General features: G+C 36.0%; 20 protein-coding genes and 4 pseudogenes across 29 annotated transcripts in view; 9 read left to right on the top strand and 15 right to left on the bottom strand.

Annotated features, from left to right (window-relative positions):
• LOC110413184 (phospholipase D beta 2-like) overlaps window positions 1–5,960 on the bottom strand; it is an 8,019-nt gene extending 2,059 nt beyond the window's left edge. Inside the window, exons 1-7 of the mRNA XM_021423928.2 lie at window positions 3,658–5,960; window positions 2,991–3,107; window positions 1,606–1,800; window positions 1,240–1,488; window positions 990–1,058; window positions 745–892; window positions 17–165 (exon numbers count right to left, since the gene is read on the bottom strand). Of these exons, the coding sequence (XP_021279603.1) occupies window positions 17–165; window positions 745–892; window positions 990–1,058; window positions 1,240–1,488; window positions 1,606–1,800; window positions 2,991–3,107; window positions 3,658–5,421 (2,691 nt within the window). The 5' untranslated portion in view covers window positions 5,422–5,960. The remainder of the gene's footprint in view (window positions 1–16; window positions 166–744; window positions 893–989; window positions 1,059–1,239; window positions 1,489–1,605; window positions 1,801–2,990; window positions 3,108–3,657) is intronic.
• A 572-nt stretch (window positions 5,961–6,532) lies between these two features.
• LOC110414298 (subtilisin-like protease SBT1.1 pseudogene) lies at window positions 6,533–8,857 on the bottom strand (annotated as a pseudogene).
• A 1,144-nt stretch (window positions 8,858–10,001) lies between these two features.
• On the bottom strand, window positions 10,002–13,037 carry LOC110413477 (subtilisin-like protease SBT1.1). Its single transcript, XM_021424300.2, has 2 exons — window positions 12,937–13,037; window positions 10,002–12,460 (listed from the first exon to the last, which is right to left on the bottom strand). Exons 1-2 carry the CDS (start codon window positions 12,944–12,946, stop codon window positions 10,149–10,151), a joined length of 2,322 nt encoding a protein of 773 aa, XP_021279975.1. The 5' UTR covers window positions 12,947–13,037; the 3' UTR covers window positions 10,002–10,148.
• Window positions 13,038–15,960: 2,923 nt separating this feature from the next.
• Window positions 15,961–19,273, bottom strand: LOC110413892 (subtilisin-like protease SBT1.1; annotated as a pseudogene). Its single transcript, XR_016351076.1, has 2 exons — window positions 19,226–19,273; window positions 15,961–18,489 (listed from the first exon to the last, which is right to left on the bottom strand). The product of XR_016351076.1 is annotated as a subtilisin-like protease SBT1.1 (transcript).
• Window positions 19,274–22,048: 2,775 nt separating this feature from the next.
• Window positions 22,049–26,210, bottom strand: LOC110413755 (subtilisin-like protease SBT1.1). Its single transcript, XM_021424700.2, is given in 3 exon segments — window positions 22,049–22,370; window positions 22,373–24,393; window positions 25,235–26,210. Coding segments are annotated over 3 exon segments (2,304 nt in total). The 5' UTR covers window positions 25,245–26,210; the 3' UTR covers window positions 22,049–22,097.
• Window positions 26,211–30,425: 4,215 nt separating this feature from the next.
• Window positions 30,426–34,801, bottom strand: XSP1 (xylem serine peptidase 1). Its single transcript, XM_021424572.1, has 12 exons — window positions 34,641–34,801; window positions 34,282–34,436; window positions 34,093–34,184; window positions 33,732–33,829; window positions 33,498–33,641; window positions 33,289–33,394; window positions 32,425–32,938; window positions 32,110–32,207; window positions 31,810–32,034; window positions 31,543–31,651; window positions 31,208–31,421; window positions 30,426–31,123 (listed from the first exon to the last, which is right to left on the bottom strand). Exons 2-12 carry the CDS (start codon window positions 34,387–34,389, stop codon window positions 30,579–30,581), a joined length of 2,253 nt encoding a protein of 750 aa, XP_021280247.1. The 5' UTR covers window positions 34,390–34,436; window positions 34,641–34,801; the 3' UTR covers window positions 30,426–30,578.
• Window positions 34,802–36,795: 1,994 nt separating this feature from the next.
• On the top strand, window positions 36,796–39,763 carry LOC110413759 (RNA-binding CRS1 / YhbY (CRM) domain-containing protein). Of its 2 annotated transcripts, none has more exons than XM_021424705.2 (5): window positions 36,796–37,387; window positions 38,044–38,171; window positions 38,447–38,672; window positions 38,752–38,879; window positions 39,386–39,763. In XM_021424705.2, the coding sequence occupies exons 1-5, from the start codon at window positions 36,841–36,843 to the stop codon at window positions 39,515–39,517; spliced, it is 1,161 nt and encodes a 386-aa protein (XP_021280380.1). In that variant the 5' UTR covers window positions 36,796–36,840; the 3' UTR covers window positions 39,518–39,763. The 2 variants fall into 2 exon arrangements, with proteins under 2 accessions (XP_021280380.1, XP_021280379.1); XM_021424704.2 differs by having other exon boundaries at window positions 39,344–39,763.
• Window positions 39,764–42,400: 2,637 nt separating this feature from the next.
• On the top strand, window positions 42,401–47,576 carry LOC110413514 (calcineurin B subunit-like protein). Its single transcript, XM_021424356.2, has 14 exons — window positions 42,401–43,043; window positions 43,149–43,329; window positions 43,418–43,477; window positions 43,667–43,830; window positions 43,924–43,987; window positions 44,091–44,159; window positions 44,436–44,531; window positions 45,312–45,356; window positions 45,541–45,611; window positions 45,791–45,857; window positions 46,009–46,059; window positions 46,802–46,912; window positions 47,035–47,082; window positions 47,180–47,576. The coding sequence occupies exons 1-14, from the start codon at window positions 42,535–42,537 to the stop codon at window positions 47,348–47,350; spliced, it is 1,707 nt and encodes a 568-aa protein (XP_021280031.1). The 5' UTR covers window positions 42,401–42,534; the 3' UTR covers window positions 47,351–47,576.
• A 3,941-nt stretch (window positions 47,577–51,517) lies between these two features.
• On the top strand, window positions 51,518–59,064 carry AGL20 (AGAMOUS-like 20). Of its 2 annotated transcripts, XM_021424855.2 has the most exons (9): window positions 51,518–51,749; window positions 51,891–51,965; window positions 52,438–52,627; window positions 57,465–57,540; window positions 57,766–57,827; window positions 57,948–58,047; window positions 58,137–58,178; window positions 58,440–58,481; window positions 58,579–59,064. In XM_021424855.2, the coding sequence occupies exons 3-9, from the start codon at window positions 52,446–52,448 to the stop codon at window positions 58,720–58,722; spliced, it is 648 nt and encodes a 215-aa protein (XP_021280530.1). In that variant the 5' UTR covers window positions 51,518–51,749; window positions 51,891–51,965; window positions 52,438–52,445; the 3' UTR covers window positions 58,723–59,064. The 2 variants fall into 2 exon arrangements, with proteins under 2 accessions (XP_021280530.1, XP_021280531.1); XM_021424856.2 differs by lacking the exon at window positions 51,891–51,965 and having other exon boundaries at window positions 51,519–51,749.
• A 1,890-nt stretch (window positions 59,065–60,954) lies between these two features.
• Window positions 60,955–67,048, bottom strand: AGL6 (AGAMOUS-like 6). Of its 2 annotated transcripts, XM_021424647.2 has the most exons (8): window positions 66,555–67,041; window positions 63,679–63,754; window positions 63,159–63,220; window positions 62,910–63,009; window positions 62,258–62,299; window positions 61,836–61,877; window positions 61,574–61,713; window positions 60,955–61,271 (listed from the first exon to the last, which is right to left on the bottom strand). In XM_021424647.2, the coding sequence occupies exons 1-8, from the start codon at window positions 66,734–66,736 to the stop codon at window positions 61,184–61,186; spliced, it is 732 nt and encodes a 243-aa protein (XP_021280322.1). In that variant the 5' UTR covers window positions 66,737–67,041; the 3' UTR covers window positions 60,955–61,183. The 2 variants fall into 2 exon arrangements, with proteins under 2 accessions (XP_021280322.1, XP_021280323.1); XM_021424648.2 differs by lacking the exon at window positions 62,258–62,299 and having other exon boundaries at window positions 66,555–67,048.
• An 8,907-nt stretch (window positions 67,049–75,955) lies between these two features.
• Window positions 75,956–78,436, top strand: SAP18 (SIN3 associated polypeptide P18). The gene is made up of 6 exons (XM_021423985.2): window positions 75,956–76,169; window positions 76,416–76,448; window positions 77,288–77,398; window positions 77,519–77,614; window positions 77,999–78,073; window positions 78,159–78,436. The coding sequence occupies exons 1-6, from the start codon at window positions 76,056–76,058 to the stop codon at window positions 78,189–78,191; spliced, it is 462 nt and encodes a 153-aa protein (XP_021279660.1). The 5' UTR covers window positions 75,956–76,055; the 3' UTR covers window positions 78,192–78,436.
• A 239-nt stretch (window positions 78,437–78,675) lies between these two features.
• On the top strand, window positions 78,676–83,448 carry GAUT1 (galacturonosyltransferase 1). 3 transcript variants are annotated; one of them, XM_021423984.2, is made up of 12 exons: window positions 78,676–78,975; window positions 79,237–79,293; window positions 79,377–79,531; window positions 80,103–80,137; window positions 80,246–80,305; window positions 80,424–80,558; window positions 80,697–80,763; window positions 80,843–80,883; window positions 80,967–81,301; window positions 81,423–81,780; window positions 81,912–82,493; window positions 82,858–83,448. In XM_021423984.2, exons 3-12 carry the CDS (start codon window positions 79,390–79,392, stop codon window positions 83,131–83,133), a joined length of 2,031 nt encoding a protein of 676 aa, XP_021279659.1. In that variant the 5' UTR covers window positions 78,676–78,975; window positions 79,237–79,293; window positions 79,377–79,389; the 3' UTR covers window positions 83,134–83,448. The 3 variants fall into 3 exon arrangements, with proteins under 3 accessions (XP_021279659.1, XP_021279658.1, XP_021279657.1); XM_021423983.2 differs by having other exon boundaries at window positions 78,676–79,093; window positions 79,240–79,293; XM_021423982.2 differs by having other exon boundaries at window positions 78,676–79,093.
• A 2,792-nt stretch (window positions 83,449–86,240) lies between these two features.
• Window positions 86,241–88,058, bottom strand: LOC110413268 (gibberellin 20 oxidase 1-D-like). The gene is made up of 3 exons (XM_089783062.1): window positions 87,523–88,058; window positions 86,855–87,176; window positions 86,241–86,519 (listed from the first exon to the last, which is right to left on the bottom strand). Exons 1-3 carry the CDS (start codon window positions 88,056–88,058, stop codon window positions 86,241–86,243), a joined length of 1,137 nt encoding a protein of 378 aa, XP_089639188.1.
• Window positions 88,059–92,659: 4,601 nt separating this feature from the next.
• Window positions 92,660–94,582, bottom strand: LOC110413971 (glyoxylate/hydroxypyruvate reductase HPR3-like). The gene is made up of 2 exons (XM_021425012.2): window positions 93,811–94,582; window positions 92,660–93,259 (listed from the first exon to the last, which is right to left on the bottom strand). Exons 1-2 carry the CDS (start codon window positions 94,282–94,284, stop codon window positions 92,735–92,737), a joined length of 999 nt encoding a protein of 332 aa, XP_021280687.1. The 5' UTR covers window positions 94,285–94,582; the 3' UTR covers window positions 92,660–92,734.
• Window positions 94,583–94,778: 196 nt separating this feature from the next.
• Window positions 94,779–96,154, bottom strand: LOC110414297 (glyoxylate/hydroxypyruvate reductase HPR3-like; annotated as a pseudogene).
• A 521-nt stretch (window positions 96,155–96,675) lies between these two features.
• On the bottom strand, window positions 96,676–99,984 carry LOC110413919 (glyoxylate/hydroxypyruvate reductase HPR3-like). Of its 2 annotated transcripts, none has more exons than XM_021424945.2 (5): window positions 99,845–99,984; window positions 99,426–99,514; window positions 97,908–98,610; window positions 97,180–97,720; window positions 96,676–96,878 (listed from the first exon to the last, which is right to left on the bottom strand). In XM_021424945.2, the coding sequence occupies exons 3-5, from the start codon at window positions 98,499–98,501 to the stop codon at window positions 96,874–96,876; spliced, it is 1,140 nt and encodes a 379-aa protein (XP_021280620.1). In that variant the 5' UTR covers window positions 98,502–98,610; window positions 99,426–99,514; window positions 99,845–99,984; the 3' UTR covers window positions 96,676–96,873. The 2 variants fall into 2 exon arrangements, with proteins under 2 accessions (XP_021280620.1, XP_021280621.1); XM_021424946.2 differs by having other exon boundaries at window positions 99,426–99,731; window positions 99,845–99,978.
• Window positions 99,840–101,197, bottom strand: LOC110413920 (glyoxylate/hydroxypyruvate reductase HPR3-like; annotated as a pseudogene).
• Window positions 101,198–102,897: 1,700 nt separating this feature from the next.
• On the bottom strand, window positions 102,898–107,952 carry LOC110414334 (Nucleotidyltransferase family protein). Its single transcript, XM_021425463.1, has 6 exons — window positions 106,532–107,952; window positions 105,745–106,113; window positions 104,855–105,078; window positions 104,508–104,571; window positions 103,572–103,768; window positions 102,898–103,299 (listed from the first exon to the last, which is right to left on the bottom strand). The coding sequence occupies exons 1-6, from the start codon at window positions 107,642–107,644 to the stop codon at window positions 103,089–103,091; spliced, it is 2,178 nt and encodes a 725-aa protein (XP_021281138.1). The 5' UTR covers window positions 107,645–107,952; the 3' UTR covers window positions 102,898–103,088.
• Window positions 107,953–109,004: 1,052 nt separating this feature from the next.
• LOC110414086 (alpha/beta-Hydrolases superfamily protein) lies at window positions 109,005–110,428 on the top strand. Its single transcript, XM_021425152.1, is given in 3 exon segments — window positions 109,005–109,625; window positions 109,628–109,693; window positions 109,696–110,428. Coding segments are annotated over 3 exon segments (954 nt in total). The 5' UTR covers window positions 109,005–109,102; the 3' UTR covers window positions 110,061–110,428.
• Window positions 110,429–110,523: 95 nt separating this feature from the next.
• Window positions 110,524–111,799, bottom strand: LOC110413981 (alpha/beta-Hydrolases superfamily protein). Its single transcript, XM_021425029.2, is given in 2 exon segments — window positions 110,524–110,976; window positions 110,979–111,799. Coding segments are annotated over 2 exon segments (1,035 nt in total). The 5' UTR covers window positions 111,724–111,799; the 3' UTR covers window positions 110,524–110,686.
• A 3,800-nt stretch (window positions 111,800–115,599) lies between these two features.
• LOC110414381 (Protein kinase superfamily protein) lies at window positions 115,600–118,125 on the bottom strand. The gene has a single exon (XM_021425524.2). The coding sequence runs from the start codon at window positions 117,682–117,684 to the stop codon at window positions 115,729–115,731; it is 1,956 nt and encodes a 651-aa protein (XP_021281199.1). The 5' UTR covers window positions 117,685–118,125; the 3' UTR covers window positions 115,600–115,728.
• A 3,386-nt stretch (window positions 118,126–121,511) lies between these two features.
• Window positions 121,512–122,636, top strand: LOC110413640 (early nodulin-like protein 18). The gene is made up of 2 exons (XM_021424533.2): window positions 121,512–121,931; window positions 122,046–122,636. The coding sequence occupies exons 1-2, from the start codon at window positions 121,694–121,696 to the stop codon at window positions 122,492–122,494; spliced, it is 687 nt and encodes a 228-aa protein (XP_021280208.1). The 5' UTR covers window positions 121,512–121,693; the 3' UTR covers window positions 122,495–122,636.
• Window positions 122,637–123,533: 897 nt separating this feature from the next.
• On the top strand, window positions 123,534–129,281 carry NTMC2T4 (Calcium-dependent lipid-binding (CaLB domain) family protein). 2 transcript variants are annotated; one of them, XM_021424530.2, is made up of 12 exons: window positions 123,534–123,809; window positions 124,025–124,133; window positions 125,034–125,135; window positions 125,430–125,480; window positions 125,916–126,036; window positions 126,172–126,293; window positions 126,446–126,544; window positions 127,113–127,193; window positions 127,313–127,398; window positions 127,789–128,014; window positions 128,247–128,411; window positions 128,710–129,281. In XM_021424530.2, the coding sequence occupies exons 2-12, from the start codon at window positions 124,029–124,031 to the stop codon at window positions 129,088–129,090; spliced, it is 1,539 nt and encodes a 512-aa protein (XP_021280205.1). In that variant the 5' UTR covers window positions 123,534–123,809; window positions 124,025–124,028; the 3' UTR covers window positions 129,091–129,281. The 2 variants fall into 2 exon arrangements, with proteins under 2 accessions (XP_021280205.1, XP_021280206.1); XM_021424531.2 differs by lacking the exon at window positions 123,534–123,809 and adding an exon at window positions 123,867–123,888.
• A 2,442-nt stretch (window positions 129,282–131,723) lies between these two features.
• The window catches only part of LOC110413100 (WD-40 repeat family protein / beige-like protein), a 20,505-nt gene continuing 14,839 nt past the window's right edge, over window positions 131,724–137,389 (top strand). Inside the window, exons 1-4 of one of the 2 annotated variants that reach the window (XM_021423802.2) lie at window positions 131,724–131,943; window positions 132,582–134,685; window positions 135,388–136,175; window positions 136,612–137,325. In XM_021423802.2, coding sequence (XP_021279477.1) covers window positions 132,642–134,685; window positions 135,388–136,175; window positions 136,612–137,325 — 3,546 coding nt within the window. In that variant the 5' untranslated portion in view covers window positions 131,724–131,943; window positions 132,582–132,641. The remainder of the gene's footprint in view (window positions 131,944–132,581; window positions 134,686–135,387; window positions 136,176–136,611; window positions 137,326–137,389) is intronic. The other variant, XM_021423801.2, reaches the window with a different exon arrangement.

Below are 137,389 nucleotides of genomic sequence, written 5' to 3'. Positions count from 1 at the left end.
TAGTCAAAACACCCACCTGCCAAAATAAAATCCTTTGAGTGGCCGCTCCGGTTGGAACACCCTCTGGCCACATTGGAACAACAATATATGCAGCAAACCTCTCATTTGCTTTAATTTTGCTGGCAATCTTAAGAGCAATTTCCATTGGAATCAAGTTGTTAGCCCCTGCAGAAAGAGTGCATGCTTATGGTTCTGATCCAAAGTATGAAAAAAGTATCATTATTCCCATAAAATTTCCACAGAACATCCGGTACAAGAAATATCACATAAAATCACAGTGCAAGTCAAGCCATGGCTCTTCTTCCTTTTTATTGGAAAGGAATACTCAGTTCTTTAGTATGTTCTTTTCTGCTGCTTCCAATTGTGCTACAATGACCTACCTGCCTTCGCACATCAACTCAAGACAAAAGGTTTATAATCTGATTATAATAAAATATAAACTGAAAAAATTGGTTCTCAATCTTTTTACTTTATCTCTACTACATAAATCCGAGTCTCAGGTCTTTATCCTTTTCTAGTATAAACAGAAATTTATATTGGGGTAATCGTTCAGCCAACATTTAATGAGCCCAATCTGACTCCATTCATTGACCCCATAGAACAGCAGAACTCATGCATTCATGTAAAGTTGTAGACCAAAATTGCATCCCCCAAAGCAAAGATATACTAACGATTATCAAGTTTATTATGTTAGTCACAAAGATCATGGTCATCAAAATGTGATGGATGTTAAAATTTTCTTACCTAAGTCTCTATGAGAGTTCCAATTGTAGGAGGATCCAATGAAATACTGATTTTCTATATAAATGAAATGCTGGGCAGCACGAATAGCTTTCACATACGCTGTATGTATGCTCATATCAATAAGTACATTTTTACCACAAACCAAATTCTGTCACAAAAAAGAGAATCCATCAGCTATACACAGGAAATCAAAATGAGCCAATTAAGGCACAAAAAGGACAATTAATTGCAATGTTTTCTTTTACCTTGCTTGTGGCATCCTTTGGATCCTTTGGAAAGCCTTTAACAGAATTTGAATCAATTGAACGAAAAATCTGTGTTGCAACCCCGAAATAATAAATGAAAATATTCCATTTGTCTAAAAATTAAAAAGCGTATGAAAATTGTTTTTAAAAATTATATTGGGCAAACAAGATATAAGCCTATGACTTACTTGAACCTCACCAAACTGCCCAACTCATTATCACTAAAGCCAAGCTCAACTAGCAAAATTACCTGAACGTGCCAAGCTTCAGGCTCATTCTCATTAACACCAGGAAAATCAGAAACTCCAACAATGTCTGGAATTCTTTCTAACCTCAGCAAAGCATCATCATATGACATTTTTAATTTTTTAATTCCATGAGGCTTTGCAGCCTTTAACCATCGCTCCTCAAAGTTGACCAGAACATCATATGCAGCTGGGCCATCAATTCTACAGTGCAAGTCATGCCATGGTTCTCTTGGACAACCAGCAGCATTACCCTGCTCAAGAAATTAGCATTTAAATAATGAGCAGGACTTCTTTGCTGTGATGACATACTATTAAACTTGCAGCTACTCAACAACTAAAAACAAATGGAAAGAAAGGCAAGTAGTTACCGTAAAAGTTGGGTTATGATAGTCATCCTTATGCACTGTTTGTAGTGTCCTAAATATAGGATGATGTGGAGAATCATATCGCCCATCACATAAGTCAAGGCCACCAAGGAAAGCAATAATTTTTCTTCTATTTTCCCCAGCATCGGCATCCACAATTACAGTTTTCTGATGGTGTGTATAAATTGTTCCAACTTCCTGGTAATTGAATATGTGAGAAGAAATACAGTGCAAAACTTTTATGTTAAACATAAAGACAAGGATCACATAACGAAAAGCTCAACAATCTAGATTTGGCTTAGTGGTTGTTGCCCCTCGTCGAGAGAGTTAAGGACCAAGGTTTCAATCCCCTTGGACTTCCTCATATGACTGAAAATCCGATAACAAGAGTTTCAGCAGACACAAAAATGATAAGGGATTTATATTTCAATGATCTGTAAAGAAATTGAGACACCATTAAAAAAAAAAAGAAGAAAAAGGAGAAACTCTCAAAAGTTCTAGCAAGCTTGTTCACAAACTGCAAACTTCGGAAATGATTAAATTAATACCAGCATGACTACAAACTCATATTTAAATATGTTATGTATAAATTTACACATTCATACTTCACAAAAGACAGCAACTATATGGTTCAAGTTCAATCACCATCAAAATTAAACGAAAAATATTTAAACTCATCAAACAAATACCACTGAAAATAAAATATTTTTATTATTTTATTATATTGAGAAAAGACGATGAGAAAGAGTCATTATATTTCCTCATTCAGCACCACTCTTTCAAAGTTTGATAGGACAACTTATCGATTTGAATATGTGGAAAATAGTAAACAACGCTTTAGGCATTCCTGAAACTAGCTTTATTTGAGAAATATAAAATATCTAAGCCAAATAAACTTTTCCAATTGCCAAAAACATCCTGCCAGCATGTGGTGGTAGGTATACTGCCAAATGCAGCCACCGCACAAACAACAACAATGTAGAATGTGACTCAGTTTTTATTGAGGCTGATAATGATTTCAAAAAAGACAACAATCCAGCAGTACCACCTAATGATGTCAAATAAAACCCAAACTGATGCAGAAAAATCTGTACAGATAGGGAGGCATAGCTTGGGGTGGAAAGCTAAGATGATCATACACCTAACCTTTTGCTTGATCCAGCTATGTCGTTTTCCAGCAATACGAGCACAAAGCAGTGGTAGGTATACTGCCAAATGCAGCCACCACACGAACAACAACAATGTAGAATGTGACTCAATTTTTATTAAGGCTGATAATGATTTTGAAAAAGACAACAATCTAGCAGTACCACCTAATGATGTCAAATAAAACCCAAACTGATGCAGAAAAATCTGTACAGATAGGGGAAGATGATCATACACCTAACCTTTTGCTTGATCCAGCTGTGTCGTTTTCCAGCAATACGAGGGCATAGTAGCACTTGCACTGAAGAGTGCTTGAAAAAACGACGAGTTTCCTCATCATGGGTCTGCATTATTCCATCCTGTATTGATCAATTTAAAGAGGTTACAGTAAAAACATAGCAAAGCTTTGAAATTGAAGTCCAAAAAGTGATAAATTTCCAACTTCATAAACATCTATAAGTAGAAAAACCAAAGATCTTGACTTCTATTTTTATAATAGATTGGAGTGCATGCAGAACAACATAGTCAAACTAACTGATAAATTATTCTCTCACCTCTTTCAGTTAGATACTCTCCACCATAAACCAACCAAGGAACCACTGAAACCATGCAAAGCATGGCAACAAACACATTCATACACAAACTCACAAAGAGGACTAACTTTGCATTTTCTCATTGTTATATTCAAGTTTGCACATGTCATTTTCTCCATTAACCAGCCATGCACAATGATAACCATATACTTTTATTGTCATTAGGTTTAAACGCTTCATTATATTGAACCTAATTAATTGTAAATGGACTTAACATTCAGATAATTAGAAATAAAGTCCTAAGTGTATAAAGCTGAGAGTTAACCCTGATGCTATAATATACAAAGAATAACATAATCAGATATAAGGTACTCACTGTTTTGTATCCCAAGATGCTTCTTGAAGTAGGGTCATCCCATATCAGAAGCAGCACTCTCACTCCTTCCTGGGACTTTGACCTGAGAATATCCCCCAACGTGCAATCTGAAGCAGGACCAGTATCCCGCACTAGCCTAACTTTGTGCCAAACTGACCATCCTGTAATGTAAATCAAGCGCCTAGCCTGACGAATTGCATCAAATATGTCATGCCAACACTTTCCATGCACATAGGTCATCCCCTGGTCAAGTTTCAAGTTTGGAAGGCACCCATCAGGGACATGGGCATCTTGATAAAGAGTCACTGCTCCACCCTTCCTAAGAGGAAAATATGTACCAGGAACCCCCAAATAATCAGGACCTGCCCCAACTCCATGATGATAGAAGCTCAATTTCTCCATTGGCGTGTACTGAATTGATAGTCTCAAGACAGCTCCAGGCTTACAGGGTTTTCCACTATTATTCAGAATTGGATAGATTCCCTCAATCTTTTCCCCTGAGTATATCTGCTCCACTGGAATCGGCACAATTCCTATCAACTGTGACCCCACAACATCACTGTCTTTAACAACAAAATGCACTTCGGCAGCATAATGTGCAACAGGAACATAGAAATGTTGCATCCAGACAGGGTTTTCACTATTGCTAATCACATAAGTCCTTCCCAAAACAGCACCTCCAACTGCAATTGAGACATAAGGATCACTTGTAATTTTCCGGTTCATGTGTCCTTCAATCTTGTTGGTGACATTCACAGGTAATTTCCCAAACACATCACCCAAAGTTTTATGGAACATATCCATGTTGGGAAGATTCTTTGCATCGCAAACCCAAATATCTAAATTTCCATGTAGGAGCAAAACTCTCAGTGAACCTTTCTGGAAAGGCACAATCTGCATTCCCTGGCTATGTTGTGATCCATTGAATGAACCCGAATGGGCAAAAGCAGAGTGATTAGAGGAATCCATCCGGCCCCAATAAGGCCCCTCCCAATTACTAGAAAAAGAGTTATTAGGATATGCATAAAAGTTCCCTGGACTAGCATGCCCATAAACTGGACTTTGTACCTCAGGTGTTGAAGCAGACGTGGGCAATGGAGGCCCTGAAGGTGCTGGGGGTGATGCAGGCACTGTCGGGCGACTATCAGACAAATGCACATTACTCAAAAGATCATCCAAAGGCGGATAAGCCGAGGCATGAGATTGCGTACTATCAGTATTTGATCCTAAAGAACTTGTACTTTCCTGCCTGTCATGACCAGAGAAGCTATTGTTTCTCGAGTGCAGCTGAGAATTACTTTCAGGAGGAGGGTATTGTGCAGGTTGTTGATAAGAGGAAGATACTTGTGAATTACTTTCTGGAGGAGGGTATTGTGCAGATTGTTGATAAGAGGAAGATACCTGTGAATTACTCTCAGGAGGTGGGTAATGTCCTGGTAAGGATTGCTGATAAGGGTACGGAGATGAACCATACTGAAAACTACCATGATGTTGAAGAGTAGGTGGAGGAGAAGTTTGAGGAATTGGATTTGGAGAAACTGGGTACGGATATTGATAAGGAATTGGTCCGCAAGGAGAATACGAATAGTCTAAGGGAGCTGAATGCATGGTTTGGGGCGGATATGCGGCTGGTGGATTAGGGTAATGGGAAGAACTGTAAGGGTATTGATATGGTGGTGGAGGCGCATATGGATCTTGATTTGGAGGAGGGTATCCATGGTGATACGGATATGAATACGGATTATTGTATGGGTAATTATCCATCAAACTCTAAATCAAATTATGATTCTTTATGATGGTAATCAAATCATGTACAGAAAAGGAAACTTTTTCCTTCATACATATAACAAAAAGATGCAGACGAAATCAAATTGAGTTGTAGTTCTCACTAGCAATAGAGAATTCAATTCTAATAACTGGATTTGAAACGAAAAACAAAAAGACAAAAACCCAAGAAGCCAAAATGGAACAAAGAGACCCGAAAAGGAAAAGCAATCTCTTTTCCTTTCTTCTTAAAACAAAAGAAAAGAAGAAAGAACACAAAGAGATGAAAGAAAACAGAAAATGATTCAACTTGGGTTCTAAGGGAAAGAGGCAGAGAAAACAGTTACCTATTGGGAACTTTTTGATCATTTAATAAGGTGGATGATATCTCTCCTTCTGAGAATCTTCATAGAAACAAAAATTGGAAGAAACAAAGATAGAGAGAGAAGCATTTGTGGAGAAAAATGCAGTTAAAAGAAGCTTCTTTAGGTAAAAATCTCTTTCGCGTAGACAACTTGTTTCCAGGAAGAAACCAAAGGCTGCCACATAGGCGTTTTCATGTTTCGGCTGTCTTTCGGATTCGGTTTCACCAACCCGCTGGGGGAAAACCAAAGACAAGGCAGTTTTGTTTCCCTGCTAACCCTTAGCCACGTGGAGGACATTTCTTACGTTTAACCACGACGGGTACATATAATTCAATAGTATTAAACTATAAAATTAAAGCAGATTATGTCATGAGAGAAAGATCTCTAATCTTTGAAATTTAGAATAGAATTGGACACGTAGCTGATCTACAGATTTTATTTTCAATTGGTTTTGACGGAGTCAAGCGAATGGCGAAGAATTGAGTTGAGGCATCGAAGAAAACCAGGACAAGCAGTTTTTTTATTTGGGTTCTGAGTATTTGACAGGACTGACTTTTCATCCCAGCACTGAAATAATTAAGGAAGCCACCGCCAAACTTAAAAGCGTTTCCCGGTCAAACAAGGAAATATTGTATTTATCAAGGTACACGCTAATCAAAGCAAATTTATTTTAATTATTTTTGGGCATTTTTTCAACAAAAACTCCTGGGACTTATTAGAAAGCAAACCTAGCAATCCCAACTCTGTTACCAAGTTACTGCTACGGGGCTCCTGACATGGTATTTATCAAGGTACGACCACTTTATGTAGCCGAAGGAGGTCTTTCGGGGTACTGTTCCGTTCCTTTGTGTGAAAGTAATCTTGTAGCTAAGCTTCTGGCCTGGATTTTCAAACTTCAAAATCTCTGGCTCAACCGTTATTGATACTCCATCAGGTTCAGTCCCACGTACTTCATAAGTAACATTAGGGATCCCGACATGTGTGACAGTCCTTGTGAAGGTAACACTATTGTTGTCGATGGAACGTTTGAAATTTACCGCAAAAGAAGGGTAATTTAGGTCTCCGGGTTGCATAGTTTGATTTTGGGGACAAGTGAAATCCTTCCCTGCAAACTTTGCTATATCGGAAGCTGAATAGTTCAGGCTGCACAAATAGTTCAAGTAATCTTCTGGGGTGATGTCATAGATTAATCCTGGATCAGAAGCCTTTTCAGGGTCAACATGACCTGAACCGAAGGCAAAAGGAGTAGCCGCGGTATAGTTACTAGAAGCAACATCTGCGATTTCCCCGCACTTGTCGTCCTCAACATAAGCCGTTGTCATAAGAGCTGATTTGATTGCAGCAGGGGACCAGTCATTGTGCACTGATTTGAGGAGTGCTGCTATGCCACTAACATGAGGGCAAGACATCGAAGTGCCGGAAGCTATATTGAACAGAACTCTCCTCTCGTCACTCTTAAACGAGGACGGGCCAATCAAGCCTGGCCATGCTGCCAATATATTCACCCCTGGCGCAGTTACATCAGGTTTAATCAAGTCTCGTCCAACCGCATTTGGTCCTCTTGATGAAAATGCTGCCATCATTGGTGCAGGCTTGCCATACTCTGTTCCTTTGAAAGTAATTGAAGCAGTTGGGTTTTTAGTTGATTTAAGGTACTCTTTGATGGCTTTGCTTTTTGAAAAGCCTAATGAAGAGTCTGGTAAAGGTTGTGCAACCAACGCAAGTTCCTCACCTTGCTTTTCGTCGTTTAACAGTAGCATTCCAGCTCCTCCGGCCAATTTTACTTGCTCTCCCTGTTCAAATCGACTAAAGATGAGTGTTGAGTCACAAACAACGATTTTGCCTTTCACACGTTCACGATTTAGTGAGCCCTCAGCGCAAAAAATTGTATTTTTATCACCACCAGCTGTTTCTCCATATACAAGTGGTAATTGCTTTGTTTCATTGCCAACGTATAGAGATGAACCCTCAAAAGTTTGCCCATCTCCAAGATCGACGGTCGTTGCAAATTTCCGATCAAGATAGCTTGCAGCCACAGTCATAATCCATGGCGCGGTATTGGTAACACTTGAACTAGATGGGCCTGAATTGCCACCAGCGCAAGAAACAAAAATCCCTTTTTTGATTGCTTGAAATGTTGATATTGCAATTTCATCTAGATTATAAGGCCTTGAAATAAAACTTCCTAAAGAAAGTGACAACACGTCAACACCATCAGCGATGGCTTGGTCAATGCCTGCTATAATATCAGAGCCAGCAGCGGCACCATTATTCCAGCACACTTTATAGACTGCAAGCCTAGACATGTATCCCATTCCACCCGCCGTGCCATTGGCCAAGCCAAACATGCTTGCATTGTCAACGAGATTACCAGCCGCAGTTGATGCAGTGTGTGTCCCATGGCCTAAAGAATCTCTTGCAGATTTATAATCGGTTATTTTACTGAATTTGCCAATAGTAGCCTCGTAGCCTTTGAAGAAGTATCTGGCGCCAATTATTTTTTTATTGCAATTTGATTTTGTGAAGTTTGTGCCTTCTTCACAAGCGCCTTTCCACCTTGATGGCACTGGTGGCATGTTTTCATCCTGGAAACTGACATGTTCTGGCCAGATTCCAGAATCCACCAAGCCTATTATTGTATCAGAACCCAAATTCGAAGCATTCCAGAGTCCTTTTCCATATTGCAGGCCAAGAAATTGAGCGGAACGTGTAGTTTGTAGAGTGAACATTTCATCAGGAGTGGCAGAGAGGAAACCATCGATTTTTTTCAGTGATTCTAGTTCCTTAGTGGAGAGCTTTGCAGCAAAACCAGAAATTGCAGATTCATAGACATGAATTAGCTGGGGAGATGTCGATTCAGAATCATTTTCTTCTTCTTCTTCTTCTTCAGCTGAGATATCAGTGATGGAGTCGATCACTGCTTCGTACCATTCTTTGGAGTTGCCTAGAGAATGATGTGAGGCTGCTATCTTGGTCTTGTCCATGTGAACTATATAAGTCTGCCTGTTCATCGAGGCCATTGAAGTCGTCGCTACAAAGACTAACAGCAGCAAGGCTGTTTTACATATCATGGCTGCTGTAATTAAAGAGAACGAATCAAACATATAGTTATCTGATTGATAAATGTTACCAGTAGAAATGAAATGTTAATTCGGAAGAGAGCTACAATAGACTAAATTTAAATCCTAAGATGTTGTTTGAAAAGTGTGAGCAGGGTATTCATACAATGGATGCTAAAGTCATGAATACGAAAGGATTATGGATTCAATTCTACTGATTAAATAATGCCAAGAAATATAAAGTACAAAGGGCTGTTGTGTCAGTTGCGCGTTCATTGAAAGAGTAAAGACAAATGAAACTCACCTGTCTCCATAGCACATACAGGACGAGGAATGACCAACCAGGACAGGAGCTTAATATATATAAATAAATGCTCGACAACTGAACTTAACAATATTGCGATGAGCTACTCAAATAACTTCCTTCAGTTTATTTGAACAAATTTTACATGTATTTATACAGAGGTTACACTACACAGTGAGTTGATAAGTATTATCCGCGCATAAATTTGGAACAATGTTTCAAACGTTAAATTTGGTTCAAATATCAATAGATAAGCAGCACACTTATCCCTTTATTTGATTGAAAAATTAAGTGTATCCCTTACTTTATCCCTTTGTTTGATTACAAAAGTGCAGGCTTCAAGTGGATAAATGGATGGGCGAGAGAGCAATTTAAAGCTGCAAAATCCTTCTCCATTGGCATCGGAAGGGGAAGAGATGAACGGTGGGACCAATCCATGGCTAATGTGAACATGAATGGCGGCTAATCATTAAGATAAGGTCACAACTATGCACTTAAGTCCAAACCAGATTAATGCTGATAGCTTTTTCAAAGTTCTAAAATGGATGTCTTCAACTCAAAGTTCTGTTTCACAGGACTTAATCATTGCATTTAAAATCTTTACCATCAAGTACCTATACTATTTTTAAATATATATATATATATATATTTATAAATCTTATAAATGACACTTGCCAAACTTTACAAGGTTTCTTATTTTGTAGACTTAATATGAAATTTTCACCAAAAAAAGAAAAGAATTAGTGAAGTCACTAGGAAATTCTTAAAAACGTTATTTATAGCTCTTCAATTTCCATTTTCCTTCAATAATAATGATTGGTCCCATGCAATACATGAGATTAACATGGCGTGTCACATGCAAAGAAACTTTCTCTTAATTATTTTTGGGCAAATTCCAAATGTTTTAATTTTTTTTTTCGACAAGAACTCTTGGATCTTGAATAATTAGAAAGCATCTACACTTCAACTTAGGGACTTTTGCCATCTTTCAAACCTGCACTAGGTCCAAGTTACTGCTATGGGGCTCCTGACATGGTATTTCTGTAGGTACACCCAATCTATGAAGCCGAAGGAGGGCTCTCGGGGCGTTGTTCCTTTCCTTTGTGTGAAAGTGATCTTGTAGCTAAGCTTCTGGCCTGGCTTTCCAAACTTCAAAGTCTCTGGCTCAATCATCATTGATACTCCATTAGGTTCATTCCGTTGTACTACGTAAGTAACATTAGGGATCCCGACGTGTGTGACAGTTCTTGTGAAGGTAACAGTATTACTTTTGCTGTTAGGTTTGAAATTTACTGCAAAAGAAGGGTAATTTAGGTCCCCGGGTTGCATAGTTGGATTTTTCGGACAAGTGAAACCCTCTCCTGCGAACAATGCTATCTGGGAAGCTGAATACTTCAAGCTGCACAAATAGTTCAAGTAATCATCCGGGGTGATGTCATAGATCAATCCTGGATCAGAAGCCTTTTCAGGGTCAACGTGACCTGAACCGAATGCGAAAGGTGTAGCCACGGTAGAGTTACTTGAAGCAACATCTAAGATTCCCCCGTGCGTGTTGTCCAGAACGTAAGCTGTTGTCATAAGAGCTGATTTGATTGCTGCTGGGGACCAGTCTTCGTGCACTGATTTGATGAGTGCTGCTATGCCACTGACATGAGGGCAAGACATCGAAGTTCCTGAAACTACATTGAACAGAACACTCCTTTTGTCACTCTTCAGCTGAGTTGGGCTAGTCAAGGGTGGCCATGCTGCCAATATGTTCATCCCTGGAGCAGTTACATCAGGTTTGATCAAGTCCGGTCCAACCTCATTTGGTCCTCTTGATGAGAACGCTGCCATCATTGGTGCAGGGTTACCGTACACTGTTCCTTTGAAAGTAATTGAAGCAGTTGGCTTTGTAGTTGAGTTCAGGTACTTTTTGATGGCTTTGCCAGCTAAGGCACCCAATGCAGTGGCTGGTAGAATGTGTGCATCTGCAAAAAGTTCCTCACCTTCATTTTCGGTATTGACCAGTAGCATTCCAGCTCCCCCGGCCAATTTTACTTGCTCTCCCTTTTCAGCTCGACTAGTGATTCCTCGTTGGCAAACAACGATTTTGCCTTTCACAAGTTTACGCTTGAGTGAGCCATCAATGCAAAACACAGCTGTTGCATCACCAGCTGTTTTTCCATACACAAGTGCTAACTGCTTTGTTGCCTTGCCAACATATAGAGATGAACCCTCAAAAGTTTGCCCATCTCCAAGTTTGACGGTCGTTGAAAATTTCCGATCAAGATAGCTTGCAGCCACAGTCATAATCCACGGCGCGGTATTGGAAACAGTTGAGCTAGATGGGCCCGAATTGCCACCAGAGCAAGAGACAAAAATCCCCTTTTTGATTGCTTGAAATGCTCCTATTGCAATGTTATCGCTATCATAAGGCTTTGCAGAACCTCCTAAAGAGAGTGACAACACGTCAACACCATCAAGGATGGCTTGGTCTATGGCTGCTAGTATATCGGAGCCAGCACAACCTTCAGACCAACACACTTTATATGCTGCAATTCTAGACGTGTATCTCGTTCCACCGGCCGAGCCATTGGCCATGCCAAAAATGCCTGCATTTTCAACGAGGTTACCAGCCGCAGTTGATGCAGTGTGTGTTCCATGGCCTTCTGCATCTCTTGCAGATCGATAATCTTTTGTTTCATTGATCATGCCAGCAGCAGCCTCGTAGCCTTGGAAGAAGGCTCTGGCACCAATGAGTTTTTTATTGCAATTTGATTGAGTGAACTTTGTGCCTTCCTCACAAGCGCCTTTCCATCTTGATGGCACACGTGGCAGGCCTTCATCCTGGAAACTGACATGTTCTGGCCAGATTCCAGAATCCACCACGCCTATTATCACATCAGGCTCCAAATTTGAAGCATTCCAGAGTCCTTTTCCCAATTCTAGGCCAAGAAATTGAGGGGATCGTGTTGTGTGTAGAGTGAACATTTCATCAGGAGTGGCAGAGAGGAAACCATCGATCTTTTTCAGTGATTCTAGTTCCTTTGTGGAGAGCTTTGCAGCAAAACCAGATATTGCAGATTTATAGGCATGAATTAGCTGGGGAGATGTTGATTCAGAATCATTTTCTTCTTCGTCAGCTGAGAGACCAGCGATAGAGTCTATCACTATGTCGTACCATTCTTTGGAGTTGCCTAGAGAATGATGTGAGGCTGCTATCTTGGTCTTGTCCATGTGAACTATATAAGTCTGCCTGTTCATCGAGGCAATTGAAGTTGTCGCTAAGAAGGCTAACAGCAGAAAGGCTGTGTTACATATCATGGTTGCTGCAATTAAAGAGAACAAAACGACAAAAAAATGATATAAGTGTCTGATTTATAAATGTTACAAGTAGATTACATTTTACTCTTTTCTCTAAGAATGACAATGAAATGTTAATTCGGAAGAGAGCTACAACAAACTAATTTTAAATCAGAAGATGTTGACAATGACCTATACATGTGCAGTGGAATGTTAAAAACTTCAGCAGAATTACTCACAATAGACACCATCAGTCAAGAATGAATCAACCTAATAGGCAATTTAATCCATGATTATAGATTACAATCGGTATTTTGGACCAGAAAGAAATGTTTTTTTTTTTCTAAAGATTGATTGATTTAAAAAGTGAAAGAAGAAAGAGATGGAAAGTGTGAGCAGGGCATTCAGTTCTACTGATTGAATGATATAATACATAGTATAAAGGACAGTTGTATCAGCTATGCATTCATTGAAAGAGGAAAGACAAATTAATGAGGATCACCTGTCTCCATAGCATAGCCCGAGAGAATGAGAAGGAATATACAGGATGAGGAATGACCAACCAGGACAAGAACTTATATAGGCAAAGACTGGAGGACACCTAGCTAAAGACTTCACTTCTTAAGCTCAATGTTTATTATTATACAACAAAAGTGTTCCCTTAATTTTTTCCCTTTGTCTGATTAGAAAGGTGCACGCTTCAAGTGGATAAATGGATGGGCGAGAGAGCACATTAAAGCTGCACAATCCTCCTCCATTAGCAACAGATGGGAAAGAAATCGAGAGTGGGACCAATCAATCGCTAATGTGAACTCGAAAGGCGGCTATTGAGTAAGGTTTTGTCACAACTTTGGGTTTTAAGTCCAAACAACAGTAATGCTAATAGTTTTTCCAAAGTTCTAAAATGGATTCGGATTACTTAACTAGATACGTTTCGCGTACCAAGTTCAATTTATATTCGCACATTAGTCTCAATAAATAGTCATCAGAGTAACATGAAATTTGGGGTAACAAGTGATTTCAATCAAGATGCTTATTTCGAGTAATAATCCAATAGCTGATCAAGTTAGTGTAGTGTACTCTTCTCTTAGGAATCATGATAGCAATGAACTGGATATTGAAATCTTTATATACCCATGATTAAATGGCGAGTAGCTTTGCCATGTTAACGGAGTCAATAATTGGGTTAGGACGATTGCCACTTTCTATGGTGCTGAATTCTTTAATTATTACCATTATGAAAATCAAGTTAATGGAGCATTAACATCAAAAACTTGTACATGGAACATTTCTTTGATCCCGGTGTCCCAATCTCTTTGGTATTGGAGAATCTTGACCTTAACTGTTTTAAAATATTTCTGGCTTTTTTCTATATTTATGGAACATAGTTTATCACTACGCAAAGATGCCAAAGAGATAAGAAAGGTCCCTACAAGGAAAAAACACAAGACAGGGTGGGCAGGCTAGAATTCTATATTTGCTGGAAGTGATACCTTGTTTCCATGTTTCTTCTATTATATTTCAGATTTCATATTTTTGACAGACTCGAGTGTACTAGTTTATTTTTACAGCTTAGTGAAAGTGTGAGCAATGTGCTGTTTAAGGATTCTTTTCAAACCATTCAAGGCCAGCTAGACCTGAGGGAACACATGAAATAGTTTTTGGGATTTGGGATCCTAGAATAATGTTAGAAGCAGATTTCAATGTAGTAGGTATAGCAGAATATCTAGAAAGGGGTGGTGCCTGACATTCTTTACCCCAAAAGGGCTAGCACATGATGTTTACTTGGTTAGTGCTTTAGTGGGGTAGGGGGTGGGGAGATAATTAAGAGTGGCTTTGGCAGAAGAAGAATAAAGGGTCTTTTAAGCCACGAGTGTTGGTCTGTATGCTGAAATTCCAATAAGATATATGGTAACTTAACTCCAAGGGAAGTTCAGCAGGTTGAACCAGGGAAAGAAAAAAGAACTCCAAGCCCTTGCAGGATCACTAGTAAGATTTTCATTTCCTCTTTTTGACATAATCAGTGTTCATCATTCCAAGTTTTCCCATGAGTCCATTGGAAGTTACATGCTGTTTCGATGCCTCATGAAAGAGCAAACGGAGTGAAGTGGAAGTGGCCGAGGAGTAAAGAAAATATGAATTCGACAAAACTTCATCAGAATAATGATGCATATGCATGCCCTTGTTTTTTACTTTTGGTTTCAATCCAGGCAATTTATCCGGCCTCGCTTTTAAGACACGTTAAAATGACCCAAGTCTTTCTTTTAGGGTTTTTTTTTTAATTATAAAAGATTAAGTGCCTATTTAATCTGTTTTTTTTAATTTATCTACTCGATTAAATAGAATTTTGAAATTTTCTTTTAAAAAATAATTTCTTTATAAAAAATAAAATCTACAAAAAAAATTGCAAAAAAAATTCCAAAGAGGACAATTCCAACATTATCCTCTCAAAAAATTCCTCCATCCTTCAATGGATTAAAAATAAAAATCGTTAATTTATGAGTTATTTATGAATTATGTGTTGCTTATAAATTATTTACGAAATTTTTTTATAATTTATTATTAATTACAAACTTTATATTATATAAAAATACTTTTTATATCTTCAAAAATTTATCTTAAATGGATAAAAAATAAAATTAACTTTTATTTATTGTGAAAAAAAGAATTTATGATTAATAGAAAGTTATTTTGTTAAATACCTTTTATGGTAATATAACTATAATTAAAACTTATATAAGTTGTTTTATCAACCAACTTATTTCCGAAAATAAATTTATCAAATAATTTTAATTTAATTTTAAAAATTATTATATTTCATAATAACTTTTAAAGTAAAAAAATCAGATCAAACACACTTACTTTGAGAACTAAAGAGGTTTTAAGCATGATGACCAAGAGTGGAGAGACAATAATAATTTTAATACCACATTTTACATAAAATATTAATATGATTTGAATTAAAATGTTTAAAATTCATATAATTTAAATTTAAAAAATTATTAAATCAATAATATTTGAATTCGGATCATTACAATAACCTATCAAACTAAATCAAATAGATTGATTTTAAAAAAGCTGATAGCATTACCCACATGCAACAGAGAAGTTTGAGGCCACATAAAATGGAAAAGTTAGCAATATATCCATCCTTCTTCGTCAAAAGATGAGTTCAACCTTTTCTTTTTTCTTTTATCTTTCTCTTTTGCTAGAAAAGTGTTTAATTCTTTTGGTGGTGCAAAAAAGAAAACGAAAACTTTAATAAAGCAAAACCCAAAAAAAAACCATTTAACAAGGTTGAATTGGACGGGCCAGAAGGCTTGCCCAAGCTTGTCAATATAGGTTGGGCCCAAGTTTGTGATCTAAACCTTATTATATTTTTGTTATAAATTTAAGAAAAATACAGTATAGAATGAAATAATATTTTATATTATACCATATAGTTTTGCTTAAGAAACGATCTTGGGCTTCAATGTCTAAACAGGATATAATTAATTCTATTTTATATTTAGTTTTGTTCCTTAGATAAATATAAACGGTTGATAGGTTTAAGGGTTCCAAATATAGTACATAGAGTGTATGTTCTTGGAAATAGAAGGAAGCAATAGTACAACTAATAAGACTGATCAAAGCACTGAGTCAAGTAGTTTTCATGGTTGTGGAGCAGTCCACACACTTTTATTCCTTCAACAGGTAGAACACTCATGATAAAAAAAGGGAAAAGAAGTAGAAGCAGTGGTACACATGATATAATTCTACCATCTCGACTCGATTCAAAGCATCTTGAACCACCTTGCTGCTATTGGACTTCTAACTCTGTAGTTTCCAGAAACCCACACCAGGGATCCAAAAGATGAGGCAGCATCTGGTTTTGTCCTTTTCGATCCTATAAAAGTCACCTTGTAACTCAATTTCTTGCCCAACATGTTAAATGTTAAAACCTTAGGCGTCACAACCACCGAGACTCCTTCAGGTTCTTCCACAAGCACATCGTAGGTACTTTTAGGAGTTCCAACATTTGTGACAGTCCTGTGGTAGGTAAGAGTAATATTTTCTGCAGCCCTGCTCTTGAAGTTGACTGCAAATGAAGGATAATTAAGGTCTCCAGGCTGCATAATTGCATCTTTAGGACAAGTAAAATTATACACGAAGCGAGAAATTTGAGAATCGGTGTACTTGAGGCTGCATAAGTAATATATGTAATCCTTTGGACTGACATCATAGATTAACCCGGGATCAGAAGCTCTCTCGGGATCAACATGACCTGAGCCAAGTCCAAAAGGTGTAGCAGCGCTACCGAAAGCTACATCCAGAATTGGACTCCCTTTGTTGTCTGTAACATACGCTGTTGTCATTAGAGCTGATTTGATTGCTGCTGGTGACCAATCTTTGTGCTTGGATTTGAGCAGTCGCAGCTATGCCACTAACATGAGGACAAGACATTGAAGTACCCGAAATTATTTAAACAAAACTCTTCTGTTGTCGCTTTTGAGCTCACTTGGGCTAGTTTAGCTGGCCATGCTGCCAATATGTTTACGCCCTGGTGCCGTCACATCTGGCTTAATGACATCCAGTCCAACTAGATTTGGCCCTCTTGATGAAAGCGCTAATGTGGTGCACGATTACCATAAGTTGTCCTTGAAAACAATCGAAGCTGTTGGTGATTTAGTGAGTTCATATACTTTTTGATAGCTTTACCGGCTGAAGCTCCTAATGAAACTGGCTGGCAAAACGTGAGAGTCAGCTAAAGTTCTTCACCTCATTCAGTGTTGATTAGTAACATTCCAGCTCCTCCGCCATTTTCACTACCTTCCTTCTCTGTATGGGCATTCTCTCCTTGCTGACAAACAACCATATTTCCTTGGACAGATCTCGATTAATGAGAGCCAGCAAGCAATACTCTGCTCCTTGGCCCCAGCAGTTTTCCCTAACACAGGGCAATTCTTTTTTTCCCTTGCCAACATATAAAGATGACCCTCAAACGTTTGTCCTTTTCCAAGTTGACAATGTTGGAAGCTTCGATCAACGGAGCTTGCACCAACCGTCATTATCCATGGAGCGCATTCTTAACAGTGAATTTAAACGGGCCTCATTGCCTGCACTAAAAGAAACAATATCCCATTTGCAATGCCAATGATGCTAGAGCCATATAATCTCGTATAAGGCTGAGCTGCTGCACCAAGAGAGACTGAAAACACGTCAACCCCATCCAAAATGGCTTGCTCTACAGCGCTAGAACATCAGGGATATGCAAGTTGCCAACATGCTTTATAAACTGCAATTCTGGAGTATACCCTCAAACCTGTTGCTTGAGTGCCATTGGCTAAGCCAAAAAGGCTTGCATTTTCAACAATACTACCAGCTGCTGTTGATGCAGTGTGCGTTCCATGACCATTTGAATCTCTTGCAGATTTGAAATCTTCTGTTTCATTGATTTTTCCAACGGCGGCCTCGTAGCCTTTGCAGAAGAATTTAGCGCCAATGAGTTTCCGGTTGCAATTTGATGAGGAGAACTTTGTGCCTTTCATGCAAGCACCTTTCCATCTCGAAGGTATAGCAGACAAACCATGGTCTTGGAAGCTGGGGTGCTCTGGCCAGATTCCAGAATCCACCACACCAATTATCACATCGGACTCTAGGTTTGAAGCATGCCAGAGTCCTTCGCCCTTGTCTAGGCCGAGAAATTGAGGGGTATGCGTCGTGTGGAGACTAATTAGCTCTTCATCAAGATTCGCATATTGAAAGCCGTCAATTTTACTTAGCAATTCTAATTGCTTGGATGAGAGCCTTGTTGCGATACCAAACATTACAGTCTCGTAGGCATAAAGAAGTTGGGGAGGTGTTGCTTCTGATCCATCTTCTTCTTGAGATGAAATATCAGCTATAGAATTGAGCATTGCTTCGTACCATGGTTTGGAATTATCAAGAGATTGATAAGCAGTTTTGACCTTGGTCCTGTCCAAGTGGACTATATATGTTCGTTTCTTTGCTTGAGCTGTTGAACTTATGGCCACAAATGCTAGTAACAGCAAGGTGGCGATGAAGATCCTGGTGACTGTAAGAAAGGAAGAATATAGGGAAATTTAACATTAAATAATTGATTTTGAACCAACATATTATTGAATTAAAGGTTAAATCTAGGAGTTAAACTTGATTGTGTGAGTACTATTGTTGATATCGAGTTTGTTAACAGAATACATAATTGTCCATCCAGTATTCTGTAAACAGTCATAATCTACTGTTTAGGCTCTTATGACAATGGCTTGTGGTATATACTCTTAACTGCAAGCATATGAATAATGCTGAATTACTGCATTTGAAAACAGACTCAATCTAAATGTTGTAGGCTACCCTGGAACTATGCAAAAAATGCATCATGGATAGAACCAGTAATCCATAGTGTAATTTTGCTATGTAATATAATGAGACTTTATGATCCTTCAGAGCTGCTAAATAAAATACCATCCTGGTTAGCTGTGCAAACGCTGCAGTAACACCAGATTCTAACATATATTAATCAAGCAAGGGGATAGCCTCGTCATAAGGATGAAAGCACAACATAGTCGGCGATGTTGTAATCTGCAATTTCATAAACTTAGCTATAAAATCAGGGTTACCGGCTCCACGACTAGGCCTGACAGCTTCTTCGCCGCAGCCCAGAGTATGCCTGGCTCGAGCCTTGGGTTTGAAATTGAATAGAATATAAAGAGCAAGCAACCCTATGACGTTGCCATACAGTAAACCAGTGGCGATGCATGGAAGGAATTACTAGAGAAAGACAAGTTCATTACCTGTTTCCATGTCTCAAACGCGAGAGATGAGAGAGGAGACGAACTAATAGGAATGATGTGAGTTATTCACTTGAAGAGGAGACTATATATTGGCAAAAGTTCATGATACTATACAGGGTAATTTCAGCCCATTTTTTCTTGTGCTGTTAGCTTTGACGTTTAACCTTTGACTTGCTCAAAAATATTAAGTAAATCAATGAGTGATAGCTACATTTGTCCTTACATGTAAACTTTAATATGTATGTTCTTTTAGGTTTGTCTGTTTATATTAGGATTAGTTAAAATGTTATTTATCAGTTTATACCCACTCAATGTTGACATGAAGTCAATGCATAAGGTAAAAAATATCACAAGATTATGTCGTCATTATCTAATATGATATGTAAAATGTACAAATTAGATGACATAAAGTAATAAAATAATATTTTGATTAAATTAATTATTAATTATAAAAACTTATATGACTCAAAATAAAAATATTAAAGAGATATTTGACTTAAAATAAAAATATAAGAATTCAATTAAAAGTAATAAAATATTAAAAATTTATTTAATTTTTTAAATAATTTAAAAATTTTTATAAATATTATACAAAAAAAAATTATGTTGTTTAAAAAGATTGGCTTAATTTAAGATATAGCCATTTTCATTTTCGTGTTCCAGGCAGGCAATCAAGATTCAAGAGAAACATTAAATCATTACTTTCCCCCTTTGAGTTTGAAAACTCACCATGCCACTCAGTGAAAAATGTTTTTCACATATGTGACGATCATATGATTGATCTTATTATCAATTCATATACAAAATCGATAAATTTAATGTCAAATGTATAATTATGTATTTACATATATATTAACTTTAGCATTAAATCATCATATATTTTTGTGATAATTAGTTTGGTCAATAAAGGGTATAATTTATAAAAATTTTATTTATTTTATTGTTTTTATATTGTACTAGTTTTATATATTTAAAAAAAATATAGCATTGAAATAACAGTTTGATTAATGGGTGCTATAAGTATGGACAAATGATCATTAATATGATATTTTAGGAAAAGAAATGATTAATCATTCGAAGATCCTTCTTAAATTCACAGCCAATGCCCAATGATCTGTTGAGAAACAGAGGTACGATTCAGGTTAAAGAAAAAAATAAAGAATAAAGCATGACTCTCATTCGAAAGCATTTGACAGGTTCTATGTTGGAGTCCCTTTCACATTGCTTTTAACAATTAATGGAGTCCAGAACACAAAGTTACAAAAGCTACAATTATTAGTCAAATGAGCTTTAGTACTCCAATTTAAAAATTTCCAGGAGGTTATGGTCAGGAAAATTAGAGAAGTTTAAATTAGCTTTAAATAATACTGTGGCAATTTAATGCTGAAAACCAACTCAATTCATATAGCTAAACAATTGGCATGACTATGTGAAGTCCTTTTTGTCTATAATCTTGAAAGAAACTTACTTTAATAAGCTCAATACCTAATTTGTTTTGTCTTTGAAGTGGCTTGTGGGTTAACCAATTAGTCTTTTGAGAGGTGTTAATGAAATCAATGAATTAAATTAAATTTAATCCCAAACATAATGAACTTGAATTAAAAGCCACTATCTACGAATCCAGAGTCTATAACTAAATGTTTATAAAATTATGTATTATCCATTGTGATAGCTTCTTAGTTAATAATAATATTTTCAGGGTGATGAGATTGTGTGATGCCTGAGAATCTACACAAGAAAAAATCACTTCAATTCATATAGTTAAACAATTGGTATTGCTATTAACTTCAAACATCTAAAGTCTTTTTCCTCTATAATCTTTAAGGGAAACTTGATTGAAGAACCTGGAAAAAACCTCAATACGTAATATGTCTTGCCTTCGGAGTTGCTAGTGGGAGTTGGACAAGTCATAGTCGAATGAAAGGTCTCCTTGCTTGTTTTTAACGTGTAGGGGATCCACCTTGAAGTTTTTCTCCGACAAAAATGGGCACGTTATTGGAAGTAGAGGGGCCACCGACTGGCTTTAGCATACGCTAAGATAAGCAAGAGAGTTGTCAAGTTCGGAGTGGATAGGAACGGACATGGTTTTATCAAATGGTGGTAAGCAAGGAGCTACTGTTTTTAAAAATTAAATAAATTTTTTAATTAATAATTAATTTTATATCACATAATAATAATATAATATATTAATATGATATAATAATATGTTATATATTTTTTATCCTCTTTCTCTCTTCACAGCTCAATTCCGAAACCCTTCTTCCTTAAGCTCAAGTAGTTTTCTTTTTTGCAAAGTAGAACGCCATGACGACGAAAACTTGGAACTCCAGGACAGGGGTAAGGTATTAACCAGATGCGCCATTAATTTTACAAAATAGCAGGCATAGGTGGTTTTCATTAACCTACACCAGAATACAAGTCATACATTAGATGATTAGATGTGCACACCGATTCTAAACCCTATCAACTCAAAAACATGATTACTTTGACGAATTAATGAAAAGAAATCCAACAGCCCATTGATGATCGACATCTTCAATACTCAAAATCCAGTGAACCACTTTTGATGCTACATTGATTAATCTTCCCTATACCGATCCCTCAGTATAGTTTATTAAAGTGATTGTGATTTTGATCTTGCTTTCGGTCATATCTAGCCATGGCGTTTGCCAGCGATTCAAGTTAGAGTCACCCTAAAGCTCCCCAAGCAATTAATACTAAAACAAAAAAAAAAAAAGGAAAATAGTTGAAACCAAATATGTATTAATCTGTAACAAAAAAAAAAAAAGAAACATGACAATTTTTTAGAATTGGGGCGGGGAATGGAGGCAATGCATACATAATTCTACCATCTTAACCTGATTCAAAGCAGCTACATCCAACTTGCTGCTATTGGACTTCTAACTCTGTATTTTCCAGAAACCCACAGCAGGGATCCGAAAGATGAGGCTGCTACTCGTTTTGTTCTTTTCAATCCTATAAAAGTCACCTTGTAACTCAATTTCTCACCCAGCATTTTAAATGTTAAAATCTTGGGCTTCACAATCACCGATACTCCTTCAGGTTCTTCCACAAGCACTTTGTAAGTACTTTTAGGAGTGCCAACATTTGTGACAGTCCGTTTGTAGGTAACATTTTCGGCAGCTCTGCTCTTGAGTTAACTGCAAATGAAGGATAAATCAGGTCGCCAGGCAGCATAATTGCATGTTTAGGACAAGTAAAATTATCCACGAAGAGAGATATTTGGGAAGCGGTATACTTGAGGCTGCATAAGTAATATATGTAATCCATTGGACTGATGTCATAGATTAACCCTGGATCAGAAGCTCTCTCGGGGTCAACATGACCTGAGCCAAATGCAAAAGGTGTAGCAGAGCTACCGAAAGCTATATCCAGAATTGGACTCCCCTTGTTGTCTGTGACATGTGCTGTTGTCATTAGAGCTGATTTGATTGCTGCTGGTGACCAATCTTTGTGCCTGGATTTGAGCAGTGCAGCTATGCCACTGACATGAGGACAAGACATTGAAGTACCGGTAATTATATTAAACAAAACTCTTCTCTTGTCGCTTTTGAGCTCATTTGGGCTAGTTATAGCTGGCCATGCTGCCAGTATGTTTACTCCTGGTGCTGTCACATCTGGCTTGATCACATCTAGTCCAACTAAATTTGGCCCTCTTGATGAAATCGCAGCTACTATGGGTGCACGATTACCATAAGTTGTCCCTTTGAAAACAATCGAAGCTGTTGGTGATTTAGTCGAGTTCATATACTTTTTGAGAGCATTACTGGCTGAAGCTCCTAATGAAGTGGCTGGCAAAACGTGAGAGTCAGCTAGAAGTTCTTCACCTTCACGTTCAGTGTTGATTAGTAACATGCCAGCTCCTCCTGCCATTTTCACCACCTCTCCCTTCCCTGCCCGGGTATTCTTTCCACGCTGACAGACAACCATTTTTCCTTGGACAAGCTTTCGATTGAGAGAGCCAGCAAAGCAATACTCTGCTCCTTGGCCTCCAGCAGTTTTCCCGTACACTAGGGGCAATTTCTCTGTTCCCTTGCCAACATATAAAGATGACCCTTCAAACGTTTGTCCGTTTCCAAGCTTGACAATTGTTGGAAAGCTTCGATCAACGGAGCTTGCACCAACCGTCATTATCCATGGAGCAGCATTCTTAACAGTGAATTTAAACGGGCCCTCATTGCCTGCACTACAAGAAACAAATACCCCATTTGCAATCGCCCCAAATGATGCTAGAGCCATATAATCTCCGTAGTAAGGCTGAGCTGCTGCACCAAGAGAGACTGACAACACGTCAACGCCATCCAAAATGGCTTGCTCCATAGCCGCTAGAACATCAGGCATAATGCAAGTTCGCCAACATGCTTTATAAACTGCAATTCTGGAGGTATACCTCATACCTGCTGCTGAGCCATTGGCTAAGCCAAAAAGGCTTGCATTTTCAACAATACTACCAGCTGCTGTTGATGCAGTGTGCGTTCCATGACCATTTGAATCTCTTGCAGATTTGAAATCTTCTGTTTCATTGATTTTTCCAACAGCGGCCTCGTAGCCTTTGAAGAAGAATTTAGCGCCAATGAGTTTCCGGTTGCAATTTGATGAGGAGAACTTTGTGCCTTTCATGCAAGCACCTTTCCATCTCGAAGGTATAGCAGACAAACCATGGTCTTGGAAGCTGGGGTGCTCTGGCCAGATTCCAGTATCCACCACACCAATTATCATATCGGACTTTAGATTTGAAGCATACCAGAGTCCTTTGCCCTTTTCTAGGCCGAGAAATTGAGGGGTATGCGTCGTGTGGAGGACTAATTACCTCATCATCAAGAGTCGCATATGAAAACCGTCAATTTTACTTAATAATTCTAATTGCCTAGATGAGAGCCTTGCTGCAAAACCAAACATTACAGTCTCGTAGGCATAAAGAAGTTGGGGAGGTGTTGCTTCTGATTCATCTTCTTCTTGAGATGAAACATCAGCTATAGAATTGAGCATTGCTTCGGACCATAGTCTGGAGTTATCAAGAGATTGATAAGCAGTCTTGATCTTGGTCCTGTCCAAGTGGACTATATATGTCTGTTTGTTCGCTTGAGCTGTTGAACTTATGGCCAAAAATGCTAGAAACAGCAAGGTGGCGATAAAGATCCTGGTGACTGTAAGAAGAAAGAAAGAAAGATTAGGGGTAAATTGAACTTGAAATCATTAATTTTGAACCAATCATTAATATTGGATTAAAGGTTAAATCTTAGAGTTAAACTTGATTATGTGAGTACTACTGTTGATAGAGTTCGTCAACAGGATATATGATTATCGATCCAGTATTCACTAAACTGTCATATCTACTGCTTTTGGTTGTGGTGTAATGTCTACTGCTTTTGTTTGTGGTATAATACTCTTAATGCAAACATATGAATTATACTGAATTAATGCATTTGAAAACATACTTAATCTAAATGTTGTAGGCTACCCTGGAACTTTGCAAAAAATGCAACATGGATAGGACTGGTAATCCATAGCATAATTTTGCCACGTAATATAATGAGACTTTATGATCCTTTGGAGCTGCTAAATAAAATGGCATCCTGGCTAGCCGTGCAAACGCTGCAGTAACCAGCCGATTCTAACATAAATTAATCAGGAAAGGGCTGGCCTAGTCAAAAGGCTGAAAGCACAACATAGTTGACAATGTCCCCTAATGGAAAACGCATGGAAATGTAATCTGGCAATTTCATGAAACTTTGCTATAAAATCAGGGGTACCGGCCCGAGGACTAGGCCTGACAGCTTGTTTGCCTCGGCCCAGAGTGTCCCTGGCTCAAACCTCGAGTTGAAATTGAATAGAATACGCAGAGCGATCAATCCCACGACGGACGTCCCTACTTACAAACTGAATGAGCTAACTCTATGTCAAATGCGTTCTTACAGTGAACCACGTTAGCAAGTGGAAATACATGGAAGAAAATCAGGAGTAACTAGGGAAAGGCAAGTGCGTTACCTGTTTCCATGTCTCCAACACGAGAGATGAGAGGAGGAAGGACGATGAGTTACTGGCTTGGAGAGGAGACTTTATATAGGCACAAGTCCATGCAGCATACAGGGTAATTTCAGCCCATTTTTGCTTTTGCTGTTACATAAGTTTCAACTTTTAACTTTTAACCAACACTGCAGTAACCCATTAAGGAAGGTGGACTCTTTTGTCGAATGTACAGTTACGGTTGAGATGACCCTATGGTGTATCCTCACTTCAGAACATAACAGACCAGGATTAACTTGCTTTGCTTCGGCTCAGGGGGGTGGTTCTGCCTCCTTCGAGAGTTAATACTATGAAATTTCAGAAAAAAAGGTGCTGATAAGTTGGTTCAAGAAGGGGTTAATAGGCAGCAGGATCTCCTGCGGATATATGGAACTGGTGAGGAAAGCTCTTGCTAGTGAAGTATTGAATGTCTTGCGATCTGTGACCGGGTGGCTGATGTTGTGTTTTGAATTGATGATTTTTGTGCTACTTGACTGTCTGCTAAAGCTTTTGTGGGTTTTTAAGGATAGGAAGGGTTGGGTTCTATTTTATTCTGTTGTCATGACTTGATGTGTTTTGTATAAGCAGGATTGTGCATGTATCAGTCATGAAAGGTGTATAGTTGTCCAATTTTTGTATAGCAGGTTCTTGTGGGTAACTATGAGTAAGATTTGGGGAATATACCTCTTTTTGTGCCTAGGTATAACCCACAAATCACAGGTTCTTTGCAGATGTTTTCTTGAAGGGGATTTTTCCATCCTCCTTTGCAATGAAACTCCAATCTTTCAAAACAAAAAAAACTTCTTCAAATTAAGTAAATCAATGAGTACTAACCACATTAACTTGTCCTCGTGCGAACTCCTAGATGTCCGCCTCTTCTTCCTTTTTACTCTTGATAATAACACCTCCCTACTTTAGCTAGCATCTTTTTCATGGTGCGTGTTTCCTCTGAATAAAAGAAGTGTCTGCCAAACCAGGGCGGGACCAGGCAACCAATTATGGAAGATCATATTCCTTTCAAGTGTCATTCCTGCCGAAACCTTTATTTTGCTTTGGACTGATGCTAGGATTTTTCTTCTCTTTGGTAAACTTTCTGTAATCTGTTATATTTCTTGATAAAGGTAAGTCATATTCTAACGATATAGTATAGCCTAGGAGAATATTAGGGAGGAAAATGTTCTTTGAAAGAAACCAAAAATAGGGAAACAACAAAAGAAGAAAGAAAATGTTCTTTGAAAAGATTGGCCCCTACTAATGATGTCGCCTTGTTGATATGGCTTTCCATTCTGGGGTTTGATAATGTCATGATATATCTATATCTTAAGATAGAGAAAGAAACAAGAAGAGAACTATATAGCTGATAAGCAAAACAGAGTATTCATCTGTCAATACATAATGATGACACAGTGATCATATATATTACTAAAAGTTAGAGCTTATACAACCTCAATTTGGATAGAAACAACACAACATTATTCTATTCTACCATCAGAAAAGTTGACAGCAAGTAAGCATACTAAGCGCTTGCACTGGTAATGTTGTCAAAACCTTGCACGTGTTCATGCAGGCGTTATCCTCTAACAGAGTTGCAGGCAGGTGAGGATTCAAGAATAGGGCATTGAATCATTAATTTCCTGCTTTCACTTGGAAAACCCATCACGCCATATTAGCCGTGAAAAATATTTTTCACATAAGTGGCCATAATATTGTTGATCTTATCAGGTCATATACTCAAGTGATGAATTTAATGTCAAAATGTATATATACATATGCATATTAACTTTAGCATCGAATTATCCTACACTTTAATATATTATAATTTGGGTCAATAAAGGGCATAGATTACATAAATTTTATCATAGAAGAACCAATAATGTTAGGCGTGTAGAGAGACTTGACGAATCCCAAGCACAAGGAAAGAATTAAGGGTGTAATACAAATTCCAAGCATAAGAAAAAAATCCAAACAGTGACTTAGAATGATTTGATCTATTGCTATATTGCAATTTCTTTACAAATTCTTTGGAATATCCCAACATAACTTTGATTAGCTTTCATATTTATAATTGTATTATATAGTTACCGTTTTGTATCCATATATTTAGATATAAAAATATAGTCGGTGTACTATCATACTCATTGAAAAAAGATTAGTGATTAATTACTTTCTATATTCTGTCTTCTAAATCTTTTTATTAAGTAGAGTTGGAAGAAATACATGGACACAGTGGCTGCCAGTAACAGCCCATCTCTTCTGAACCTGAGTTTCAATCCATTTTCATTTTGGTTTTATTCTGTGGACTCAAGTGTTCAAAATATTTCCTCATTGATGCCAAGACTATTTCTCATTGTCCACAATGGATTTTTGTGATTTCAAGAGAACAGTGTGAGTGGCATGGGACAGATCAAGCACTCTAGATTCAGCCTTGGGTTCAACCTGATGCTTCCTTTCCACTGGCCTCACTATGTCAGAAAATGCAATTCCTTTTCCCCGCAGTCCTGGCAAGTCAACAATTCATTAAGATAAAGTTAAAAAATAGAGAAGTCCTCAAGGATGAGGAGTCTCCATTGTTGTGAAATGCTTCCAGATTTTTAGAAAATTACAGAAACTAAACATTGTCAGTGATAAATCTTGTTGATTTAATGAATTATTAGAGGTACTTAAGTCAATCACATATTGCTATAATTTCCCAAGGTAGGAGAAAAATAAAGGAGGTTAATGATTAAGAATAGAAGTATTCTGCCTCTACCTTATTGGTAAAGCAACTAGAAAAGATAAAGAAGGAGAAAGGATTAGGTTAATAATGAAGAATGAAATGATGGGCTGTGGACCTTTCATGGAAAATGATATCTTCTCCAGTCCACTCTCCCATTGATGAGAATGTGAATGAGCGAACCGCACGCAGCTGTTAGTCCCAGTGCTTTCAAACAATATAGCAATGTGATGTAACAGGTTGAATTTTGCATGACAAATTTGCTTACTCTGTTTTTTAACGATCGAATGCTAGAGAGAATGCAATGGACGGTTCGAGTCCCATACTATTCCTGTGGCGTTTGATGAATTATTGCTTGAATCTTCTCTGAAGAATTTTTAGGTAGTTGCCGGGACTAACTTTCAAAAAAACAAATACAGTTGCCGTGTTATGTTCATGATAGCTGCTAAGAATCTTTTCATATTTTTTCAGTTTTTAGATCATCATATTTTTTAAAATTTTAGTTATTATGTAAATTAAAATAGTGTTATGTAAATTTTGATTATTATTGATAGGAAACTCTTTTTTAAAATTCCTCGACTTTTCTAGATATTTTTCAAAAGAAACAATCAAGTTAGTTGAATTTTATTGTGAATTTATAAATTTGAATTATAAAATAAGAATCAATCCACCAAATGTTATCACAAACATTAATCATATTAGATTCCTAACATACGGAAGAATTGACATTACCTTTCTTTTCATGCCAAGCTTTTCGTTTAGGACAATCCTTTCACAAGTGTACCTTCTCACTTGGAGTTTTTCATATCAGAATATGGGTAGATGTATATGCTTTCACTTTCGCTTTCTCTTTCTTCTTATCGACTAGCTTCTTATCCTTTTCTTGTGTGACAATATGCACACTTTCACCCATATTGTATCTCCTTTCCTCTTGCCCACACGTGACCAAGAGTTCATTAATTGATCATGTTTTTTTATGTGTGTGAGAGGATATTTTAAAAAAATTGTTTTAAGATGAGAGTGAGTTTAAAATAAAATATACTAAAAAAGAATCAGAAATCTCAATCTTCACGATCTTTAGCTGAACAACTATATCTCTTATTTGCAATGTAATCTCGCACTCTTTTGATGTCAATGAGTTTTGTTGATAACAATTTAGTACTAATCCTTTTAAAAAGCATAGTCAATGTCAATACAATCCAAATTAAAGAAAAATAACTACATTTCAAAAAAAATAATAAAAAAAATTCTCCTTCCGTACTACATAGCTGTTGCCACTTAAGTAAGGAACATTAGCTTTATCATCAGATGATATCAAAGGTTGAATTGCAAATAAATAAATAATCATACTAACGATAGAAAATTGAGACACAACCATCAACAAAATGATATGCTTACCAATGCTAGATATATCATAATAACAAACATAAATCTGACATGTCATTAAAACCTACTTGTGGGCAAAGATTTTAAGACAAAATTGATTCACTTACTTTATGCAAATCATCTATATTTCTTAATACCAGTGGGTTAAGTAGGAAATAAAATTACTATTTCATCTTAATTAAACATCAAAATATGATAATCTCCCTGTGGGGTAAAATTAACATAATAATATATTCAATTAGAATTTGATGTCATAAAATGTAGATGCGATCAACATATATATTTATCAATACTTTATATGTGCATATCATAATTAAAGATGCTGTGGCCATTCCTTAATTAATTAAATGCATACTAATTACATGACATCAATACCATAAATTAAGATATTATTTTCAAAAAATAAGCATAACACAAATAATTAATTTTATTATGCTAATAATATCTTAATTAGGACCAAGTAGCCTTCTTTGTGGCTAATTAAATAGACTAGCCTATTTACACAAATTACGATCTATAATACAAAATTACAAAATTAGGTCTAATTTGTAATATGCTTCAAAAATAAGTTTACATTAATGACATAAATGTCTAAATTTTATAATCTATATTTTAAGCAGCCCAAATTAAGTTGCATGAGTCAAACTGTAAGTTTAATAAATTCACAATGAAATTCAGATAAATTGATTGCTCATTTTCCATCATCATTTGCAACCGATCATCACAAAAGAAGCCTCCAATAGAACAACATGGGGATTTAATTATTAATATTTATTATTATCTATCGAATGTTTCTCTCTCATATTTGCAGCTTTTCAGACACGTAAACTAAAGGTAAAGAGAGTTGGCAGTTAATCAATTGTTGTCCTGTTTTTACCTGCTTGATTGGGAACAAACCTTTGAAGTTTGAGTGGCCGTTGATCAAGTTACCATGGTTAAGTTGTTGTTACTGTTATTAATTTATTTTTAGCAGTGTTTATGAGTCATAAGCAGGATATGCATGTGATCAGTGTTTTCCATCGGCCTCTAAATATAGGACTGTTTCTTGGCGAAATCCTTCGGTTATTAGGAAGCACCCAAGTTCTTGAAAATCCTTATGTGTCACGATTTACATAAGATAGTAGCAAAGCGTGTAAACAGATTAAAATTTTTGCAGTATGCAAGGCTGACTTTCTTTTTATTAACAGGTTTTACACCTGCTCCCCTCATTCTTTCAAACATTATCAATTAGTCTTGGAGACTGTAGATAACAATAGGACTTCTCACAGTGTGACGAGTGCTTTTCCATACAAGTGAAGCTGATAGCATCGAGAATGTAGTGCTTGCCACGGGTTTTGCCTTCACAACAACCTTGAAACTCCGCTTCTGTAAGGGACGTGTGAAGAAGAGACACATGGGCCTAATTGTGATTTCCACTCCTTGGGGAGCCTTGATGGTAGCATTGTACACAGATGGAGGACCTACATTGGTGACTCTTCGATGAAAAACACCTATAGTTTGCGGTTGGCCCCTTTTCATGGTAAGCTGCATTGATGGGTAGTTAAGAGCATCATAGCCAAATCCAGGAAGCAACGTGGAGCAATTAAAGGATTTTGCACCAACTAAATGAGCTATAGATGATCCACTGAAGCCTTCATGACATAGAAATTGTATATAAGACATCTCATCCATGTCATAAACTAGGCCAGGGTTTAAGGCTCTGGTAGGGTTCAATTGACCAGCACCATAGGCGAATTCAGCATCATTGTTCACCCTCCGGCTCATTGGTTTTGCTTCAAAGATAATTAATTAGTATGTTAATACTGAAGTAGTGAATCAAGTTAAGAATGACTCACTGGTTCGCGATCTATCTTTACCTGTGGTCATGATTGCAGATTTGATTGCAGCCGCTGACCAAGTAGGATGAAATGATTTTACATAGGCTGCTACACCTGCAACATGTGGGCAGGCCATGGAAGTTCCAGACATGAGAGTGAACTTTGAATGCTGGGTGTCACCTTTCAGTCCAGTGAGTGACTTCAAAAGAGTGTAAGCTGCCAAGATGTCAACGCCAGGGGCTGCAATATCAGGCTGTATCATGGTACAGCAGAGACTATAGGTTTAGATATCAAGCACTTGATGGTCGAGGGAGAAGAGGGTCAATGAAGAAGGAAACATTCTCTGGTTTAAAGACAGAATTCAAAGCTTATACCTTGAGAAGATGCTGTGAGCCTGGATTTGGACCCCGAGATGAAAACGAAGCAACAAATGGAGCAGAAATTTTGATTTCATGGGACCTGTATATCACTGCTGAAGGTGATCTGGCAATCATCGTTTGATACAGAACAGAATATAAGATGTAAGGCATTTAGTGACAAAAGGGGGCAAGTAATCTTTTCCATATGAACATTCTTTAAGGACGCATTTCAGCATTTGTCATTATCAGCAAGGAATCATTTAAGAACATCAATTTTCATACCTTGTGGAATGTATATATTTATCAATAGTTTCTCCGACAGTTCCATTCACCATGGTAGCTGGTGCCATAAAAATTTGAGCAGTGTCAAGGTATTGCTCACTTGCAATTATAGTGCCTATACCTCCAATTCCTTTAACAACAGAATCAGCACCCCACTGCCCTAGTATGCAGTAAACAAGCCTTCCCTTCACCTTGCCAGGATCCAGCGTGTTATCATAACAGAACCTGTAAAAACAATTAAGCTGTCTGTTTTCCCCCCTTATAGAAGATCTCTATGCAAAATGCATCACAAAGCACTACCTTGCATCTTCCTTGCTTTGTGAGTTCACGGGAACGTCAGCCCCGCTGACAATGGGGTAAAGTTTTTCCTTTGGCTCAAATGCGTTAATCCCAATTCCCTGCTTATCAATACAGCAGGAATCTCAAAATGGCAGTATTCGGAAAAAATGAAAAATTCAGAACATGTCTGTTATTGATAATATTTTGGCCATGGATATTAAGTTTTTGAATTGTTTAAGTGTCTATAGCTAAGCTATGGTTTCAATTCTCAATTTTGGTCTCTATTTTGTAGTTTTGAATCAGAATTTTCCAAATTTGAATGCGTATCAAACTTACCGAGATACTTCTTCCATTACCCAATTTGACTGTGCTCGCAAACTGTCTGTCAATCCCACTGGCTGCCACAGTAAGAAGCCATGGGGAATAGTTGGACAGAGAACCCAAGCTCGGACCTTCATTCCCAGCAGAAGCCACAGTAATTACCCCCTTCTTCAGGGCATGAAATGCACCAACCGATATAGAATCTGTTACAAAATCCTGAGTCGCCCCACCAATAGATATTGATATAACATCCACACCATCACTAGCTGCATCGTTAAATGCAGCAAGAATGTCCAAATCGGCACATCCTGAGCTGGCCCAACACACTTTATAAATGGCTATCCTAGCTGATGGCACTGCACCGCGAGCAGTGCCTTTGGCTAGCCCATAGAGACTTGCGTTTGGAACTAGGTTACCTGCTAGTGTTGATGAGGTGTGGGTGCCATGGCCATCCACATCTATTGGCGATAAAATGTCAGCAGGGTCGGCGTTGCCATCAAGCTTGAAGTATTTAGCTCCTACAATCTTGCTTTAGAACCCAATGATGGTGGTCCAAGAGAGATGAAGAGAAGAAATTAAACCATGCAACTTTTATTCCATATTAATTTCACTATTGAGGTGCTTTCACAAAATTAAAATTAAAAATAAATCAAGGAGACTTCTTAGGAATGATCATTTTCAAATTTTTTTCTTGTTAATTAATTCTGAAACGCGGTATATTAACATTGAAATTGACTGGAAGCAATGAATTTTCACATTTAAGTCGATTCACCAATTTGTGCCATTGATTTGCAGCGAAAGAGGGGGAAAAGACCTGCAGATTGTGCTATTTTAAGATAAAATTAAAGCCGATCATATTAAAGAGTCCATGGTTTTTACTTGTTGCATCCTGAGAAATTTGCAAAATGGCCGCATGTTCCCTTCCATTTGGAGGGTGGTGGACCGAATCCGTCACCCTTGAAGCTCTCTGACGTCGGAGTGATCCCTGGCAGAACAATATGTTTGCAGATTGCTTTGAGAGAGACACCATTATGTTATAAAAATGGTGATTATACTGAATAAAATATGAAAGTTTTCTCTTTTTCAACCTGTATCGAGCAGACCCACAACAATGTTTCTCTCCATCTTCAAATTTCTTCTAGCTGTTAGAGGAAGTCCAATGAAGTCCCATGATCTTGTTGTGTGTAGCTTGTGATATCGATTCGGAAACACAGAAACCACTTCATCCATTTCTAAACATTTCACCAAAAGCAATTTAAGTAAATCTCAGTGTTAAAAAAAGGGAAGTTTTGTTAAATGAACAAAGGAAGAACTTCAAGTACCCTGTAACATATCAGCTTCATCTTTGGATAGCTTGGCAGCAAAGGCATTGAAGGTCTTCGTGTAGCTGTAGATCATGGACTCTTTGGCATCATGTTCACTGTTGAAAATGAATTACAATGATTAGGTCCCTAAAACAGGAAGATTGCCACATTTACAGCAAGTGGCAGCTTGAATTTCGAGGAAACTCTTGCTGACTAATCCTGGACAAAACATCTCACTTTTACTGATGTTAAGTCTCAGCTTGAATTGGTTGGCTTACAAACCAAAAGAACTCAAAGATGAACAAAGTTCTCTTTTCATTTGTGATTCAAATGGATGCACGTTTCAGTATATATCAAACTAATTTATGGGGAAACTTACCTTCCTTTGACATAGGTGAGAAGGCCTATGTGTTTCTGAACTGCAGAGTCTTTGCTCAATGGACTACCTCCCAAGTAAACAATATAAAAATTCTGCCAAATTAAACACATACAAATTACTGTCAGAAAACTAACTAATACAACAAATTAATAATCCGTTAAAGACAACATAACCCAAAGGAGAATGCACCTTTGTTTCGTCCCCAGATGCAACAACATTCAGAATTATCAAAATCAAAACAAGAAGAAGAAGAAGCTGACAGGTAAGAGCTGAGCAAAGAAACGTCATTCTCGCCATGCTAACAGGTTCTTAGAATTCCCCTGTTACCTTCATCGAGCTCCTTGCTTTATATTAATAACACATTTAGGGCCATCGACAGGTTTAGCTAGACTAACAACAATAATAAAATGGCTAATGGATGAGAACAACAAACGTATACTGCACTTCTTGAGCTCAGATTGCTGGGGGAGCCATATGATTTGGGAGCCTTCAAAGAAAGACAAACAAAATTTCTGGTACAATTTTAGACTAGTCAATGTCACATTTACCTTGCGATTGCTGCTTCTGTTTAAACAGGGCTGAATATTTCAACCTCTTCATGGTTTTATAATCTCACCAGCACCACTCCTCCACGATTTTGTAATGCTTTTTTATGACAAAAAGTATGAAATGCAGTGCAAGAATTTCTTATTTTCATGGTGTCATTGTAAGGGAAGCTTGATTATACTCTGAAATGATTCATTTCTCAATTTGGAATTAGCTTGATAATCTGCTTAAATTGTTATATTGGGCAATGGCGTAATTTCGGTTTATGGACCACTTCCAATTACTGTCAATGTTTAAATTGGAAAGTTGCTTGAAGAAAAAGGGCACATAAACATCAAGAACCCCTTTTGCCTTAATGTCCAATTCAAGCAATTAAAGCTTTCAGAATCAAATAAAAGGAATGGAATTGAGAGTACCTTTAAGCTTCCTTCATAGATTTGTTTAACTCAAAGTCATTTTGCTTATCTTACAATGTTTAACCTCTCCATTCAAACAAATATACCTACTTTATCTATATCTATAATCCTATAATCATTACAAGCTCAAAAATATAAATAGTGAATGACATTATATCCTTACAATTTATTAAATTAACTATTTTATTCTTAATTAATCAGTGTCTTGTTAAATTAAAATATTAGTTAAATTTAATTTATGTCCTTATTAGTATTGAAATCCTTATTAAACTAATTTTTTAATTGATAATTTTTTATTAAATTAATATTGACTATTATTTATCTATCCTCCTATTTCTTTATTAACCTTGAACTTTTAATTAAAGTAAATTGTTCTTAATAAAATTTTAATTTAGCTATATCAAAATTTAAGGTCTTTATTCCATTGAATTATTAAAGAGTTAAAACAATGAAAAATGTTTCTTTACTCTAAACTTTTATCTCTATTATTTGTCCCTCTTCTTATTTGCTTAATTGGTAATTTTCTCATTAAATTAAATATTATCTTTATTTTTATCTATCTATAGTCTAATTACCTTGAACTCTATATCAAAGTAAATTATTCTTAATAATATTTAACAATATAAAAAATAAAATCTTTACTCACATTCAATCTTTAGTGACCTTAAATAATGAAAATTACTTCGCGAACCAACTACTTATCCCTCCTTATATATAGGCCAAAAATTACTTGGTTTAATTTTGAAGGTAATTTTTATGAATAAACTGACCTACTGTTATCTAATCTCACTTTGATTATCCAATGCAATTTTTTCACATCAAAAGGGACAAAAATGTAAGTTAACAAAGAGTAGTACTCATAAATAATTATGAAATTTACATAATTGGTAAGTTTTAATTAAGTTATATTGTCCAACCATATATATAAATATATATATATATAGCCTAGTTTTTCTTCATTGATAAATTATCTTTTCACATGCACGAACAATTAGTTAAAGTTAAGGTGTGAATCATTTCTAATATACTTGAGTTTGAATGCAAATAGTGAACGGTAATTTATAAAATTAATTATTTTGTTATTAATAAATATTTTTAATTAAATTTAGTGTTTATTTATTTTTGTATTAACATCAATATCCAAATTAAAGTACACTTTCCTTGATTGATAATTTTCTTATTAAATTAAATATTGATTAGTTTTTATTTTTATATTCCCTTGTTAACCTTGAAGCCTTCATTAAAGTAGATTATTCTTATATATATATATATATATATATATATGTTCAAATTTTGTTAAAAATATTTTTCATAAATATTAATAAGATTTATCTTAATATTAAGTAACAATTTTAATTGCATTAAATCATTTTTATTAAAAAAATATTTTTTATTATAAATATTAAAAATATTTATCCAAATTGTAAATAGAGATGTTAATTGTATTGATTGACTCTCTGTAAAAAATATTTTTTAATTTTAATAATATTTATAATTTATAATTAATATTACAAAATTTCATACAATTGAAATATTAATTAATTTTTATATGCAATTGTCTTTCAATTATAATTGTTTTTTATTTTTATTAAAATTAACTTTACATTTTAAAAATATTTGTATTTTATATAATTATTTTTTAAAATAAATAAAAACAAAGTCTTCATTGGAAGTGATATGCGAAATTACCAACTTACCCACAATCAAATCCCAAACTGACAACCTTAAACCGTTCTCCATATCTCGTTCGCTTTGAAACTGACAGCCTTAAACCCTAACAGTCCACATGATCCTAACTCGCCTCTCCCGCCAAAAACAACTACCACTCTCAATCACGGCCACGCTCCTCACGCGCCACTTCTCCACCTCCCCCTCCTCCTCAAAGCTTCGCGACCATTACTCCTTCCAGCCACCACCATCCCTTTCTCCAAACCCCCAAAACACCACCCCGAATCCTAACCCGAACAAAAAGCAGAAACCCAAATACCGACCACCGTCGTCGCTCGATCAGATAAAACCGACACATTCCGATTTGCCCTTCGATTTCCGGTTCAGTTACACTGAGAGCAGCCCGACGGTGAGGCCCATTGGGCTCAGAGAGCCCAAGTACTCGCCGTTCGGACCAGGCCGATTGGACCGTGAATGGACCGGGGTTTGTGCTCCAGCTGTGGACCCGAGGGTGAAATCGGTGGAGGGTTCGGGGGATCCAAAATTGGAGGAGAAGAGGAGGCTGCTGAGAGAGAGGATTCAGGGGACGCCTCTTACTGAGGCTGAGAGAAAGATTTTGGTGGAAAAGTGTCAGAGAAATAGAACTAAAAGGCAAATAAATTTGGGTATTGAGTACAGTTTTTAAATCTTACTCCTTTTTTTCCCCTAATTTTTAGTGTAATTCTGGCATTGTAGCTTCAGGATGTTCTTTTTCTTTTGGTCTATGGAATTTATATTGCTTTGTGTTTTCAGTATGAGTCTTTGGTTTGTATTATCAATTAGGTATTATTGGGGTTTAAGTTTTTTGTTGGACTCTGTATGATGGTTATCTGATTGATTATGCTTGTGATGGTTGATTCCTTGAAGTATATGAAGCAAAAGCAAGGAATTGAGAATATGAGATAAAAATACGGCTTTGAAAGTCACAATGTTAAAAGTAGAAGACTGTGGATAATCAAAGAAGTTATTCTGAAGATTCTAGCTTATTTTTTGTAACCTTTTGCATGTAGGGATTAGGGAGGTAGATTTTCAAGGGTCTAAAAGCTTTTGTAGGAAGCTGTGAGGGAGGGTAGAATCTCTTCAAGGAGAAGAAATGTATTTTATACATGGCCAAGCTCCCTTTTAAGTGGTTTGGCGTTGCGATTGGATCAATCTCGTCTTTCATGGAATGTTCACTACTTTCCATTGCATTGCCTTCTAGAAGATATTCTTTATGGAAATTTTTGATCGTTATTATCACAGGTTGTCTTATAGCATGGTGTTCTGATGTCTTCAATTGTAGGGAGAGACGGTTTAACACATAACATGCTGAATGATATTCATAATCATTGGAAATATACTGAAGCAGTTAGGATTAAGTGTCTTGGTGTCCCCACTGTTGACATGAGGAACGTGTGCACCCAGCTTGAGGTACAGTGTTTACTGCTAATATAGACAGTGCCCTATGTTCAGCTCTAGCATTTTGAAGGGAAGGAATTTCCTTTTCATATGGTATCTTTATGTCCTCGATGTTATGGGCTTCCCATACTTGCATCCTGTATCTCATGTATGTGTTTTATATTGACTATTGACTGACATAATATCACGTACTTACTAGATTTTCCTATGTTGTGAATTTAAGTATTATATGTGCAAATAACTATGAGATATTTACCCTTGCCACGGATTTTGAATAACTATTGCAGGATAAAACATTTGGAAAGATCATCCAGAGGCATGGTGGTACACTTATATTGTACAGAGGCCGGAATTATAATCACAAGAAAAGACCTGTAATTCCTTTAATGTTGTGGAAACCTCATGAGCCTGTTTATCCCAGGTTGATTAAAACTACTATTGATGGTCTAAGTATTGAGGAAACAAAAGAAATGAGAAAGAGAGGACTAGCTGTTCCTGTTCTAACAAAACTTGGTACTTTTTGTTTCTTCCTACTGGCTTCTAGTTTCTGGAATGGTTTTAAGTGGTTACTTATTGCAAGTTAAATTTGCAGCCAAGAATGGTTATTATGGTAGTCTGGCACCCATGGTCAGAGATGCTTTTCTTGTCAGCGAGCTGGTGCGTATTGACTGCACGGGACTTGAAAGAAGTGATTACAAGAAAATAGGCTGCAAACTCAGGGTAAAAATTATATTTCTTTTAAAGATATATTTTAACTTTCTTTGCTGAAGGGATTGGCAGTATGATACAAGTTTATCTGATCAGCTTATTAGCATACTCATGCTTTCTTTCTTCCCCATTATAGTCAAGAACTACTGATGTTTCAATCTAGCATACATATCTGCATTTTCAATAGCTTTGTGAGCTTATTTCTTTTTAGAGGGATATAAACCTACTATTCCACACTGTTTGTTTAACAAACCTTCCACAAAGTGATTTGCAAGGGAAAAAGAAGGAAGTTGAGTTGCCCTTGGTCCTTGTATTCCCGTATTGTGCATGTTTAAAGTTTCTGTTATGGGAACTGAAAATTGGAGAACTTTGAAATGTTTTTTTTTCATCTTCTAAACGAATGGCCTTGCTGATCTTATGCACTTGTAATGCTTTTCAATATTAAATTTTTTAGCCAACTTCTAATTTTGGTACAGGACCTGGTTCCTTGTATCCTTGTGACATTTGACAAGGAGCAGGTTGTGGTGTGGAGAGGAAGGGACTACAAGCCTCCAGAAGATGGGCGTTTCTTCAGCGACCGAGAATTTTTTGATGAGCCAAGTGGTGATGTGGAGAGATGTGATAGCTCGGATGAGAGAAATGGTCAATAGGTCTGCATCTGTAATATCCCCCAAATGTATTTATTTGCACTTATCTAAGAAATGAAAAAGATGGAAATTATAGGATCAAAGATCTTGGAGAACTGCATGATCAGATGAATGTATTTGTCTGTTTATTAGTTATTACGTACTCTTCAGGATTCTCACAACTTCAGAGCAGATTGTAAATCTTTGCACATGCACTGTATTTGTCAGAGTTTAGATCTGGAATATAATATGTCATCAACCACGATTGCATCTTGGTTTTCAATTTTTAATAGTATTTTTTCTCAACCCTCACTCTCTCAGCTTGCATCCAATGATAGTGGTTTTTTATTTTCTCTAAATATATTTTTTTTAAAAAAAATTCCAACAGTTAGGAGATTATTGCTAAGTGCCAACTTGTTTTCTTTTCGTGCAAGATTGCAAGTCCTTGTAAGCTTAAGGTTGTGAAGTTCCATGTGGTTGAGATTTGCATGGGCAATAAGTGCAGGGTCTAGTAATCCTGTTTGAACATTATTGAAGTGGTGTTGGATCTATCTTATGTGTCTGTTTCTCTAGGCCAATAGGTTTTATGCAAAAACTAGGTAGTGGCAGGCACCAAACATTTCAAAATCAAGTTGTTGAAATGTCAAAAACAATCCCTCCTACCCCTACACCATTCATATTGGCATGCCGACTACAAAGGGATGGAATTCAATTTGTTTGCCCCTTTAGCATGTGGAAGTATTAGGGAGAAAGATGACGGGCTTGGTTATTCCAGCCATCAAATGCAATTTGCCAATTTTGAAAGTAGCGGTGGCCGATGATGGGTCTCTTTTTCCAAATTCTGGCTGACCCTGGACCTATATTGTTAAGGTCCCTTGTTTTCTTATTCAGGGGGGATCCAGGGCTGTAAACGACCTAAGCCCGTGCCCAAATGAGCCTACTGTATGAGTCCAATCCAACTCCATACACGACGAGTTATTTGGTGAACATACAGGTTCAGGTTCAGCTTGCGGAAAAGATCCCACGTTCGTTAATTGCTGTATTTGAACGATTTCTCTCTTTCTAGTAAAATTCTAGCTTTTAATACCATATTAATGTGAGAGTTTGGTAGAAGAATGCCTTCTTTTATCTCCTATTCTCCTGGCGTTGGGAATAACCCAAACGATTCACACCCCGATAGCGAGAGGGGCATGAATGCGTGCTGTCCCCTCAAACTCTTCCGTCACCAATCAATTCACCTTAACACTGTTTAATGCTTAGGTATTTCAGTGTTGGAAAACGGGACACGAAATGGCTCCCACACTTTCCGACAAAGCAGCTAACAGGAGCCACGAGCATGTTGGCTTAGGGTGGGAAGTCCCCTATTATCTGTGTCTTTGGCTCAGCGCCTGTCAGGTGTACTCTTTTTGCCTTAATATCATGGACAGATTGCGATAGGAACTGCTACCTGGAGGGCTCCCAGGAACCCCACCTCTTCCAGCAGAGTTTGAACACGTTTCTCCTCCCCCCAAATAGAATGGCGGTTGATCCTAGACCAGCAGACGAGGATTCAGTTTGTGCCACTTGTTGGCACAACACCAAACGGATTTTGCCAATTGTAGATGACAACCTTGCGAAAGCAATGGACGATCCCCTCCCTCCCTCTTTCGGGAATGGACTAATGGTCCTGATGGGCTATTGCAATTTTCACCCCACACGCATTTGGATATTCCATGCACCTAGACCAAGCTTAAAATTGATCAATCCTAAACATTTATTAGGGAAAATGGGTTTTTGTTAAAAATCACTTTTAAGATTCTTGTTTAAAATTAATTAAAATATGTATAATATTTCAAAAAAAATATTTATTTTATTTAAAAATATTTAAATATTTTTTATTTTTTTATTATTTTCAATCAAATGTTTATATTTTTATTTTGAACCAAATAGATCTTAATAATTAACGATTAATTAATTATAATTAATCAAAACATCACGTATAATTTTTTATTCATGTAACATTGATGCGAAAAATAAAAACGTCACGTAATTATATTATCATGTCACATAAATAAACCACGTAACCATCCATTGTGATATATTAACATACCACATTAATATAACGTAACCTAAAATAATAAGTGATGTTTTTACTAATGCTAATTAGTTGACAGTTAATTAACCGTTAATTAAAAAGATTTAATCTACTCAAAATAAAAATACAAAAAAGTAATAAAAAATAAAAATTTATTTTAAAACTTTTAAATAATTCATTATTTATTTTAGATATTATGCTGTTAAAAATAAAATACTATTTATAATAACATTTTTGAATTCAATACTATAATTAACAATTAATTTGTAATTTTTAATTCATAAAAATAATATATTACTTAATTTGATAATCTTAAGGGTATCTTTTGAATACTCCTTTAACAAAATAACAAAACTCAATTTTTTTAATTTAAAAAATACCTTTATCTATTCAACTAGAAACTATATGAACATTGTTATGATTTTCAAGCCACTAAATAAGATCTCTTTATTAAATAATAATCTTAATAGAAACTTGTTAGTAAAAATGCAAAAAAAAAAAGCCTAAATGAACCAAAATTTTCACAATTTATTGATATAATAATATCTTAATCATAGCTGTAACATTAATAAAAAGAATTTAAAAAACAAAAAGGTATTTATTATATTATCTTCTTTCTTTTTCTTACGTTAGTGGTAGCATTAATTTATTTCAAAATTGGAAAAATATAATCCAAACAAAGGCATAAGGACAAAGAAAAATACAAAACCATAGTTAAGAAAAAAGATTATAAGATAAGAGAAAAAAAATAAGGAGCCCACATGCAAAGCACGTGGCAAGATAAAATAAACGGACAACCTTTTTCCCCCTTTTCTCCTCATTTTGGTCGGAAAGATAACAAATTCAAGTCCGCCACATAAACCCCAAGTCCACTTTCCTTCACTCCCTCCAAACTTCACTTTCCAGCTCTCAAAAAGAGGGATCCCAAGAAAGAGTTCAGCTGATTCTTCATTCTTGATTCAGTAAAATGGCGGAGCATGATATGACCTCGCCCCTCCTTTCTCCTCGATCGTCCGATCAACCCCAAACTGTCCTCATCGTCCCCGACGACGAAGATTCCGAACCCGCCGACCGGCCGCCATCGAATCAGCAATCTTCCCTCCAAGCGGGCATTCCTCTTCAAAATTATAATCACAGCTACGGGAACGGGAACGGGAACGGCCACGTCAGCTCTCCGAATCCATACGAGTTTCTCGGGTCGGACGGGTTCTCGGTTCCGGCACCAACCACGATTGATCCGTTTCGAAACGGGACGCCTTTTGTTTCTGGGGTTTACGAACTGATAAAGATATTGCTGTGTTTGCCGATTGCTTTAGCGAGACTGGTCTTGTTTGGGGCGTGTTTGGCAATAGGTTATATCGCGACCAGGATAGCGTTAGAAGGGTGGAAGGATAAGCAAAATCCCATGCCGAAATGGAGGTCCAGAATCATGTGGGTCACCAGGGTTTGCGCTCGCTTTATTCTATTCTCTTTTGGGTGAGTTAAAAATCAAAATTATTTTCTCTTTGAGTTGAAAGTTTCTGCTGCTTAGTTCACTACGGTTGAATTTTTTTTTCTTTTTCTGTGAATCTTTTCCTGCAGCTATCAGTGGATTAGAAGAAAAGGAAGACCAGCTCCAAGGGAGGTTGCTCCAATAGTTGTATCTAATCATGTATCGTATATTGAACCTATTTTTTATTTCTATGAATTATTTCCGACAATTGTTGCGTCGGAGTCCCATGATTCCATACCCTTTGTCGGAACTATTATCAGAGCAATGCAGGTAATCTAGGATGCAAATTTGGTTAATCTGTTTTGTAGTTGCTGTTTGTTTTATGATCGTACTGAATTCGTTGTCTTTTACTTTGTAGGTGATATATGTTAATAGATTCTCACAAGCATCAAGAAAGAATGCTGTAAATGAAATAAAGGTAGAAAGTTTCTTTGACATTTGAATTATACTTGTTTCACAAAGTTGTTCTGAACTCTAGGAAATGAAAACTATGGTAATGTTCAATTGTTCATGAGTCTAAGTTAATTCTAATGAAGTAAATTATATAATTTTTATCAATTTATAAGCTATTTGATACAGAAATGTGCTTTCAAGGATCTGAATACAGAGAAGGGCTTCATGTGATACATTTCCTAGACTGCTACTTTTTCCTGAGGGAACTACAACTAACGGGAAGGTCCTCATTTCATTCCAACTTGGTGCATTCATCCCTGGTCACCCAATTCAACCCGTAATTGTTCATTATCCCCATGTACACTTTGATCAATCTTGGTAGGACTTGACTTCTTTGGTGAAAACTTTCCTTTTCTCATTTTTTTCATCTTTTTATTTTCTCTCTCTAAATATTTTTGTTGTCTTGTTTAGGGGGCTCATTTCTTTGGCTAAGCTCATGCTTAGAATGTTTACTCAGTTTCATAATTTTATGGAGGTATGTCATGGAGATTACTTGATTCAAATTTTTAGTGTTGTGTTCCAAAGTTAGCAAATGCGCATTCTGTTTAAATCTAATTTGCTATGTTTTTAATTGACAGGTAGAATATCTTCCTACCATTATGCCCCCTGATCATCAAAAGCAAAATGCTGTACTCTTTGCTGAGAGGGTGAGTTTCTGCTTGTAATCAATCTAGTTTTGTTACTTTATCTGATGTTTAATGTGTGTATTTTGAGTTTTTAAAGGTTAAACACCCGGTCTACATATTATGAAATTTGCTGGAATTTTTTTTATAGTAAATTCTAAGAAACTTTAGTTTTTATATTTTCTGGTGCTTGACTTTCATTTCCTATGGTTGCTAGTGAATCTTTAGGGATACGTTGAGGTATTCTGTAGTAATGTTGGGTTTTGTAGATTGTTGACTAGTTCATATGTTTGTCTGTAGACTGGTCAAGCTATGGCAAGTGCTCTCAATATTGTACAAACATCTCATTCCTATGGGGATTTAATGCTCCTCATGAAAGCTGCTCAGTTACAACAGGTATGTGCTTCTCCCTGTGATTGTTTATGAAGCTTTAAATTGATGAAAATTGAGTTAACTTTGTTAGAAACTGGGGTTCCATGACATGTGGTTCATCTTGAAATGCAATCATGAGGCATTACAACTTTTCTTCCTTTCTAGTAAAGTAATTGGAAATAAAGATTTTTAGTTATATCAAATATCAAGAAGATTTGGGATTGTGATTTCTATAAGTTGGTGGTATGATTTAGTAATTTATGTATACTAGAAGAGTCATTATTAAGCCTTTTTTTATGTTTCTTAAGAACAGAAATTTGCTAGTTTATTTACTAATGCTGTTCTTAGTTTAAATAGTAAACTGTCCTCACTAATTTTAGATTTGCTATATTTACTAAGAGTGACATAGCTGAAGCATATGTGACCATTGAAGCAATTGTGCCCAACAAGAATGAAGATGGGTAGGTTTATGTCCATGTTTTCATAAAATTCATCTGATATAGATTGGTGAGTATAGAATAAAAATCACAAGAAGGAGACAATACTCTATTTAGTTTAGCAGCTTACTATTTAAGTTAAATTCACAACTCCTTGTGAGTGGATGTATCAATATAGGATCAAGTGACTAATCAATTAATTCCTAGTACATATTCTGACAGTATTAGCTGCACCTCCTTTCTGGAATGGTTGCTGGTAATGACTGCCTGGCATCTGAATATTTACTTGTGTTAGTTTTATGCTTAGAATTGAATCAGTTGTCCTTTTATAGTTTGTGCTAATAGTTGTTTAACGTAAATTTTGCAGGAAAAGCCTTGGAGTTATATGGTTGAAATGGCCAGGATTGAATCGGTGAGTCACGCATTGGGACTCCTCATATTTGAAACATACCCGTATTCTTTTGTCTTCAATGAAATACATTTGCATTTTGAAATTGATTTAACCTTGTCTACATTGGTTTCTATGAAGGTTCTTGCTCCTATGTTTTTTTCCAACCACTTCCTCACTTAGTAAACCACTTTATCTCATTTTTCAGCTGTACCATATAAGCAGTTTGGAGGCTGTGGACTTTCTGGATAAGTTTCTTTCCATGAATCCAGACACCAGGTATTGCTAAAGCATTTCTGATGAGAAAAAATATTCTTTTTTCATTTTGTTGAGCCAAATCAGAGTAGCAGATGCTAGACTTTTATAACTATACCACCTCTAATTCCGGAACACTGAAGGATATTTATTTATTTCTTTTTCTAGTAATTTTTTAAGTTTTGAATCATCTCCTCTTGCAGTGGTTGTGTTAAACTTCATGATTTTTTGAGGGTTCTACAACTAAAGGCTTGTACACTTTCTGAAGAGGTCAGTTGCCCTTACCCTGTCTATTGATGTATGAATATGGCCTGTTGTTGATCAAATAAAGTCGAAATACTTTTGAGTATTTTCTTAATATTTGCTTATTGTCATGACATTTTTTCCTCTCCTCTATTGTGATTATTTTCTCGGAATATAGATATTTGGGTTCCTTGATGTGGAGAAGAATGGATCAATTACATTTAAGCAGGTACATGTTTTCATGTTGGCATTATGCTTTATTGTTTTGCTAAAAGTAGCGTATTCATGAAAAATTATTTGCTCTGGCCATCTCTAGAGAGTCTTTGTACTTTATACACACAACCAAATACATGCCCCATTGATTAGATTTTATTTACCCTCTTCTCCTGCACAAAAAATCTAAATTTCACCCCCTAACCTTCTCCCATTAATTTGTGAATCTGTGGGCTCACTGCGTTTCCTCTGCTAGTCATGATTTGTGAATCGATGGACTTTGTCACCTTGCCACTACCGCTATTATATTGTCTTCAGTTATCAATATTTAGTAGTCTGTTGATGTCCCAGTATTAAAGCAAATTAAGAGCAGATGTAGAGAAGATAACTCTCTAGAGGCATATTTTTCTTGGTGATAATTTTTGCATAGTCCTTTCTGTTCAATTTCGGATATCTCTTGCAGATGAATCTCACTACATCTTTCAGTGTTGTTATTGGTTGCTTTATAAAACAAAAAACTATATCATTAATGGTTTCCTTATAAAACAAAAAACTATTCCTTACCCTGTCAGTTTTTATCTTGTTCTATGTTTTGTGTATTCTCTGGAAGGTTTCCTAACCATCTGAATTGAGTGAGTTCTCTATGTTTGTCCCTGATTTCGATATTAAACCTTCACCTGAATTTTGGTCCAAAGACATCTTAAGCAAAATTTGTTTCCATAGATGGCTCACTATAAATTATTCCTTCTTCCTGGCAGTTCTTGTTTGGATCAGCTCATGTTCTGAAGCAGCCATTATTCAGGCAAGCCTGCGAACTAGCCTTTGCTGAATGTAACGTGGAGGGAGAGAACTACTGTATGGAGAAAGATGTATGTTGTTCTTTCTTTCCTTCATCTGTACTTGGTCATTTTTTTTTTCATCAGTTTAACTTTTGTGCACTTATGCTCAGAGCATTAACTTAACTCTATGTTTCTGATTGCTTCTGAATCAGTTGGCAGATATTTTAAGACACGCAATTCCAGAGTTGAATGAAGATGAGGTAATAAAAAGAAGCTATCTAGATTGTTAATGAACAATTTTTTTTTTAGCTGTCATTTCTAACTTGATCCAACCTGCATGTCACTGGCTACTTGTAGATCCATGGGCTGTTCAATTTATTTGATACAGACAAGGATGGGAGGATAAGCAGAGATGATTTCTTTTCCTGCCTGAGAAAGAATCCTTTGCTGATAGCGCTCTTCACACCCAGATTGCTGCATAGAGACACGTCCAAAGCTGGTGATAGAATACTGGAGGAGATTGTGTGATGTATGGGCCGTTGTCTTTCACAATAGATAGGTTTTGGATTTTTGTGTACTATCTTCTTCACTTGTTGGGTTTTCTTGGATATGGAAGGGAATGGATTCTTGCTTATTGTCATAAGTCTTTTAAAGAACATGGGCCTAATAGGTTTTTTTGATGTTGCCCATGTTGTTGCTCACATGAACGAATATTCAACAAATATAATTGATTTGCATTTACTTCTTCTATAAAGTTTTATTCATAAATTTTAAATTAAGACACAAATGTTAAGAATTATATCTCTTATTAAAATAAACGAAGTCTAGACATGGAATCGGAGAAAGTTGGATGTGTTTTTTCCAACCCAGGATTACGAGCAGAAAGGGCGAAGCCTTTCCCAAACGGAAGTTAAACCGAAAATAAAGAAAAATTCAAAAAGCAAAGGTGGCAAGATTCGCCCTTTTTTTAAAAAAATTTTATGCGTTTGACATATCTACGTCACAACTACGCCTCTTAGAGCTAGCGTTTCCCCTTTAGTTGCTGCCTAGCTGGCCTACACTTAGGTACTTGACGTCCCTCCCCACTGAATGGGTTTGTGAGGTTTTCCCAACATCGTCGTCTTGATCGGACTTGGATTTCCTCTTTTTGGCTTTATTTTTTCTAATTCATGGAAGATCGTTGATAATTATATATATTAAAAACAAGTTTATCATTCAGGTCATCAGTAATGTAATCTGTTTAAAGTTAAATTTAATAATAATTTGGTTATAATAACTAAGTCTTGCCCTTCGCTCTATCGGAAATAAATTTTGTAAATACGTTTTTATATATCCATTTGTTTAATGACTAAGTCGGTACATGATATTATATTTAACATAAAATTAAGATATTTTATTTATTTTCTTTGAATAGCTTAGTATAATACTAGCCATTTGAATAGACAGAAAACACAAAAAAAAAAAAAAAACAAAAATGGTTTTGATTTCGTCGTTCCCATTTTGAAAAGGAATTAGGGTAAAGATCAGATTAAAAACGATGATGAACAATTGAAAAAGCCAAAGTTGAAGTGTACATCAAGAACCGGAGAACGAGCCTCAACAGCGACCGTTGTTTTTCAGCATTAATGATTTTAACAGTGGATCGCTTCTCAAAATTAATGCTCGGAAAAGTTCATATGCGTACTTACATTACTCAAACTTTCTAACTATTGTCCGAAGTAATTGATATATCTACCTCAACATATGACAGCTAATCCACGCCCAAACATTTATCTTAAAAACATCAAAAAAAAAAAATGAATCAACATCAATGGTAATCAAAAGGAAAAAAATTTATGAGATAATATTTATTTATCATAATTTTAGAAAATTGAATAGAAGAAAATAAAAAGATAAAAAAATAATATTGTAGATGAATTAAAAGATAAACACTAGATTAATATTACGTGAACTCAATTATATTTTCTCCAATTTTGGTGCCAGATGGGAATGGTCATATACTATTCCAGTGGAAAAAGTAGAATTAAATAAGGTAGGAAAATTGTTTGGTTGCACTGTGCTTCTTTGTTTTATATTTCTAGCTGTTAATATAGTACAAACTCATCAATATTTCATAATGGATACTGATAGACTTATTTTAATCTTTTTCAAATACTAAGTAGTACTTATTTTATATATATTTTTTATTCTCGATGCCAGTGTGGGCAAAACTGGCATCATCCCATCTACCTAGTTTTTACTTAATTCACACTCCTGTCGAAAGCTCCCCACTTGGGTGCAACAGGATCCTTCTTTATTATTATTACTATATAAACTTGGATTTATTATAATGTTAATTATATTTAATTAATTATGAGTTAAAATTTATTTTAATTTAAAATAAAAATATATAAAAATTTAATTAATTGTAATAAAAATAAAAAAATTTATTTAAATTTTTACTAAACAATTTAAGAATTTTTTAAAGTGTTATAGCGTAAAAATTTGAGTGGTGAGAATTGTCTCTTAAAACGTGGGAAGAGAAAAAACAAATTCCCATCTTTAGTTTCCCTTTGTCCTCGTCCTCTTAAGCGCACAGTTCCCACGTGCTTGCAGCTAGGTAATAGGTTACGTCAGAGCTGTGATCCAAGGGTAGAGGGTGTGGACCATATTCCTGTACATATGTCACGTGGGTAAATAAGGGCAAAGATGAGCAGTGACAGCCCTTGGTAAAGGAATCACAAGGTTCAAATGTTGGCCCAAATTGGAGGACCACCCTACCCTAAGACATCTGGGTTCTGATCCTCAAGAACTTTCTGAGGAATTTAAGTCTCCAGGCCATAACTTTCCACCTTTCTCATTTTGTTTATCATAAAACTTTCCCAGTGCGTAACCTCACAAATCCCGAATGTAATATGGACCATTCGACTGAAACCTGATGGAATTAAGTATTGAAAGGAGCACGGCACGCTTCGTGGTCCCCCTCGTAGCAAAACTGAGGCGCGTTTGTCAAGTCTGAAGTGAGCAGAGAGAGAAGAAACAAACGGGCGCCCCCTGAAGTCTTGGACAAGCAAACCTAAGCCGAATACCCGCAAACGGCAAAAAAACCAACCAATCAAACTCACTGACAAGCGACAAGTGTCGGCAAATTAACCTATTTATTTCATAAAAGAAAATAAAGTAAATAACTGAATAATGGGTTGGTCATATGATTTTTTTAAAAAAAATCTAAAGGCATAATGTCAATTTCCTCCCACCAATCTGTACGTATAGGAAAACGGATGGCTTTGCATTTATGTATAATTAAAAACACTTGTACCTTCTGATAATTTTATAATAATTGACCATACACAATAATCTTTTTGGTACAATGTACAGTGTTACATATGTCTTTTACGACATTTCACTCTATTTTTAGATTGAAGCATTCATGAATGGTACAAAAAAGAATCCATTAAATGAAAATTTTAACTAATATAAAATCTACAGTAATAAGAATATAAGAATATAATTAATTCTTAATATATGATTTGATAATGAAAATAATACATATTTTTAATAAGATTTTGGATTTCTTGAGCTTCCATTTAATATTAGAATGTAATTTATTAATTTGATTAAATGGTGTAATAGATTATAATATTGTCAGTTCATTAACATTGTTACATCGAATAAGCTTAGATAAAAAGATATAAAATAAGATTAATAATGTAAATTCATATTTTATTATTTGAAAAGATGTAAGGCATATAGTACATTTATATTATATTATGTTTAAATCACAATTGTTTTTCTTGCAATTGTTGAGCATAGGAAAGGACATTTTTCAAGTGAAGTTAGGCAAACTTATGAACAGAGGAAATAGAATATAATGCATAGTAAAAAGAAAAATAAAAAGTTGTTACCCGAGAAATGAAAAAACAAAACAAGTCGAAAAGGCCAAAAAGGAAAAGAAGAGAACCGTCAGTTCGAAAACGTTGGCCTTTCTCTGACTGGCCACAGAAAAAGAAGAGGCCAAAAATCCCGTGGGGACTTCTCCATCTAAACGTGGATCGAGTAAACATTGAAGGGTTGAGTGGGGTTTCTCTCTCTCTGTCTTGTTTGGTATCTGTTTTAGTTTTTTGCGGGTAAAAAAAGAAAGTAATGATCAGGACATGCGTGAGCTTTCGAACCCTCATTGGTCTGCTGTGTACGGAAATGTACGGACGACGTTGACGTGTTCAAACATTGTACCATCCCCACTTCCCATTTTTAACTGGCTACTGTTTGCTGTTTTCCTTCGTTTCTTTTTTGAACTTCAACAGCAAAACAAAGGAGGAAAAAAACCCAAAAAAAACAGCAAGAGAGAAAGTAAGAAGGTCTTGACACATAGCACAGAAACCAGATCCTTTGTTGCAAATTCATTAGACTTGTCAACCCAAGCTTTGATTCCTTCTTTTTCTCGATCTGTGCAAAATGTTTTAGTATTTTAGTAATATAATTTTCTTTTCCTTTTTTCGTGTAAGTTTTGTCTTGGGGGATTGTATTATGAGTTTACCAAAACAAGCAAAGCAAAGCAAAAAAGAAAGAAGAGGTTTCGAGTAAAAAAAGAGAATTATTGTTGTAATATGCAATATAGTATAATATCTTTATTCTTTTTACACCTGTGAGACCACGCAGTGTGCACATTGTTGTAGTTACTTAATATAGGTGGGGTTTGAGGAAGCAAGGGAAAGCAAAAGGATAGATGAATAAGGAAAGGTTATCATGTGTGGGTTCGCTTTTTCTATCCTTTGGTGGTGACTAAAAAAGGGTTTGCCCAATAAATCAATCACAATAAGATATTCTATCTTGGGTCTTCTTGGCTAGCCTTCACAGCCATCAGATTTTCTTGGCTTTCTTCCTTTTTTGGTCTCCTCCTCCTCCTCCTCTAAGCTTTCTGGGTTTTGTTTTGGATTTTGCCTCTTTGGTAAGTAGAGGCTAAGCTTGATGATCTCCTTTTGGACGTTTACTTCTTTAAAGCTATTTAATTGAAGCTCAAGAGGGATCAGATCACCCAAAGAAAATACATGTTTCTAAGTTTATTGGATTTTCCAAATTTTGCTCACAGGCTTCTTGGCTCCTTTGCTTCTTCTTCGTCTTCTTCAAGATAAGAAAAGTTCCAAGTTCTTTCCTTGCCTATTTGGTAAGGTTTTTTCTTCTTTTCTTTTCCCTCATTTTCTTTTCGACCAAGGGGCTTTGTTTTTCACACTTTTTGGTGCCTTCAAAACAGTTTACACCAAAGAACATTTTGTTTTGCTGTGTCTTGTTTTCATTGAAGCCATCAAACCGCAAAAATATGCCTCAGTTCCCTCATCTAAGCTTACAAAATCTCTATTGTTTCTCATCTTTCTCGGCCTCTTTGTTCTCTCTCATCATTTAAAAGGCTTTCTGGGTTTCACTTGGTTGGGTCTCCTCTTTACCTTCAAGTTTTGCTCATTTTACACCCTTAATTAATTTGCTTTGTTCTTGCTTCCTAGGGAACTACGTTTTTTTTTTTCATCTTTTCTCTTTCCCTGAAAGTGAAACATTTTCTGTTTTTCTGTTTCGCGTTTTCTTAGTGGTTTTTTGATGCTGTGTATAGTGATAATGGCTTCATGAGTTTTGTCTGCTTGAAGGTGCGGAGATGGTGAGAGGGAAGACTCAAATGAGGCGCATAGAGAACGCCACGAGAAGGCAAGTAACCTTCTCTAAGCGGCGAAATGGATTGCTAAAGAAGGCTTTTGAGCTATCAGTTCTTTGTGATGCTGAGGTTGCTCTTATAATTTTCTCCCCAAGAGGCAAGCTCTATGAATTTGCAAGTACTAGGTATGCTGAGTTCCTCATTTTCAATACTAAATCACTGCTGTAGTATCCTGGCCAATCTGTGTGCTGCCCACTTTATCTGATGAACTTCACAATTTTCTTGAATGTGATCATCCGAGTCTTTCCTTTTTCTTTTTGCCCTTTTAATTAACTACTAATTCCGTACCATTTTCTTTGTTATAAATGGGATTTGCAACCTAGGGTTGTATCATCTGACGCTGCCCTCTCTCACACGTACACACAGTTAAACAAGTATAGTTTGTAAGTTAGATCTTAATCTCCCATTGATTTCTGTAGTTGTTTTCCTTTTCTTTCCTTTTCTATTGAACGTTAAACAGTTAAAGAAGCTGAAAAGCTGAATTATTCTTGAACTCGTTTAAAGTATCCTCCATTAGTGTTTCATACGATGGAGGTTGCCTTTCTGTGTGAGTGCCTGTCTACTTTGTTCTTCATGTGGGGTTTCCAACAATCATATTAAACTAAAATTTTTCCTTACTAATTCCGTATTCTTGATTAAGTGGTAAATGCTGTTTTGAAGGAGAGTTGGCTATTCCTAGTATAATGGAAAAAATGCTTTCTTTTTCATTTTTGTGGTTTTATTTAGTGGGGTGGTCTTGAAGAGGCAGGTGACCTTGGGTATATTGTATTTGTTACAACAAATAACAGCTTACTGACTAAAATGTAGGCTTATCACTAACATAGAGAAAAATGACCTAGCCGTTCTCCCCAAAAAGAGACCTTTCTTTATTGAAATGTCCTTCCTCCTTAACCATTTAAAACGTTTTCCAAAATGGTGCTTACCCAAGGTAAAGGGTACAGCTCCTGGTACAATTTCTGATACCCTAATTTATAAGTGGAGCGGGGGAGGTACTGTCTGTTTTCATCAGGTGCAGTGATTACCTTTGGGATACACAGATTATTGGGTGTGCCACTGTTTTCCCTTTCAAGGATGTTACCTAATTTTCCAAGGCAGGCACAATAAGATTTGTAGCTTGACATTATCTTACCCTTTCCTAAAGTAGAAAGGGTGCCATGAAGTGATGTGGGAATGCTTGTGCTATTTGTAGACATATTGGTTTCACCCATTGTATTGGAGTCACATCCTCATTCCCATCCAAACCCACTACCGGCCCTCTTGATGTACTTAAATTAAAAATGTTAATCATTGCAACTGACTATATGACTAAACTTTTTCCTCCCTTGTACTGTTTGATTCAACTTCAATTACCTCCATTTTTGATCTTATGATGTTAATCCTAGTGCATGAAGATGAAATATTGCCAAATGTGGATAAAGGAAAGGAAAGCTTCATGTAATACATGTAGGATGAGAAACTTGATTCACAACAAATAATCCTAATATCCCATCAAGCCCCCTAGTTCTTAAAGATCAACGGATAAATTTATACAGCTATGGTTATTGTTGAAAATGTTTATGGCATGTAGATAATTTCAATTTCTTTCTCTATTTCCTTTTATTGTTTAATAAAAGATATGAAGATTCTTTGGGTGACTAACCTCAGGTGCTATTCCATTTTACCAAAGTCAGGCATACCTATAAGACCTCTCAACCAAAATTATTTCTTTCTTTTTTCTGTTCTCTGATTTGAGGTTGATATGACAATTAAGCCAACTATTTACCTAGTTTAATAAACTTTCTTAAATCCAACTCAGAACCTTAAACTTGGGAAAATGCTATATATCTTTTTTTGGTGAAATTGGGAAAATTTCTATAAGTATTAGCAAGTTTTTTTTTTTAATTTGGGGTTATATTGTCATTAATTAATTTGACATCCTATGTAAAAATTTTATGATATCAATGTAAAACTCTGCAGTGCTGCTCGTGGGATTTTCAGTTTTACTTGTAAGCAGATTTTTATTAAAAGAGTTTAGAAAAGAGTCCCAAACAAAGGAGAGATTGGACAGAAGTCGTACAATGACACATCCCTAGAACACTGACAACATCAATTTGTGTTTTAGGTGTTAGTCTAATCCTCAGAACTTTGATGGTTCCTACCCTTATATAGGCAGCAGGCATCTGAGCCCTACTACTATGATTTTATTTATGTACTCTTTGCCCAATCATATGTACCTCTATGGATTCTTCAGTATTTCATTCCCATGCTGCTGCTTGTGAAGTCCAATAATTTCTCTCATTCTCATCAGTTTGTTGGCAATGGTTTTAATTTTAATTGACTTGCATTCAGTTGCATCTCTTTGTTCTTCAAGCAATTGGAAGATAGGCTACATACGTGATGTCTCTAATAGGTATCTCTAATCTATAGGAGAAACAATGTAGTCTTGATTGATGGTGTTATTATCCTTTTCTAGGAAAATCAAAATCCCATATTCAAATTTCCCCTTTTACTTGAGTTTACTCACCATACTAAATTACGAATTGAAAACTAAGATCATGCTCAAATTTGGAAGCCATGATAACATTTTCTCCTGTTTATGACATTTGGTATAACATTCTCCTGTTTTACTTATGTTTTCATTCCAATATGTTCTTGAAACTGTTCTCTTTTTAAATATTCATTTCCCTTTTTTCTTTTAAAAGACTCTAAAACTTTTCAAATAGTTAATAAAGTGTTAGTATTGCAGCCACAAGAACGATTCTTTATGGCATCTACTGGATTACATGGATGTTCTATCCTTATTCAATTTGGTTTATATTCAACTTGCATCTCTACATTTGATCTGGTCATTGGCCAACAATGAAAGATCCTTCATTTATTTGCTAGCATTCGTTTGTGTTAGCAAGTCTATTTCCTCTCATCCAAAAGCATTTGCGAAGTGAATATTTCCAATCATTTTATCAAAAAAACTAAATGAAAACAATACTAATCATGGATTTTCTTTTTTGAAAGAGCTGAATTTATTTTTTAAATGACTTAACAAATTTCGATTTTGCTATTTACACTAGTGTAACTTTGCAATGATAATAAATATGTTTAAACCCTCAAAATTCTCTTATTTTTATTATCAAAATATTCAATGTTATAAAATAAAGAGGTGGAAAAGAACATATGTTGCGTATTGGTTACCCCATTTCCTACACCTGAAAACTTACACTATCAATAAATTTAAGGTAGCCATAGTTGATTCTATTGAGGGCTTTCTTTCTTGGATGGTTAACACTAAAAGCATCAATAGCCCTTTCTGATCAAGTGGAGATCATGACCTTGAGCATTGAAAGCCACCTTTCTTATTTCACATGTTATTGCATTAACACTACTCCTTAAGCAGTAGCACCCCTTGCCATTGCTTTCCAGGCAGTTTCAAGTAATTGCATAAAACCTCACTTGATGAATTTGATCTATGTAGCACTTAGTTGATTGAGATTGTTATCATGTAACAGGAAGCCATTTGATTGTTCTAAGAACTTACCTTCAAGTAAATTAGCTGCATAAGATTTGCAGGTCTTCCTTGATCTTCCTAGGTGATGCTAACATTGTTAAATTTTTTTGCATCTCCTGGATGTTTGAATTGCAGTAAGGCTTGCTCATTTGGTAGCCAGTCTTGGGTCAGCAAATTAGCAGCAAGAAAATCCAAAAAAAAAAAAAACTAAAAAAAAAATGATGTAGGAGCGTCTAGGATTCTATTTAGTTTTTTTTTTTAATTTTAATTGATTTAAGATTTTTTTTATTCTATTTAGATTAGGTTTTTAGTATTTTTGGTCTAACCAACCAAAGTGAGATTTTAACTATTTTTCACTTTAATGAGATTTCTAACCTTGTCAAGATTGGTGATTCACCTTAGTGAGGTTTCTAATCTTATCACGATTGGTGCCTTTCACAATGTCCAAGTGTCTTCACAATGCCTCGACATCAAATATAGATTCCATCTTTAATTGATTTAACAGACTGCATACTTTTGCTTATATTGAATTATAACATAGAGAACTGATATTGCTACCACGAACAAAATCTCCTAGAAATGAACATAATGCAACCAACTTTTATCTTAAAAGGGCATAATAATACTAATATTGATTTGGCTGCCACTTATATTGCTTACCTTTTTGTTCATTTTTTTTATAAATAAAAAATAAAGATATTTGTAGGAAATTAAAATTATATTTTGATTGGGAAATGAGCACATAGTTAAAAGGTAAAACAATTCAAATATAATGCTTCAACATTTTGCTTTTATATCTTACCATTAGTTTTTCTTTTTCCTTTTTAGGAGCACAAACAACATCCTATAATAGAACCCAACAAAAAGAAAAAGCTTCATCCATGATTTCATATTATCATTGCATGATTTTCTTGCTTTTTAATGACTACACAAGTTGGCTTGACATCCATACCATGTATATGAGCTTTGTCTTTAAGGATTTTGTGTCGCTTTTTCTTTCTTTGTTTTTGGCAATAAAGTGCATAGGGCGGCCCCAAATTGTATTATCTTATCAATCTCTTCGCAGTTGACACATCCAGTCCTCTTTCACACACAGTATATATGCAATTATTGGCATAAATTCCGGGAACACTTAATAATGCCATCTTTCTTATCCTCGTCTACACATGTTTTAGTTTCAACAAATGATGGTTCTTTTAACTAATGCAGCAGAGGGGAATGGTACATATAAACTATTTTTGAAGTATGATCAGTTTGTAATTGAACTTTCGTATCGTTTTATGATATGTAATGTATTCTCTGTGTTTGTCTTTATTGTATGTACACACATGAAAACTTTTGGGTCAAAAATTTTTTAGCATTTCCAAAACTTGTGAATGATCCTATCTGGATTTCATTTCCAAGATTTCAAAAGTTGTAGTAGTTTTTACTGTGAAAGCTGAGAAGCATTGATTGTACTGCTATTGGTTTTCGTTCTTCAGCATGCAGGAGACAATAGAACGTTACAACAGGCATACGAAGGATACTCGAACCAAGCCAAGTGAACAAAACATGCAGGCAAGGCTTTTTCTAGCTTCGGTTAATCCTTTCTCTTTGTGTGTGTGCATTAGCTAGTATCCAATTGTTGTTTTCTTTTTATTGCAACAACATAGGCCATAGCACATGTCAGTTTCGGGTTTGGATTGGCTATGAGCCGTATTTATCGGTTATAAGACGGCGTAACATCATATTGATTGAGAGCTTGTGTTTCGTTTTTCTCATGCACATTGATTGAAATGGCAGCTTCTGAAGACTGAAGCAGCAAACATGGTGAAGAAGATTGAGCTTCTTGAAGTTTCAAGACGGTACTAGGCCTAGTTCAAGATTTTTTTTTTCCACCCGAATGTCGTTGATTAGTCATATTCCTAGAAATACTTTGAAATCCTAAACAAGGGTTTTGAAATTTGAGTCTGCAAATGCCTCAGGAAACTACTAGGAGAAGGCTTAGGGTCATGCTCGCTAGAAGAATTACTGCAGTTAGAACAACAGTTGGAAAGGAGCGTAAGCAGCATAAGAGCAAGAAAGGTTAACTATGGAAACAATTTATATCTCAGTTTTCTCGACATATTAAAAGATGAAAAATCTAACATGCTTAATCCTTGTCTACTTTTCAGGCACAAGTTTTCAAGGAACAGATGGAGCAATTAAAAGAAAAGGTAGGCCTTGAGCATTTTCAATAATATATCGAGACCTCAACACAGTCAGAGGTTTTCATGCTGATTATATTGATTCCAAGAGCTTCTAACAAAAAGATAAGCGTCAAAACTATACATAAAGAATTGCAATGTCGGAAAAGGAAAAGCTTATTTGATTGGGGCCATGGAAGAAATAAACCAATGAAACTGATTCTTCTTTGCCTTTCAAAGAGTGACTACCTGATTGCTGATAACTGTCCTACTCTTTTGGCCAAAACTCAGGAGAAAGTCCTAGCTGCTGAAAACGCAAGGCTTTGTGAGAAGGTAAGGAATTCGGATAGTTTACAAGGATCCCCTTTTGACATTGTGTCATCAATATCTTTGATACAAGAAACGCTTCAAGCTTGTCTTCTGCTTTCAGTGTGCTATGCGGCCATGGCAAGGATCAAAGGAGCAGAGAGAGAATGTTCCCTATGATGAAAGCAGTCCAAGCATAGACGTGGAAACCGAATTGTTCATCGGACTACCAGAAAGGAGAACAAAATGCTTCCTGCTACAGAACTGATTGATGGCAACTTATCCCATCCCTAGCAAATATGAATACAAGGCAAAAGTTCACATATTACGCATCTTAGTTTTGAATAAAATGCATACCAGCAATGCTATGGTTAGTGCAAAAATGTTCGTTGCAGAAACTACCATGAGCATGACCAAGGATTCGCTACATAAAACCTAATATCTTGGAGCATGGTACATGTCATGGAAATGCTTCAATATTCTATTAGCCTGTATTTTAGCGGATCAATCCTGCTGCCTCAGGATATATTGATTGTCATTCAGCAAATGTTTTTATTTTAAGGGAAAAGAAACTTCTGCCATTAAATCAATGCCAGTTTTTACAATAAAATTGTTGCTGTAATTTATATCTAGGAGGGACAGTGAACTCTGTTGGCTCACGTGCATCAAAATGAATAATACTTACCCAACGCAAAAATCATGTGGCAAAATGTCCAAAATTGATGAGGGAATCCTCTCATGACAGAATTCAGTGCTCTGCCCTGTCACCATTAATGGCAATGCCAAATGAATGAGCTTCCACCTCAGACTCTCTTACATCTTGTCAGGGAAAATCTCATTGCAGTTGACAATGAACAAATAAATACTTGAGATGGCTAGCGCTTCACAAAGAAACCAACTCAACGGCCACTAGCTACCCACAAAAGCATCATCAAACGCCATTTATTGTGAGCATAGAAAGATTAAAGACTGCCTTCTTTTTTCATTTCGGGTACGAAGGAAGGCCAGCGGCCCTGATTCCTGAACAATGAAACTTATGATGAGCAAATGGTAATGTCATGACTCCTTCATCTTAGCTTATATATAGAAAAAGGAAAAAAAAAAACACATTATAATTAAACCTGGAAGGCAAAAGAAAAGAAGAGGAGAGTGGAAGACACAGAGATAATGAACAGCACGGGGTTATTCCTTATGTTTTAAGAGAATGTAGTAAAGTACTATCTGTACAACTTACCATAGACGTCGGATTTGGAACCCAACATTCAATTACCAGGTCCAGGATTTAATGCCCATTAACTGGGCCAACACTCTCCTGACCAAGTTTCCCTGGAATTTATTGACTCGTTCAGTCGCCGTATTCAACTAAAACTTTTGTACAGATAGCAATAAAATTCGAGCTTTTGAGGCTCTCGAGCTTTTCACCTAGTTCACTCGGTGATTCCTCCATACACATCTATTTCAAGCTTTTCACATTTGATACTTAGTTGATGGTTGAAGCTTGGGAGAAAAACGAGGAGGCTCTAAAGAAAGTAAAACACAAATGCACAGATCTAAGGACCTCTAAAACCTTGAGAGATCGAGACAGGTAAACTATGGAAGCTCGAAATGAAAAATGGAGTAAAAATGGAAGATTGAGCTTCACTGTCATGCGATGAGGGAGTTTCATTTTTCTCTTTGTATTTTTTTTCCCGAGTCCCAGTATGCAAAAACTGCAATTGTTTGATGAGTGACGAGACCAACTTCTTCTGCATTTGAAGGGCAAAAGAAAGCTTGTGGGAGTGGAAGGACGGGACGGCGGTCCTGATATGCTGCAAGGGCAGGATCTTGCCACCCTAGGCACCTGCCTCGGCCCACGAGGGCTTATATCTTGAAAATTTTTCAGCTCCACTAGTTCTGGGCTACAATGACTTAACGTCCATGTCCTGAATCCACAAATTAATATTGGGCTAGGCCTGGTTCAGCCCACTTATTATACACAGATATAAATATGCTATAATATTTAGTTAAGTATTTTAAAATTTGTATTTTTATATTAAACTCTAACTTGAGATCCAGTTTCGAGTTTTTAATATTAATTAATAATTGTCAAACTTAATTAAGTCGAATTCAAGTAACTTAATTGTTTTCAAGCCAAACTCATTTACAAAAATTTAAAACTCGGTTGAGTTTGAGGCTCGACTTTTTTAGTCGACCGGAGTCCAAACCTTGATTTTTCAAATTAACATTATTAATAGACGGTATATACAAGAAAACATGAAGACAAGTATATTTTAATACCTAAAAAATATCATAGAGAAATCAAGATTTGATAGGGAAACCAAAAAGGATTTTAAGGAAAAGAAATATAAAAATTCTATATAATCATACGAAATTCAGAGAGATTTACAAGACCCAAAAATCATGTAGTAAATGTTTAGAATTATTGCACTGTAATTGAATTAAATATCGAACATACTGGTGCTACATATATAATTTTGACAGCTCAAATGGGTCTTGTGCCTGAAATACAATACTAACAAGGTATATATATATAGTGAACAGTATCCAGGTAGAGGAGGAATGCTCCCTTAAAATCCAAGCATTTTTATGTTGTACACTTGAGCAGGCATCTATATATATATGTTGGCAACATTACAGATCCCAATACAATAAACAAGAAACAAAATCATAATATATATATATATATATATATATATTATAGTTATGTCTTTGCTTTAGAGAGGGCTAGCTCAAATGACCCATCCATGGATGAAGTTGGTCTCACCAGCCATGCTTTTGGGGACTGAAGATCCTTCAGCCTGAACAAAGTGATGGTACCTGATACGACAGAATAACTCAGTCAGAAGCTTTTCCTCTTCCAGGTTTTTCAGTAATTATAACCAACTGTATAAAACAAAGAATAACATCCAAAAGCATTAGTGTTGGTAGCAACACAAGTTTAATCAATTGAAGAGGGGATGCCGCCTCGATTTTCTTTGAAATTTGGGTGAAATTATCTTGAACTTTACCAAATAGGTTGTATATCTTAGTTGATATTGTTCCAGAGGAAGACTAGCGATGCGCACTTATGGTACCATACCAAAATAAAATTGAAAGAAATCTAAGTATATTAATGGTACCCTATTTGTAAAACAGGTTCAGGATCACATTCCATAGGGTTGGCGTGAGAAGGATGCAGAGGAAAGCTGCTATTCTCAGCAGCTGCACTGGAACTCCACAAGCCTTGGATTGTTTTGAGGCTTTGACCTTCTGCCTCAAGCTGAAACGCAAAATATAGAGTAAATATTAGGTTACATGACTGATGGAACTGTAGGACTAATATTCTCATGGAGTATAGATGAAAGTTCAAGTGCAAAACAGATGTTTGCTGATCAAGGTTACCCTGAGTTTGAGCTGTTTGTTAAGGTCTCCAAGCTGACGCTCCTGCCAGAAGATGAAAAATAGCTGTTAGTCTTTGTAAAACTAGCATCAAGGAAGATGAAATATTTGAGTTTGCAAAACCAGAATTGTGCAATAACCAAAATAACAGGTGAGGATACCCTAGTTATCGAGAAAGAACAGTAATTTTACGGATGAGCTAAAGAATTTAAGCATGATCTAGGTTTGTAAGGAAAGGGATAAGTAAGATGAAAGATCATCTACATTCATATATCTTGGTAAAATTAATGATACCTGGTTGGTTAAGTAATTCGAAGAAACTTCACCGTAATCCAAAGAACATTGCCAACAACATGAAAAATAGATCTTCTACTCTAGGAGTAATTTTGGATTAAAAAATATATATATATTACTGGCATAAGTACCTTTTTGCGTAGGTCTTCCATTTGCTCTATCATAATCTGTGTCTGCCGTCAAGAATAAAAAGAAGCAGCATATGTATCATGCATTTATACCCTTTAAAAGGTTAAAAAAATACAATACGTTTGTTTTCTATTTCTTAGAAGAGGTAAATATAGAAGATAGGAAAACTGGGTTTTTTCCCAAACATAGAGTCAAATCCATTAGAGGGGAGACTATGTAAGGTCTTCACTTCATTGCTATGGAATCTTAAATTAAGAAATTAGCTGTAAAAGGCAGGCATCTTTAGACTCTTTCTTTTTCCATTTCTTTTATAATGGTGAAATGATAAAGTTTATCATGTATAGGTTCCATATTGTGAGGCTAGACTTCAAAAAAAGAAAGAGAGATAGAATTGTTGGAGCAACTTTTCATTGAAGACAAACAAGAAGTTTGTGCACATTTCAGTAAGTGTGATAGACTGCTAGAAAATTCACATGAAGCGATCAATAGGACTAGCTTCGTTTTAAGTTCAACCACCCCTGTGAAACAACAGATGAAACATAGTAGGGCTGCTTTCTTTAAGAATCACTCATTCAAAATTTTATTGCAAAACTGAAACTTCTTATTTGTTTGAAACAACAGATAAAACATAGTAGGGCTTCAATTTGCAGGTACCTTTCTTTGTCTAGCCAGTGCAAGAGCTCCTTCAAGCTGCTTCTCAAGGTTTTGAAGCTCTTTCACATTCAATGGTCCAAGATCTTCTCCAAGCAAATGCCTTAATGAAATTATATACAAATGACTGTAAGTATGGTGGTAAATACATTCCAACTCTGCCATTAAACGCATTCAAACCACCTAGAATGCGACTAATTAACAATTATGGTTTTGCTAATATAATGTTTCGAACTCGAAAATGACAATAACCTTTGAGTGCGTTGCAGTGATTCATATTTTGCCTTTAACTTGGTCACCTCTTGGTACCAACTCTGCATAGATAACCAAAGACAAAGAACTTGAAAATTTGATAGCAATTGTCCAGAAAATTTATAACCAGATAATTACATCTAATGGAATCACTACAAGATATAAATTGGCAATCCCAGCGTACCATGGGAAATTAAGATTCAACAGCAAAGCTATCATAGCGTCGTGTTCAAGATGAAGCACTTGGGAATATGTGGGATGCATGGGAGTAGATGTTAATACAGAAGTTAGATGGGTGAGCAATTTGACGTGCCAAGATTACTACTGATTGAACCTAAACTAACAAAAAATGCATAGTTACCCACGCTTTTTAGGATAAGCAGCTCAATATCACCGTTTACAAGGAGTGAACTAAAGATAGAAATAAAGGCTAAATTTCCTTGTGTGGGTTCATAAAAGGCTAATCATCAAGACGACTATGTTTATCCAACATGTAAAAGAAATTTTGGGGACCAAAAACCTGCGTTTCACGTTCAAGGCTGTTGTCTTGAGGAGTAAAGCAGCAACGTTGGTATCGCTCAAGGGTCTTGGTCATACTGCAAAAAGAAAGTACAAGTGAGTATCATCATATTACAGACAACAATTGGTGAAAGCAACTACTCTGAGGTCAATGAGCTTGCATTCTGAGCATAATCCATGATGAACTTGCATGAAGGGTTCAAGAAATGACAAAAGAAGAGCTAAATATATAAACTATATAGTCATGGAAATCCACTTATAGAACAGGAAACTTTGATCTTTCAATTTAGAACTGTATCATTCCTTTTCTTTTTATGAAACTTATATCTATATCTTTAATATATAAGGATTCTAATCAGCCTTAATCTCTTTAGTTAACCGTGACTCAATTTTTCTATCCTTTTCTAAAAAATCATTTCATTATTAAATACAAGAAAACACAAAAAACAAGACCATTACACTGCATAAAACAAATATGAGTTCAGAATATTGTAATATAAAATTCTATTATTTACAAAATCATGCAATTATGTTTGTCAATATAAAAATTGATTGTTTACAAAATCATGTAATTTTTTTTTTAAAGTCTACGAAATCATGTAATTCTAGTTGAATTTTTTATTTTATTTTATATGAAAATTGAAACTCAAGCTCAAATATTGGTTACCATGATTTACAAAAGCTCTAGAATGTGAATTAACAATTAATTAAACCACTCAAAACAAGAATCACTTGAACAACTTCTTCATAATATTTTACAAGATGCTTCCTCTACTTTTCCAGAAACTTGCATACTACCTAATAAGATTGGGATCATAATTATTTTTATTTTGTTAGAATACCCAATCAAAGATATTTCCAATACCAAAAATGAAAAATACTAATTTCCCCATTTTAAGAAAACCCATTAATCCCAAGTAGCTTGAATCACTAGAAAACCCTCCCACCTTTCTTCCTTTTCATGCTCTTATCCTTGCATAAAAATGCCTCATAGAAACAAAATCTCCAACTGATCAGATTCTTAATTTTTACCAAGTGCACCCTTTGTAGCCTTTCATGCTATCATATTTTATTTGATTTCCCCTACGAGCTAGGAAGCTGTTTTTCTACTTTGTCAGAACTAGAAATTAAGCAAGCTTTACGGCAAAGAGCATATATAGGAGAGGGCTATTGCAAAGTTTAGGGCCAATATGTAGATAATATATTAACTTCAGTTCAACATGTTGCTCGTAACAGTTCCATAAACAATGTTTCACTCATGCGCTTGGTCTTATTTAGTTCAAAACTCTTCACCAAAATCTTAAAAGAAATATGGCGAGAAGTCATGATAGATTGGTTTACATGGAAAATCATCACAAGTAAGTAAACGGAGTAACTATAAAACATAAAGCTGGACAAGAGATCAACTAGCAGCATTTTGTTCTAAAGTGAAACCTAGATTCAAGATGCAAATTTTACATTACACATTGTCAAAGGCCTCAAAGGAAAAACAATTCGTCTCTTTTGTCACCATTTCTCCCTTAGCCATGCTTTTTTAAGTTGTAATATTTTCATCTTCTACTATCTACAAGAAGAAGCAGCGTGGCCTAAAGTTAAGTACCGTTTGTGTTTCATTAATGTTAATTTATAAAAGCCAAATAGAAGAACTGTGGTAGTTTAAACACAAGTTCAGGAAAAGCATCCCAAAATGTTTCTAAGGAACAAGAGAGAGAGAGAGAGAGAGAGAGCATTCTAAGAGGATCATATATAACAAAACAAGAGTTCATACAGATAGGTATTAGATTGAGGCACAGACAGCCAAAAGGAGCGAAGAAAAGAAAAAGGATAGCTTTGCACCCACCCAGCTAAACTTGTGAGCCTCTGGAAAAGAGAAGAGAAAAGGCAAAGCAATCCAAGATAACCCCAAGTATCAAGCAAAAATGAACGCTTAGGGACATGGGTGTGATTGATTTTGGCAGTCCCTACAACCCCACAGCACTAATATCATTGCTGATGGAAAAAGACGGGAATAGAAGAAACATTCATAAAACCAGAAGATCAAAGGATTAAAAGACATGAAGACAAAGAATTAGTCCGATTCTCCACTCACTAGTCATTACTTCATGCTTTTCTCTGGAGAAGAACAGAAAAAAGAAGGGGAAAGAAAAGGAAAACCCTAAATCTTGCACAGAGGTCAGAAGGCAAACACCTAGTCTATTGATTGGATTAGGACCAAAGTCAATCACAATACATGGGGTTTTTGTTTCAGCTTTCAGGCAAAAGAAAAAGTCACCTTCTGTACTGGCATTCCAACGATGATCATTGAAAACTATAACAAGCCCAAGACCCAGTAAAGAGAGAGAAGGAACGATATGTAACGTGTCGATCTGACATTGGAAAGGAAGCTGGTGAAATCAGAGTTCCCTAAACATGAATCGAAAAGCTAAGGAAAATCATGACAAGCCCCCAGAGAACCATAAGAAAAAAAATAGTGATTTGAGAGAGAGAGATAGAGAGACATATGTCAGATGTTGTGAAAGAAAGCACTCTTTGCAGACACGTTAGAGTTAAAACTAGAGAGAGAGAGAGAGAGAGAACAAAAGACAGACTTTGATGGAGTTGCATCACAGAAGTAAAAAGCATATACCAGGATGAAAAGAAAGGTATGAATAATCAATAACCAAAGCTGTTGTAAATGATGCAGAAAACTTGACAAAAGGAAGAAAAGAAAAGAAAAATATATAACATGGCCAATACATAAGGCTAAAGAAGAGAGAAAGAAGAGAAATTTAGTCAACCAAAACACAGAAATCCACATGGAAAGAAAAAAAAAAGAAACAAATATATACACACAAAGAAGCATATAGTATTTGAATATATGGTAATATATATGTATACCCAGCACTGCCAAACTCGTAGAGCTTGCCACGACTAGAGAAGATGATAAGGGCGACCTCAGCATCACAAAGCACAGAAAGCTCATAAGCTTTCTTGAGCAAACCATTTCTTCTCTTAGAGAAGGTCACCTGTCTGTTGATCTTGTTTTCTATCCTCTTCAGCTCCACTCTTCCTCTCCCCATATCTCTCTTCTTTTTCAACTATCTTCCTTTTTGGAACAATGAGCTGTGGATATTGATAATAAATGGTATTATCTGTAGTCTGAGTTTCTAGGAGAGGTGGGGTTCTGGTGTTATGCAAAAATGGAGGTGAAGAAGATAAATGGGTAGTGAATAATTGCTTGTCTGAGACAAGTGGAGGTTTAAAAGGCTATATAAATAGAAATATACAGCAAGGAAGGCTCACTGGATCTTCTTTTGCAAGAAAATGGAAACCCCATTGTATTTCTTCCTTTCTCTTTGTTCTCTTTTCAGTTTTAATTTTTAACAATCGCTATCTCTATCTCTCTCCTCTTCTTTTATTTTGCTCTCTCTCTCCTGTACGCCCAGTTTGCCCTCAGTTATTTCCATGGTTGAGAGAGGTTTTGTCTCTACGCGCCTTAAACAACGCTGCCCTACACGCTCTTCCAAGGATTAATTTTATTAATTTATTACGCTTAACTTTATATCATTTTCTTTATTAAACGGTGATTGGTGCAATTTTTTTTTGTCTTTTAAAGTAAAAAAAAATGTATTTTAGACAAAATCATTTTGGTCGAAAACAATATACTTTTATCGATTAATTTCAATGAATATTTGAATTTTTTTTTGACAAAATCAATGCTATCAAAATTTTTTTGACAATAAATCAATTGAAATGATGCCAAAATTTTTCTTTTAAATTAATTAAGGAGTAAGATATTTTATTAAAAAAATAAGATAGAAAAAGAATTGAGATAAGTGTATTATTTTTATTTTGTTAAAAAAAAGAATTGAGATGTATTAATGACTATAGTCTAAGATTTTTTAAAAAAGAAAAACTTAAGTTCAAATACCTCTTTTATCATAAAATATCTTTAGCCTTTGTTCATAATGGTGTTACGAAAAATGTATTTATTTATTTTGATGTTACTAAAAAAAACTATGTTGATCTTCTTCATGTGTGATTAATTAAAATCTATTTTTTTAAAGTATAGTTTTCATTAATGTGTACAATCTCTATAATTATATCTTTATTCATAATATTATTAAAAATTATATAATGCAACCAAATTTATAAAATTATTATGTAAATATACAAATCTAAATCAAATTTGTGGTAACGAGTAAATTCTTTTTTCGGAGAAACTAAACATAAGTATTACATGAAGAATAAAAAACTTCTTGATTGGCTGAGAATAAAAAAAGTATGGAGACTCTAATCAATTGCAAATGCAAAGTACTATGATTTTTGCAGCAGCAATGAACAGTATTTTTGCTGGAAATGGAATCGTGGGGAAGCATATGGGCACATGATTTGGGTGAATTTGGGACTCCTTTTTGACCATCGGCCACTCCTCTATATTAAGAAACAAAGGGTACAATGTTTCGTTCACCGCCAAGGCCTGGAAAATTTGGTTCCCCCAATTGCAATTCCCTCAAACACTCAGGGTTGAAATGAGAACACTACTTCAGGTTAGACATGGGCATGTTGTAACTATTTATACAAACATGAAAGATCAGTACTACATTCAATTTTCATTTTTTTTTTCTTGGGTTGCAAAATATAAAAACATCATAACTCAAATTTAAAATTTCTAGTTAAATTTTTACTCGTTGCTCTGAATTAATTTTTTTTTTTGTATTGTAAAATTTGTCAAAATTTTTTATATTATAAATTTATTTTTATTTTCATATTGAAAAATAATTAAAATATGGTAGTATGGAACTAGGGGAATAGTACTATAGCAGTGATAATTTGCCGTAAAGGTCATGTCAGTGGTATTTGCGCTAGCTTGTGATTTGCAAGTTCCTCCAACTAATTTCGATGGCAATTAATATATTCTTGTACCCCGTTAGGTTACTGGATTTTCATCATTTGCAGTAACTGGACAACTATATTTCCAGGATAATTTAATAATGTTAAGCAAGCAACCATAAACTTCGGTGCATATATATATATATATATATTCTTTATAAGCGGCAATGGTAGATTATCCAAGAAAATCAAAATGGAAGCATTTCGAACTAGACAGTGAACTATAGGTTCTGTTTTGGAATTATTTATCATCTTGCTTTAGAGTTTCCCTGTCCTGAAGCCATGATTCTCACATTAGAGCTTGCTTCAAAGCCATTTCCTTTGCACTCCTCAATCATTACACCATATTGCTGAAAATATCTGAGAAAACGAATTTTTTTTTCTTTTTTTGAAAATCAAGAGAGAGTTTCCATTAATCAATGAGGAATTAAAGGGTTCCCCAAGCAAGAACAAAAGCAACGTCCAGAAGGCTGAAAAACGATGATACGCCCTTAAACGAAACCCAAGATATCTTCCAATAACATCATGAAGGCATCAAAAAGAGACCCATCAGAACATCAAAGCAAAAAAGAAGAAGTAGGATTGCACCTTTACGAATTACTGCTTGATAGTTTTTTTGTTTCGCATAATTATTGTCCCTAATTGCATACGTAGGATAAACCAAAATTAGAGAAGATAAGCCCCACGTTCCAGTAATTAATTAAGGACATGCTATAAAAAAAAAGAAGAAAGAAAATATGAAGAAGCAACAAAGATGAATAAATTGGAAAGAATCAAGGAACATGGTCGAAATAGGTAAGTCTCGTAAGAAAGTCTCATAAGTCTCATATATATATATATATGATATAATATAGTGCATTGGTGTGTATAATGTCCTAATAATTCTTGGAATGCATGTTGGGTTAGTTAAATAAATTAGCCTTCATGGGGGAAAAAAGATAAAGAAAAACTTTCCAATTTTTTTTCTCCCTAATTTAAGTAATAAGCCCATTATTATTATTATCATTATTTATTTATTGCAATTGATGAAAGTTGGGAAGTCAGCTAGCTAATTGAGGGACAAAACTTAAGGAGTTCGACACTTTCCTTGTAGGAAAAAAGCAAATACCATTTAAAAAGGTTTTGGATGAATTAACACTCAAAACTCTAAAAAGGGATCAAAATTGATCTGCTAAACAGAGATTATACATTGTCACCAACCAATACAAGTTCCTCCATGATCTCCTATAAATCAGATGAGCAGTTCCTATAAAATGGTAAAATCCCTAAACCTTTTTCCTTTAATGGGGTATTAGCCAAGTGGCTTAAAAATATTCAATTGGCATGTTTACTACTTTACCAATGGTATGGTTCCCCCCTGTCATCCTTCCTTTTTTTGCTTCTCCCCCTCGAGTTTGCTGTTGCACCCTCTCCTCTGAATGAGTTTCAAAATGGAAGTAGATACTTTAGGAAGTGGAGAAAATGACAGACTGAGAGAACCCAGATTCCTTTTGTGTTGTACTGTAGCTGTTAAATTCTATTCCCACCCTAGCAATTTGCCATTCATAAAGTTAGCCTGCTATTTGAGATTATTTCTCAGGGGGTAGTACCAGCAGCAGCAGCAGTACAAATTTGTGGCCCAACTTTGATTCTTTCTTCCATCATTTCACTTCTTTTTTCCTTTGTTTTTTTTTTTTTTTGCCTTAACAATCCACACCTATATTTTCTACCCTTATAAATAAGACAATTTATGAATTCCAAGTTGTAGCGGTTAAAACAGGGTTCAAAATAACATCCTTTTTACACAAAGCCTACAACAAGTATTTGGTGAAGTTGTCGGGTCCAATAATAGAGACACAACCTCTATTCATTTATCATCTTTCTTTGCCCTTATTTTCATTTTCAACCAGAGATACTAGGAAATTTGTCTGCTGTAAACAAGGAAAAAAAACCCTTTCCTAATAATTTGACTTACATAATTAACTCTTTTATGCTTTTGCATTTGCATTCAAAATCTGCAAATTCTAACAAAAATATCATCATTTGAACATGCCTTAAGCTCCTTCCAAAAGGTTTCCCTGGGATATACATTATTAAGCTCCTTTGTTCTCTCTCTCCCTCTCTCTTTTCCTTGGAGCTAGATTAGATTGTTGATGATCATTGTTTAGTGTAAAAATCCGGGTCCAAGTATTATTAGTCCTTCAATTTTCTTGAATTTTAATTATAAAAACTTTAAAAGTTTACGTTCAAATTATTAATATTAATCGATTTAGATCTTTATATAAGTATTAATATTCACATTTATATTTAACATGAGACAGGATATATTATAATTCAAAAAGAACTTTGAGATCTTAAATTTAAGATCTAAATTATATGAATAATGAGAAAAACTTTTGAGGCTAGCTTTGGTTCTTCATCTTTTCTCGAAATTTGATGAGATTGCATATATACTTATATGCAAAGATTTGGATTCCTTCTCCCACTATATGGATTCTCACGTACTAGGGTTAGGTGAGGCTTCCATGTTTTCAAACTTTCTTCCTAAAAGGCTGCCACAATGTCAAACCATGAAATCACAATGTTTCCTATGCAATATTAATACATATAACAATAAATTTTGTGGATGAAAACTGGTATAAGGTTTCATCACAGGATTTGACATATATATCATGCTCATACCATCACACATTGTTCATGCATCAAGCTCAGATTTTACCATTTCTTGCATGTTTATGTATTTAAATTCTAAGAAAAAATATTAAAATGTTGGAGAGTTCGATTCTTCAATTATTCATAAAACGTAAATATTTATAAAATTATTATTTATTATACATATATTATTTATAAGTACTCATAGTAAGTCAAGACAAAATAATATTGTAATTTTCATTTAAAATACATTAGCTAATCCATAAACATAAATTTTCACATTTCTTTTAAATATTGATGTGATTGAGATCAAATTCGATTTCTAGGACAAAATAATATTATAGTTTTCAATTAAAATATATTAACTAATCGAAACAAAGGAAATAAATAAATGTAAAAAGTAGTACTCTTAATTTATTTTTCATGCTCTTAATAATATGTATCAAAAGGCTATTATTTTACTGTTACATTAAAAAATATAAAGTATAAAGCAATGCCTTTATTCGGTTGTAATTTTTCCTTTTAACTCATGGAAATTTGGAAGTATAGTTCCATGCCCCTTTTGACTTGTACTTTTTATTTTATTTTATTAATAAAATTATAATAAGGTAGTTGGACCTTACCAGAATTTTTCAACTTTATCAGAAAAATTGAAACAAAGGAAATGGAAAAAACAAAAAATAATGAGAGTGAAAATATCAGGTATGGTACAGACACGATGGTGATGTTAGAGAGGAAGCCTGTCCGGAGTCTGAGCGTCATTGGTGGGTGGAGTTAAGTGTGAAGACACGTGTCGCAAATTGGGATTCTTCGATTTGTCAGATGTCAAAGAATCAGCGCGATTGCGTCTGATTAATTTTCTCATGGGATCCTCAATGGCAAGGTCAAGTCTCAATTGTACACTTCTATTCTCGACAATTTGTAAATTTCAAACGTTCCAGATTTTACTACCATTAATTTTTCTTCTTTTTTACTAGTTAACATGTCATCAAATAAAGACAAAAAATGAAAACCCTATTATTATACATACATAAGTCAAATACTCAAATATAAAACAAAATATAAATTAATATAAACATTTATATTTAATACATTCTCATTTAATTACAGTTTTTGCTTGCAATTATTGGTACTATATAGCAAGAATTTAGAGCAAAAACACATTCATGATTTGATAACTAAAATAATACTAATTAAATTACTGTTAAAATTTAATACATTAAGATCTTCTTACTTTTTTATATAACTCTCTAATCGGTGAAATTTTAATGTTGACGTAAATAAACAGGATAGAAATACAACCTTATTGTTACAGAGTGAATCATTAATCACACTTGCTTTTAATTGGAGTCTATTCTAGATTATTAGATTATATAATGAACTATAATATTATCTCATTATTAAGACTAAATTATTTTAATTAATTTAGAAAAAATATAAAATATAAATAATAGAAATTCACACTTTGATTTTTACAAAAAAAAAAATCTAACATATACAATTTAATTTGAAATAGTGAAAATTTCTCCCCTAAAGTCCTAACCATGGTCAACTCAGCAGGAACAAAAAAATTTGGTACCCATTTCTTAAGGTTGAAATGTCAGCATCACTGTCTCTGGATCCTGGGAGATTGTCATATAATTGGCTCGTAGTGGCCATAAGGTTAGCAAAATCATAATTAATTGTTGTGTTGCATGTGAAGATGCTTGTCGGGTGGTCAATACCTTCCTTTTAATTCAGGTTTGAGTGATTGGATTTGCAACAAATTGTTGGAACGATAATTTGGCAAAATCAAATTAAATTAAATTAGCTCACTTCAATTGGCACAAAATCATGATTATATGGCTTAAGAAACTGCAATTAGGTAAAACATGTGAGCTACAAATGGAAAGCAGTTCATGATATGCAAAAAAAAAACTAACAAAATGTTAATTGATATGTATGTTGAGAAGAACATTAGGCAAAGCGTCTAAGAAAGCAAAGCGTCTAAGAAACCAAAATGGAGGATTAATTATATTCATAATATTTTCAAAAGTTTCTGATTTATTTTAAAAAAAATTATATAAGTCATTATTGTTTTACTGTATTCAATTAAATCTTTATATTTTTATTTTGATTCAAATAAAATTTTATAATTAATGATTGACTAATTAAATTAATTAAAATACTCACATGGTGTTGATATGATGCTAATGTAAAAGATGAAAATATCATATAACTATATTATCATGTCACATCTTTCAATGTAACACGCTAGCGTCATATGATATAAATTGATAAGTGATATTTTGTTTGATCAAACTATTACTAATAAAGACTTATTTGATTCAAAATGAGAATATCAAATACTAATTTAGTAATTTCTTTAAATATTATGTTTTAATTATATGTACAATAATTGTTTTCGCCTTTAATATTAAAATTTTAAGGCACTTAATTAGTTGTAATTTGATTTACTCCATGTGCAATATTTTCTGCCTGTTGTACAAGTTGGCCTTGATGAAGAAAATGACACTTTATAACAATGGAACGCCTTATGAGTATGACCCATCACACCCTTGAAAGCTTTGATGTGAATCTGTGTATCAGGTGAGCTGGATGGGGGAGTGTTGGTACTACTCTTTTTCATCATCCATCGCAAGAAAATCGTACCCACTTGGCCCCGCCTACCCCTTCTTTAATTTTGGTCGATTCAATGCCCATTATGGCTTTTCTGTGGGATTCAATTTTGTTCCGAGCCCTGCCACTACTCTCTATTTCTACAACAAATTCTATTCTCCATTTACAACCACACCCCTACTAACATATGCTTCCCAATAAAAGGGAGTTTGAAAAGGATTTTATTTATATGATTATAGGAAAATTAAATGTCATCGTAATTAATAGTATTTAACATGATAGATAAACGAAAGAAAAAACTGTAAAAAAACAATGTTGAAATCTTTAATTCGAGAGATTATTAATTTTATCAATTCATTTGTTATTCTGTTTGGTTAAACTAAGGATTGTTTGGCCAAGTTTAGGTTGAAACCAATTAGCAGAATACGTGTTTCAACCCATACCAAAGGCTTAAAAGGCAAAGAGTCTTGGTAATGTAGTCCAAAACTTTCAGTTCAAAATCCGAATTAGCATCCTGGCTAGCCTTCCTTTTATAAAATTTCTTCCTTCATGAGGTGTCGTTACAGGGTTGGACCAAACTTGCTAAATTTTAACAGAAATGGCATGGCCATGTACATTAGCCTTTTCCACTGTATGAAACCCTAATAACGAAACACCTCCTATCACCAACAATCTTACCACAATGAGGAGCGAATAGGAAAAGAGCTGAAAAACAAAAAGGGTAAAAGGGCAAATGAACAGTACGTACCAATGTTGAGGGTGTATAATTTCCTTTAGTGGGTCCAACCACCCCTAGACGGTGACAAACCCAATCACATCCTTGGGCTATAACGCAAAGAATAAGACGGTGATGGTGGTGGTTAGAGCTTACTGTTTCTGGAAAGCTTCGATGGTTGGGCTAGCTTCTTTACTTCACATTTCCATTTCTTGCCATGGCCTTCACCATCAGATGAGCTTTCAGGCTCTTAGAACAACGCATGCTTGTGTCTCATCCTTTTAAGGCGAAGAGGGAACAACCAGTACACATTCGAATAGGGACTATCTTGGAATTATCCTTTGTGTCTTTTCCAAAACTTTTCTCGTAATTACCTTTGAAATCCCCCCTTATTCTCACTTAAATAAGTACACTCCATGGTTTCTAGCTTTCAATTATAGATTGTGACAAACTAGAACATAATAAAGCAACAATGATTTGGTCACATCAATTCAAATGAGACTGATTAAGTCTCTCAGCGACAAGACGAAACCATTGACACGTTTGGGTCAAATGCTAAGAAGCATGGGGTTTGAGTAAGAGTAATAGCCCCCTCATAATATATGTAGTTGTAGGGAATGGAATATGGCATCCATCTTTGCCAGCCTGATAGGTTGAGCTATAAACTACAAATAAACTGTGGAGTGGAGTGGAGTGGATCTGAGGGTCCACCTGCTTTCAGGGGAGCTGCAAGCCTGCAACTCATGTGGGTTGGGGTATGTATGTAAGCAGGTTCAAGCACCTGGAGTTTCTCGACTGAATGCCCCCAATCCAGATCCAAACTATTTGATCGAACCATGAATTCAAAGTTTACCAAGACAGATGGGTGGTAAAACAAAAAAGGTCACACAAACTGCATGTCCCTATTCTCAGCCTAGCAAGAGCTATAGGTTGACTCTCAGTGTCTGTTCTGTCTTTTCGTACGGGTGTAAAATTAAGTGATGTTATTTTTTATATATATATAGGGGAAAGGGCGATTTACATCTTCTTTTTTTTAAAAAAAAATTATATATCAATAATGAGTTAAATATTAAATAGATAAGTGAAGTGAAGATGTTATTTTGTTCTATTTTCGATTATTTAATTATTTATAAATAATATGAATCATATAATGACAATGAATTATATTTATTTTCAGTGAATTTTCGGTTATGTGACGGAGATTGAAAGCATTAAGAATAAAGTCTGACTTTTCATGAAATTTCAAATTAAGCATGCTAAATGATTTGTGAAATGTATAAAATATGAAAAGAAGGGTGGAAATATTTGGCAAGAGGGAATGGGCTAGGAAGGCAAAGCAGGGTTGGACCACAGTGGATCCAAATCTAACGGGTTACGGCCTAGAAACTTCTCACAGATGGTCCAATCCAACAACCTCACAGATTCAGATGGTATATCAGCTGAAGATAGCAGAGATGGTCCGCGGCGGTACTCTTCAATAATCGGAGCAGGAAATAAAGGAACCGCAAACTGCGAATAGAAACTTCTGGATCAAAACAGAGATGGCGGGAGCGGCGGAGGTACAAAAGCGACAGAGCGGGAGACCACTACCACCTCCGGTGAGAGGTCCTCCTCCTCCCCCTCGCCCTCGCTTTGAGCCTGTTGATCGCGAGAAGGTACCCTTACTGCTCGCTTTCTGTCTCTATATCGCTAAAAACTTGGAATTCTAGGGTTTCAAAGCGTATAAATCTATGCATTTGTAGAAAATTTTCACAGTTTGAAATTTTAAATCGCAAATCTATACTTATTGCATAGGGTTTCAGAACTTAGTTCTCTTTTGATGTTATGATTTTTCTGCGTGACTGCTTCTATCCTTTGGTTTATGATCTTTTAATTATTTTCCCTTATATTTTGTAATGTAGACATGTCCTTTGTTGCTTCGAGTTTTCACTAAGGTATGTTCATAATCCAGAGCTTTGACTTCATTTTTCCCGCTTAGTATAATGATGCCTTGTTTAAGCTGCTGTCTTGTTGGGATGCATATGAGCCATGTAGTGTCGATTTCCCATTATCTTGGGCGTTACCTGCATATCAACTCTATCTTGGCTGTGAGCTCTAGATGGTTATTTTGGATTTTCCCCTCCACTTAACTCTGCCTTGAGCCTTAGGAACCTACATTGTTGGTGAAGGTCTATGGTTTATGTAGAGTATCTAAATATTTTCCTATAACATCACAATGACAGGGTAAACCAGTGTCTTCCCTTGAGAAGATGCTCATGTGAGACTTGTAGTAGGCAAGAGATTTAGGCATGTAATAAAATGGAGTTGCCTCTTCGAGTGGTATTTCCCTTTATATTTTCTAAATGCAAAATGATTTGCTAGGTTCATCTGTACATTAGTGTACTTATATCTTTCTGGGAAGATGGCCAAGGCCGTGTGAGTAAAACATATGAGCCAGGAGTAAAGTTGATTTATTGTGCATATTCTCTTTAAATAGTACTGTTACTAGTTTATAACATCAAAACTAGTTTCTTGTACTCATGCCTATGCAAACCTCATTGTCACATGCATACATCACATAGCGAAAGGTTGTGCAGTTTCCAACTATTAGCATCTGCTATGCGCAGTTGACTGCAAAACGTGTTTTCCTTCTGCTTATTCTACGTATACTTTCAAGGAAAGGCCATAATAACTCGTTTTATTAGTAGAATATAAATTTAGTCCTGAAGCCATATTTGCTTGTTATACATAGAAAAGTTCTTTGAGTTTATGACTCAATTTTGAAAATCTGCAGATTGGGGGTCATCATTCTAAAGAAGATTTTGCAGTGAGAGGTAAGGAGCCCAAGGATGAGGTTCAGATTTATACGTGGAAGGATGCTACACTTCGTGAGTTAACTGATCTGGTATGTTGAAGTAGTTTGTTGAATTGTCTTTCTTGTTATCAACTTTATTGGTAGTTTTCTCTGCACCATTCTCTTCTTTCTTCTGCAGTCTTTAGACTGTTGATTTTACTTCATGTACAGGTCAAAGAGGTAGCTCCAGCAGCAAGGAGAAGAGATGCAAGACTGTCCTTTGCATTTGTATATCCTGACAAGAATGGACGTTTTGTGGTGAGAGAGGTTAGGCTTTTTTCTTTCTTCACAGCTCTGCTTCCTTCCATCCTTCCATATCCTTGTAACTTAAAGCTGTTGCACTTTTGTTTGTGATCTGGGTTATATTCAACTAATTGCTTTGTTTAAAAAAAAAATCCTGATTGTTGTGTGTATTTGTTCCTATGATGACATAATTAGGTTAATTTGTACCTTGGCTTTACTTAATGTTGTTAGGCCAAACTTTGTCATTATTGATAATGCATGAGTGATGAATTGTGTGCAATATCTTGTAAACTTTGTGATGAGATGTATTTAACAAATATGGTGTATATTAATGCGTATATTCTGTAGTTGATGCATAAATTGTTCCTATGAGATAGTTTGGATTGTGATATTTTTTTGCTCCATCAGGTCGGGAAGACCTTTTCTTACGGTAACGGGAGGCGATTAGATGACAGCAAAACCTTAGGTGAACTTAGCTTTGAGGTAAGGCAGAATCTCCACTTGTAGTGGCATCACCCCTTTACGTATTCTCAAGCTTTGTCATTAACTTTTTATTTGACATGTGCAGATTGGCGATTACTTAGATGTGGCTATCATGTGAGAGGAGCTATCTACTGTCTGACATGTATAAGACAGTTAATAGAATAGAGCCGACTTAGGAATGGGAAATGCTGCAATGCATTTCACTCAAACTTTTCCCTCTATGATGCAGGAAATCATCAACCTGATGCAAAATGTTGTGTGATTGAAGTTTATTAAAAATGTTAGAAAGGGGCTGGTCCCTGGTAGGGAACCTTTATATCATTGCTACTCGAATATTGAATCGATAACCCTTGTATTCAGTAATGTAGCTTGAGAGTTTTGGGTAGTATTAAAATGTCAAATTCGTTGCAAGTATTTATGCTTTGCAGTGGTTGAGAAGTTTTTGTCATTCATGAATTTGTCAACTTGGCCCAATTTGATCATACCTACTGCTTAGGCTGTCAGGCCCTGATTAGAAAAATAAGAGCGTTGATTTTAATTGATTGTTATGATTGTGATAAGCTAACGGAAAACCCAACAGTATTATTCCTTCTTGCTTGTTTCCCTCTTGCAATTAATTTACATTGTAAGCTTAGCACAGCGTCTCGTGCGTGTGTTGTTAATCAGAGTCAGGTGTGGCCCCATTTCGTAATAGAGGTCGGACTGGAGATGAAAACGACATCGTCTGTGTCGGCCAAACGACGCTATTAAAACAAATAAGTTTAAAATAATTATCCCTATCTCTGTTCTCTCTCGGATAGTTAACATGATACGAAGCCTAAAAAAGATAAAACAAGAATTTACATTACCCAGAATATCGAAAACCCGAGATCGAAGATCCCTGTTCCTAATTCATTTCCGATGTGCGCCTCTTTTGCTTGCTTAGGGCTACCAAATTACCGCATTCTTATCTAATTTCATCTTTTTCGTTCTTGAGAAATAAAAATAAAGATAAAAGTTTTAAGTCTCTACAGCCATACTGTACTGTTCTCTCTGCATCTCCCTTTCTCTACACGCTACTCTCTTTTTTTTTTATGTTTTTTTTCTCTACTTTTTTTTAATAGAAGTATTTGATTACGCTTTAATCTGATTCTTGCTTCCCAATGGATTTCTTCTATTGCTAGTAGCTTCGATACGCATCTGCTGCTTTCTATTTCACGAGATCTCCTCACTGTTAACTCGTAATTCTCCTTCTTATTTTTTTTATCACTTTTTGATTCTTCAATTTTTTTCTTTTTGTGAGTGCTTTTGTTGTTGGTGTTAGGCTTTGATAGCCAATGGCGTTGAAGCGGGGACTATCCGGTGTGGGCGTCCAAAGGAACAGAAGTTCTGGATCTCGATTGCCTATCGCGATTCTCGTTTTCTTCTCAGTTCTCGCACCACTTGGTTTCTTTGTCGGGCGAGGGCTTTATATTTCTGGTACGTTTTCTCTTGATTTCTCCCACATTCGTAACTGCTACCGGACAGATCTCGCTTTGCCTTGGATTTTCTATTCACTTCGTTTTTTGCATTTCAGAAAATTAATTTCGAGAATGATGATTAATTATTTCGTTGTTTGATTGATTTAGAGATGTTTTCATTTCACTCTGATGAACATTGCCTTATTTTTATAATTTATTCTGAGCTTTGATAAGTTTTTGACTTCTGACTTGGTTAGAAATTTAAAGTCAAATCGTCTAACTTTAGTTAAACAATCTTTGTCGGCGAATAGTGGTGTTCCCGCGAAGTTTCAATTTTAACTGAAATTTATTGCTCCAGTTCACCTAATGTTGCATTATAACAGAACTTTTAGCTTAGAAATTTAACTGATTTTGAATTGAAACAAAGACTTCATCCAATGAAGCCTAGCTAAATTTAGTTGAATTGCTTTGTGAGTCTAAAGTTGAGATATGATTGTGTTCTTATACATTTTTGTTTGTTGCGTTGTCAATGTTTCAAACATTTTGGTGTTTATACGAAATTGCATCTGATCTTATTGTTTCTTGCGCAGATCAAAATAGTATTCAAAGTGATTCTAGCAAGCAGGTATATTCTTCAAATGCTTTGTGACTTACATTGCTTATATTTGAGATGACAGACTCTAGTGACTCCTTGTACTTACTCTGTATGGTTTAAAATGATTGAGTTTTGCAGAATGTTGATTGGAGGGAAAGGCTGGCATTGCAATCTATCAAATCCCTTCTCACTAAAGAGGTAAATGCAAGTCAGCAAACATACAGGATGAGTTAATCATGTTTCTCGTTCTGACAAGTGATCAATTTTAATTGTCGAGTATATTCATCTTCTGATGCCGCAATTAAATCAATTCTAGGTCATTGATGTTGTTACTTCAAGCACGGCTGATTTGGGTCCACTAAGTCTTGATTCTTTCAGAAAAGGCAATTTGTCTGCATCGTGGAAAGTTATTGGGGTGGAAACTTCAGTTGAGGATAATGCTACTTCTCAGGTTAGGATCCTTGTTATGCATTGCCTCACAACTCACATCTATTGGGCAGTTTTCTATCTTGTACAGCCTTTTGCTGAAATTTTTTTCCAACTTTAGTGCTAATTGATTGATGTTTATTGGATTCTTACATGTTCAAAGTCAAACCAAAAGGCTACAGACTTCAAACAAGAAACATCTCAAGTAAAAGAGGGAAAGGTTCTAGATGGTAATGTCTTCCTCTGTTAAATATCTGCATAATGCTCTTGGTAATTTCGCTTTCATGCTGACCTGTCTTTTTTATGCAGATGATCATTCACATGATACGCCTGCTAAAACACTTCGAAGGGTAACTATCATTTTTTGATGCACTGTGGGCTTTAGTATCATAAAGAATTATATAAATTTATAGGCATTTTACTTACATTGCAGCAACTTAGAGAGAAAAGACGTGAGAAGCGGGCAGCTGAATTGGTGCAACAAGATGCTGAAGCTACTGTGAAACTTGAAAATGCAGCCATTGAACGATCCAAAGCTGTGGACTCTGCAGTTCTGGGCAAATACAATATATGGAGAAAAGAAAATGAGAATGATAACTCTGATTCCACTGTGCGCTTGATGAGGGATCAAATTATAATGGCAAAGGTTTATGTAAGTATTGCAAAGATGAAAAATAAGCTTGAGTTGCTTCAAGAACTACTGATTAGACTCAAAGAGAGTCAGCGTGCCTTAGGTGAGTCAACAGCTGATGCTGATCTACCTCACAGGTAAAAGGATGTTGGATCTTTAATCTCATTGGCTATGTGTAGTAGTATATGTTTCTTCCTGTTTTCGCTCTTGGTGATTCTGGCAGGTTTTTATTTTGTGTTCTCGTGCAACTTCGTTTAGTGCATCCGAGAAAATTAAAGCTATGGGCCAAGTTCTATCCAAAGCAAGAGAGCAATTGTATGATTGTAAGTTGGTCACTGGAAAGCTCAGAGCAATGCTTCAGACAGCAGAAGAACAAGTTAGGAGCTTGAAAAAACAGAGCACGTTCCTGAGTCAATTAGCTGCCAAAACAATTCCGAATGCAATCCATTGCTTATCAATGCGTTTGACCATAGAATACTATCTCCTTCCCCTTGAAAAGAGAAAGTTTCCTAGAAGTGAGTATTTGGAAAATCCAAATCTCTACCATTATGCCCTCTTCTCTGATAATGTCTTGGCTGCATCAGTTGTTGTCAACTCAACTATCATGAATGCCAAGGTGATATGAGCTGCCTTATCTTGTATAACTTTCTAAGTTGCTCTTCTCTTTTGCACTTCTGGAATTAGATATTTTAGGATTGAGGTTCAGGTGCAGTCTTCACTAAATTCTTCTTCTGGGTGGTATTGCAGGATCCTTCAAAACATGTTTTCCATCTTGTTACAGATAAACTTAATTTTGGAGCAATGAACATGTGGTTTCTGTTGAATCCCCCTGGAAAAGCGGCCATTCATGTTGAAAATGTTGATGAATTTAAGTGGCTTAATTCTTCCTATTGCCCTGTCCTACGTCAGCTTGAGACATCTGCAATGAAGGAGTATTATTTCAAGGCTGATCATCCTACCACATCTGGGTCTTCAAACTTGAAGTACCGAAACCCGAAGTATCTCTCAATGCTTAACCACTTGCGGTTCTATCTGCCACAAGTCTACCCCAAGTTAGATAAAATCCTATTTCTTGATGATGACATTGTTGTCCAGAAAGATTTGACTGGATTGTGGTCTGTGGATCTCCGTGGAAAAGTGAATGGTGCAGTAGAAACCTGTGGTGAAAGCTTTCATCGATTTGACAAGTATCTGAACTTTTCAAATCCTCATATTTCGAGAAACTTTGATCCTAATGCTTGTGGGTGGGCATATGGAATGAATATTTTTGATCTCAAGGAGTGGAAAAAGAAGGATATAACCGGCATATACCACAAGTGGCAAAATATGGTGAGTCTATGCAAAGACCAATATCTGATTTCATGCTATTTATTTTCTCCTTCATATACACACACTTTCAAGCATACATGCAGATAAATCATTTAGTTGTTGACAGGTCAAATCCACAAGGTTGCCAATCATCATGCATCATTCTAATGGACATATAGTTTAAGTTATATATGCAGAAAAGTTATTTTATTATAGTTAATTAACGGTTGGGTATAATTGAATTGTGCTGAGATGCAACAAAGGTAAACTTGTTCAGATCACCCTGACTTTTAACGTTAAAAAGGCCAAGGACAGTCATTTTATGTTCTGATTTCCCTTTTTTTTTTTTTTATCTTTTTCTCGTTTTGTTTAAATGTTTTATCAGAATGAAGATAGAGTGTTGTGGAAGCTTGGAACACTTCCTCCTGGGCTGATTACATTTTATGGTCTGACACATCCACTTGAGAAATCATGGCATGTACTTGGTCTGGGTTACAATCCAAGTGTGGACAGGAGAGAAATTGACCGTGCAGCAGTTATCCATTATAACGGCAACATGAAACCGTGGCTGGAGTTGGCTATGACAAAGTATCGACCATACTGGGGCAAGTACATCAAGTATGATCACCCCTACCTCCGGAGCTGCAACCTTAGTGAATAAACCTGATTAAGTGTGACCCATTTGTTTTTTGCTTTGCTTCTCTCTATCCCACATTGTTTATTCTTCTTTGTGATTCATTAAATTCATTCCCTGAAGCACTCACACATTGGAACGAGTTAGCAGATTGTATGCAATGTTAACCAGCGAAGACATCCAATGATTTTTTCCTCCCCTCTCCATTTTGGAGATAAGTTCAATTTAGACAGAATAGTGAACCTCATATGAACCTGAGCCCACTGTATTTTTTGAAACAATGGCTCGTTTGCAGGATTTAATGTATGAGTATTTATGTCTTATAAAGACTCGAATTTCTAACTTTGTTTTCTTCAGCAATTTCTTTGTTAGATGTGCTTGCTGGAAACAATATCACATGTAGGAGGAATTCGTCGTCCTATTTTCATATCATGTCAAAATATTTTTTCCTTGAAGAGCAGCAATCTAGGAAAAGGATGACATGATTCCAGGCTTTTCATTTTCTTCCTTTCGCTGCTAGGCGATTCGTTACTGTTAAGCAGAATTCAGTTCTGCTCAATGCCTGAAATGATCTATTCGCCGAGGTTAATGAACATCCAAAATCTAGGTTTTCCGTGGCCGGACAGATCCACCATTGATGGACGAATGGAGGTGTAATTATTCGAGTATCGAGTCAGACATTCGCTTACCAAGTACCAGGCGAAACTCAAGCCCGTCGTGCCCTTTGCTAATCTTCTCTATCTCTGGGATAAAATTAGAACCCAAATCCGTCAAAAAACACCAGTTATCTATATCTGCAAAATGCTATTCTCGTCCTTAAACACGGAAAAGCCGGTTTCCGACCCCTTGGCCTATATACGATGCGTTGTGATACCGTTATCTCAAAGAAAATGACACTTCTTTTAAACCAATAGACCCTGTGAATAGAAAGTGAAGCAACAATCTGAAATGGAAAGATATGATTCTACAGAGCCAAAATCAGAGAATTTTTGAACTGATCTGCCCTGCCAAGTGAGAATCTTCTCCTCTTTTTAACTGTTTTGTATTAAAAGTTGATGCTGCTTGTGGTTCTGGTTTTGGGGTCATATCACAAAACTTGCTTTTGCTGGAACATGTGCTCTTTACTAAATATCGCTAATAAGTAATAAATACAACTCTTTCCCTAATTGCTTTTGTTGGCAAGCAGGCATGACTTTCTTTGGTAGTTGGTCAATTCCACCAAAGCCATCCAAATCTTCTCCGGCATTCTTTCTTGATTTTTCCTCTTATAAATAATAGTTTCATATTTTATTTCTTTATAGGTTTAATTTCCTCAGTAATTCCACAGGTAAACGTGCTAATTTTTTAACATACCTCACTCCTTCATAAGTGGAAGAAAGATTGAAACAATCAAACCCGTTAATACAATATTAATCTAATTATTACAGATTATAGTGACATAATATATTCGTACGAACATAATATGAAATTTGATAAGAGACTAAATAGATTAATTTGTCAAAACTCTTTTTTTTTTTTTTGCTACCCATCTGCTGTCTCGCCCTTGTCATTCTTTCATAGCATTACCATGTTTGTCTCTGAAGAAGAAGATTGTGTCATTTTACATTATCACAAAATCATAAGTAAAATCTTGTCCATGGCAGAGTTACGACACTTTTGGTGGAGAACAAACAAAAAGCATTTTCCCCGTGCATAAATGTTGGTCAAGAAAGATATTCCTTGGGAAATGATGTTGAACTGATTGGATTCTGGACAGCAATCACGTCACTTCTTCAACATACAAGCTTTAACTGGCATATGTGTGTATATATTATTAACCCCTTTAGACGCCAGCTTTTCTTAACAGAAACCCAACATCATAGAAACTGCAAATCGTATCATTGTCAACAAGTAATTTTTTCTTTGTTGGACAAGTTGGTGAGAACCGCACTGATTATAATTAAAGAAGGAATTGAGAACATCAATGTTTTATCTTGAGATTAAATCATGATTTTTTAAGCATGCTTTAACTATTTTTGGGATTTGACATCTACTTGCAGGCTCATTGCAGTTATGCAGAGGTAAAATTTGTTCTCTTCGTCTCTTCAACTGTTCAATATCTCATTATATAATGTGATTTGAGTTTCTTCCCCATCAATCAAAAGTTTTTAACTTAAAATGGTGGAAAAGGGTGTCAAGAAATCCACATTCAGTCATTGACTTTGAAAGAATAAGGTCATTTGCACACCCTCTTTCAGTCTCACTCTCAACTTTTGAGTCTAGAATCAATCATGATATTTGTAAATCTTTATATCTATTGTAGATAGAAAAGTTAAGATGCATGAGAGAGTGTATATGGTCATGACCCTTTCGGCTAAAAAGGTTAAAAAGAAAAAATGAACATACCATCTCCACTTAAGAAGTCCATCAGTCCTTGATTAGTCACAGTATCAACAAGACCTTTAATCATCACTAGGAATTTAAGGTTTATAATTCAATTTTATAACTTAATTTTGGCATTGGCAATCCACTTTATCTAGTTAATGTTGATTTAAATCAACATGATAGAGGTAAGCCGTGCTTGGTGATCGTTTCATCTTTACCTATCCTTGAATTTAACGTTTTAACTCTACTTACAAGACTATTGGCAGTCGGCTCATCAGCTTTAGCAGCTAGCTTTTAGATTTGCTACCTCGTGGGTATGCATGTCTTGGTGTAAGAATCCTTTTCATTCATTATTTTATCAGTTTCTCTCAGGGTTTTGGACTCATAGTTTGGTATATAGCTGAACCTAGTACTTAGATATGGAGGATCGATATCTATATTTGCGTTCGTTTGATCACGTACTTATTTTGTTTGATCATGGAGCCCTTTGTACTTGAATAGTACTCAAGGAGGTGGACTAGCACCAAAACACAAGTAAACTACTCAGTTATTGTAAAAGAAATTTAAAATAAGAATCATTGAGGTCTTTATTAATTCCTTAATGATTTTCTTTTTTTTACAAGATTCTCTGAAGCACTAAGCTACTAACAACTAATTGAAAGACTAGCCTCTTTCTGTTGCCTTGTTCCTTAGACCCACCATGAGCAAAATAAATGCTTGTCCCTACTTTAATTTGTCTCCCTCTTGTTTCACCTTTATGGCTGAAATGTTCAAGGTGTTTTCTTGTTTGTGTCTTGTTCCTGAAGCCAATGCGAGAAGGCGTCAAGAGTTTTCATATCAGCACGGTAATGTTTCTGTGTAAACTCCAGCAAAGTTGCCCAGGTGAAGTCTGGGTATATCCTTGGATTTTCGCAACTCAGTAGACCAGCAGGTGGTGTTACTGGTTTGTCCATACTGGGACACAGAAAGAAAGCGAGAGATCTTCTCACAGTTTCACTGTTCACCACTGCTCTGTGCAAGCAACTCTTGTAAATGCCGTTTGTTAGAGCCTGAAACATCATTATCAATGTTATTTTCTTACAATCCAGCTGAAGAATATCTGTTCAACACTACTGTGATACTGTGATACAGGTCTCCATACTTATAAATTAACTTTGATGTTGGTTTCGAATTTGAACTACGGCCGTCTCATTCAAGATGGACAAATTCCTTCATTATTAAGTTTTGAGAATCCTGCACTAGCATTTGATTCCTGCTTAAATCCCCGCTTCACCCAATTAATTTCAAGAATCCTTTTTCGTTTTCATGGCATGACAAGAAATGCAACGATTGACCACTTATCTGACAAGCTATATATATATATATATATATTCAAAGATCTTACCATGAATGTGTCGCCAATGTTGACAACGAAAGATCCCGGGATGGGAGTAACAGCATGCCACTTTCCATCAGCAAACACCTGAAGGCCACCTACCTGATCCTGATGGAGGATTGTCAAGGCAGTGGGGTCGGAGTGAGGCCCGGTTCCTAGAGCCAACTCAGGTTTTTGGCATGGCGGGTAGTGATTCAATCTCAGAATGGAATCATGTCCTTCGAAGAAGTCTCCGAAGTAGGCTTTGTCTAGTCCGAGACTTATCCCGAGGAGCTGCATAATCCCTTGGGAAAGCTTGCCCATTGATTCACAATAATCCTGGTAAAGCCTCCTATCAAGCACGAAAATCAAGAGAGGAACAAATGTAATAGTAATCTTTCACAAATTAACTTAAAAGACCATGAAATTATCACGTGTTGTATTTCAGGAGGAAGGGTATTTAACTGGACAAATCATCATTATCATTAAAATGCATGTCCAATTCTACCCACACTTTAACAAAGGCTTCGAATGTAATTGGACAGACACTACAGGAATAATTTGTCTTTAGCTTCTTGCACCGTTGGACACTAATCTTGACGTTATGAATATCAAAAGGTTTTTGTTATTATTGCATCGAAGGCAAACATTTCTCTTATTGCTTATATGAGAAATAAAATGGTGAGATTGTTACGCACCCGAAATGTCTAAAATCTTCTCCCATCACATTCACCAAATATTCTTCCACGATATTTTGACTGTCTGAACAATATCGAAAAGACAGTGTTTCTTTCCATGGCAGGTTGGAGGAGAACCGGCCAACGAAGCTGCTCGCATACCCATAGTTTTCTCCTATCTTTCTCTGTGCCCTTTGCTTCTCAGAGAGTTGCATGCCGAAGAACAAGTCCATGTACTGCTGAGCTTTGTCGATAAGCCCGGAATCTACCCCATGGTTCACAACCAGAAAAAAGCCATGCTTCTTGCATGCCTCATTGACAAGCTCTGCCGCTTTTGAGACAGCGAGAGGGTCACCAGACAGGAGAACTCCCATGTCAATCGTAGGAATCACAAGTTCTGGGGCCTCAAGGCATGGCTTCTCGTGGTCAGGCCATATGAACTGAGAGGGTATGTTGGATTCAGATCCAAGGACAGATGCATCGAACACTAAAGGTTGATTTTCATGCTTTGCTCCGGATGTTGGTGAAGTATTAGGCCCCTGGCCAGCCAGAGGCATTGGCTTGTCTGGATTGGCGCAATCCATCGGCAGATAATGCACCATGTTCAGCTGTCACTTGAATGTTTGTGTTTTTGGTTTTGAGAGAGAGGAAGGAAGCCAGTGAGGGATAACGAGGAGCAAGAAAGAGTTTAAATAAGAAGAAGCAGAGAAAGTAGAGACTGTAGACAGAAGGCAAGGCCATTATTTTTGGAATCTAATCAATTAATTGTATTACCTGTTGCGTCGTTCCCTCTTTAATTTGTTTCCCTCTCTGGGTGTTTTTGGAGATTAAATTGGATTTTTTTCCCCTCAAATTACATATCTCTTGCTGGCTATTAAACAAATAAAAGGTAATAAAAATATATTAGGCAACTTGCATTTGGCCTATCCTAAAAAGAAAAGGAAAGAAAATCCATACACTTAATAGGTACATTCATGTATTTAATTTACTGCTAAATGCATGAATCCCCCTGATTACACTCAACAAATTACCTTATACAGAAAACTAATCAGGACCTCACATAATTATGATTATTAAGGTAACTTGCAATATATACATCTAATCACCAATTAAAGAGATTTTTGACCGTTAATAGAAAGGAGGTCCACCTCCTCAGGTTCTGAATTCCACCAATTCGGTTCTGGAGAGATAAATGCACTACTGTTTTAGTATCATTTCTGACTTTTATATTCTTAATTAGGTATATACCTGTGTTTTGATCTTTTCTGTGTACATCAACATATGGCAAAGGTCAACTTCATTTTACCATAAGAAGGCAAACAATTGCTGACAGATCAATATTTAGAGTATCCAGCCATTTCTATTCAAGATTTTGATAACTTACCATCTTCACCCCGTCTCAAGAAGGTTGAATTGACTATCTATTATAAGCATAATGTTTGAAAAAAAATTTAATTATTTAAAAAAATTTAATTAAATTCTTATTTTTCTACTACACTCAATTAAGTTTTTATATTCTTATTTTGAATCAAACAAGCTTTTATAATTAACAATTAACTAATTACTATTAATTAAAATATCACTTATCATTTTAAGCTCATGTGATGTTAATGTCACAATCATTTTGTCCTTGAGGATGAGACAGCTCGATGGCAAGGACTAAGGCTCAAGAGTAGACAAGCCAGCTCAATAGTGGACTAGCGACAACAGCTGAGACTTAAGTTTTATGCCAAGACAGAGTTGTGGCGCGCAAGCAATGCGCAAGAAGCTTGAGTGCACAAGACTGGCGGGCAAAGACTGCGCGGCACACAGGCACGCAGCGCACAGCATCCGGGGCAGATTGGCACACAGCTAGGAGTCACAGAGAGACAGGTAGACTATCAAGCACGCTAGAGTTCAAAACACTGCCTAGCTGTTAGCCTTTGCCTTGTGAAGACCCACAGGGGCCTGCGACCTCTATGAACCCCTTGAGCCGCCTCATTTGGAACCAATCACTCTTTTACTGACTCTATATGTAAGAAAAACTCTTTCTTTGTTCTCAAAACTCATTTTCCTTTTATTGTGTTTGTCATAAACGATCCTCACTTGTTTTATTTGAGAAGGTTGCTAGCCTTTCTAGGTGTCCTTAGGTAAGCAAAAGCTAATTTTATGCATTAAGAGAAAACTCTCATGATATTGACATGATGCTAATATGAAAAATAAAAAATGTGACATGATAATATCATCATGTCACATTAACATATCATATCATTATCATCGTAATATCTCAATATGTCACATAGAATAAGATAATAAGTGATAATTTGATTAATAATAATTAATCAACCGTTAATTATAAAAACTTGAATAAAAGTAATAAAAAATAAAAATTTATTTAAATTTCTCTAATAATTGAAGAATTTTTTTTTAAAAAAAATGCCTTTATTATATAGAGAAAAATCTACTCTTCTTTTTACTCCATTTAACGTGATTGTGTAAATATAAACTTTTACTTCATTTTGTGTGATTGTGTGTACATACACAAAGATTGCAATGGATTCCACAATTAATAATTAATTATAATTAGTGATCAAATCAACCAATGATTGCTCCCTAATCAGTGTACTTCTTTCGACATTTGTCTTTACAGAAAATTGAACAACTTTTGCGGAAAAAAGGTGTCTGACAAGAATTCCTCTGGTAGAGAACAGCAGGACCTCAGACCCATTTTCTCATATTTTAGATAGTCACAGTCAATCAACGGGCAAGAATGTTCGGTGATCGTCAGATTTTAGATTGAGTTCGTAAAAACGACATCAGATTGTTTGGTTTCATTCGGATGCATGACAAATCAAACACAGTGCATGGTACTTTTTCTCTCTCACAAATACTTAACCTTTTCGAAAACGTTGATGATTGAAAGACAGCTTATAGCCCATTAAGCCACGTGAGACTGTTTGCATGATTTTGCAATCTAATTATGAATATGATTGTTACGTCGTCTTTACAAGGTCTTATCCTCTAGATTCATTAAAAATTTATATATATATATATATATATAAATTTTATTTTTCTCTTATTGTATATGTATATAATGCATATAAAGATTTCAACGATCCAAATCATAATCTTACTTTTGATTTAATAAGATTCATCAGTATGATTTTAATAACATAAAATTATATGCATGGATGTTTTGCAACATGGAACATATATAAAAATAAAGTGGAAATGACAAGGAGATAATGACTTGTGATTATTGAACAGATGATACCAAAAATTATCACGTCAATTATGTGAATTATTGACATGAAAAATGAAGGTCTTGACAAGCATAGTAGAAAATATAAATAATACAAGAGAAATGTCTATTTATTGGAAGGACCTCATAGCTTATACATAAGGTTTTGCGCTATGAAATCCAAGACCGATCTTTCTCGTAGAATGGCAACAAAAGAAGAACCTATATATGTTTGACCCTCGAGCCCATGGGTGGGGGTCGATTGAACATCGATTTGATGCTGATTCTGAGAGGCAAACTGACAATCTAATCAGCCTTCCTTTTCAGTTTCACGTGCAGAGATAAAAAATTTTGGTTTGCATGCTTCATTCCCGGAGGAGAAAGAATTTTTGTGCAGTTTACTTAGATTTTCCCTGTATAGGCCAAAAGAACACTATGCCATTATCCATGCAATTAGCTAAGGCAGCAGCCCTGGAAAAGAGCTAGCGGAACTTCCATGTTGTCGTTCTCAGCCACTGTGGCAAATACTGTAGTTTTCGGATTTGAAAGAGATTGATTTATGGCTAATCTCTGGGTTTAGCTAAATATGTCTACTGTTCAGTTCAGTCCGTCACCACCGGCAATGGCTTCCTAATTCTGTTTACCATTACCTACTATGATTATTATTTGGTGCATTATTAGATGAACAAAATGACCATTGCAGCTAAATGCAAGCTATTGATATCAGTGACGAAATCAAGATTTCATGTTTAGAGTCAAAAACAATGTTTATAAAACAATCACATTAAAAGTTTAATGTTTGTAGAAGTAAAATTATAATTTTTTTATATAAAAAAATAAAGGTAAAATTATAAAATTTTAAAGAACAAACAAAATTTTAAAATTTTAAAGGAACGGTGCCTCTACTAGTCTCCTCTCTCCGTCTCTAATTGAAACTAATAAATATGTCCAAAAAATAAATAAATAGGGACACAAAATAATCAAAATAAATAATATAAATTAATCTGATGCATTGCACATGAATATTTTAATTAATTGAATAAAAAACAAAAATAATAAAAAATAAAAAAATAGTGATTTTCGTAAAGTTCTTTTTGAGTCATAGATTAACTAATTAAGACGTCTATTTAGTCACTATAATTGTTATCTCATCACATGCTTATGATCCAATCCAGATGAATAGTTGTGGTTGACATGGTAAAATCTACGTGAAATTCCCATAGTGAGAATCCTAAAGTAATTTAATAATAATAATAATAAGCAGTCAATGAAAAATAAATTAAAAAAATATAACCATAAAAATCATTGTATTCAAAGGACCTGGGATTATATATTTTAACTAGATTCTTTCTCTAATAAAATATTTTACGTTCAAAACATATTGATCTGTCTTCTTGATAAGTACTCGTTAAAAAAATATAATTAGGTCAAATTCTTCTGTTTTATATTGATTCAAAACAATATATAAATATTTGACTAGATATCTACAAAAAATATAATATAATAAGGGTAAAGATACAGTAAGATTTAGTAAAAAAATTATTAATGTAATAGTATAGTGTAAAATGCGATCAGTCGACTATATTCGAAGGAAAAAAAAAAAAAAAAGAAATTGCTCCTTTACCTAATCCCTTATATTAACCAGTTGGACCAAAATTGGGCTTTCAATCTAGAATATGGGCCTTTCCATAAAATCCAAGTTTTAAGGTCCAACTTAGCTTGCTAGAGACAGCACATTTTATGGCTAACCGGATTTGTCCTTGCTAAATAGTGAACGGCTTATATTTTTATACATGATCAAGAAAATATAATTTCATCAAAGTTAATACATATTCTCATTAAAAAAATTAGTTTTAATATATCACCATGTTATAATTTTATGCGTGAATTAAAGAATTATAACTTGATATCTGATCGAAATTGACATTCACCTATAAACATTTTAAACTTTTTTAAAATAAAATAAGACTCCTAGTAAAATTATTTTTATATTAATCGTGCATGAAATACATTTCATTCATAGATGACAGGAGAAAGTAATGGCTTATTTGAAAAGAACGCTTCCAAGTTCCCCACCGCCAGTTCAGAGGCAGCCACGAAGGATTCTGGTGTGAAAACAACTCTATGTGGTGACAGCACCACATTATCCAATCCGAAGAGCTCTTCAGGAACATTGGGTTCGTTCTCAAACACATCCAAACCAGCTCCTCCGATCTCTCCTCGCACCAGACACTCCACCATTTCCTTCTCATTGATAATGGCTCCTCGACCTATGTTGACGATGACTCCTTGCCTCCCTAGTGCCAACAAGACTTCCCTGTTAATCATGTGCCGAGTTTCAGCAGTTAATCCGCAGCAAATGATGAGGGCGTCGCTGTCGGCGGCGAGTTCGAAAACGGTGGAGTAGAAGGGGTATGGAACAGAAGGTTTTTGCGTTCGAGAGTTGTACAACACGGTGCAGCCAAAGGCCTCTAGCCTTTTGGCAACTGCTAAGCCAAACCCTCCGAGTCCAACAACCCCAACCCGCTTGCCTCCCAGCTGATATATGCATCAATTCATGGTCAAGATAGTAATTCTAGACAGAATAAGGATAATGAGAGGATAATGAGGATGAATCTTGCTGTACGTACTGTCAAAATTTTTCATCTCTCACAACCTTATTTCCAGCCATACAAGTTTTACCCGAATGTAGAATAGAACAAATGGGAGAGTACACGAATCAATTTTCAACAGAATTATTCTGAAACCATGATTTGACAAGGATCCATCAGCTTTCATTGACAGTTTAGAAAGAATGGCAGATTCTTTTTCTCTGTTGTTCTTCACCATTTGATTCTGTTTGCTGATATGAAATCTTAAATCCCCTTAACATTGATTAATTTGCTTAGAAAAGTTCTACTAACTTAGCTATGAATCATGAATCCTTCCTTCTAATCCTCTTCCCAAAACGAAAAATATGTGTGCATCATTCCTAATACTTTTAATTGGACAGAGCAAAAGGTTCAATCATCTTTCCTCCTGTTAATATTTTCCAAAAATCTAGCAGAAAATCCACAAATTACATGAAAATAAAAAGGAGAAAGGATTACCTTAGAACCAAGAGGGTAGTCCCCTTTCGTGGGCCAAAGACCATTTCTAACGTACCGATCAGCAGCAGAAACCTTTCTGAGCACGTCAATCAACAACCCCACAGCAGCGTCAGCACCATCATCCGAGAACACACCTGCAGCGTTGGTCACTGCGATGCCAAGCCTCCTGCACTCACTCAAGTCAATGTGATTGACACCTGCGCCGGAGGTTGTGACGAGTTGCAATGAAGGTAGCAACCGGATGATGTCGGCGGTGATAGGGGAAGCACCAGAACAGAGGACGGCTCGAACTGAGCCTGCATACTTGGTCAAGAATTGATCTAGTGGGAGTGTTGACTCCCATGCTTTTAAGAGTTGGAATTTGCTTGAGATGAATTTGTCCTCAAAAAGTGTCAAAACTGGTGGTGGTTTGATAACTAGGACCTGAGGGAGGTCTTGGGATCGGTGATCGCTTCGTTCTTGATGATGTTCCATGGATGGTTTGAGTTTAGGTGAAAATGTGAAACTGAAGCAACAGATAAGGCCAGCACTGCAGCAGAAACTATAGAAAAAAGGGTAAAGTAACGAGGAATTTCTTTCTTTGAATTTTATTTAATATAATTATTTGGTCCATTGATTTCAAGTTTGTTTGTTTTTCTTTCTTTGCTAAAGAAACAGGGACATTTGACTCCAAATTAATTGGCAAGTTGAATAGTAGGCAATATCAATGTGTGGCAGAGATTGCAGCACAACACGTAACGTTGTCGGGCTTGCGCTACATGATATAGCCGAAGCCAATTGTCTACAATTGTTGTCGTCAATGACCTTCATGTTCATACATGGCATTCGACACACGTACTTAAAACAAGAAATTCAGTAATTCTTCCTTGTTAAGCAATGAGATCACTCATTGATTACTGGGGTAAGTAAGGGTTAATTTGAGAAGAAAGCTTCAAAAGTCAGTAATTCTTCCTTGTTAATCAACGAGATCACTCATCTATTACTGGGGTAAGTCAGGGTTTATTTGAGAAGAAAGCTTCAAAATTCCCCACCACAAGGTCACACAAAGCCGTCGAAGTTTCCTGTGAATGAACAGCTCTATGCGGTGACAGCACAACATTATCCATATCAAAGAGCTCTTGCGGAACATCAGGCTCCTTCTCGAACACATCCAAGCCAGCACCTGCTCTCTCTCCTCGCATCAAACACCCCGCCATTTCCTGCTCGCCTATAATGGCGCCGCGTCCGACATTAACAATGACTGCTTTCTTCCCCATTGCCAGCAGAACTTCCTTGTTAATCATGTGATGGGTTTTGTCAGTTAATTCACAGCAAATTATAAGAACATCACAGTTAGATGCAAGTTCACAGATATTGGAATAATATGGATATTGTATGGATGGCTTCTTCCTTCTCAAGTTGTACAAGATATTACATCCAAATGCATCGAGCCTTTTTGCTACTTCAAAGCCAATGCTTCCCAAGCCTATGATTCCAACTTGTTTGCCTCTTAACTGAAAGGTTTAATCCCAAATCCAGAGTCATCAAGAATGCATAACTAGAAAGAGACACCAGTTACCATCTGGGTCCTGATGGTGGTGACAAATTAAAAGCATGATTACAACATTGAAAGAAGAGGAAATTTTGGTTATCGTTCTTCCTTAATTAACAGCCTCTCTGTAAATTTTATGTCAAAATTTACTCTTTTATCACCATTGATCACGAAATTCAAGTCTGAAATGATTTTCTCAGGAAAATGATCTTATTTTCCAAAGTAGAAAAGAAATAGTTAAAAGTCTATAGTTTTGCAAAAGTTAAAAATATCTTCTGAAACTGAAGGGCTCAAAGTCAACGCTGGGAATACAGGTTCGAAGAAGAGAAAATCAGCTTGATTCCAAGAGGAAACTTTCCTTCACTGGGCAAAGCTGCCGTTTTACATACCGATCAGCAACAGAGATTTTTCTAAGCACATCAATCAGCAGGCCAACAGCCAAATCTGCGACGTCTTCAGAGTACAAGTTACCAGCATTGGCTATAGAAATTCCATGCCTCCGGCACTCCGGCAGGTCAATATGGTTGAGGCCAACACTGGTGGTGGTGACGATCAGCCCCAGAGATGGCAGCGGCCTGAGTGTTTCAAGCGTGACTGGATGTGTGCCAGGCGAGAGAAGGGCTTGAACTGAATGCGAATGTATGGTCAAGAATTGGTCCAGAGGGAGTGGTGATTCCCATGCTTTCAAGAATAGGAATATTTTCAACAGTTGGTCCCCATGAAATTAAAGACTGGCGGTGGCTCAAGGACTTGGACTAGTGGAAGGTTTTGAGATTGATAAACATGGCTTTCTTGGCGTCGATAATAGGCCATTGCAGTGCAGGTAATTGAAGTATGGAACTGATGAAACCCAAGGAGACTTGAGAAGATCTTTTGATGAAGTTAAGTTGGTTTCTCTGCTGGTGAACATCAGGGTTAGGCCATCTTTCACATTTTCCAGTGCTAACACTTTGTTGAAAAAGGAAAGTTTATTCTGTCTTTTGCAACTTGGGACTAGAGCGGTGGTAGGTTCACAGGCTGTAACTAAGTTACAGCTTTGCTATAGGCTGAAGAATTAAGTTTCACTTTATCCTCCATTTTAATAATTCACTAGAATTTATTAATATTTCACTGTAATTTCTTCATAAATCTATAAGGTTAGACTCATAATTGCATGCATTTATTTTGGCCAGGTGATCTTAGCCGGCAAATACATTTGTTGATGGTTTTCTTCTCTCGTCTTCAATACCAAAATGTAGAAGTGCTAATAAAAGGAAGGCCTTTTGTACATAGCAAAGATGTTAAAACCCTGTCTCGGTTCTTGACTACCATAAACAAGCTTGCAAGCGCACACATTTGCAAACAATGGTAAACCATGTTCGTTATTTTTAACCCAAATGAGGTTCTATCTAGTTTTTAACAAAGGCCGCCAGCAATTCAATACAATTTCTACTTTTCAAGCTTACAATTTGAAAGACATAAGGACAAAGTTAATTAATAATGACAATGCAGCAGCTCTTAGTCCTTGTCTCCTCTGTTACTCCAGTTTTATTTTACCCTGCACCCACCAGAAAGAACATGAGAAGTAATAGAGATATAGAGCGACATATCTTCAGTATATGACCAGTTTCTACAAAATGAGGGAAAGTGATGATAATGACAAATAAGATGAGATTTCCCAAAACCTATAAGTAGGTTAACAAACATCATTTATTTCAGCTTAGCAGTAGGCCATGACCAGCTAAATCAGTAGGAACAAATTTCTTCTAGGTAACAGTTGGAATTAGAGCTTGTCAGAAGAATAGACAAAAGAATCAGTTCCAAAATATAAAAGCCTCAGTCATATTCCTAGTACTAACCTGAGAAATGTGGTTGATCATCCAGAACAACTGGAGTCAATAAGGGTTCATTTGAGAAGAAAGCTTCCAAGTTTCCGACCACGAGTTTACGCAGATCTTCAAAAGATTCCCATGTGAAAACAGCATTATGGGGAGACATAACTACATTATCCAATGCAAAAAGCTCGTTGGGAACATCAGGCTCGTGCTCAAACACATCCAAACCAGCACCTCGGATCTCTCCCTCAACTAAACACCGCACCAGTTCCTTCTCATCGATGATGGGTCCACGTGCTATATTAATAATGACTCCATCCTTCCCCAACGCCGACAACACTTCCTTGTTAATCAGGTGGTGCGTTTCATCAGTTAATGCACAGCAAATTATAAGGGCATCGCAGTTTGCGGCCAGTTCACGAACGTTGGGATAAAAAGGGTATGAGAAAAATGGTTTTTTCTTTCTTGAATTGTAAGAGATAGAGCAGCCAAATGCCTCCAGCCTTTTAGCAACCTCTGATCCGATACTTCCTAATCCAACAATTCCCACTCGCTTACCTCCAAGCTGAAATTCGTCAATTACCAAATCATCAACAACACATAACAGTTGAATAGTACTTTACATTTATAATTTAGATTCGGAATTAAGGACAAGTTTAAAGTTGTAATTCTTTGGGGTCAAAGCTTCTACTACATCTTTTTCCCATTGAAAAATGAAACAGATAATCAGAGAAGAGAGGATAGGATACGACCTTAGAGCCAAGAGGGAACTCTCCTTGGGAAGACCAGAGCCCTTGCTTGACAAAGCGGTCCGCAGCCGAAACCTTCCTCAAAACGTCAATCAACAACGCCACCACGGAATCCGCACAATCAGCGGAGTAAATGGTTCCAGCGCTAGCGACGACGATGCCACGGCGTCGGCACTCGGAGAGGTCGATGTGGTTAAGGCCTTGGCTAGTGGTGACGACCAAACGCAGGAGGGGCATGAGGCGGATGGTATCGGCGGTGACAGGAGCGCCACCAGATGAGAGAATGGCTTGTACGGACTGAGCGTGAGCGAGCAAGAAGTGGGCAAGAGGGAGTGGAGATTCGTATGCCTTCAGGAAACGGAATTTGGTGGAGTTGAAGAAATGTTCCCCAAAGATGACGAAAGATGGCGGGGGTTTAAGGATCAGGACATATGGCAAGTCGTTTTCGGAAGGAAGAGATGGGTTTTCAGGTGCCATTGTCGTCGGTTTCAGCCCTGCGAAATTGGGAGTGAAGCGAGTGGAAACTCTGGGATTTGCATCAGATTGCTGGCAGGAAGTGGTCGTCGGCTTGATGTATGGTGAGCGTCCGGCGCACATGAGACATATGCAGTCACGACAGGACAGCCAGGCTTTTTTTTATTTATTTTTCTGATCTCAATTCACCAATCTGTAGTCGCTAAAATGAACGCCACGATTTGCTCCGGTACTATAAAAATTTTTAAAAATTATTAATTCTAAAATTTATTTATTAACGATATAATAAAATTTAATTTTGTATAAAATCTATACACTGCAATTCAATAAATATAAGTTTAATTTTTAATACTTATCACATTAATAAAAAAAGAAAAATTTAATTGTAATAACGTCAAACGACCTAAAATAACAGATTTTAAATTTGAATTTTAATACTAGTACTTGAATGTTATAATGGCAAAGCAGAAAGAAAGAAATAAAAAGAACGTATGCGACAAAGGCGTGTAGTCAACCCTTGTTGCCACTTCTAAGCCAATGCAGCCCTGACCATGAATTCCGACTAGCTTGTCCTCTCAACTGAATAGACAGACTTGGAAAAGATATGAAAAGCTCAAGAACATAATCTCCCCTGCCAGTTTATCAATGTTGGGATAAAAAGAGTTAAGATAGAAATGGCTTTCTGGGCATTGATAATGGGCCATTGCACTGCAGGTAATTGAAGTATGGAACTGAAACCCACTTGAGAAGATCTTTTGATGAAGGTTAGACTCATAATTGCATGCATTCATTTGGCCAGGTGATCTAAGCCGGCAAACAAATTTGTTCATAGTTTTCTCTTGTCTTGTTTTCAAGACCAAGATGTAGAAGTGCAAATACATATGAAAGGCTTTTTGTACCATACAAAGAGGTTAAAACCCTGTCTCAATTGTTGACTACCATAAACAAGTTTGCAAGAGCATAGATTTGCCAGCAGTGGTAAACCATGCTCGTTATATCTAGTTTTTAACAATGATTGCTAGCAATTCTATACGATTTCAAGCTTACAATTTGGAAGACATAAGGGTTAAAGTTAATGACAATGCACCAGCACTTAGTCCTCGTCTCCTCTCCTCAACTACTTTAGTCTTTTCACCCTGCATCCACCCGAACGAGCATGTGAATTTATAGAGGAATAGAGCGACCAACCTCTTAGCATATGACCAGTTTCTACTAAATGAGGGAAAGAGATGGTGGTGATGATGATGATAAATGAGATGAGATTGCCTAAAGACCATGAGAACGTCAACAAAAAACCATCTATTTCAGCTTAGCAGCAGGGCATGACCAGCTATATCAGCAAGAACAAATTTCCTATAGGAAGAAGCAGATCCCATTCATGATGTGAAATTAGAGCTTGTCAAATAGAATGTTCAAAAGAACCAGTTCCAATATATAAAAGCTTCAGTAATATTCCTAGTACTAACCTGAGAAATGTGGTGGATCATCCAGAACAACAGGAGTCAGTAAGGGTTCATTTGAGAAGAAAGCTTCCAAGTTCCCGACCACGAGTTTACGCTGATCTTCAAACGATTCCCTTGTAAAAACAGCATAATGGGGAGACATAACTACATTATCCAATGCAAAGAGCTCCCTTCGAACATCAGGCTCATGCTCAAACACATCCAAGCCAGCTCCTCGGATCTCCCCCTCAACTAAACACCGAACCAGTTCCTTCTCATCAATGATGGGTCCACGTGCTTTATTAACAATGACTCCATTCTTCCCCAACGCCGACAACACTTCCTTGTTAATCAGGTGGTGCGTTTCATCAGTTAATGCACAGCGAATTATAAGGGCATCGCAGTTTGCGGCCAGTTCACGAACGTTCGGATAAAAGGGGTATGAGAAAAATGGTTTTTTCTTTCTTGAATTGTAAGAGATAGAGCAGCCAAATGCCTCCAGCCTTTTAGCAACCTCTTATCCAATACTCCCTAATCCAACAATTCCCACACGCTTACCTTCCAGATGAAATTCGTCAATTACCAAATCACCAACAACACATAACAGTTGAATAGTACTTTACAATTATAATTTAGATTCGGAATTAAGGACAAGTTTAAAGTTGTAATTCTCTGGGGTCAAAGCTTCTACTAATAAATTTTTCCTTGAAAAATAAAACAGATAATCAGAGAAGAAAGGATAGGATACGACCTTGAAGCCAAGAGGGTACTCTCCTTGGGAAGACCAGAGCCCTTGCTTGACAAAGCGGTTGGCAGCCGAAACCTTCCTCAAAACGTCAATCACAACGCCACCACGGAATCCGCACAATCAGTGGAGTAAATGGTTCTAGAGCTAGCGACGGCGATGTCACGGCGTCGGCACTCGGAGAGGTCGAAGTGGTTAAGGCCCTGGGTAGTGGTGACGACCAAAGGCAGGAGGGGCATGAGGCGGATGGTATCGGCGGTGACAGGAGCTAAACCAGAGGAGAGAACGGTCTGTACGGACTGAGCGTGAGCGAGCAAGAAGTGGGCAAGAGGGAGTGGAGATTCGTATGCTTTCAAGAAACGGAATTTGGTGGAGTTGAAGAAATGGTCCCCGAAGATGACCAAGCCTGACGGGTGTCTAAGGATCAGAACATATGGCAAGTCGTTTTCGGAAGGATGAGATGGGTTTTCAGGTGCCATTGGTTTGTTATTGTTTCGCCGTGTTAGCCTTAGGAAATTGGTAGCTGAGTGAGGGAGTGTTTAACCTACGTAAGATTGCTGGAAGAAATGGTCGTGACATAGTCTTGCCGTACGCAGTCAGGACTGGACAAGACAGGACAGCTTTGTTTTTTATTTTTCTGATTCCGATTTAGGAAACTGTAGCTGTTGACATGAATGTCACGATTTATGCCGGCATCGGCATCACCGGACCCAATCATTTCGATCAAACTAATTAACTCAGATGCAAATCTTTATCTACTATGTTAATCTAACAGAAAGTTTAATTTCATAAAAAAAAATTCTTAATTTGTTTAGCGGTTAATACTTTTTAAAAATTTCAAATGTTAATTCAGACTTCGTTTGATAATCATAAAATAATTTATTAAAAAAAATTTATGAAAGATATTTTATAAAAATTTTAATATTTTTTGTTATTTTAATAAGTTGTTAAAAATATTTTATATTATTTGAATCATCTCATATAAAATATTTTCTACCATCAAATTATAAAAATTTCATAATTTTTAATTTTTTTTCATAAATTTGAAAGTAAGTTTCAAGTACCTTGTAAAGTCTAAAGTTGCTTAATTTACTATATAGATGTCACAAACTTTAAACTCTAGTTTAAAACTACAAAACCCTTGTTTGCTAAAACTATGCATCAATTTAAAAGTAAAAATAGAATCCTACTGCTCGTTGCATTATTTTTCACTTGATTTCATTTTGTATCTTAAGAAGATAGTACAATTAGAACTAATGCCCTAACCTCAATTTCCTCAATTTAACCAAAGCAAAACTGTAATCTAACAGTAATAATTCAAAGATCAGTATTACAAATTCTTTATTATCATACTATTGAGCTGGCAACATTAACAATCAAAAGTCTTGAATAATATCAACATCATATTTTTCTTGTTAGAAAAAAAAGCAAAGATCCAAGGACAAAAACCTAGGTCCTAATAACTTTTGAGCTTTGAAATCCTGCTTTGGCTACAATCCATCTATATAATCAAATCATAGATCACATGAACCAGCAACCAAGCAAAATGGGTTAATACCCAAATTATATGGAAAATCGAAGCAAGAAGGTCAAAAGGGAAACAAAGATGACAAGTGGCGATGCAACACAAAATGGGAACAGAAGAGGACAAGGATTCAAGAGATCTTTGAAGAATATGAGAAATAGAATATCTTATGAAAAATACCCAGGAAAAGGAGTACAGAAATGAGAGATTGATTTCCAGTGTTGAGGGAGAAAGGGAACAGAGCATACATGGCTATTGAGAGAAGCCAAATGAAGCTAACCATGTCGTCTATGAAAGAGATCGAGGGTGGAGGAAAGGATGGTAGAGAAGAGACCTGGGGTCTTGATGCAGAAGGCTTTTGTTTCTTCCACTAGAGAAAAATATTTTACACCGCTTGAGGGCGAAAAACAATTTACGAAATCAACAAATCTTTTTCCCACTATCCAGTAAAATCCTTTACAAAATAAAAAATATTTTCAAGTTACGAAACACGACTGAATTCTGAAAGAAAATATTTTCAACCAAAACAAACAGACTTGACACTTAAAAATAAAAAATTTTAAATTTGAATTTTAATACTCGTACCTGTTTGCTATTATAAAAAGCCATAAGAAAGAAATAAAAAGAAAAAAAAAAAGACTAGAGAACATTGACCAAATCAATTACAAAAATATGAAAGCTCGAGACTATAATCTACCCTACATTTCCTCCAAAAATCAGTAGCCATAGAAATGATTTTTTATTTTTTTTTTTGTAATCAATTAATTTGTGTGAGATGCACTTCAACCAGATCCTATACAATTAGAATGTGATTTAATATAACATAGAAATAAAAGAAAATTGTAAAAATTTGATAAACTTAATATTCTTTACACAAAGCTAAAAGCCCTAAAGCCAAAAGCCCTAAATATATTTATATGAACACATGGACAAAATTGAAGATGGAATGAAAAGGAACACACTACACAACCAAATAGTTTACATTAGACAAGGTTTTATCACCTAGGAACATAAGGCTCAAAGAGTGTCACGCAAGGGTTTGGATCATATTGCATAACATCAGCAGCACGTTCAAATTCTTCTCTTAGAACCCTAATACTGAATTTATCCACCACTCGACCAAGATCATGAGATGTCTCAAAAGGATCCTCCATGCAGATTAAATGGCGATCATTGCCAATTCTCCTCGTCCAGTCTTTTTCTTGCTTACTGTACAAATGAAGATTTCATAAATGAGAAACTTTTTTCGTTTTATCATAGCATATAGATGGAATCAGTTAATAAAACTCCTTACAGCATATAAGAAGCGGTATCATTTACCACAAGATGCAGTTAATACCCACAGAAAGTGCTTAAATCTAAAACAAAATTCATACAATTCAACTTGCATTTACAAATACAGAAACCATAAAGACATTTTTTATCTTCACCTCAAATCATTTAAGTAGAGTTCCTACAAAATATATCGGTTTGCATCTCACCTGATTATGCTTCCTGTACGAACAGAGATTACTGAATTGGCATAATCATGACCATATGCCCAATAATTAAAGAATGCCCACACCAGTTGTGCAACACTTTCCTTGTTAGAAGATCCAAAATTACGTAGTCTTTCAACTTGATCAAAGTAAGAACACTCAACATCATCCACGGTGACAGAGTAAGTTGTCTCCATCCCCTGAAAGAGAATTCACAAAGCATGGTCCCAATAAATACCAACAACATTCACAGTCATGGTATACAGTAAGAAAAAAAATAGAATCAAGGCTTCACATAATATGTTTCGCACACAGGAATAACGACTGTGAACAAATGTGCGAAATGAAACTTGCCAGATAATAATTCCTAACCATACTATTTAGTCTTGGGAAATAAAATCAAGAATCATACATGAGCCAGGGCGGGAAACTAACTACGATAAGTTCATTCTATGAAAGGATTTTCCATTTTTTACACTAAATAACTCCCTCTTTGTCGTCTGCCAGCATTTCATTATGTTATGCAATTCTCTCTAAACCCCTTTCCACAGAGAGCAATACTAGGTAATGGCAAACATTAAAGATACTCTTTTAATTTAGTCCTTTATCCTTAACTTGTGCAGCCAACTAGATGAGGCATGTCAAAAACACTATTAATGGTTGATGTTTTAAACAATAGGTGAATAAATTTGAAAATTGTAAAGAAGCAAATAGAACATCATGTTACCTTTACTATTTGGGTAGAGAAAGCAGGAAAAGAGAATATTTCTACCAACAATAAAGAAGCAAACGTATGACAACATCCAAATCATTAGGTTCCCATCTTTGTACCTTATATACAACTTAATAGAGCCATTAAACTAACAGATATTGGAATTACATGTTAGTCATATATTCTTTCTTGCATGATATAGATGGAAGCAAAAAAGGCATACACACCTGCAAGCATGGAAGGATAGCAGGTCTACGCTGCTGTAAGAAATGAATGCACATTAAAACATACCTGCAAAGAAAATACAAATCAAAAACAAAATTGAAGCCACACAAACATTATCATGTGTCAACACAGCAGCAAATTAAATTAAGACTTAACATGAATGTGTCCGACCCTTTTTCCAGGGGCATTAATCCTACCTAAATTGCCCATCATTAGCTTGTACATATATCTATGCTTTTATTCATATCAAAGCAAGCCAAACAGCCTCACCACAAACACCATTGGCATATGCTGCTCAAGAATTACATTGCTAATTAAGGGAATAAAGTTATAGTTGCAAATAACTCACGCATAGCTAGATAAGGTTCCTTGGTAAGTTTCATTGACTCCTCTAGACTTGGCCCAGTGTTTCACAATAAAAGCCAACTGCCGTAATCTTGCATCAATTTTTGCATAATCCCGTAGAAGCTTAGTATTTACTACAGCCAAAACATTGTTTATGCATATGTCACAGGATATTCCAGTTGCTGGATCCATGAGCTTTACTATGGGTACCCTAGCACGAGTCAATGCCTGTACATGAGACAAACAGCAAGTCAAATTTGTTTTCAGAGCATACTGTAAAGTTGAACAATAAACAGTCTACAGTACAACTGTGAAATTTTCATACACAGTTTAAGGAAGCATATCAGCTGGAAAGGATAACAAAAAGTAAGAATGTTTGACATAAGTATGATCTAAAGATTCACAAGAAAAGAAGCATTCAGAACCAAATCTTCACAAACTAATACAAATCAGACAATTAATCTCATAGCCTGTAAATAAAATTTCTTTGGAGGACATGCGCTAAAGAAATTTGGGCATAAGATTTTCTCATCTCAAATTATCATCCACCTAGAAAACCAAAAAAGCATGTATTAATTACCACTTGGGATTTATGTAATCAACAAATCAAGTTTACAAACTGCAAAGTGCACAAATGGTCATCATAGATCATTAAAATGCCATTACTTAAAACCATAAAAAACCCCAAAGTCCTAAGAAGCAACTATTATTAACAAATAGAAAACAAATCAGTCAAAGTAAGCCAAATCAGCAAATTGCCATCTACATTAGAACATAATGAAAATCTCGGCAAGCCTTTAAATACTGATTTAAAGTAAAAAAAAAAAAAAAGATTGTAAGATAAGACATTGTTGATTGCATTAAATTTTGAAGGAGATGGAAAATATAATTAACCTGCACATTCTGAAGATTATCTGACTGCAAAATATCTGCCAACTTTAACAAGATTTCAGACTTGTTCACGTCCATCTCATTAAACGCAAGACAAACATCAATATCACTCTTTGAAACCCCAAAAGAGTTGGCACATGATCCATAGAGATATAACCGTGCTTCAGGCCATTCTTTGCAAACTAGTTTCTCCAGTAATGCCAATAACTGTTTCTGCTTAGCTCTTTCCTCCTCAGGTGGTATAAGCGATTCATAAAGAGCAAGGAAAGGTGCATTTAGCCGTTGAATGTCACTACGACACTCCATATGCCTTTTTAACATTCTCATCCTCTGGCTAAGTAGCCTTTGCCCCCTGTTATCTATTCTGGATTCCTGATATAAAAACCACAAGTGAATCCCAATTTTAAACAAAGTCCAGTCTTTTCATTAAATAATAAGAGAGATGCTAAATAGTCCAATAATTTTAATCCAAAATCCTGACAGTCTACATACAATGGGAATGATGTGCACTAAAGTTCTAAGTTCAAAGGCAATTACTTCAAGTGTCCAGTGCGACACTATTTGGACCTAAATAGTGATTAATGTGAACTAATATTACCAACTAATTTTAAGGCAGTAATTAATTTAATCTATCCAAGCGTATATTACCAAAATAAATTGCGTTCATTTCATTTCAATTTAAAGTTTAGACCTCCACATTAATCTTCAAGTCTCGTATCTCTCAAAGCTTCACAGATTATAACAATGATTTCAAGGTAATAAAGTAACAGAAGGAAGAAAATAAATTTACCTTCTCACGACGATGCTGCTTCTTGTCATTCTTATCATCAGATTCATCCTCAATCAACAAAGACTCAAGAAGCTGTTCCCCAACTTCATCCACTTCACCACCATCTTCCCTCCTAAACTTGTCACGCCTTGAAAACCTATCTCTACCAGCATCACTATGCAATTCCAAAAGAGATTCTTCAATATCAGTCGCTGAAACAGACTGCAGATTACTCCCCGCAGGAGGCCCAGGGCGATCAAGCTGTCCACTAAGTCCCACCTCATTGTCACTACTCAATTGACTGTATTCAGCTTTTGCTTTATCGACATTATGCTCAAAATGCCTCCTCCTGTTTCCGAAATCCCGACTTCCTCCTCCTCTGGGCTTTCCTAGAAACCCTGGAGGCGATCTTCGAGTTTCTGGTGATGGGGTAGATCTGTAACTCCCACCATGCTGTTGTTGCTTTCCTCTGTCACCAGAATTTCGATGTTGAAAGACGTATGGACTCGCATTTGGATTAGAATTAAGTCGCGAGTCCAATTGCTGATTCGATAAGCTCAACTTCGAATTTTCAAGCAAATTCTCATTTGTTAAACCCTCAGGGGTTTGAAGAGTTTGAATATCACTAGGAAAAGAACCAAAGACAAGCTTTTGATCTTGATGCTTTTGCTGAACCCGATTCTGGATCACGTGATTCTTATTGTTATCGATCCCTGACAACCCTAGCCTTCTCAAGTCATCCATTAAAGCTCCTTGATTACCGGCGAATTGGTTTCCCGGCGACAACCAAGGGCTTAGGGGAAACCCTAGAAAATTAGGAGCCAAAGACGGAGAGAGGGTTTGGGGCCAGAGACTAGGAAGATCGCGTCCGTTCGATAGCCACAATGGCGGGAAAGGCAGTGTGGGTCCCACTGCCGCAACGGCAGGATTGATGACGAGCGGTTGCTGTTGCTGTTGCTGTTGCTGTTGCTGTTGCTGCGGTTGCGGTTGAGGTATAGTCACGGGAGCCGCTCTCGAGAATAATGGAGATTGTTGTTGTTGAAGATGCGGTTGGGGTTTCTGGAGCAAAGAAAGGAGAAATTCGCCACCGTTGGCGGCGGGCGGCGATGGCGCTTCCCCTCCATTGCCGCTCATCGTTGTGGGTTTCTCTGAGGTTTTAAACTTCAGAGACAAAAGAGAGGGAATGGATTTGCCGAAAAGTGACCGGAAATTTTCAGGTTTATCTGATTCGCAAAAGGTGAAAAACCTCGAGTGTTATGTACGGTGTGTAAACCTTGGAAACTTGCACTTCAATCTACGTACGACAACCGTAGGATCCAAGTGAAACGATCTCGTATGGTCCGCCACACGAGTTCTACTCTTTGACTATCCGAGCTGGTCTGCTTGTTTGTTCAGAACTTGGATCGTGCACTGAGAAGCCCCCCACTTTGCCTTCAGGAACAACGAATCGCACACGATTCCTTAAATAGGATGTTGAAACTTTAAAAAGTAGAATGGTCTTTGGACTCCTCTTTATTATTTTTTGCTATTCTTTCTTAATTATTATACAAAATTAAATCGAATTAGTAATATTTAGAGTTATAAGATTATGAAAAATTGATTTTACTTAGTAAATTAGTAATTATTGTATAGATAAAAGACTTATGTTTTTGTGAAGTGTGATGCAATCATATTTTTACTACTCCAATCACAAAACTCAACTTTTTTTTAGATATTATAAATCTTTTTTACCTAATATTTTAAAAAACTTAAATTATTTAAAAAAAATTTTAAATTTATTTTTTATTCTATTTAATTAAATTTTTATATTTTATTTCATATCAAATAATTTTATAATTAATTATTATTTTATATACAAATAATATTAACATAAAATATAAAAAAATATTATATAATTATATAATAATTAATATATTATATTATTATTTATTATAATATATTAATACATCATGTTTTATCTAATATTTGATGGGTGCCAGGTTTGATTGTCCCTTCATCCTTCATTGGATCATTTGTTGGATCGGCCTAACAAATCCAAGCTCAATCCTTCGAGAGAAAATCCCAAAGCCCATTAAGATTGCGGGCTGCCACAGCCTCTGAAACAGTCATGGAATGATAATAATATTTGATGATTAGGTTGTCTAATAAAACTATTATTCATAATATATAGATGCAGAAAAATTGATTTTTTGTCAGAATATTAATAGTTTTAATTAATGTATAAATAACCTTCTTTAAATTTAAAATAAAATTTAAAGAGAAATATATTAAAAAATGAAGAGAAGTTGAAATTTAAAAAAAAAATCTAAAAAATAATCCAAAATAAAAAATCGCAAAACTCAAAATCAAGACCCTTTAATAACAGAGCTAAATATCACTATTTGCTATATATGTGAGATGGAAATAGTCAACAACTATATGATGGCCTCAAGGAAGCCTAATATGAAGGCTCCAAAACAGTCCCACACATCCAGTAGTCCAGGTGTTTCGGGAACTTCGCTATCTCAAATTTCCAACAACGAGAATTGAAGCCTTCGAATTGGTCATATCTTCTCCTGATCTACGCCCCAAATTCTGACCATAACCATAACCATGTCGAGATTCGACCCATACCAGCACCTGGGTATCCGTCCCAACCCTGACGGTACGCTTACTCGCCTAAGCAACTTCCCCAACACCGAGGCCAACCGGGCGGTAATTCCAGGTCTCCCAACTGTCTCCAAAGATGTCACCATCAACGACGAAACAAAGGTCTGGGCACGTATTTTCCTCCCCGCCAAACTGCCCTCTAACGACAACACAGTGGCACGACTCCCCATCCTAATGTACTTCCACGGTGGCGGCTTCATCTTCTACAGCGCTGCCAATGTCTTGACTCATCAAGCTTGCTCTGCCCTTTCCAGCGAAATACCTGCCGTTGTTATATCAGTCGATTATCGCCTCGCCCCTGAGCACAAGCTCCCTGCACAATACGAAGATGCGGTTGACACGATCCTCTGGGTGAAGAAACAGGTTCTCGACCCAAATGGAGAACAATGGCTTAGAGATTACGGAGATTTTGCAAGATGTTACCTCGGTGGACGTGGCAGCGGTGGCAATATTGCGTTCCACGCTGCTTTAGAGCTCTAAACAATGATATAAAGCCTTTGAAGATTAATGGTATATTTTTGAACCAACCAATGTTTGGGGAAAACAAAGATTGCCATCGGAATTAAAATATGCAACGGATCAGGTGATACCATTGCCTGTACTTGATCTACTGTGGGAGTTTGCGTTGCCTAAGGGAACCGACCGTGACCATCGATTTTGTAACCCGACGGAGGATGAACCGTATATGAGTAAGGTCAGTTCGATAATAAGGAGGTGTTTGCTGATCGGATTCAATATAGATCCAATGTTTGATAGGATGCAAGCGTTAGTGGGAGCGTTGGTGAAGCATGGGGCTCAAGTTGAAGCACAGTTTGATGATCAGGGGTTCCGTGACATCGATCTTGTGGATTTTCGAAGATCTCAGGCCCTTTTGAACATTATTCAGGAATTTATCATTTGAAATTACAAGTTTGTATTAGTTTTCTAAGTCTCTCTATGGGATTGAAATTCAAGCAAAGATTTGTAAGGCAGAGAGAGCTGGTCAAGTTGGTCCAACGCTTCTATAGTTCTGGTTCAGATCGATGCTTGAGAAACATGATTGTGGGAAACATCGGAAGGTAAAGACTTAGGTTGTCAGAATGTAATTCACTTAATCACTTGTAATGGATGATCCCATTTTGGGAAGAAAGCTGAATTCATTTGGGAACATCCATCTGATTTCAACATCTCATCCGACCCTTTTCTTTAATGGTTTTTGCCTGACAATTACCTTCATGTTGGTTTTCAAAGCTGTTATACTAATCTTAAGTTCCTTAGTATGTTTGATAATCTAGGTGTTTTTTCTTTTTTTGGCTTTTGATTGGAAGTAAGAAATTAGTGTATTTCTTGTTTACTTTTGGAGCTATCCTGCCATTACTTCTGCAATTTTAGTTAGAATATTTTGATAAAACAAAAGTAATAACACCAATAATAATAAATATTAACACCCAATTTAACTATAAGCAACAATAATTATCATTTTAGCAAAGTATTGAAAATTTTGTCGCAATAGTACTAGTAAATGGTCGTGTTGGCAGAGTGGCAGCTTCACAGGGTTGATTTGGCAGTAGCCACGTTAACAATCTGACATGAAGCGTTGACAAATTCCTTAATGCTCTCAAATAGAGCTTGAGCCTTCAATGTATCGAAAATTTCTATCCCATGCCAACCTCCTTCAGCGAATTCCGCCACCACCTCCACCCCACGGGCCTCCAGCATTTTCACCAACTCCCTCTGCTTGTCAACTAGCGGATCCCCTCCATGCCCTGTCACCAAGCACCTTGGCAGCCGTCCAATCTTCTCCTTATGGGACCCATCAGCAGCCATTGGATTGCATACTCATGATCACGGTCAGCTCCCTTTGGCAAAGCCAAGGACCACAGCAGATCATTAGCTGCCAAAGGCAAAATCCGATCGTTGATGAATCTCTTCTCTGATTCAGTCCTTTCGACCCCACTGAAGTATGGCTGATTCATTATCAGCCCTATGATTTTCACAGGTGAGACATCGACGTCCAGTGCACGTAAACCTGCATGGTAAACCATATTGCCACCTGCACTACCGCCCATCAAAAAACACTTGGAGAAATCTACGTACTCTTTTAACCATGGATCACAGCCGTTGGTATCCACCGCCTGGTCCCGGACCCACATAATCGTCTCCATGGCATCGTCGTATGCTGCTGGAAGGCGATGTTCGGGTGCAAGACGGTATTCGAGGGAGATGACTACAGCTGGGAGCTTAGCTGCCTTGATGCTGCATGCATCGTGAAAAGGACGGGAAGTAGCACTGACGAGGACAAAGCCGCCGCCATGAAAGTCTATTATAAGAGGGTGCTTATCCTTAGTGCTTGGTGGGGGATCAGTTGGAGGCCTGTAAACACGAATGAAGGTTTTGTTGTTGGGGTTCAGAGGGATATCCTTAAAGGGAGATAGTTGAGATGTGTTGGAATCGGCGCTTCCTTCTGTTGCTGAAACCGAAGGGAATTGGTCGAGTCGAGTGAGTGACCCGTCTGGGTTCTGGACAATTTTGAGGAATTTGTAGGGATCCATGGATGATGGTGCAGTAGAGGATTGATCTGCCATGGTTTTGAGATGGAGATCAAGAGAGATGATTGCCTGAATGGGTGAAGAGAAGATGGTATAAGAAACGTTTGTGGTGGAAATAGACAGTACAAATAAATGCTGGTGGGGGAGTTGTGAAATAATGGTGCATAAAGTTCTTTCAACCATTCCTGCTTGTTTTTGTTGGCTAGTTATCTGCATTTACTCTTTGTTCAGAGTCTTAAATGTGGGTCTGATGCAGAGGAGGACGGAGGGGGGACTAGTGGGTCCCCGGGTTCCACCCTGGCCCCAACCTAAATTTTTTATAACTTATTTTTATTTTCTTAAAATTTTATAATTTTATTTTTACAAAATTTTTAAAATTTTTCTTACCTATTTTTGTATTTTTAAAGGTTTATAATTTCACACTTGCAATAAATTTTTATTTAGTGATTAGTCAATAAATAATTTTAATAAACCTAAAATAAAATTTATTACAATAAAATTATTTCTAAACTTTACTTCTCTAAAACCTCATTATCACTTTTTGATTTTTTTGTTCATTTTACAAAATACTAAAACAAAAAAATCATTTGTTTTACACTTTTTTACTTACCAATGTTCTCTATACAAGAAATCTTTAATCAATAAAATAATTTTCATATCATGATAACTGATAAATTTAGTTTATTTACTTATTTTATTTTTATATTTTTAATTTCAATTTTTTTATTATTAAATTATTTATAATTATACTAATTAATTTTTTAAAATAAATTATTAAAATTTGATTTTTTAAAATAATTTTTAAAATTTATTTATAAAATTTTCATATAAATTTTTTTATTTAAGTTGTTTTATATTTTTATCAAATATTAAATTTATAATATGATTGTTTTATAGATATTATTTTTCACATTTCAACCAAATGAAAAATTTTGACTTTATCACTGGTCTGATGGGTCTCTCTAATTCAAACTGATGACAGATTGTTTTGGTTGCCATCAAAGATATTGCATCGGGCAGTTAATTTCCAGTACCCTCGATCATTGCATGGATGGCAACTCTAGAACAAGTTGCCCACACCGCATGCAAAGGCTAAATATGTCTGGTCCACAGTTTTAATTAAAGGTTATATAGTTGTTCGCATAAACTGGCCTACTTGCTTTGAACCAGAGATCATCCATTGTTCTCTTGTCTCCACTCAAAGGAATTCTTCAGACCACACAGATGAAGAAAACAGCTGATGAATGGGCAGGATTAGGTATGAGCCCTCGAAAGGAAAAAGAAGTCTCTTTGTTCTTGGTATACACTTTACATCTCTTTTTACTTGGTTGATTAATATTCTATAAAAAATTTGGTCCCTTTCCCTGGAGGCAGGGGCCAAGCGTCTCGTTACATGGTCTCTCAAAATTTTTAAAATTTTTTATATATAATATATATTATTAAATTTTTTAAAATATTTTAATTAAATAATTAATATAAATAAAAAATAAATAAAATAACTCTATCATGAACGTTATAATTTTTTAAAAATTTTTATTTATTATATTTTCTCAAATAATTTGATGAAATTAAAGTCAGTCAGTATATTGCTAATTATCATATAAATTTTACTTAATATGTTAAGTTTATTAAATTTAAAAAATAAAAGTAAATCTATTAACTTAAGCTCACTAAATCTTAATTTAATCTTATCATAATATATTATATCTTAACAACCCAATTCAATAACTTATCATAATATATTATATCTTAATAATTTAACTTAATAACTTAATATACTAATTAATAATTTAAATATAAATAAAAAAAATAAAACTTTCTCAAAAAGCATCCATTTAGTATTTGTGAACCCCGACTCGAGAATAAATGGGTTAAAAGGTTAAGGTCCCATTTGTGTCTTTCTGGGCAAAAACCCAAGTCAGCAAGCCTTGTTTCATCAGTGCATAGATCTGAATAAGAAGACGGCTAGCTCTAGGTCTAGGGTTTTAGTAAAGCGCCTATGGGTTTCCCTTTATACCATGATTTCCAGAATTATGAATATTTATTTTTTAAATTTATGTGGTACATCAAATATAAATCTTAATAATAATGTTGTACAATTACATCATCGGATTATTATGATGCACCAAAAATAGTTAATTGCACTCTTTGGTACATAATTGAAACCAAAGGATTCAACAACTTTAGTACTTTTGGGTAGACTTTATCTTAATTTAATCCACAACATGTAGCTCCATTATTGTTCTTAATCATCTGCTCTGTTTCACATTGAATTTGATCTTAACGGTAATAAGCTGAGAAGAAACTTTCTGTCTCAGATAACTTTCATATGGCAAATTTTCTCACAATAGGAAGGAGCCCGATTCTATGGACAAGGACACAGAATTCACAATCAACATATTCAAATAGCAAAGAGACCTCCGGAATCTCTCCAACTCTGGCCAAATTATGTTAGAAAACTCAGAGCAAAGGCACCTGAGAGTTGAGAATCCTTTGTGATGAGACAAATTCTGGATATTCTGACATTGGTATAACCTTTTAAGTACTATTAACAGTAAGAATCTTCTGAGTGTTGTTCATGGTAAGCAAATTTTAGAGTGTTCATTCGACTTTACAAAATAAGAGCAAAAATAAGAACACCAATGTCCCTTACAAGTCAGAAATGTGACGCTTAAGTCATCTAGAAACTGGAAACGCTTGCATATTCCCCCACTGCAGCTGCTTTCACTGTGCAGAATCATATTCATTTCAGCAAAAGCAAAAAGCATCAGAATATTTCCACCTCAAAGACATCACCATAATGACTTCCTACTACAATTCTTAGTCCCTCTTGATATTCCAAAGCTGTACCTTCTAGAACATCCGATATTCCAAAGGCACAGAAAAAGCAGAACTCAAAACTACTCTTCCAGGTACTTCTTCCCTATTGTCTTCTCTCCAGCTAAAAGGAACAAGTCTACTTCCATTTTCAGAATATTTTCCTTTTCCTCACCAAGAGCTATCTAATGTGTTAACACACACAGCCTCAATAAACAGTTACCCGTGACAGCACTTAAAAATGCAAGAACCATGTAATGGTTGGAAACGCAGGCACAAAGAACTTCATTATTGTCTACCACAGTAATGGAAGCGGTTTTGCCTGCGATTGATAAATTGGGGACTTGAACAATAATAAAGATCATTAAGAGACTATCACTAAAATTTTGAAATAGTGTGTCAAGCAAGGATCGGAGAAATGGATAATATCAAGGGGTGAAGGCTGGAGATAATAAGGAAGTCATCATTGGAGCTGAATCATATTGAGAGGAAATTTTGATTCTCGTATTAGTCAATCCTAATCGAAGCTGGAATGCTTTAAAAGGATTGACTTCCACTTTGTGTATTTCTGTGCTTGTGTGTTTGAATTGCATATCTGATATCTATACAAATGACTGTGTAGTCATCATGCATAACAAAAGACTGGGCCAAGAGTTGTCCCCTACTACTGAATTTCAGGATCCCTGTAACAAATATCAGCTACTTTCTGAAAGGAAGAAAACAAACGAAAAGGGATATATCCTCTGGGCCCCATGGTTCCAAAAGTAAGGAAAAAGAAAAAGTGCTTGTCTGAAATCACTTAATTAAAAATTAAGGTTCCAGGAACAGAGCAAATTTATATTTATTTAAATCCAATTAAGGTAACAAAGTCATCTCCTTCCAAAAAGTAAACAAGCAACATACATGTAGCTCTACATTTACCGTTAATCCTGGGATTCCTAAAACTCAACAACTAGTGGACTAATGGTAGCAAAGGTCAAGAGGGGTGGGGCTCATCCTAAAATCCTTAGTCATAGCTGTTGATAAGCATTGGTTTAAGCAAACACCTTAAAAAGGAAGAAACATTGAAAAAGGAAACAAGCAAAAGCAGACTCATTTATGAGATATAAGCAACTTTTTTTCTCCATTTTTGCAACTATTTCTTCATAAGCCAGTAGTAACGAAATGACCTACAACAGGTACACACTCTACAGTTAAATCAAAACGCTATCAAAGATCCAACACTCACCGAACCTTCTTCCGGGACTTAAACAGGAAATTGGATGGCGGCGAAGGTGAAAATTCGAAAGGCAAATGTGGTGGCTCAGCCTCACCAGAAAGCATGTCCACAATCTCTTTCATAGTAGGCCGCTTGCTTGGTGATCTTTGCAAACAGAGCAATGCAATGGTGATACAAAGCAATGCTTGATCCTTATCTAGTGAATGAATGGAGGGATCAACAAGTTCCAAGAGCTTCCCATTATAAGCCAGTTGCCTTGCCCAAGATATCAAATTTGCCCTCTCAAATTCAGACATTGGCGACGCCGTCACTTGAAGAGGTCTACGGCCAGATATTATAACCAAAACCAACACCCCAAAGCTATAAACATCGCATTTCTCTGAAAGCAAACCGCCGCCACCATACTCAGGCGCAATATAACAGACCGTTCCTCTCATACTCGGCGTACTACTAATTCCACCGCTCTTTGGTATATCCCCACTTGCCCAATCTTGGCTATTTCTTCTCCCAATTTTGAACTCACCACTAAATCCATCTAACCACCAATCAATGCTGCCTCTACTACTCTTCTTCTTTTTCCTTTCTATCATTTCTTCATCTCTTTGCCACCAGAATTCTCCATTGCTACTCGAACTAGGTTCTCTTTTCTTCTTTTTCTTCTTCTTAGTGAGCTCTTCACAAAATTCTTCTTTCCACCACTCTCTCGGCTTCCTATTCCGCTCCTTCCTCCGAATCTTTTCCTTCTTTTGCTCCACATTCGAACTCGAAACCTTACTATCATTAATATTATCAACTGAGCTTGGAGAAGCAAGCCATTCATTTTTGGGTCTCTCTTTTTTGATCTCATTCCCAATCCATTCCATTACGTAGTCTTTAACTCTTCCTGATTCAGACCCACCTCCAGGATCCTGCTTCCACCACCAATCTCTTCTCGAACTACCCTTTTTATTACTAACCAAATCCCTCCCACTTTCCACACTAACCTTATCAAAGAACCCTTCAGACAAAACACTTCCTTTCTCTACTGCCATCTCCGGTGACACAGCCGGCGACGCCTCCGAATCCAAAACTCTAAGCACATAGCTCTCTGGTGACCTATCAGCAACCGTCAAACTTGCCCCTTCTTCAAACCCAGTCAAAACACTCTCTGTTTCTTCTAAAATCGATCCGTTATCCTCTCCAACAACATCTTTTTTCCTCAAACCTTCACCTTCTTCAAGCCCTTCAATTAGATCCTCTGTTTTCAATCTAGCAAGCCCAAAATCACCAATCTTGGCCTTGAATTCCACATCCAAAAGAATATTACTTGGCTTAATATCTCCATGAATAACAGGCGGGTCACAAAAATGATGGAGATACTCAAGCCCTTTAGCCACATCATTTATAACACAAAATCTTTTTCTCCACCCCATCAGCTCTTCACATTTTCTATCCAAAAGCGCGTCTTGCACGCTCCGATTTTCCATTAATTCGTAAACCAGGACGAACCTTCTTCTTCTGGAATCTGAAGAGAACCCAATGAGAGGAACAATGTGGGGAGAATCCAAGGCGCGTGATAGAGAGAGTTCGTTGTGGAACTCACGCTCTCCTTGTAACGAATCTGTTGAGTTCATAATCTTGATTGCGAGTGGCTGAGGTGAGTTAGGGAGAGTTCCTTTGTAAACCGAGCCGAATCCGCCGTGTCCCAACCGGTTGGAAGGGGAGAACGATGAGGTGGCGCGGCGAAGGAGGGAGTATGAGAAGCGACGGCAGTGACGATGGCTCGGAGATTCCGATGGAGCTGTGCGGTTGCGATAGAGCTTCCGGTAGATGAAGATGATTAAGACAATTAAAAGCATTATAGTTATAGTTATGGTCCCAGCAAGGAGTGGAGGGAGGAGGTGGAAGTTTTTGTGGAGGTGACGATGGTGGTGTGGCGGTGTCTCCACCGCAATTTCTGGTGGTGAAAACCGTGATGGCATGATTGTAAATAAAAGAAGAAAACGAAAGCGAATTCTAGGATCTCATTTGCTCCCTTTTCTTCACCGGTTTGGAAGAAGAGTTCGCAGCTACTGACTGAGCGTACTAGAAGAATTGTTTTCTTTCTAATTTTACTCCTTTTTTTCTATTTTTCAAGCATGAAGAGGGCCAGAGTGGGGCAGTTTTTATGATGGAGATCGTAACGTTGACGTGTCGGAATGTGGTTTGAGGGTCACGAATTTATTCGTGACCGTTGGGTGAAATGGGTTTCATAGTGATAACTGATGAGATGTTGATGGGGTAGGCTTTCGATTGTGGGTTTGAGACAATTGTGGAAAGGACACGCGCCATTGTGATGAACATGGGACGAGTGAGGAGGGTCACGTGGGATCGAGATCTTCAAAAAGAAGCTGTTGTCTTCTGTGAAGCCATTGATGGCGGGTTAAGGTAACGGAAACGAGCGACGCTCTTTTGGAGGTCGCGTGAGGTGAATGGAGCCTTTTGTGTTCTGTTTGGCCTTTGTTGGTATTTGGTTGGTTTCTTCGGATTTTCAACCCTTTAATTATTATCTGTATGATTGTGTAGTTTAAACACAGTGTGCAGCATACGTTTGCACAGCCTTAGGCTTAACTGGGTTTGACCTATAGGATACTGTTTCTTTTGAATTTTAAAAAACCAATTAAATATATTTTTGAAAAGACTGAAATACCATGGTAGTACTATATCTTTATTACATATATAAATTAAAAATAATTTATATTTACTACATTATAGGGATATATCAACTTTATACATTATTAATAAATTTAATGCATAACGTTTGAAATTTTTTAAACTATTTTAAAAAAATATTAAAATAGGTTTTTATTGTTTTTATTATATTTAATTGATTTATTTAATTTTAAATTAAATAAATTTTTATTATTAACATTTTATTCGTATGTGTGCATTTAACACATTATATGGTACATGATCTCCATATTCAAAGGACAAGATAGAATTCTTTTTCTCAATTAAAATAAAATTTATTTATTATAATTAATTAAAATACTATTTATTTATTTTTATCACAAAAAAAGTAAAAAATATTATATATTTATGTTATTATGTTATCATTTATTATAATATATTAATATATAATGTGAATATCATATGATTTAAAAATAATAATTAATATTTTAATTATTAATTAATTAATAATTATAATTTTTATTTAGTTTAAAATAAAAATATAAAAAACTATTAAACATAATAAAAAATAAACATTTATTTAAAATTTTTAAATACTTCAAATATTTTTAATAAATAAATAAATACCATATATTAACATGCATCAAACAACTACAGTAATCAAATAAGGTTTTGAACAGAGAAGGGTATCTTAGTAATTTGGCGGTTCGTTTTTGACTTTTAATCACCTTGGTAAAAGGAATCTAACCGTACAAAATCATAAAAAAAGAAAACGATGTTTACAGCTTACGAGAGAGGAAGAGGTCCGAGAATAAAACAAAGTGAAATAGTTGTAAGAGACTGAGATCATGTGAGTCCCACTTGCCACACTCTTCCCCTTTATAATTTATTTGTGGTCTAAACAACAAAGGCTTCTAGCCCACGCTTGTCGGGGGATGGCTCGGTGCAGCTCAGTGCTGACCCCCGTGAGCGGTATTTCCCAGGCCGCCGTGGGCGCGATGATGGTCTTCAAACAATGTGCTTTGCTTAATTAAACTAATCTTGGTCTTACCACAAAACCCAACGATTAATTTATTCACAATTAGCACTAATAAAATTTTGTGTTTGAACGTGCTAGTATACCCTCACAGATTGCGTTGGATACGAAGCATTTGATTGTAACTACAATTTTTCTTTTGTATGAGAGAAGTTGTGGAGTCAGATCGTTGATGACAAAAGCTGGAGTCAGATCTTTTAAGACAGCTGAAAGAGGGGTTGTTTTTCTTCACGGATTTGATTCCGTCGAGACGGACCAGAACAATTTCTTGGGTTGGAACAAGACCACGAGACTGTGCTGCAAGACAATGCAAACCCTGTATTCTATTGTAATTTATTAACTACACATAATACAATACAGGATATGACGAATGATGAGCCACAGCAGCAGCTGGACTCGTGTTTAATAAAATGGACCAGTGCAGTCTCCAGCTGCATCTTTGTTAATAACGCTTCTACTATGACTGGAAGAAAAAGATATGGCTGTGCTCGAAATTGCAAAGAAATCTGTTGGCACGTCCTTCTGCAAATCACTATGTTGGATGCAAGACACTCAAGTAGCAGAATGAAACAAGGTAAATTCCAGGATTGAATTGAAATTATTACTTGCGGGAACCACTTCATCCTCTCGACGGGGAAATTCCCCATGGAGAAATTGATATTAGCGAACCAACAGGTTTAGGAATCAATATACGAGGAATTTTGTATAATATTTAGCATTGTTGGAATTTAGGGTTGCATTGCCGAGGCTACTCCCAGAAGTCCAACTCCAGCACTAGTTCCAGTTCCAGCTCCAGCACAAGCCCAAGCCCACCTCCAGGACAGATACCAGTAAAAATCATTTGCTTTCCCTGTTATAACTTGCAGCTTTTCGTCTGGTTTAAGCTGTAATTCAGTGCATAACAAAAGGAGTGATATTCATCCCGCATCCCGGAAACAATATAAAAGCATGTGTTAAGAATTTTCTGTAATGTATATTGCCAAATCTGTTCGAGGGAAAACACAATGTAGATTTATGGATTAGAAAATGTAGATATAATACTAATCATAGGGAATTTAATCCAAACCATCCTGATATTAAAAGTGGTTGACAAGTTTATGAGTCAATGCCCATTTCCATGTCATAAAAATCAGGAAAGCTTTCCTAATGGCCAAAAGCTCGGTTGCATTAGAATCCCTACCCCGATTACCTTGTAGAATAAGGACAGTGTATGGGAATTTCATCCCTTAAGGTTTCCTCCGATCCCTGCTTCCCTCGGATATCATTGGTCTGCCCCCTCCGGCGACCAAAGATATTGTTGATACTCCAGCGAAAATCAATGTAGACAAAACTGAATATTTGCTTATTGTGTTTAACTGATGGTGCACACATCATTACGGGATTGGACAAACGAACAACTTTAATCTCAGATTACAGTTCTGGGTTGGATCAGATTTATTGTTGGATGAATGGCTCTGGAAACTAGTAGAAGCCGGTGCGTAAGGGATTAAGGGAGTTCAAGTACAGTTTACTGAGCTTCCTAAGTTAGAAACCTGGGTACAATGCCCGAGTGATTGAGATAGCTTCACAAGTGTTGTTTTCAAGCTACTGGGTTGACCATGCATCGCTGCTTCAAGCTATGGGGCAGTTTGTTATGGCCAATGGGCTATTGGCTACATTGTGTAATGCCCAGACTTGGTGTTTTATGTATTTTTGACCTCGTGTCAGTAAAATACATAATACTTAAAAAAAAAAAGAGAGAGAATTGATTAAAGTTTTCATAAATATTTTCTTATTTTGTAAATTATTTTTGTTATAAAATAAAAATATACAAAAAAAAACAAAAAGATCATAATAAAATGATTTAAAAACGTCATTTCAAAATAATAATTTCACATGAATTATACTTTTGGGTGCCTATCGAAACCAAAAATTTATTGTTCTTGTATTAAAATAAACTTATTTAGTTTTTATTTTTAAAATATAAAATAATAAGAAGCGGAAATAATAATGAAATAAAGTAGACACTAATGAATACTATTTAACATTTTAATAGATAAATTATGGTCATGAAATACACGGTAATTTAACATTTTTGTTACTCAATGACTTTCCTAAGTGTTTCAATTGCATTCGTTAGTCAATTTAAAATTCAATCTTCCTTTCCAACTAAAATTTCAGCGGGAACCTGATAAATAGGAAAATGCGGGACCATTGGCGGGTCCCATCTCACGCGCTTCACATTCCCATTACCGTTTACCGTTTTCCTTCTCCTATTAAAAATTTAAATCCCCTTACCCAGATCTATGATTAATCAGATCGGACGCGTACATTCAAATTCAACGGGGCTCATGGCTTCAGACACCAAACTGAATCTAACGGTGATCGCCCTCCTCATCACCACCGTTGCCGCTGCAACCGGATACACTAACCACACTGTCGGCGGTGACGCCGGCTGGTTCTTCGATTCCAACACTAATAAATCCGCCGTTGATTACTCGTCTTGGGCTGCTAATCAAACTTTCAATCTTGGTGACTATCTCGGTACGCCCATTAACTTTAATTTCCTTTTTCTTTTTCTGGTACAATATATTGTAGTAGAACCGTTTTGATTTTTTTTTCTCATTCATCTTTTATCTTCTTGAAATTTTTACGTAGTATTTAGGACTAGTACAAATCAGACGGTGATCCAGACCTACAATGAGACGACTTACCAGAGCTGCACGATGGACGATGCTTCAGATACTGATACCTTCCAGTACAACGGAGGCAACACAGACTTCGATCAATTGTTGACCATCACAGTGCCGTTGACCATTGAAGGCACAAACTACTACTTCTCCGACGCCGATGATGGTGTCCAGTGCCAGCGTGGCATGGCATTCGAGATCCTCGTCAATCACGGCATCGGGTTGCCCCCCAGCCTCAACCAGCCGCCTCCTCCACCATACGTCGAGCCTCCTGCAGCTGACTCGGCCCAGTCTCCGCCTGTCACTATTTCTGGTGTATCGCCGTCGTTGAATAACGGTGCGGTGGAGGTCGGCGCTGATGCAGGAGTAATGCTGTGTTCGCTTCTCTTTGCAGTTGCAGGAATGTTGATGTTCTAAAGTGTTAATTCGGCATGGTCGTCGGCCGGCCAAGATTTATTCCGACGTGTTTGAGGTTTAGGGAAATATTTATCCATATACTTTGTTCCTTTTGTTCACTGATAATTTTGAAACAGCAATGAATCATATACCTTTGATTAAATATTTGATTTTGCAAATTCCATAATTTTGAATAAAAACAATATATATATATATATATATATATATTGAAAGAATCAAAACAATATTTTTTTAGGCACAAAGCACAAAGACAAAATTAGTTGGTATTGAAAGGATTAAATCCCACTACTCATATTTAAGTGGTGGATTAACATAGTTAGTCATATCTTTTCCCTAACTTAACGGTTTAGGCACTGTTTTAATTTTTGTGTGGCTTTGCGGGCACTTTTTGTTCATTCCTTTTTCTGAGTGGGGTTGACGAAAACCGTTACGCAATCAAGTCATTATTGTTATTGTTCAAAGCAAATTTCATTATGTCTTTTATAGTTTTAATTTTATTTACATAATACCAACTTTTTATTAAATATTAATTATTTTTACCCATTCTACAATTTATCCCTAAAATATGATAAAAAAAAGTCAAATTAAAAACTTCGTCATGAAAAACTCAGTGATACGAAAACCATAAGCATGAAAACAAGTACTCCACCTAACATGCCCTGAAAGGCTTTTAATTCAAAATCAGACATATCTTGAATTACATAATCTTTGATGGAGCTCAACAACTAATTTATTTCTCTGATCTCTGACTCACACCGAATATCTTCAGAGTGTAGACAAGCAACGACTAGGGGAGCATCGCCGAGCTTAAAACAATAGTAGACAAGCTGTTTTAATCTCGGATTGGGCTTGGACAGGTGGGGGATTTTGGAAAGGTCTTTACCAAATTCAAAAGTAGAGAAAATTACAAGGTATAAGTACAAAATCTCCTTTTGTGGACCTCACGCCTTCTTAAAGGATTTTTATATTAATTTATTTCTTTATTGAATCGTCGATGGAAACAAAACCGACAGACGCGTAATTAATAAAAAAAAAAAAGAAAATTGAATGCGGAAGATTTAAAGGCACAGACGGGAAAGAAAGAAAGGAAGAGGCTGTCTCTCTCTCTCTCTCTTCTCTTCCTCCTCCTGGCCTGGCCTACCTCACTTGAATGCTTCTTTTCATTTTTCTGTCGAGGGCCAACGCCCACATCCAACTCTCTCGATAAAGACGTTTTTGTTTCTGGGGCAAAATCAAAACTGATAAGTAGGGAGAGATTGAGTCACTGAAATAATTTTGGAGTGAGAAAGTTTACAGAAACCAAAGTGTTTTAAACGTAAATTCCTTTTTAATTTAATTTTGGTTTTCTCTCTTAGCCAATCCCCAATTTCTTCTCTGAATTTTCAATTGCAACTGTAACTCTTTCTTTCTGTCTGTCTTTCTCCTTTTTCTTGCCTCTACGCCTACTTCTTTATTTGTGTTTCTCGGAAGTCGTTTTTGTTTGTTACTTTATTTGTTTATTTCTTCGAGATATTTCTGTTTGGTTTCCAGGAAAATGGGGCTGATTTCGGGGATTTTGATGGGGATGATCTTCGGTATTTCATTGATGGCTGGCTGGCGTCATATGATGAGGTACCGAAGTACTAAGCGAATCGCGAAGGTACTTTCGTTTCCCTAGTTTTTTTTTTTAAAAAAAAGAAAAATTTCGGTTTATCATGTTCTAAATCTGCTTAGGTTTCTTTGATTAGTTCAGTTTCTTGTTCCTTCGTTGAATTAATGGTATTTCGTTAAACTTCCAGTTAGTTCGGTATTTTGATTGATTGATGAAATTAGTTAAAGAGAATTTTAAGTAGTTGTTGAAAACCGGTTGAGTAAATTCATTTTAATTTCACTTGTATTAGGCGCCAGCAGTACCCATAGTTCCTACTGTTTGCCTTTATTTGTGGTTTTAACTGTCTAATATTTCGAGTTTTAGATAGTGGACTTGAAGTTTCTAGTATAGCAATTTGACACATAAGAATCGCCTTAATAGATATGGTAAATTTGTGCAGAACATTTAGGCAGTTGCCATGTTAGCAATCAAGGCCAGCGAACATCATATTTGATTCACACCTAGGTCAATCTTAATATAAAGTTTCGTGTTTTGAGTTGAACTGAAGCAATAGCTTTAAGCTTAGGAAGGAATTAGCTCATTAAGTAATCTTTTAGTGCACTTGCAATTGTTATGTACTATGTTCAATTAAAATCTGATTAATTTGATTGGGCAGTAATTAAATGAGTGTTTTCAGGTGGTTTTACAGTATTCTCTTTTATGCTCTCTGTATGATGTTCTCATGGATTGTACTTAAATACGCTATATGTTTTGAGTGTTTGATACAATGTGGGAGAAGCATATGTCCATTGCCTTGTCAGTTAGGTAATGTATCTACTTTTTGTTCGTCTTAATGGACATTGAACTGTTCCCTAGGGTTATTTATCGTGACTCAGTCAACTTATAAGCTTATAGATGCATTCAGCTTTTCAGATGCTTATTAATCATTATATTTGTCTTTTTTGGCAGGCAGCTGATATAAAAGTTCTTGGGTCTCTCAGCAGAGATGATCTGAAGAAAATTTGTGGTGAAAACTTTCCTGAATGGATATCTTTCCCTGTCTATGAACAGGTTGGTTTACTGGTGTCAGATTAAGTAGTACTCCTGTTTGGGTACCTAAAATCAGCTTCTGATTTCATTGTTTCTTGATTTTATTGAGGGCAATATCCTCTACCAATTTGTTTGAGGCAGTTGGGTTTAATATAAAATCATATTTAACTTGACTTTTAGTGCCTAAAATATACATCTTTGAAGACTAGATACATTTGCATGTTCTAGGTGTAGAAAAGATTTACTTTCACTTTTGCTATTAAGATTTGATGCAGTGTGGTTACTTACCATCTTATGGATGGTTGGCTGTTTTAGGTGAAATGGTTGAACAAGCAACTGAGCAAATTATGGCCTTCTGTTGCGGAGGTAAACTACTTGTTTCTTTACATTCATTTAATTTGCAATAAGTTTCACAACAGTTACTATGTATTTCTTTCAAGAAGACTGACAGAGATTATGCTAGTAAAAGCTAAAGGAACTTAGCAGTTTGGCTTTGGTGTCACTGAGTTGTTCCACTAGATTGGGCAGCTTATTCAGCTCTTTTGATGTTTTATGAACTGGAAAATAATTGCAATTGTGTATACACATTAAGTTGGCTATCTGCTGTATTGTTCATGCCGAGCTCATATATTCTAATGGGACCAAATTTAGTTTTTGGTCAAAATGATTTTTTTTTTGGTGAAGGAAGAGGGACACACGAGTGAGTGAAGAATCTGTAATAATTTAAATGGCTTCCCACAATATAATAAATATTCTATTGATAAAGTATTGAGCCAAAGGTTTTTTAATATTTATTTTCAGGCAGCATCAGCTGTAATCAAAGAATCTGTTGAACCACTCTTGGAAGAATATCGACCTCCAGGAATTACTTCACTAAAGTTTAGCAAATTGTCTCTTGGCACTGTGGCTCCCAAGATTGAAGGTATGACTCAAGGGAGAGTGTGACCTCATTTTGCTTGCTTTTACTTGGTTTAGCCACTGTACTTTGTAGCATGTTATATCCTCTGTAAACTATTGCTTAAGCATTTCTACCTGTGTGATTACTTATGAAATGTAGGTATTCGAGTTCAGAGCCTTAAGAAAGGTCAAATCACAATGGATATTGATCTTCGGTGGGGTGGTGATCCAAGTATAATTTTAGGTGTTGAAGCTGCACTTGTTGCTTCAATACCAATTCAGGTTGGTGCATGAACAACCTTTCAAACCTTTTATTGATATTAAATTTAAATGTAATTATGTTCAAACATGGGTTTTTTTTTTTCATATTTAGAGTTTGAATCTTATGAGATGAGATTATTGCTATACTATTAGTTTGTTGCTCTATGATGCAGTTGAAGGATCTTCAAGTTTTCACTGTTGTTCGTGTCATCTTCCAACTTGCTGAAGAGATACCTTGTATTTCTGCTGTAGTTGTTGCTCTCCTTTCTGAGGTACCATTAGAGTATTATCTGAATTGCTGCAAATGTACAGGGGTTTTAGTTAAAAAAATATTGCATAGCATTTTTTTTGAGGAACTGGTTAATCTGCACTATGTGACGCATGTGGTTTCCTATGTTGTATGATTGTCTAGAATCTGATGCAAGTTTTCATAAATTTCTGAAAAGAAGTGGTTATCTTAATGGGTGTAGATGATTCCTTTCAGCAAGATGTCATAGACAGCTGGTCACTGTATCAGGTCAATGATGCCCTAATTGAAAATTTTGCTACTCATCTGTTTAAATTTCAAAGAAGTTGGCATTGGAAGGGAGAAATGATAGCTGCACAGCTCACACCATTTAGCACTTTGTTTTTTAGTTGTTTATGCTAAGAAGAATATTATTTCCAACTTTTTTAGTCTCCTTTCTGCTTTCTATCAAAATTTTTCTTATTTTGAATTAAGCTTTGCTATGAAATGCTATTTGCAAATGGCTTTAATCAAATTCTGAAGAATATCAGGTAGATTATATAGTTTTGTTGCACTGATTTTTCTTTTTCTTTTTTTTTTCTAAATGCAATCAGCCAAAGCCTAGAATTGATTATACTTTGAAGGCTGTTGGTGGAAGCTTAACAGCAATTCCTGGAATATCAGATATGATTGATGTAAGTTTTCTTGGTTTTGGTTTGTACTCCTTTAACATGTTCACACGCTTTATTGATTTGGCATTCTTGGATAAACTCATTAATTTTGTAGATTGTTCCACCTTTGTGATATCCTGTAGGATACTGTGAATACAATCGTCACAGACATGCTTCAGTGGCCGCACAGAATTGTTGTTCCAATTGGTGGTATACCAGTTGATACTAGGTGATTCTGAAACTTTTGATCCCGTGCTATTCTCCGTTTGGGTGATAAGCTGCATTCCAGTAGCCCTCACAAAACTATTATTTCTTCCAAAACCAATTTTCAGTATTTGGATTAAATTCACTATGAGATTTTTTTTTCAACTTTTTTATCCATAAAGCAGCACTTATATTCCTTGACATGCTCATGCTCCTAAAGATCCATGTGGTCCAACATGATATAGAAGAAAAGGAAAAGTCATTTATCTAAAAATATGGTGTTGTCTTCTCATGGTATTTGAAATTTATATTATGCAAAATTTTAAAAAGCTTAGCATTTATTTTAATTTCGATTTGAATGTCAAAGAATTCTTCGGAATGTTGGATGAATATCACTTCTCCTTTTGTTTTGCAGTGAATTAGAGCTTAAACCAGAGGGAAAGCTGACAGTTACAGTAGTCAAAGCAATTGACCTAAAGAACATGGAAATGATTGGAAAATCTGATCCTTATGTGGTTGTGCACATTCGGCCTCTCTTCAAGGTTAAAACAACAGTTATTGAGAACAACCTGAATCCTGTTTGGAATCAAACATTCGAGTTGATTGCAGAAGACAGAGAGACGCAGACACTTACTATTGAGGTTTTTATTAACCAATTTGTCTTTTCCTCTTTTGCTTATGTTATCATACTTGCCTTTCTACTGAATATTGTGCTTCAATGTGTGAAATTTCAAAAAAAAATAGTTTTGTTTACAGAATGACATTTTTGTTTTCTTATTCATATTGTTTGCTAATGTTATGATATATACAGACATACATACAGATACACTAATTACAATTAGTTAATGCAATGTTCATTATGGCTTGAAACAGGTTTTCGACCAGGACATCGGGCAAGACAAGAGGTTAGGAATTGCAAAATTCCGTTTGATTGACTTGGAACCAGAGATACCAAAGGAGGTTAATTTGAGCCTTTTATCCTCACTCGATACACTTAAAGTAAAAGATAAGAAGGACAGAGGAAGTTGTACTATTAAGGTAGACATTTGGTTTTGAAATTACATTTGTTTATATTTTCGTGTTCAGATGCTGGATTTTTAATAGGATTGTGGTAGCTCTTGATGTCATCAAATTTATTTGCATCTTCCATTTGCTTCTAGCTTTATCAATGTGATGTCCTCTCTGATGCCATTGGAATGCCAGAGATGGGTATTTTCTCCTTATAATCGCGTCTAGTTTTTTTCAGCATTTTGATGAATGAAGATTTCCTCCTTTCTTATTTTCAGTCTAGTATTGGGTGTTTCGGATTAATATATTATTTATTTTATACTTTCAGCTTTTCTACCATCAGTTTAGCAAGGAAGAACAGTTGATTGCTTTAGAAGAAGAGAAGAGGATCCTAGAAGAAAGGAAGAGATTGAAAGAAGCAGGAGTTATCGGAAGCACAATGGATGCACTTGATGGAGCAGTATCACTGGTTGGATCTGGTGTTGGAATGGTGGGTACTGGAATTGGTGCTGGAGTTGGGCTTGTCGGAACTGGTGTTGGTGCTGGAGTTGGGATTGTCGGGAGTGGCCTTGGAGCCGTTGGCAGTGGCCTGAGCAAAGCAGGAAAGTTCATGGGCAGGACCATAACAGGAGGGCATTCCAGCAAAAAGAGTGGTAGCTCAACTCCAGTGAATAGCATCCAAGAAAATGGTGGTGCAAAGCCGCTTTAACTTGGGATGCTGAAGAATGTGAATTCGGCCTTCAGTTTGTAGCATGTAGTGATTAAACACAAAACAGTCGTCTGCTTGTGTTCTTTCTAGTAGTCTGGAATTTGATTACATTAAGTATTGTTCTTTCTGAATCTGTGTGTTTGTATCTAAACGTGTAATAATGGTTTGAATATCGTTCAAAGTTCTCCGCATATTGACTCCTAACTAGTCTGTCGACGTGAGGATGAGTTGGTTTCCCAGAAAAGCAATAATTTCAGAACTATTCCTGAAATTTTGAGGTGAAGTCCAAATACGGGATTGGGTTATCACATAATATAATAATTTAAACCATTAACTTTTCCTGTGAATTCTTTAGACCTGAGAATGTCGAGTCAAGAGTCCCTAAATTGTAATGTAATTAAATTTATAATTCTTAGCTGGAATGTGCAGTGATTTCGTGTTATACGAGAATTAGGAAATATCTTGAGGTCCTTTTATTTTTATATAAAAGCTGTTAGTGGTAAATCATAAAAGAACTCATGGAAAAAAAAATGATCTATTCTTCTGTTTTTTAACTTCGTCATTTCTCCTATGACAAAAGAATTAGTAGCCGATGGGGTAATATAGTGTGTGATTTATTAAAATGTATTGTCAACGAGACTCACTCAATTCAAGGCCATGTTTGAATGAACACATTTTATCGGTCCTGACAAGTTTCACTCAAAAATATAAAAAAAATTAATTTCTTTATTTGTTCGATGCTTCTCTAGTGACAGACCTTTTAACATTAATACAAAAAAATGTATTGTTATTGTTGAGCTCAAATTGCTGGAAATCCAAGGAAAGAGGTGTTGGGGCACTCCGTTTAACTGAATCTTTTATCGAAACCCAACCTTGCACTTCTTTTGCAATGCACCTTTACCTTCAATAGTGAAATCAACTATCCGTTTGAAGTTTTGCATTTATGTTTTATTAAAAAAGTCGTATTATTTAAAATTTATTTTTTATATTATATTTTTATGATAATTTATAGAATGATCAAATTTTAGCCTTTTTAAAATCCGATGATCAAGTATGTATTCAAATTTCTTTTCAATAATCAATTCTTTTCTTTGCGATTAGTATTAGGGGCAAAGTTTTAAATGTGAGGAGTTAAATGAATCATATTCAAAAATCATTAAATTCGTTGTACTACTACCTACAATTAATCTTAATAATAAAAAAGTATATTATTGATTTGGGTGACGATCTTTGTAAGATTACTCATAACATTCATTGATACCAAATCCATTATGATAATGGAAGAGTTTTAAAAAAAATTTAAATTTTAAAATTTGACATGCACGTAAAAAAATGAGAGAAAATATTACCGTCCAGTAACTATTATTTTGTTTTTTATGAAATACTAAAAGAAATGTTGATATTTTATATAAGATAAAGTTTCTTACATTGAAAGACTCCATACATCTTAGACACTTTTTATAAATTTGCAATGCATGAACTTTCTACAAACAATTAACTTAAGATCTAAAATGTTCTAATCCCTTCTAGAATATTGAAGCACTTTAATTTATACACATAAGTTTTAAATTTTATAAAGGTAAATTTTAAATTTTAATATTTTCTCCATAAATTTTATTTAACTAATGAAAAGTAAATATATAAAAGAAAACCTTTTGAAAAAAATCCTTGTTTTTTTTTTGTGAAACTTGAATTTTATTTTTGAAAATTTTAAAAATATTTTGCTTTTATTATATTGTGAACTTTTTGAAAAAAACTTACACGTTAAATGTAGATGGATGTTTAACCTGTCCAAATAAAATGGAAATCGAACATATGATTTACTATTATAGTAAGAGAGTTTGAATAAATTTTATTTTTTTGATGATTTTAATTTTTATTAATATTTTTATCTCTATTTTTCAATTCTAGTACAGTATTCAAATAAACTTCAATTTTAAATTTAAAAAAATAAACAAAAACATAATAATAATAATAATTTAAGAGCTTGATATTAAAATTTATTTAACATAAGAAAATAAGTAATATTTAAAATTTTTTTGATTGATATTTTTATTATTATTTTTTAAAATATTATAAAATAAAAATAATATCATAATTAATTAAAAATAAATAAATAATTATAATATAATACTAACTCTCGAACATTTACCTTATGCATGATCTCTTATTTATAAAATAATATTTAAATTTACTTTCTTTAATTATTAAAAAAAAAACTGTAATGTAACATTAATAATTCACTATATTTTATCATTTAAAATACATATCATATGTATAATGTAAAATTCATTTACTTTACTTGTATTCTTTAAATAAAAATTTTTAAATGTATGTTTGCTATAAAAGAAAACTGAAAAAAAAATAATTTAACCGTTTTCATAACAATATGTATAGGATATTTCACTTCATAAATGCTGTGTCCCATATTTCAATTTCAGTATTCTTTCCATAATTAATATCTTTCATTTGCTTCACTTAGAAGCAAAGATTAAAATTTTTAAATCATGTAAAAAGGAAAAAACACGAAGATTAAAACTTTTACTGCAAGTGGAACGAATAAAGGAAATAATTTTTTTTTAAAACAAAAACTCCTTGGAGATATCATTTAACCACCTATCTTCCTCCCTTTGTTTTTGACTGGGCAACCGTAAGGAGCCTATTGCTAATTACTTGCTAAATCCACCTTCTGTCTCGCGCCCATTTCGCTATCTCTCGTCTTCTCCGATTCTCTCTTTCTCATTTCTCTGAAGAACTTTTTCTCTTTGTTCTCTAATTTTCTTTACTTTCTCGATTTAGTTATATATTTAACAGGAAATTTCTAAGTTGAACCGAAATGATCAATTTTCATAGGTAAGTTCATCATCTTCTCCATTACAAACGTCACATTTTCGTATTTTCATGAATTGTTCAAATCAATGAACGTTAAACTCTGATCTGTGTAGTAATCGCATTTATTTATACTTCAATTAGGTTGGATCGTTCTTTTCACGTTTAATTATATCTTTCGTTAATATTAATTGGCTAATTCCAATGCCAATTGATCGATTCTGTAATGTGAGAAGAGATCATTCCTTTTCTCATATAATTAGGGAAAGTTGCATTCATATTTGTAATTTTGAATGTCTACACGCTTCATGAGCTAGATCCGCGACTTTTCGTTAAATCTTACTCTTTCATTCGAATTTGAATTTTGTTTATCTGCGCGATTTGAGTCATTTGCACTCAAAAGGGGGAAATAATTTTATGTTCTGTTTCTGATTTCCTAACTATTGATGTTGAAAGTCAAGGATAGGGTTCTGTTTGGCTTAGTTCATGAAGGAATGTTAACAAATTTAGACGAGTTTCATGATTCTTCTTTGTTTTATGCTGAAAGAGTAATTTCGCTTGGTTGATGGTTGTCCATATTTTAACTGTGAGATTCATAGTGGTTTAAGAATTGATTGGAGTGGCTGTTTGTTCTCATTCTTTTTGATTTTTCCTTTTTGCAGGTGGATTTTAGTGTAAATAAGTCAAATGAATATCTGCTAGGTCTGCAAAGTAATAATACAATGGAAGAAGAAGAAGAAAAGAAGTTTGGTGAAACTTCTGTAAGGGGTTCGGATGCTCCTGAAGCTCCTGTTGTGGAGGATAGGATAGGAAGATCTTATCAGCAGAATGTTAATGTTACAGATGGTGAGGAATCTATTTTACGAAACGATAATGCAGTTTCACAAGGGGCTCATTCTACATCTCTAATTGGGGATGAGGACCAATTTGAGCCTGTGTCTTTGGAAAATCAAGACAAAGCTGCCGGGGAGTCTCATGGTGGTCAGGTGGATTCGAATCGATCCTCAAATTCAGACTATGAGAGACGCTCATCTGGCGGGGTTGAGGAATTCTCTGAACATCTAACAAGGACATATGGGATGGAGTATGATTCTTCCTCAATGACTGAACCGCGGCATGATCGTTCTACTTCAAGCCCTGGACCTGAAAGACAAACAGATTATACCATTAAGCAGTCAAGCTCGGCAACTAGTCTTGATTCTGCCTTTTATGCAGATTCTGTATACTCTCCCCTTGGTTCACCAATAAAGCCCAAGGCAAAAGCTGCTATGCCAAATGTGTCTCCTGAGTTATTGCATTTAGTGGATTCTGCCATTATGGGGAAGCCTGAAAGCTTGGACAAGCTGAAGAATATTGTAAGTGGGGCTGAGACTTTTGGAAGTAGGGAGGATATGGAGAGCATTCCTTTCTTGGTTGTTGATTCACTTATTGCCACAATGGGTGGAGTTGAAAGTTTTGAAGAGGATGAGGACAACAATCCTCCTAGTGTGATGCTAAACTCTCGGGCTGCAATTGTGGCAGGCGAGCTTATTTCTTGGCTTCCCTGGGAAGGAGATAGTGACATTCTCATGTCTGCCAGGACACGGATGGTTAGAGGCTTGCTTGTTATATTACGAGCCTGTACGAGAAACAGGGCAATGTGCTCTATGGCTGGTTTATTAGGAGTTCTTTTGAGGTCAGCTGAGAATATTTTTGCTCAGGATGTTGGCTCAACAGAGCAGATCAAATGGGATGGAACTCCCTTATGCTATTGCATCCAACATTTGGCAGGGCATTCACTTAGTGTCATTGATATACATAGATGGTTTCAGGTCATTACAAGAACACTTACTACTGCTTGGGCACCACGCTTAATGCTTGCATTTGAGAAGGCAGTGAGTGGGAGAGAGTCTAGGGGACCAGCTTGCACTTTTGAATTTGATGGTGAAAGCTCTGGTTTGCTTGGTCCTGGGGAAAGTCGTTGGCCATTTAGCAATGGATATGCCTTTGCAACATGGATCTACATTGAATCATTTGCAGATACATTAAATGCAGCAACTGCTGCCGCTGCAATTGCTGTTGCCGCAGCAGCCAAGTCAGGAAAATCATCAGCTATGTCTGCTGCTGCTGCTGCAAGTGCACTTGCTGGTGAAGGCACTGCACACATGCCTCGTTTATTTAGTTTCTTATCTGCTGATAATCAGGGGATAGAGGCTTATTTTCATGCACAGTTTTTAGTGGTTGAAAGTGGGAGTGGAAAAGGAAAGAAGGCTTCTTTACATTTTACTCATGCATTCAAGCCTCAATGTTGGTATTTTATTGGTTTGGAGCATGTATGCAGGCAGGGACTTATTGGGAAAGCAGAGAGTGAATTGAGATTATATATTGATGGATCATTGTATGAAAGTCGTCCTTTTGAGTTTCCTCGCATCTCCAAGCCGCTTGCATTTTGTTGCATTGGGACAAACCCCCCTCCTACAATGGCTGGCTTACAACGCCGTCGTCGTCAGTGCCCTTTATTTGCTGAAATGGGCCCAGTATATATCTTTAAGGAACCAATTGGGCCAGAAAGAATGGCACGCCTGGCTTCTAGGGGCGGAGATGTGCTGCCTTCTTTTGGTAATGGTGCGGGACTTCCTTGGCTAGCCACTAACGATTACGTGCAAAGAATGGCAGAGGAAAGTTCTCTATTGGATGCAGAAATTGGAGGTTGCATTCACCTACTCTATCACCCCTGCCTGCTTAGTGGGCGATTCTGCCCAGATGCTTCTCCCTCTGGTGCTGCAGGTGAATAAATTCATCTTTAATTTCAGTATTTACATAACTTATAGCAAATGATTTTTGGATAGTAGACTCCAATGAAGTGTCTGTGCATGTAAAGAAGATTGTGTGAGCATACTTGTTTCTTATGCTTTTTCTTTTTTAATTATCCATTTTCCTGAATCAGAGTATGGTTTATAAGATTGAGCAGAGAAGAGAGATGGCCTTAATCTCAATGTCATTTTCCTTTCTCTCCCTCTGTCTGTATGCTGTTTTAAAGTGGTGTTGCTTGCAGAATGCTTCTGCTTCTATGGGTATGCTTGTTTGTTTTCTATATTTGTTTTCCCCCCTCTCTCTCAGTGCATGCGTGACTGTTGGAGAAGGGTTGGTGGGTGGATGGCATGTCAGTTAACTTGGCTGTGCATGTAAATTCATCTGCTGTGTGGGCATACCCCTTTCATTTCTTATATGGGTTTTCTTGATGTTCTTTCTTGTTCTCTTTTTTTTTTGGGTTAGCTCACTTCGAGACATAGCAGTATATTTTCAAGATGACTGGAGAAAGACCTGTCCTTGTTTATATCAGTGTCTTCAATCATGGCTATCACTTTTGTTTTCCTTCATATTTGACTTTTGTGTTATTTTAAGTTGGAATTGGCTGCCCCCCTTTTCTTTTCTATGTGTAAAGAATTTGTCTGTTCTTGCTTAAATTACTTATCTATGGTGATTTAGGTATGCTGCGCAGACCTGCTGAGGTTCTTGGGCAAGTCCATGTTGCAACGCGGATGAGACCTGTGGAGGCTCTCTGGGCTTTAGCTTATGGAGGTCCGATGTCTTTACTTCCTCTGGCAGTCAGCAATGTGCGTAAAGATAGCCTGGAACCTGAACAGGGTAGTCTTCCGTCGTCTTTGGCCACAGCTACTCTTGCTGGGCCAATATTCAGAATTATTTCATTTGCTATACATCACCCTGGGAACAATGAAGAGCTATGTCGTACGAGGGGACCTGAGATTCTGTCAAGAATATTAAACTATCTTTTACAAACTTTGTCTTCTTTTGGTCCTGGAAAGCATAATGGAGTGGGAGATGAGGAGCTTGTTGCAGCTGTTGTTTCCTTATGTCAATCTCAGAAGCATGATCATGCGCTTAAAGTGCAGCTTTTCAGTACACTGCTTTTGGATCTTAAAATTTGGAGTTTGTGCTGCTATGGGCTCCAAAAGAAACTCCTATCATCTGTTGCAGATATGGTCTTCACAGAGTCATCAGTCATGCGAGATGCCAATGCTATGCAGATGCTTCTTGATGGCTGCAGAAGGTGCTATTGGACAATTCGTGAAAAGGACTCCCTTGATACTTTTTCCCTAAATGATGATATTCGCCCAATGGGTGAAGTGAATGCTTTGGTTGATGAGCTCTTAGTTGTCATTGAACTTCTAATAGGATCAGCACCACCTTCATTGGCTGCAGATGATGTCCGTCGTTTACTTGGATTCATGGTTGATTGCCCACAACCTAACCAGGTGAGCTCATGTTGTTTCTGATTTCCTTTCACTAGTGCCTTTGAAGATGTGTAGTTCGTTTTTTTTTTTTTAGATACAAGTTGAGCACCATGTTGGTTTAAGAGTGTTATATTGTGTTGAAGCATGAGTATCTTTTTGATGGTTGGCTATCTTTCTAATTAGATTAACTTGTGAAAGCACCTTAATTCCTTAAGGAATAAATGTTCTGATAATGATGTGCGTAAAATTCTTTTTGTTTCTTTTCTGGAATAAATTTTGGGTTTCTATAATTTTTATACTATTGGAGTTTGCATTGTTGGATCAGGATATGATCAGGTGCAATTGGACCATGCGGTTATATGCATGCCTCATATTTCTGGCTGACATCAGAGGGCATCTTGTGTTGTGCTATATTTTTATTGTTTTACTAGAAATAACTCACTAGTTTTTCTTTCAGGTTGGCAGGGTGTTACATTTGATGTACAGGCTAGTGGTTCAACCAAATACAGCCCGAGCTCAGACATTTGCAGAGGCATTCATGGGTTCTGGTGGGATAGAAACACTTCTTGTCCTCCTGCAACGAGAAGCTAAAGCCGGAGATCACCACATTCCTGAAACTAGCTCTAAGCCTGATGAAAGCTTGTCGGTTCAAAGATCTGAACCACCACTAGATAGTGGTGGTAGGGATTCAGAAGGAATTCAGGATGGAGGATCTCCAAAGGAGAGGGATCAAATTTTGCAAAAGAAAAATTTTGAATCTCAACCTCTTGATAGTAGTAGTGGCCTTGTGGCCATTCCTCCTACAGTGAAAATGGAAAGGATGTCTTCTGTGTCTGAAAATCCTTTTATGAAGAATTTGGGTGGAATAAGTCTTTCCATTAGTGCTGACAATGCAAGGAATAATGTTTATAATGTTGACAAAAGTGATGGAATTGTTGTTGGGATCATTGGGCTTTTAGGTGCTTTAGTAGCATGTGGGCATCTGAAATTTGGTTCACATGTGTCCTCGGAGATGGCAAGCAGCCTTTTTGGTGGTGCACTAAATGATGCAGGTGGCGGTATGTTTGAAGATAAAGTTTCTCTTCTGCTTTTTGCTTTGCAGAAGGCTTTGCAGGCTGCTCCCAATAGGCTTATGACGAGCAATGTCTACACAGCTTTATTGGGGGCCTCGGTATGATAATCTTTTGCTTTAATATTGTCTTGACATTGTAGAACAATGACGTTTCTGCATATAT

This window comes from Theobroma umbraticum, unplaced genomic scaffold (assembly GCF_002168275.2).
Source record: "Theobroma umbraticum cultivar Fairchild unplaced genomic scaffold, ASM216827v3 scaffold_4.1, whole genome shotgun sequence".
NCBI classification, from domain to species: domain Eukaryota; kingdom Viridiplantae; phylum Streptophyta; class Magnoliopsida; order Malvales; family Malvaceae; genus Theobroma; species Theobroma umbraticum.
Note: the sequence above shows the minus strand (reverse complement) of the source record. Positions and strands in the feature narration are given on the sequence as shown.

Excerpts from the sequence above, each read along its gene's own strand:
- XSP1 (XM_021424572.1), bottom strand. The coding sequence starts at position 34,389 with ATGGCGAGAATGACGTTTCTTTGCTCAGCTCTTACCTGTCAGCTTCTT. Across the intron at positions 32,208-32,424 it reads GTAATGGAAGAAGTATCTCG|GGAATTGGGATTAACGCATT; the intron begins GTAAGTTTGATA and ends ATTGATAAGCAG. Across the intron at positions 31,422-31,542 it reads GCTCACAGCATCTTCTCAAG|CCTGATATTGCAGCCCCTGG; the intron begins GTATAAGCTTTG and ends ACCATGATACAG.
- LOC110413759 (XM_021424704.2), top strand. The coding sequence starts at position 36,841 with ATGATCCTAACTCGCCTCTCCCGCCAAAAACAACTACCACTCTCAATC. Across the intron at positions 38,673-38,751 it reads TCCTGTTCTAACAAAACTTG|CCAAGAATGGTTATTATGGT; the intron begins GTACTTTTTGTT and ends TTAAATTTGCAG. Across the intron at positions 38,880-39,343 it reads AAATAGGCTGCAAACTCAGG|GACCTGGTTCCTTGTATCCT; the intron begins GTAAAAATTATA and ends ATTTTGGTACAG.
- LOC110413514 (XM_021424356.2), top strand. The coding sequence starts at position 42,535 with ATGGCGGAGCATGATATGACCTCGCCCCTCCTTTCTCCTCGATCGTCC. Across the intron at positions 44,532-45,311 it reads AAGCTGCTCAGTTACAACAG|GAAAAGCCTTGGAGTTATAT; the intron begins GTATGTGCTTCT and ends TAAATTTTGCAG. Across the intron at positions 46,060-46,801 it reads GATCAATTACATTTAAGCAG|TTCTTGTTTGGATCAGCTCA; the intron begins GTACATGTTTTC and ends TCTTCCTGGCAG.
- AGL20 (XM_021424855.2), top strand. The coding sequence starts at position 52,446 with ATGGTGAGAGGGAAGACTCAAATGAGGCGCATAGAGAACGCCACGAGA. Across the intron at positions 52,628-57,464 it reads TATGAATTTGCAAGTACTAG|CATGCAGGAGACAATAGAAC; the intron begins GTATGCTGAGTT and ends TTCGTTCTTCAG. Across the intron at positions 57,541-57,765 it reads CAAGTGAACAAAACATGCAG|CTTCTGAAGACTGAAGCAGC; the intron begins GCAAGGCTTTTT and ends TTGAAATGGCAG.
- AGL6 (XM_021424647.2), bottom strand. The coding sequence starts at position 66,736 with ATGGGGAGAGGAAGAGTGGAGCTGAAGAGGATAGAAAACAAGATCAAC. Across the intron at positions 61,878-62,257 it reads TGGAAGACCTACGCAAAAAG|GAGCGTCAGCTTGGAGACCT; the intron begins GTACTTATGCCA and ends ATCTTCTGGCAG. Across the intron at positions 61,714-61,835 it reads ACAAACAGCTCAAACTCAGG|CTTGAGGCAGAAGGTCAAAG; the intron begins GTAACCTTGATC and ends TTTGCGTTTCAG.
- SAP18 (XM_021423985.2), top strand. The coding sequence starts at position 76,056 with ATGGCGGGAGCGGCGGAGGTACAAAAGCGACAGAGCGGGAGACCACTA. Across the intron at positions 76,449-77,287 it reads TGCTTCGAGTTTTCACTAAG|ATTGGGGGTCATCATTCTAA; the intron begins GTATGTTCATAA and ends GAAAATCTGCAG. Across the intron at positions 77,399-77,518 it reads TTCGTGAGTTAACTGATCTG|GTCAAAGAGGTAGCTCCAGC; the intron begins GTATGTTGAAGT and ends CTTCATGTACAG.
- GAUT1 (XM_021423984.2), top strand. The coding sequence starts at position 79,390 with ATGGCGTTGAAGCGGGGACTATCCGGTGTGGGCGTCCAAAGGAACAGA. Across the intron at positions 80,138-80,245 it reads AAAGTGATTCTAGCAAGCAG|AATGTTGATTGGAGGGAAAG; the intron begins GTATATTCTTCA and ends TGAGTTTTGCAG. Across the intron at positions 80,559-80,696 it reads AGGATAATGCTACTTCTCAG|TCAAACCAAAAGGCTACAGA; the intron begins GTTAGGATCCTT and ends ACATGTTCAAAG.
- LOC110413268 (XM_089783062.1), bottom strand. The coding sequence starts at position 88,058 with ATGCCTCTGGCTGGCCAGGGGCCTAATACTTCACCAACATCCGGAGCA. Across the intron at positions 87,177-87,522 it reads GAAGATTTTAGACATTTCGG|GAGGCTTTACCAGGATTATT; the intron begins GTGCGTAACAAT and ends CGTGCTTGATAG. Across the intron at positions 86,520-86,854 it reads ACATTGGCGACACATTCATG|GCTCTAACAAACGGCATTTA; the intron begins GTAAGATCTTTG and ends ATGATGTTTCAG.
- LOC110413971 (XM_021425012.2), bottom strand. The coding sequence starts at position 94,284 with ATGGAACATCATCAAGAACGAAGCGATCACCGATCCCAAGACCTCCCT. Across the intron at positions 93,260-93,810 it reads ACTACCCTCTTGGTTCTAAG|CTGGGAGGCAAGCGGGTTGG; the intron begins GTAATCCTTTCT and ends TGCATATATCAG.
- LOC110413919 (XM_021424945.2), bottom strand. The coding sequence starts at position 98,501 with ATGTGCGCCGGACGCTCACCATACATCAAGCCGACGACCACTTCCTGC. Across the intron at positions 97,721-97,907 it reads AGTTCCCTCTTGGCTCTAAG|CTTGGAGGTAAGCGAGTGGG; the intron begins GTCGTATCCTAT and ends GACGAATTTCAG.
- LOC110414334 (XM_021425463.1), bottom strand. The coding sequence starts at position 107,644 with ATGAGCGGCAATGGAGGGGAAGCGCCATCGCCGCCCGCCGCCAACGGT. Across the intron at positions 105,079-105,744 it reads ATAATCTTCAGAATGTGCAG|GCATTGACTCGTGCTAGGGT; the intron begins GTTAATTATATT and ends TCTCATGTACAG. Across the intron at positions 103,300-103,571 it reads CGTACAGGAAGCATAATCAG|TAAGCAAGAAAAAGACTGGA; the intron begins GTGAGATGCAAA and ends TCATTTGTACAG.
- LOC110414381 (XM_021425524.2), bottom strand. The coding sequence starts at position 117,684 with ATGCCATCACGGTTTTCACCACCAGAAATTGCGGTGGAGACACCGCCA.
- LOC110413640 (XM_021424533.2), top strand. The coding sequence starts at position 121,694 with ATGATTAATCAGATCGGACGCGTACATTCAAATTCAACGGGGCTCATG. Across the intron at positions 121,932-122,045 it reads CAATCTTGGTGACTATCTCG|TATTTAGGACTAGTACAAAT; the intron begins GTACGCCCATTA and ends ATTTTTACGTAG.
- NTMC2T4 (XM_021424530.2), top strand. The coding sequence starts at position 124,029 with ATGGGGCTGATTTCGGGGATTTTGATGGGGATGATCTTCGGTATTTCA. Across the intron at positions 126,037-126,171 it reads TGTGGCTCCCAAGATTGAAG|GTATTCGAGTTCAGAGCCTT; the intron begins GTATGACTCAAG and ends TATGAAATGTAG. Across the intron at positions 126,294-126,445 it reads TTGCTTCAATACCAATTCAG|TTGAAGGATCTTCAAGTTTT; the intron begins GTTGGTGCATGA and ends TCTATGATGCAG.